Below are 138,647 nucleotides of genomic sequence, written 5' to 3' on the forward strand. Positions count from 1 at the left end.
ATTATGCAGTATGCAATTCAAACTAGGCAAAGTCAATACGCATGATATAAATCATTTCAAAGACCCGATTCTGAATTTTATTTCACCATTCCACACCATCAGGTCCCTCTGGGAAAATATACGCTGGACGTTTAGCATATGTGCACCCACATGAATGAAAATGAGCTAACAGCACAGTATGACTTCATCTTTAGCTCGCAGGTTGCCTGGGATGACTTCACACACACTTTACTTTGCAGTCGCACAGTTGAAGTCAATAAGCAGATGAGAATCCGTCCCTATAGCAACACAGCAGCACAGCTGAGGGCAAAGCATGAGTCATCGTTATTGTTTTGCTTCACTCTCTTTGAGACACACCACAGATTGAATTTTAAAAATACATTAGGTCTGAGAGACCAACAAATCATTTCAAGGTATAATAAGTCAGTGGTTCGGTAAACTCTGAAGCACCCGTGCCTTTCATTCATAAAACATAATACCACACACAAATACACATTACAGCAATTTTATTAAGTAATACAATTCTCTAAAATTAAATATACTTACTTAAACTTTACAGCGTAAACACAACAGCAGATTGCAAACAGCTGAACATTCTCGAAAAAGTCTATTGCAGCTCATTGGGCACACATTTATTCATTCCCAAACAATACCTTTTGCATTTCATAGAATAAAAATACAGCAATTTTCTTTTAAATCTGAAAGTAAATCATATGATCAAACATCTAAAAAACAAAAACAAATCATAAAATAATTGTAATATACACAAATCAAAGAACAGTGGTAGAATTTAATTTTCTCGACTGGATCGGATTAAATATTCATATTTCGTGTGGTCATGTTGGTCTATATGCTCCTTTGGGTATTTATTCGAGTTGCATTATTCTGTGCCATGTAATTACATTGGTGTGGGGTGACAAAAAAAGAAGCACAGACAATTACTATTGTCTGTAAAGTCTCTGTCTCTCTGCCACTGAATCTGGGATCATAATTACTATCCGACTCCAACGGAAGAGCTAATTACTGGATCCAGAGCTGTATTTGCTGACAGATCAAACTATCAGCTGATGAATCTCGGCCAAAGTTGCTCTGTATTGTTCGGGCAGAAGTGCAGATAGTATGATATTAGCAGCTTACAAGTTATAACTAGGACCATATCAATCTTAAAGTCGATCTCTCTGCAGAACTGATCAAAAGTGTTTCCAAGACATCTACTCATTGTTGAATCCAAAGTTGGACGAAGACTCTGCTACAGATGGAGACGATGGCCCGGCACTGGATACTGTACTGGAAGGGTCACCGGTGTCTGCACACACAAACACACACAGAGTTAGAGGTCCATTGCATGAAAGGGATTTTCAACAAACATCTTAACCGTCACTCTTACCTATAAGTGTTTATACTAAGCAGTTCACAATAGTTTCTAGCTAAACACGGCAATGGAGACGCAGTTGCTATATATGTTTGAAATCTCCCACAATAAACTGAACATATCAGACCACTGACTTTTAAACAAGTTTAACATTTACGAAACTAAGCAGCTGTACTACAATATTTGAGTTATGGAGATTTTTAACGGGGACTGACGGACGACTGTTTCTGTTTCTATGAGTGTACACACACCGCCGGCGTCCAGCTACGACACCAGAGGATACCTTTATATTTGTCAAACTTCCTGTTCCTGTATGGTGATTAGATTCACTGATTTTGCCACCTTGAACTTAAGCACGAAAGTACAGAGTGATGCATCCTGTGTTCGGTGCCTAGTCCTTTGTGCTAACCGGCTTTACAGTACTGGAAGCAAGAAATCTAAACCAAACTGGTCCAAAGACAAAAAAATATTTTTTATTTGTAGTTTTTGTCTTTTGAAGAAAATATCCTTTACATTTATTTGTGTCGTATCATATTTATTAATTTTAATACATTTTTCTTTATAAAATTACATCTAATTTTAATCAAACAACATATTTTAGTGAATGAATGTGCAAAATTCGAACAAAACATTAAATCATATATTGGAAAGTTTGGGGTTGTGCTCTTATGCTCATCAAGGCTGTGTTTATTTGATAAAAAATACAGTAAACACAGTACAAAATAAATAAAAAGCAGAGTTTATCCTTTTTGCAATTCCACTTGGTACTCATTATAGATTATAGGTTTTCATTATAGAATGTTAACATGCTTTAATGTTAAAAAACCCAAAAAAACATTATTTGTCATATACTGTATTTTATTGCAGCTCCTCTATTCCCAGTCTGTCCGAAACACCCTGATTTCTACAAAGCCCCTCCTTCTGAATAGCTCAGAGTGCTCTGATTGGCCAGCTGACCCACTGCATTGTGATTGGCCAAACACCTCAAGCATGTGTCGGAAATGTAACGATCCTCATCTTAATTCAAACACAGTGTATCCGCGACATGACAAAACTACAGTTCACTGAAGCCTTGTCTTCTTTATTTGCGGCATTATGCAAATATTTCACATTGTGACTTGGACGTTTGAGGTTATAATATCTGGACTTGGATCGAAGCGTTTGTGAGCTTTGTAAATTTGCAATCTTCTACATGCACAAAAAGATACATTACACGCCAAAGCAAAAAAGAAAACATTAAAAGGCATCATATGACCCCTTTAAAGCACACTCAAAATGAATCTTTAAAAAAACCATTCAAACAAACCAGAACCTGCTGGCAGATTCTAAGTATTCGTCTCATCAATCATCATTCACATGACCGCATTTATATAACTGATATCCTGCTGTAGTGCCCTACATAAAAATCCTCATGGAACTAATGTTATGTAACCAAAAACAGAACAATTACACTATTAATCTAAGAGATACATTTGTCTTCCAGCATGTTCCTGGACCTGCTTTCACAAACAATGATATTATAGTAAATGGGTTACAAAGAGGCAGACATAGGAGTGACTAACGCAACCTAGATTTTTACTGAAAGCTGCTGCTAAAGCCCAGACTGAACATAAATCACTAAACTCTCCGGGGAAACTCTGCGGCATTAAAAGCCAGCAGTAATCATCTAAATGGTGGAGTTATAAAATAGAATAAACTCGATGACTACTTTTTTGCAGCAAATACGGGGTTTCACATTTCGTCTACATTGAAAGTCCCCTCAAAGTTCCTTCACCTACTAAAAAACATAGTGTGGAGGACGGTTATGAGATGGCGGGGGTTGATATACATCATGGTGAAGTGAGGCATACTCACACCAGGTGGGTTTTGCAGCCGGTTGGTTCAGCTGGACTGGGGTGGACACTGGGATCTCCTGACTATCAACATCTATGGATGGCTGGGAGTGTGACTCAAACATGGCAGACAGAGCTAAAGAGAAAAGAAAAGGATATGTGATTTGTACACTACCGGTCAAGAAACATTTCTTATTATTATGTAACATATAATATCCCTTTTGATCAATTTAATGCATCTTTGTCAGGGGTGCCATAACAGGGGGAAGGTTAGGACGCTTCCAAGGGCCAAACTCTTGAATGGTACTCTATCCGTCTATCGTAGTTTCCACAAAAATATTAAGCAGCACAACTATTTTCAACATTGATAATATTAAGAAATGTTGGTCCACTTTACAATAAGGTCTCATTTGTTAACATTAGTACATTAACTAAAAATGAGCAATACATTTATTAATCTTTGTTAATGTTAGTTAATCAAAATACAACTGTTCATTGTTTGTTTAAGAAGTATTGTTGCTGTAGAAGTTTTGTTTATTCTTAGTTCTTGTTAAATTAAGTTGTTAACTAATGAAACCTTACTTTAAAGTGTTACCGAAATGTTTCTTCAGCGGCAAATCAGCATATTAGAATGATTTCTGAAGGATCATGATTCCAAAGACTGGAGTAATGATGCTGAAAATTCAGCTTTGCATCATTTCAAAATGTAATTACAGTTTTCAATGTAATTTTGATCAAATGAATGAAGCCTGATGATGCAACCCTACGGTGGACATAAGAGACTTCTTTCAAAAATATTTAGATAATTATTTTAGACATTTAGACATTTTAGATTTAGGGGGCCATTTAAGAAGTTTCAATGTGTTTGGTGTCCATTCAGTGTAAATTAATTATAGTTTATGTAAAAGTGATCAACATTCTCGTTTAAATTAGATTTCATGAACACCAAGTGTAATAATAAACATGAATGTATCCGTCCACTTACATTTGAGCCTCTTGAATTGTGCCTGACTCCCATTCTTGCACAGCGCCGTGAGGAACTCGTCCACCTGCTTGAGGGACAGTGAGTTGTGCAGTGTCTCCAGTGGATAGATGGAGGGCACCAGGGAGCAACCTTCAAACCCTGCAGCAGATTCCAAATTCAGTGGCAGCCATCATTACAGATATCCCACAAACACTCTTTGAGCTCTTGTACACGAGACAATCAAGCCAACCTCATGTGACCTACAAGCACTTCATGGCCACACAAACTCAACCCAACAACATTTAGTCATTGGGTATCCAGAACTGTTTTTAGGGGACAGCCCAAAATCTCAAAGATGGAACAACAGCACCATGATGCAACTGAAATTGCATTCTACCATGTTGTTGGCTTTGGACACATTAGAATCTTCACAATTAATTTGAGGGAAATTAAAACAAGTTCTAGAACTTTTGTCTACTAAGAAAGTGTTTGGCATCTCGTATGCGGAAAGAATTAGAATGGACTGCTGCAGACTAATAAACCAATTAGGAGCTTTACATGTTTAACTAACCAAAAAAAAAATGTTTTAAATGACACTAATACAGTAGACTAAAACTAGTTTAATTACTTCTTTGTATGCTAATGTGTTTAGGTTAGCAATAATGTAACCAGATGATGATAAAGAAGACGCTTAATATTTAAGTGGCACTTTTTCCCAGTTTAATTATGACAAAAAAGAACATACTCAACCTAGAGGCAGTTTAATTCAGCACTTCATATGATAAAGGAGATTTGCATATTGTTATCTCTTAAGTTGGGTGCACTGTAATTCTTGTCTGTCCTTTACAATGGTTGGTTCAGACTGAACGGTGTCCTCCAGTGAACTGTTAACTTGAGAACTTCAGCAAGCGGATCATTCAGTCAGTGAGTTGAATTCGTTCACGAATCAGTCCCGATTTATGAGCGAATCATTTTGTGTTTCCAAGGAAGGAATCAATTGTGTCAGGCTGATTTGTTTTGCATAGCTAATCTAGTCATGCTGTTTGTACACCGCATATGGCAACATCTACAAGCAATAAAAACAGTTTGACTCTGCTATTTTTACTCCAGACGAACCAGAACACTATGAAACTTCAATTAAAATACAAAACCTTAGAATGATTAACACGCATAAGCAAATAAGTGATGCATATTCCTGTTCCTTACACATGTTGCATATTATATATATTAACTGCTTTCTATTTGAATACAGTTTAAAATGTAATTGATTCCTGTTATGCAAAGCTGAATTTTCAGCAGCCATTATTCCAGGCTTTAGTATCCTACAGATCTTTTGTAACATTATTTGTCCTTGCTGAATAAAAGTATTAATTTCTTTAAAAAATTCCATATACAGAGAGAGAGAGAAAGAGAGAGAAAGAGAGAGAAAGAGAGAGAGAGAGAGCATTAAAACCTTATAATTGTATAAATAATAAATATGTTAATTAACTATTTTATGAGCAGGATTAATAAAATAAGCAAAATTTCATATTGAACATCAGTGTTGAATCATAATTCATGTTTTACCACTTTATAAATGCAAAACAGCACTAAAGGCATTTACATTACTTTTACCAATTTCAGGTCTCTTGTGCCTAATTCTTTTTTCTGTTTTGGGAAATGGTAAAATTGCCTTTTCAATTAAGTTAAGTACTTAAAAAAATGTGTAAAAAGGTGCAAGATGGCTTCATAAGAGCATTATACTTACTCTATGCAGACGTCAACATAAGCAAGCGGTCTTCACATTCATCGAGCCATATGTACATGCATGCGGTAAGAAAAGAGGAACAGAGGTTATGAGGTGTTATACAGCAGAAAGAAAGGCCACTGAGTGAAGAAAAGCAAGAAGTCAGATAAAAGAGCAGAGCAGATACAACTTATGCTATGGCATAAGCTGAAGTCTCAAACTTTGCTGCACGTTTACATCAAAAACGGACTAATAAGACCAGAAGCGGGGGAATGACTGAGCAAATGACTAAAGGGCTGACCAGAGAGGCATTCTGGGGGTTTGTGGCCAGCACAGAGCAGGTGGGAGGAGCAGTGGTGTAGGTGGTCAGCAGAGAGACCAGCTAACAGCTTTACCAACTGATGCTCATCTAAGAGCATCTGAGGGAGAGAAAGATGAAAGACTGAAAGGATGCAAGCGGTGAGAGAGAGGAGAGAGGAGAGAGGAATTCTGGGAAGGTAAAGAATCGTGTTAGTTTTGAATAGTACTTTTAATTTGTCATTTGTATTTATAAAAGCAAAACAAATTATTAGTAAATAAATATATACTTTTATTTATTTATACTATAATTTAAAAAAGTCCAGGCATGGGAATTCTGGGAAGGTAGAGGAGAAGAGAGAAGGTAAAGAATAGTGTTCATTTTTGAAAGTATTATTCATTTCTCATTAATGAAGGAATAAATTAATAAATAAACAAACAAAAAAAATAGTTTTCTCTTATTTTTTCCCATCTCCGTGTCCCTTTAGGGGCACCGTAGGAAGGTAAAGAGTACCATTTTTTTTTTTTAATGTTATAAGTAAATAAAGTGATACTGTAATTTTAATAAAATGGCAAAGACAGGAATTTTGAGAAGGTAGAGGAGAAGAGAGAAGGTAAAGAATAATGTCAGTATTATTAATTTGTAATACTTGAAGGAATAAAGAAAAAAAAACACTTAAAAAACAGGAATTCTGTGAAGATGGAAATTTGAAGGTAGATAGATAGACAGATAGACAGATAGATAGATAGATAGATAGATAGATAGAATCTTTAAAAATGTTAATTTTATAATTAATTATTGAAGATGGGGAGTCAGATTCATAAGCAGAATAATTGATGGTAACAGGAGGAAGTGGAGGGAGAGGGATGAGGTAAGCAAAGATGTGGCAGAGATGGAGGAGGGATGGTGTGGGCCGTAGGGAAGCGAAGGCTTCGGGGATTGAGGAGGGAACTAAACACAGCAGGTTGAGAGGGAACAAAAGGATGACAGTTGGAGGAGGAATAGAGAGAAAGGAGAGGCACTGGAATGAGAATCCACTGCCTTAACCCCTGCTGAGATGTTTTTATAGGAGTGACTCAGCAACGTATAATTGATGACCTGAAATAAATGTTTTTTTGTTTTGTCAGGACCTATTTTCAGAGGCAGTCCGAGTGCAATTAAAGTCCATGTAAGAAGCACAGCCTCCGAACACAGCCTGAAGATTGGGCGAAGCTCTCAACAAATGTTCAACTTATGCCATTTCTATTTGAATGAAACATTTGAATATGTTTCACACAGTATGCAAAAACTCCTGAAGTTTGTTTTACTTCCAAAGTCAGCTGCAACAAACAGCAATATAATCTTGACCTGAAGCAATTTTCCATGCACTTCTGTTCTATGAAAGCTAATTTTACACAACATGCATATAATACAAACTATTGCCGCCTCTGTATTATCTAACGGATATACTTCATCTGTTTTTAGACTGAAAAACAGTCCAAATAAATTACGTAATATTTCCAATTAAAGATAATCACTATTATTTACATACATAATAATGAAATTACAATAATTTGTAATAAAAACTGGCATTAACAGTGCAAAATGCTAATGATCACAAATTACAATTATTAATAATTATATAAATAATAATATATAAAATAAATAACATCAATAGTGCAAAATGCTATTGATGTCAAATTACAAAAAATACTAATAATTATATAAATAGTAATTTAATAAATTACTAAACTGAGTTGAATTAAGTGACATCAACAGTGCCAAATGGTACCTAAATTACAATTTACATTACAAAATGTATAATAAATTAAAAATGACAAAATTAATAATAAATTAAATAACAATAAATAAATAAATGTGCAAAATTCTATTGATATCAAATATAATAATTATAGGTTTCCCTTTATTTTAAGTTGTCTTTGTAACACTATAATTATACATTCAAGTATTGAGTAATACTGAGTAACTACTTGTACTTATAGAGTTAGGATTTGGTTTGGATTAGGGTCAGTTGCATGTAATTATGCTTAATTTGTAGTTATTACTATAGTAAATACATGTAACATATGTAACAATGGCACTGTAAAATAAAGTGTTGCCTAATTATATAAATAGTAATTCAATAAAATTACACAATTGATAATAAATAAATCATCAAAACATCAAAAATGCAACATGCTTAGGTAGTCGAAAGCTCACAATTTCGCATTCAAGTCACAGAAATTCTGGATCCTGGGTGACTGTGCTTTATTTCTCAGGTTAGCAGGCCGCATCTGATTGTGTTTATTTAGTGATTTTACTGACTTGACCCCCTGCTTAAATGGGCCAGCCCTACATTTTTCTCACATTAAATCGGACAGTAGGCCAACAGGTTCAACTGCATCATCCATTACAGCCTGCAACTCTACTATAAATCACAATTCAAAACCTAGTCCTAATGCACTGCTAACACTATATCAGTGGAAAAACTGGATTTTTCATTTGTGCTGACAGCATGTCAATAGACAATCTTCCTCAGTCTTGTCAAATATGTTAAAAGACTGGAAAAATTACTGACACATGTTGATAGGGAACACACGGCTGGCCTCTCTGGGCTTTTAGATTTGTGGCCAGAACGTGTTTCCCTCAAGCAGTGTTAAACTGTCACATGAAATGAGCAGTGTTTGATGACAACTCTTCGCTAGGCTGTACTGTGTTGAGAAAAATACTTCAAATTTAACCTCACCAAAACCCAACTGAACTAGATTCCCTACAGAGACACAAACATTCAAAAATGACAGAGAAAAAGTCTAAAAAAAGTCTAGCGCTAAACATTTGCTACATTTTAAAAGGGCTCAGTCCGTCAGCAACAGACTTGTTTGATGAGCAAACTTGGAATGAGTATAACAAGCATCTTAAACATATTTTATCTCAAAAGGCAAAACTAAGCAAACATCAAATGCTTGTAAACACTAACTGAAGCTTTGACACATAAATGCCAGCTTCTTCTTGACAAGATAGACAGGATAAGAAACAATCAATAATAAAGAACATGCAAATATAATGACCCACATACAACATTCTGGTTTGTTAAAAAAACAATCTCCATAAATGTCATTGCAATCAAGATAATGAATAAAGTAAAAAAAAAAAAAAAAAAAAAAGATGTTAACCCTCACCCCCATTAGCAACTATGATCATCATGCAAAGATATTTGATCACTGTATCCAAATTACAATAAATATATTTGAATACTGCAAAAAAAAAGTCTTGTTTTACAGTTAAAATATATAAATATCCTTAAAATGAGTTTTCAGAGAAAACTGTATATTGTTTTTAAGCATAAATTAACATAAGAAAAAACAACAATGTATATTCTCTGAAAATGTATTAAATATACTCAATATCTCAAATAAAAAATGTTTTTTTTTTTTACTTCTTTTTAAGAATGTTTTGATATTTTAAAGAGGCCATATTACGCCCTTTTCAAAGTATTATTTATGTTTTTGGGGTCTACTAGAATAGGTGTCATTCTTGAATGTTCAAAAACACCTTATTTTTCACATATTTTACATTGTTGCAGCACCTCTATTCCCAGTCTGCCAGAAACGCTCTGTTTGGTTTCAGTCTCTATGAAGCCCCTCCTTCCGAAAAACGCAGTGTGCTCTGATTGGTCGGCTGGATCAGTGTTGTGATTGGTCAACTGCTTAGAGCTCGTTTTGGAAATGTCACGCCTCTTACCATTACCGCGAGTTTAAACAAATTACTAAATGAAACTCAACCAGGCCCCCGCCCCCCCTTTTTGCGTATGCCTTGGGCTGTAATTTATTTAAATGAGGAATATTGTGACTCGAGCCTACAATCGAGGCATTTCAGGGAGTTCAGAAACAGTGCACACTGATATAGAGAAAAACTCCCTTTAGAGTGACTTTTGACTTTTTTCATACTCAAACAGCAACATTACACACTAAAGAAAGTTGAAAAAGTAAAAAAGCATAATAGGTCTTTTTTAATAAAATTTTTTTTTTTTTGCAATTAAGATTTTTGCACTTAAAGTAATGCATACGTTATGTGATCATTAAAGCAGTAATGGTGGTGAAAGGATTAACCATTTCTAAATGAAGTGGATCAACATGAAATGTGGTCACACAAACAACAATATATCGAGAGATATATTCGGTACACAACCCATGCATCTAGCCAATCAGAAGGAGGAATGATTTAAGCTGGGTGTGTCTTGTGAATTCAAAGGAAAAGGGTGAAGAAAAGCCTCCCTAATTTATGAAAAGAATTAAACAAAAATCACAAACGGTGCTACATTACGAACGCTATGTTGAAAGCAACGGCAGAGGACATGCAGGAGAGTGTCAACAACAAAAAACATGGACTCCAAACATACCATTAGTCGGATGCCTGGCATACGACACAGAAAATCTCTTTACTGGCGGCATAGAGAGCAGCTCTGAGGAGATAAAAGAGGCATTCGGCATTACTCGTGTCGCTGTGCTCCTCATGAGCTTTTGGTCTTAATCAAAACTACCAGATTTTTTTATCCTCCCACCATCAAGCTCTCTATTAAATTTTCTATAACAAGCAGGTAAAAGTATCAGTGGGGCCAGATGTTGCCTTTCAATGTAGGGATTGAGAAACTCAAAAACAACAGATGGTCACAACAAACTATCCAGCATTCTCTGTGCTACAATGTCCTTTTGGATGCAGCATGACATGGCAGTATTTTGAGCGTTATTTCAAATGTCTTAGATGAGGTAAATCTCAGAGACACAGCAACACCCTGTGGACAAAACTGTTAATGCTGCTACCAAGGAGTCAGGGGTGAAAATTCATATAAATAAATAAATCATTTAAAAAATAAACATACATTTTATATATATATATATATATATATATATATATATATATATATATATATATATATATATATATACACACACACACATACATATATATATAATTAATGTCAATAAATAAATCAAAATATTATATTAATCATTCATTTCAAATAATGTATTTGATACTGACGAAATTAGGGAAATGCATTCCTTTCCGATGTATGCAGGACATTAGAGTGCAATTTCCAATAACTGTTTACAAAATAATCATAATATCCAGAATTATTCAATTAATCATTAATGATTGTGGTAAACGCGTTTGGTGTTTGTTTTACCATGGATATTATCTATCGCAATCCATTAAAACACATTCCCAGAAGTGTCAGAGGATACTAAAATGTGTCCTTTTGCATTAAACAGATGACAAATGTGTGCAATTTAGCAAATTACTGAACAAATGTTTGTTTACGTGCACATGCAGCATGCAAATAAACAGTTTGGAGTTAGCAAAGGTGACACGATAAATAACCATATTATTCAGTTACTGTGGAAACCTATTTCTCTAAGCGAGACCTTGATAAACAGCAAGACGCAAATGGTTTAGGAACAGCTCCTGCTGTGTGTAATGACTTGATTTGGGATGTTTTTAAAGGCTAGAATAAAATTTCAAATATGTTTTGAATGAATTATGCTGAAACACAGTCACTAGGAAGGACACAGTGTACAAGAAATGGTCTTAAAAGGAATGTTGAAAGCTAATCAACAATTTTTGCTGCATTAAGTGAGAGTCTATTAAGTAAACGGGAATTATTCAGTAGAATTGTAAGCTGGGACGTTTGTGATAGGAATCTTCAGGTCTTCTGGTCACATTATAACCCTGTATGTGTGTGTGTTTGGGACATACCGGCTTGAGAAGACACATTCCTGAGCGAGGAGGGCTTTTTGCGGGGAGCTCGTGTTAGGTCTCTCAGGTTGGGGAAGGAGGCACTGAAGAGGCCCGCACACTGGGAGCCTGCGAGTGGGAGGGAGACCGTGGGGTGGAACGTGGGGTGGAAGGGGGTAGGAAGGTGGTTAGTAGTGGTTAGTTTTCACAAGTGAACATGCAGCTTCTCATTTAAAGAAGTTAAAGGGATAGTTCACCCAAAAAGATGAAATGATCTGTTCTATAGTTACTAGGGGTGTAACGGTACACAGAAGTCCAGTTCGGTACAACAGGAAAAAGCAACCATTTTTGGTTGAACCATCCTTTAAGCTTATTTCCAGGTGCACAGATGACCTTTGCAAACAAAACCCAGTTAAACTGCTGGTCTTCTGCTGGGAACAGTGCAGGAGGGTGAAACTGACAAATTCGAGTAGGTATGTGGCTCTAAAAGTTCAAAAGGACATCTCTACCTTCGGGCAGCACTGATAAAACAGCATTTGTTTAAAAGCCTACATGTAAGACATGCCAGATGCAACATGCACTTAGATATAAAATAGTGACTTGCAAATCATGCCGTAAGTCTTTAGTAAGGTGCAACCAAACCTGGGAAACAGTGTGCACTGTTGCCTTGTAACAGTTCTTTGAAGATAGATATAGTATAGACAAGAATAGCAGAGAGAGTCCTGCCATTAGCCATATTTAGACCACTACTGGCAGCGTGGACGCATTTCCGACGCAGTGAGAATGGCAGGGTCCTTGAACGGTGTCATTGGTGATACACAGAAACAAGCACCTTTAACGGTCGACTACACCATGTCACTTCTGAGAAGTTGAAAGGTTTCTCCAATTAAACTGATGACAGGAGAAATATTCAACATGAAAACAACACAAATGAAACGTAATTCTCACCTAGCCCGCTGGGTTTGATTTCAGGGGACTGACGAGAAGACGACGGCAAGATACGATACGCCAGTCCACGAGAAGAAGTGTTGCTCTCTGAAAGAGCCTGCAAAGAGAGGAAAACAAAGGCATATGGACACACATTTAAAAAAGCACATCTTCTTTCTATGTAAATTCAGCTTGTTCATTTTTTTCATTCTAATATGCTGATCTGGTGCTCAATAAACATTTTTTATATATATAATCAATGTTGAAAACAGTTGTGCTGCTTAACTTTTTTGTGGAAACAGTTAAAATATTAAAACAAAAATTGACATTATAAATGTTTTTACTGTCACTTTAGATCAGTTTAAGGTATCCTTGCTGAATAAAAGTATTAATATCTTTTTTTTTTAACTCTTACTGACCTCAAACTTTTGAACAACAGTTTGAAAAAATATACAATTTTATGATAATTTTTTATTAAATAATTGTTTCCAAAGTTAAATAATTGCATTTTATACTGTTAAGACAAATTATTAAAATATTATCTAAAACATTTAACTTTTAAAACCCTAAAATACTTATTTTTTTCACAGACCCCTTAAATGCGAGGTCTCTGGAACCAAATTTTAATAAAAGTATTTTTTATCATGTCAGCAGTTGTTCATCAAATAAAGAAAAGTAAAGCTTAGTAGCAGAGCTCACAGGACAGTACGGTACCTCCATAGATCCAGCCTTGCGGTTGCGTATAAGTGGTGACTTCCTCTGAATATTGATTGGCTCAGTCAGTACGGCTCTGTCGGGCTCATCTTGGGAAAGGTCTTCAAGACTGCCTTGGTTTGTCTGCTTCTCGTGGTTCTATTACATATGAAATGGGAAAGATGGAAGCGGTCCAGCACATTAGTATTGTCAATATTTCTTAAGACAGTTGTATATAAAATCCAAGGTTTAGCAGAGTAATATGGTCCAAAATAAATATACGTAATCCTTAAGCCGAGTGAAACACACGGACCTCTGAGGAGGCGGGCCGGAAGCCGAAACCCATTGGTGCATTATCCTCATCCTTGCACCCCTTAACCCCTGGGCTAAAGTGCAACTCCACATGAAAACGTTCCTCTGAGGAAGGGTCCTACAGATACAAATGTCAGCAAATAAAGCAAGAATAGAAATTGGGCACAAACGGCTGATGTGGCCACATCTCATACCTTGTTATTGTCCTCATACAGCATAATAACAATCTGTGTCATATAGTTGAGTTCAGTCACGGCGCTGAGGTAGTCCATAGCCTGCTTCCACTGTTCATCTTTTTGTTCCTAAACAGACACAGATGAGATAAACAGTAGTAACCTGCATTAAACATGATGCTGGGAGTAATGTGTTTGTCTGATGATCGCTCACTCACGTCTAACAGGCCTCCGTAGCGGAAGATGCTAAGCAGGGAGTGTACGTGGCTCTCGCTGGTGAAATAGAGTCGGGTCCGAACGTGCCGACCCGGAGACATCACTCCCCGCGAGTACCTGAACCACCAAAAGGGATGAAATACACAATCTGATCACTCACAGGTTCTATAGGTCACGGCTGAGTCTTCAGAGCTTCTACAACAATGTGAGGTCATACAATAAACAACAACTGAAAACATCAGAAGTACATTTTAAATGTACTAAGTACGTCAATATTAGGACCAGCAATGTCAAAAGTCGGCACTAAATGTACAACAATTGTATCGTATCGTATCTACCACTGTATATAATTGCATTAATATTAATCAACAATACTGACACAGTAAATAAATAAATATATATTTTTCTAAATTTTGGATAACTAGGTCTGGTTTGAAATACAATCAAATAAAAATAAAATAACTGACTAAAAAGCTGTAAACATCAATATCAATATATTATCAATAAAATAATATATTTATGTATACATTTTTCCAAATGTTGGAAAATTTGTTTTATTTTGCTGAAGTCTGAAATATTTTTACATCTTTAAAAAAAAAGTTACATATTATTGTCAATAAAAAAACAAAATGTTATTTTTGTTGACAAAAAAACTGCACTATTTTACCATTTTAGTGAACGTAAAATGGACAACATGTAATAAATATGGCATGACGAACATCAAAACATGAACTATGAATGAAACAAATAAACAACCAAAAACTGTGCAAGTGAACACTGTTTGTATCAGACAACACAGTCGCAAACCCCTCCTCTTACACAGCATTGTGGATAATATTAGCCCTGAAAGCATGCATGGATGCCTACTTTCAAAATTCACAGGAATAATACACCAAAGTGAAATGTACTAATAGTAATTTGGCACACTAAACAGGATGTATATGTGATTTAGCCTTCACACTGTCCGAAAGTTTGGCGTTGTGCCCCAGTACAGAGACTCACAGTGGATGCAGCTTGTTGACGGCCTCATCCTCATGAGTCCTCTGAAGATCCAGCTGAATCTTCTTGACCAGAGGCAGACAGTAGGCACTAGCGATGTCTAGCTTCTCCGCTTTAGTGATTCCATACTCCTGAAAGACAGTGTGCGTGCAGGTAACAACAAGATGAAAGTTAAATAAAACGAACATTGTTGTATATCGATTCCTCTACCTGGGGGATGATGATGTCCGCGAGTGCTCTGGACAGACGGAAAAGCTCCAGCGTATCCTCCAAACTCAGAGAACTGTTGTGCTGGGTGTCATATTTCACACAGTCGTAAATGTCCGGGATCTTACTGATGTCATACCGGCAATTTTTCATGCGGAAGTCACGCTCCAGTTTGGACCAGCGCTGCAGCATGAGCTCCAGAGTCTCGCTGTGGTACAGCTGCAGGTCTGTGAATATCACAAAGATATTTAAGGGATAGTTCACCCAAAAAGGAAAATTCTGTCATTCCAAACCTGTATGAATGTCTTTCTTCTGCTGGAACGAATATTTTGAAGAATGTCGGTAACCAACTCTTTGTTTACCCATATTCTTTAAAATATCTTCTTTTGTGTTCAGCAGAAGAAATAAATTCATACAGGTTTGGAATGACTTGAGGGTGAGTAAATGATGACAGAATTTTCATTTTACATTGATAATTATAATTAAATATTAAATTGTTTAACATTTGATTATTTAATATTTTGAATATTTACAGTTGATCAATAACAATACTGTAACACTTAGGATGCACTTTTAACATTCGAGACGGCTTAGAAGAAGACAAAGTTCTCCAACCTGCAGATTTGGGGTCTTCCAGCCTTTTACAGATCTGGCAAGTAAGGCTTTTAATGAGGGTGTGAACCTGGTCACAAGTCTTGACTGGATTGACAATTACCCTCATGGAATTTACCAAAGATGGGCTGCCTGTTGGAGCCAACTTAAAGAGACAGGGCACATTTAGAACTAGTTTGGTTATATGGAGATAATGAGCTATTTTTAAATAAGCAGTTGGGACTTTCTTCACCTTGTTGTAGTCCTCCTCACTGAAGTCTTTGTTCTTCTGCATGATCTCATGTAATCGAGCTTTGACTCTCTGCTGACAGTCAGTGAGAGAGTCGCTGTCACTGTCCAGCAGTCCGTTCATGTTGGCACTCTTCACCATCTGAACGAGGATTGGAGTCAACTCTCCTTCCAGTGCTAACAGACCCTGAACACAGCCAGATATAAAAATGTATTGTAAAATTAATGTGAAATAACCAGTAGGGGCCAGAAAGTCTGAGATGACACAAAAACTCTGAGATTTAAATCTGGAAATAATAAGTTTAAATATTCTATAAAAAAAAAAAGTAAGATGCACCTAATGATAATTTATATACAATATAAAATTATAATAAAGTTTTAAAAAAAAGTATTAAAGTGCATTTTTTTTATTAAAGTAAATAAAAGATTAAAAGAAAACAAAAATAAATAAATAAAAAGCAACATAAAAAGCAGTTTACATTAATCCCATCTAAAAGCATTATGTAATACCAACATATCCCTGCAGACAAAACCCAAGCAAACCTTTGCGAATGCCGCCGCAGTCATCTGCACACGACCTTCATCAGAGGCGTAGATTTTGAGGTCATGGCGGTAAGTGCTGTGCAAACGGAGAAGGCCACAACCGGGGAAGCCGGCATAGTCGCCTGCAAAAGCACAGAGAAGCAATCCTTGAAATAACAATGATCACAAGAACAAAACCCCAGACGTATGTGCATATCCTAGAAAAGAAAAGGGTCTGAAGAGACACACAAATTCATAATACAGAACCACTGTTTAAAAACCTACAGTACGTACAGTATAAAGTGATGTACAATCAACTGGCTGAAGAGTTTCTCCACAAAACTCAAAATCTCATTTCATGCATTTCAATGCATCCACACTATTGAAAGCAACTGGCAATACGGGTTTAAGTGCTTCCCACTCAAGTAGCAAACAGAACTCTGATTTAAGATTCCAGAATGTCCATTTGCGAGAACAGAAGAGCCTCCTGAAACAAACTATCTGACAGTTAGATTCATTTTTGAGGCCATTCACACACGATGCTTTCTTGCCGTCCATCCATGTTTTTGTTTTTTTGTCATATAAAGATATTTAGTCACTACGCTAAGAGCATTACATTTTTAACACATTTTAAGGAGCACAATGTGCTCTGTCCTGTGTGTATGCAGCCTTAAATTGAAGCCCATTTCCGCCACATAGGATATAAAAATCATGCTTTGGTAAATCATAATTAGATACTAAATCCTAATGAGATAAAAAGTCAAAATTATGACGAAATTATGTCTTTATATCTCATAAATTCAAGTTTTTTACATAATTATGACCTAAACTCTGAATTTTTACTTTGTCAATTTTGACTTGTCATGATTCTGCATTATCTCATCATTTTTACTTATTGATCATTTTGAATGTTGACTGTCACAATTATGGCATATAATAATTCATATTTTCGTCATAATTTCAAACGTTTGTCATAATGATGCCTTTTTATCTCATTATTTTGACTTTTATCTCATAAATATGACATAATTATGATTTGCCAAGACATGTTTTTTCTTACGTGGCAGAAACAGGCTTACATAAAAAAGAGAGAATTTAAACTATTTGAAAAATCTTTTTCTACCCAAGTGCTGACAAAAAGCAAACAACTGTTTTTTGCATGAGATTTAAGAGATAAACCTGAAATTGATGCTACAGTACCACAATACTACCACTTAAGTCATAAATTGTTCAAATAATGGCACAGTAGTCTAAGCAAAGGTTGTACGGATATCACCAAACAAATTATGTGGAAAAAGTTGTGTAGACTTCAGATTTCTAATCATGCTGAAAAAAAAAAAAAAAAAAAAACCTGGCTAAGCTCTCAAGAACTATGATGTTTTATCTGAGTATGTCCGAGTACAACCAATGTCCATATCATGGAATCTTCCACACAATCAGTGGCAAAAGAAAAGCATGGAATGTTACTGTGATCGGATTAGTTAAATGAGATAGATGTCAATGAATTAAAATGATAAATGGGGCAAACAATGCATTAACCCAATATCAAGACCACACACAAATCCAAAAGCTCTTCTTACCACAGTCAATAGGGGACTCACAGCCAAGAGACCTGCAGCTGTCTAGTTATCAATTGAAGGTAAAGAACAGCATATTAACCAGTAGTGCAAGAAACTGCTGACTCAGGCTACGTTCACACTGCAAGCCTAATGCTAAATTCCAATGTATTGCTCAGATCCGATTTATTTGGTGTAGCTGTTCACATTGTTGTTTCAAATGTGTCCAATATTAGATTCCAGTGTGAAGAGATCATCGTCCTGGACTGACCTGCATGCGCAAAAGAAGAATAAAAAAGATGACATGCAGCATGATGTCATACAGAAGAGGACATTAAAGTCCATACACGGAGGACATTAAGTAAGTTTATTTATAGTGCAGGCGATATATGCGCATATATATATGCGCAGGCGATATAAAAAACTAAGAGAAAAAAAGAGAGCAGAGTTTTTAAACACATGATACGAGCCCTCATATTTTGCTTGTATATCGAGCGGTCACTGTAAATGCTTATAAGTTCTGACAGATCACTGTCCTTCACTGACTACCTTTCGAAACAATATTGATAACTTTGAGTATGTAAAATCTTTGAAGTGACTCCCATGAGCGCAGAATTGTGACATTAAAAAAAAAGTTGAATGAATTCCGATATGCCTATTTAAACTGAGGTCGCATTGAAAAACATCTGACCTGTCTCGGATTTAGGACCACGTATGGAAGTGGCCCAAAACCGGAATTGAAAAGATCAGATTCCATGTGGTTTGTGCTGTTCACACTGTCATGACAAAAACAGATCTGAGTCACATATGAGCAAAAGAAATTGGGCCACATTTACCTGCAGTCTGAACGCAGCCTCAGTGAAATTAGAAAAAATGGTTTGACCTTGTTAGTCTGTGAACTCTCACATTTAATGAGTTCCATCCAATTAGGTGCAGTGTGCAAATATGGACTCGAATTTGAGGTCCGAGGAAAGTAACTGAACTTCACAGGCAAGAATCCACAGCTAAGAGGTATTTTGTGTTGCTGTACTAAAAGTTAAAGGTGTTACTTGAGGTAAAGAAAGTATTCAGTCCTCCTCGAGTACTTCCCTTACATGCTTTTGTTCGCCAAGCCCACTGAACAAACAGGTTAAAACAGGTTTCCTGTATATAAGCTTTGCCAAACTGCATCATTGCCCCACTACCTTAAAACAGGCACAAAGTCTGACACAATATCTTGCCATGGTATCTAATTTATCATGATCTCCTGCAAAGGGAGCACAGAGCTCCCAAAACAACTGCTCCTGCAAACAACTTGGACTGGATTCAAGAAAATCTTAAAATCTTAATTCTTGGTTAGTAACATCACAGATTTCAAGATCAAGCGTCACATTAGTTCTGGCAGGTCACTTCAGTCAAGCTTGCATCAGCTGACTCTCAGCTGATCCATGTCTACCTATAGACCTTATGCGCCAGAGAAACGAGGGCGCCGCCATCTTTAGAATATTGTCTTTGAACTTCCGGTTTTGCGGTCGATCTGTATATCTCTATGGCATTGCTGTCCAGGAGTAATTAGCTTTTGAAGTGGATTTACTTTATGTAAAGTTAACGAAAGTTATCATGAGGATTGTATTGTTTAAAGCAGATGTCTTAACAAATGTCAGTCGACCGGGAAGATTTTAAAACGAGCCGTTCATTCATAAATACGCAAGATCGCTGTGAAAATACAGACCGGAAGACAAAAGACAACGAGCGCCGCACCGAAAAGGGGCGGGGCTACATAAGGTCTATAGGAATACAACACCCATCACAGCATCCATATATTAGGCACCATTCAGTATTATCAGGAGCTTTATCGCATTGCTCAGGAGCCAACTGGTTTTCTGATATTACTCAGACTGTCATTTATCTTGTTGTATGTTGCTACTTAAATGTATTGTCATTAAAGGAATAGTTCACTTTAAAATGAAAATTCTGTCATCATATACTCACCCTCATGTTGTTTCAAACCTGTATGAATTTCTTTCTTCTGCTGAACACAAAGGAAGATATTTAGAAGAATGTCAGTAACCAGACAGTTTCTGGGTCCCATTGACTTCCATAGTAGGAAAAAAATATACTGGTTACTGACATTCTTCTAAATATCTTCCTTTGTGTTCAGCAGAAGAAAGAAATTCATACAGGTTTGAAACAACATGAGGGTGAGTATATGATGACAGAATTTTCATTTTAAAGTGAACTATTCCTTTAAGAATGTTAATGATCTCTGTAATACATTCATGTTGGTTCTGTTCTGTTTACCCTAAGGGGGTTATCGCTGCGCTCCCTGCTCTTGTCCATGCTAGGCTGCATGGATGGGCGGAAAGTTCTTGCCCAGAACAGAACCATACCGCCAAACCAAACTGTTTGTTAATAATATTTAACAGTAGTGGTTCTGACAGAAAAGTATATAGACACTTAAGTCGCACTAAAATATGTCTGAATGTCATTGTATTAAATATATCAAACCAAGTGGTTTTCTTACTGTTAAGTGTGACTTCATTTTCAAAAAAGTATTTGGATCTATTTTATTTGCATCCTGTTTATTAGTAAAGCTTTCTGGCTGATGCAGGCGTAGTGTTATACCTTGTCCTCCAGGGTACATGCAGCGGAAGGCTCGTCCCAGCTCCTCAGCCTGAACTCTACCTGCTGGGGTCAGCTCACCACCCCACTTCAACACCAGCAGTAGAGATGGACCCTCCTTCAGAGAGTCTGCCACAGGTTCAGAGGTCAAACGTTATACAACAGCAAGGTAACATATATTAAAACACATGTATTAAACACACTCACCTTCCTCCTCACTGGATGCTTTGGGCTGTCCATTTGGCAGGTAAGTCAGCTGCACCTTCCTGTTGATGCCAGAGAAATGGCCATACCTGAAAGACAATACATGGGGCAGGGGGACATGAACATACCAGCCCCTCTTTATAAGCATTCTCCCACTGAACAACACAGACAGCACACATCAGACATAGCACTGGGCTCAAACTGCTAGCAGGTGCTCTGTGCCCCCATGTTTCTGGAAACATGTATCTGAGTGACCTTCCCAAGCTGGCAGGGGTTAATCTGTGTCATACCAGGGCTGTCTCTACAGGAATGACAGGCTTTGGGAGGAATAAAACGTGGCTTCTGCAACAGTGCCACGTTTTTTAAGTTACACAATACAGCAGAGAGTGGAGAATTCTGGATGGTTGGTCTCTAGTCTACAATTTAATTATATATATTTCTTAAAATAGATTTTTATATAAATCATTCATATGCATCCATATACTACTGTTCAAAAGTTTGGGGTCCATAAGAAAGAAATTATATTAAAAGAAATTAATACTTTTATCCAGAAAGAATACATTGAAATGATCAAATGTGCCCATACAGTTGTCTGGATATGGGCGATATTCTCAATGTTTCGATTTTTTTGCAACCTCAGATTCAAGATTTTCAAATAGTTGTCTCTCGGCCATCCTATCCTAACAAACCATACATCAATGGAAAGCTTATTTATTCAACTCTCAGATGATGTATACATCTCAATTTCAGAAAATTGACCCTTGTGACTGGTTTTGTGATCCAGGGTTACATATGATACAACTTGGTCTAAACCTGGACTAAAGGTGTTCTTTTTAATCTCATTTGGCCAGAAACCAACTCTGGAGTGAATTTGCCACCATTTGCTCCACTGCATTACATTTAATCATACCAAAGCAAAGCACTTCCCCAAGCACCTGTTTCCTAGTTAATCTACGACCCTGAACAACCGATAATGTGTTGATTAGGTCCCTCATTTGAGTTCAGTGAGAGGAGGACGGAGGAAGTGAGGGATCGTCAGGGATTAGAAACACTTTCAAAATGGCATGCAGATGCCACACAGAATTGCAAAAGGGATTCATCTCCAAGGTACTGTCAATTTTTGGAGCCCTCATTAAAGTGTCAGTAATTTGGACAAGATCTCAGGTTAATGAGGGTTAGGATCCACTTTGCCTGATTCTAAAGAGACAGGGGATATGAGGGTGCGCACTGATTATCATTCAGACTGGATTCCCTATGGAGAGACCGGCCAGGACACAAAGAGGGACACAGAGAGAGGAGAAGAGAGAGAAAAGGAATGAAGTTAAGAAACTCATCCATATGAGGACAACTAAGGAAGCAAATGAGTCAAGGTCACACTACAGTCAGTTACATACAGTCAGCTGTTCATGAAATATCAAATTATTTTCCTGACATAAGAATCCACGAAGCTCAAGACTAAAAGACATAATAGCAATGCAAGTTTAACAACGAAATTAAGTCTGACCAGGTTTGCACGTTTTTTCTACTCAAAAGATCTCTGCAAAGCAAATTCATTTAAACTTCTTCACTTGTTAGCAGCCCCTACTTTATATAAAACATTTTTTAATTCAAAAGTAAACAATTCTTCCTTTCATTCTTTACTATTTTAGCTAAACAAATATTGTATTCTTGATTAGCTTCACTATAGAAATTAGTCATCAGTACAGTACATTTACATCAGTTTCCATGCAGAATCTGCACAAATGTTTGCATATTTTATACACGGTTTTATCGTGTATAAAATATGCAAACATTTGTGCAGATTCTGCATGGAAACTGATGTAAATGTACTGTACTGATGACTAATTTCTATAGTGAAGCTAATCAAGAATACAATATTTGTTTGGGAATTATTACATTTTTGGCCAGACCTTGTGCAAGAGAAGTGGGAATCTTCAGAGGAGTACATAGAAGACAGAAGGAATCCAACATGTTTTAGAAATGGATCGAGAGGAGATGATGTTGTGTGTGCAGTAGCTTTCCACCACCAAAGTTGGAAACGGAGAGTTGGGTAAATCAGTATTATACTTTTGAACAGTTTACTCACATCTCCAGAACCGTCTTCAGCTGTTCTAGTTTGGATTTCTTCTCCTCGATTTCACAATCATTATGTAGGACTAGTTCTGCCAACAGCTGACGAGCAATATCCAGCACTTCCTGTAAAACATCACAGCTGAAAAATGTTAAAACCAAATTTTAAAATCATTACGTGCCTGTATGGGAAGTCAGAGTAATTGATAAAGTACAGCGGAAATATTTTGGCAAACAGTTGTTACTACCCAGACGGCTGAGTTCTGGATGTATTACAGTTTCTTAATGGATTGTTATGATAGGATCAAATAGGCCTAGACCTAAATCAATTGACCACATGGTAAATTTTCACACAAAACCCAACAGCAGATGGACATGTGCATGACAGCCCAATGAGTCTCATGGCTGCAGCATTCCAGACATAACAACACTACATCTCTCTTAAAAAAAGCCAGCTCAATCCTGTTTGACTCAGTGGTGCAAACTTCAGGCCTTAAAGAAAATAAATCATAAGGCTGCAGGCAAGCCTGTTCTGAAACAAACATTGTGTAAAATTGCTTGCACTTGTCATAGAAATAAATTAAATGTGTAGATCTAAACAGACCCACCTGGAGCTGTTTTGGTTTCTTCAGCTTGAGTTTTCCGGACTTATAGCCACCGTATTTTTCGAACAATTCAAAAAACCTAAGAGAAATGGGATCGGTCATAACCAGAAAATAAAATTCTTCAATCATAGCTATATCTTTGGCCCATTCACAACAACATTGAGCCAATCAGAATCCATCATGCTTTAAAGAGCTTGAGTATTTAAAGTGGCAGACCACAAAAGAGAATGTAATAAATATTATAATAAACAGAACGTTACTGTGCATTGGTGTGGATGCTAATATAGTTATCGTTATAATTATAGTTCTTGGTGTGAGGCCTTTAAGCACTCAGAACAAGAGTGAAAACTGTATTTAGTTGTGGTGTGAAAGCAGCCTATTAGAATCTGTCACTTACAAGGCGTTCCTGACCTCCATCTTCATCTTCTGTTTGGGCGTACGGTCACCATGACGAATTACAGCAATAACACAACGAAGCTCCATCCTTCAGACAAGAAGACATATCCCATTTTAAAAGCAATGGCACTCATAGTAAGCGTATAATTCTACCTAATTGGTTTTAATAATCCAGACTCCACAAACGGGAAAGAGAAATATATCCTTAGGACAAGAGTGGCAACCCACATGGTTCCTGAGGTAGTCGGGACAATAGGGATGTCCTCTGCTTCCATGGGGATGGACCAGGGAATGTGAAACTGAGGAGCCAGCTCTCGCATCACCATGTTCCTGAGGGAAAGGCATCAAATATGAGCTAAAAATAACCAGAAATGATCTTATAAGATAGGAATGAGTACTCTCAGCTGAACAACGACACTATTCCTTTCTTTAGAGCTGCTTATAGCTGAATTAACCTCATTGCACTATTATTAAACTAGACTGAATTTAGTTAACAATTTAGAATAAATAAACAAAATTGAGCTGAATAATGACACTACTGTCTTCTTTAGAGCTGCTTAAAGGGATAGTTCACCAAAAAATGAAAATTCTGTCATCATTTACTCACCCCTCAAGTCGTTCCAAACCTACATGCATTTCTTTGTTCTGCTGAACATAACAGATGTTTTGAAGAATGTGGGTAACCAAACAGATCTCGGGCCCCATTGACTATCACAGTAGGAAAATAAAATACTATGGAAGTCAATGGGGCCCGAGATCTGCTTGGTTACCCACATTCTTCCAAATATCTTCATTTGTGTTCAGCAGAATAAAGACATTCATACGGAACAACTTGAGGGTGAGTAAATTATGACAGAATTTTCATATTTGGGTGAACTATCCCTTAAACAGCTGAAACGTGTTTGTTTCATAACTGAAGAACTTTTCAACATTAATACTGTTATTTTCTTGTTACCGTGAAGCTGCTTTGAAACAATCAGTATTGTATAAAGCGCTATATACATAAAGTATAAAGCTGGCCTTAACTTCCAGCCTGCCAAGTATTTAGCTGGTTTAGATATGAGCTGAGCTCCCCTCCCCCCCCCCAAATCCAGTCAACAGACCAGCCTTACCATGCTGGGAGACCAGCAAACAAGTTTAGACTGGTTTAAGATGTTTTTTCAGCAGAGATGCATTTTAAATTCAAAGCTTAGTTCAGAAAAAGAAATGTTTGTTTGATGATTATGTGATGACTTTCAAAGAAAAGGTGAAATTGTTTGATATTATGCGGTTACATAGTTGTCGAGTTACCACAGACAAGAAGGCAGCAACAGGGCTTCACCTACCCCAGAACTTTGGCACAATCATCATAGTACTTCATGGAGTTCTTTACAAAGCTGAAGCCATTAACGTCACAAACAAAAGAGTGGCCATTTGCTCGGAGGAGGTCAAAACCACACACTGTTTGCTGGGTTGGAAAGACGTTATGAAACAAAAAACTCATTCATTATCATTCTTAACCTTTAGCTACTGACAAAACACTGTGTTTTTCTTTTGCGAGGCTTACCTTAAATGCAAGACACACTTTTCTGGCCACGAGCTTCTCCATTGCGGTTAGCATCACAGGATAGCGGATCTCCTTCCCCTCACTGTCTCTCTCTACTTTCCCATCCAGAGCAGGAGACTTACGGGCCTCGGCGTGAGCGTAATCAGGCCCTACTGTGTAAACCTACAACATCCATCAGGAATAAACAAACTATCCAGCCACCACATAATGTTTAGACATGAGAAACTTAGGTACCTTAACATCTGTGCCATCTGTTGGCATGAACTCCTCGTAGATGTAAGATCCAGTCTTACGAACGGTACTTTCAGGAGAATAAACACTGCTCCGACTGCCAATCTACAGAAGACGGTATGAGCTCCAGACCAAACAAATCTAAAGTTATTAAAAGTTAGCAGTTGTGTACCTTTCTAAAGAGACGCTGGCTGCCCCCACCGGCCGAGGTTGGGTAATAGATGTAGACATTGTGGTCCTCGGCGGAGACGGGCTTCTCCACAAAAGGTTTATGAAACACTTCCCCGTTCACTTCCACATGGTCCTCGCTCTCCACCAGGTTACACTCTGATGTTGCAAAGTCAAAATGACAGCATATGGGTTTGGAACAACATGACAGTGAATATATTATGGTGATGTATGTATATAAAATGATGACAAAGGTAAATAACCTTTACCCTCTGGCCTGTCGGGGTCCCTGTTCAACACTGCATAGCGTGGAAGGTCAATGCCTTCTTCCTGTAGAATCCTGTAAACTTCCCTCCTAAAGCCATGAGCAGATAGTTATGTCTCAGTCAACTCTCCAAATGGGGTTTGCTTGTCAAGATTATTTCAGAGGAAGATTTACCACACCTGTCTTGAATGAAATACTGCATGTTGAGGTCATTGATAAGGAGGGGGTTTCTTAGTTTGGCATAACCCACTGCTTTGTCAAGGGGAAATCCTTCAAGATGAGAAAAAAAAATTGGTATTTTAATGTTGCATGGTATAACAAGACTATCTATGGCAAGAGCTCTTTTCAGTCACAGCATTCTTTTCCTCCTGGTTATTTTCTTTTTTCCTTTGTATTCCAAAGCACAACATATACTGCGCATTTGTGGTCTGCTCTCCCGATTTAATTTATGATATATCCCATTAATAATTCGGACCTCTTGTTTTTATCCCCACGTCTCTTTCCAGGTTTGTTTCCTGTTGCCAACTATTTTCAATGGAAAGTAGCTAAAGCCTGTTCAAAAAGTCGCTAAATGTCGCTAGATAAAGTCATACGCAAATAAGCATATCCATGACGTCATCACACGTCGCATTTGCATTCTGTCTAGTGTCTGTACAGCCAAATTCCAAACAAAATTTTTCATCTATTTATTTATCAGTTTCTGTTGTCAGACAATAGGACGAATATGAATTTGTGACTGAAACATGGCCCATTACTTCCAAGCTGCTGCTCTGCAGTAAAATCCTAATTTATAATCGAGACGCTGTCTGACAAAATAACAGTTGCTGTAATTTCGGCTATATTTCCACATAAGATTATCACTCAGGTTAGAAGCAACAGAATTTTATTCTTTCTAGAATATCAGTATTCTCACACCAACATAATAACGGTTTTCTATTTGAATATATTTTACTCCTGTGATGGCAAAGCTGAATTTTCAACATCACATGATCCTTCAGATATCATTCTAATATGTTGATTTGTTGCTTAAGAAATGTTTATTATTATAAATGTTAAAAACTTTGTGGAAAACGTTAGGCATTTTTTTCAGGATTGTTTCAGAACAAAGTTTGAACAACAGCATTTATTTGAAACAGAACTCTTTTTTATTCATTAAAAATGTGTTTACTTTGTGTCAATGTAATGCATCCTTGAAGAATAAAAGTATTAATTTCTTTAAAAAAAAAAAAATAAATCTTACTGACCCCAAACTTTTCAAACTAAATTATACAGTTAACAGTTGCGCCATAATTTCACTTCCCTCATTTGACACACAAACCAATTTTAAAAGCCAGGGCTTCAATTGGTAAAAGTGACTTTATGATGTACTAATGTAATAAACACCAATCATTGTGACATGTTTTGAAGGCAGCATTAATAATACAAGACAATATGGCACATCAAGACTTCAAGAGAGTAAAAGTGCAAGTGAAACTGAGTGTGATGTCAGATACCTTTGGAATGGAAGGAAATGAGGCAGTCACACAACGGCCACTTCTCCACCGGTTCATTAAGTATAACCTCCTCTGAAAAAATGACCACGGTGATGTACTCAAATTTACAGAGCCTCTCCATAATCTCAGTCATTGGTTTGGAATTTGATTTCTTCATCATGGAGCAGATCCCCACCACGATCTGACGCTCTGCCTAATAAAAGAAGACATCACATGATCATCACAATTCAACAATGCTTATATTCATGAAAAGATCCCATGCCATGAATAGGAATATCATTGATCCCTGGGCAATTCCGGTACCTGATCCTCCTCCTCATCCTCCCCGTAAGGCCCTGAGATGTTCCTCATGTCTTTGTCATCCAGTTCTCTGCTTTCACCACCCTCACTTCCAATCAGGAACTGGGGGAGTCCGATGTTGGACATCCCCTGTCCGCTTGACTTTGACATTTCTGTCGAGTCTCTGTCAAACAGTCACATTCCCAGCACACCATCTTGTGCTGAAGCTCAGTGGTGGAAACATTAGATGAGGTGTGTACTTCAGTTGGATGAGGCTCCAGAAGTGTCTTCAATGATGATGTGTTTAATCCTTACAGATTTGGTGTCATCCTTCCAAAACCAGGAATATTTTGAATTTATGCGAATTTAATAATTTATCTCACAAAATCTCTTCCTGCTCCTACCTGCAATAAAGTAAGATCCAACACACAATATAAGTTCATATATTTATGCACAACTGTTCAAAAATTTTGAGTCAGTAAGATTGTTTTTGAAATAAATAATTTTAATACTTAAAGTTAAAAGTTACAAAAGACCGATTTCAAATAAATGCTGTTCTATTGAACTTTCTATTCTACTTTCTATTCTATTCATTTACAATATACAACAAATGTTAAATTATACAACATTAAATTCATACAACGGGTATATGCAGAAATTAATATAATGCTAATGTTAACATAAGTAACTTTTACCCCATTTTTTTGAATATGTATTAATTTTGCAGATGTTTAATCTAAAATGACATTGAAAGAGTGAGTAAAACAATGACCTGGTTTCACAGACAAGGCTTAGATTAAGCCAGGATAAGGCCTTGAGACATTTAAGTAGATTTTATAAACATCCCAAAGGAAAAAAAACAAACATTACTGGTGTGCATCTTGAGACAAAACAAGTTGCTTTCAGTTAAGACTGTTTAAACATGCATTTTAGACTGGAACTAGCTTAAGCCTTGTCTGTGAAACCGGCCATAGATGTTTAAATTTTTAGGACAAAATGCGAGTGAAAACTCGCCACCAGAATTCTAGGAAGTCAACAATTGCTATGTGTTTGCTAGAGTGTTGTGGGTGATTTTTAAGGTTTTGCTAGTATATCATTCTTGTCCCTAGTGCATATGGAATAATAAAAGTAATGTTTGGCTTAGCAAGTGCCACTAATAATGCTAATACAAATTCTTAAGTAGTTAAACTAAACAAGTCTTACAGTTACACTTAGCCTACAATTTCCAAAGTGATGCCACGCTTCCCAGTATGCTGACTGCAAGGAAAAGAATGCACTGTTGGATACATATGCTGTTTCATATCATATTTCCATACCATGCTGATACACGCCATGCTACCTATCCTTCTAAACAAACAGTGCGCTGTAGTTCAATCCAAACTATCCCTGGGCTAGTTTTACACAATGTCTCCCATCAAGCCATCCAGATATGAATTTATAGTGTTCCTCTGACATATTTTGCGCTTTTTAAGAATACTACAAACTTCAAATACCAAACACTTTGCATGTGACTTAGGGCCCAATAATAGCCACAGGCCCCTGGCAGAGGTGAATCTGGGGGAGGGGTGAGACTTGGATCAAATGTTGAGGCCTGCGACTTCCAAAGATAACTCATCGCGCTGTGGACGTGTTGACAGGGAACATTAAGTTGAGAGGAAGCCGTCTACAGCGCCCCAGGGTCAAGCAAAACACACACAGAGATAAATAAACTCATAAATAGATGTTACTATCACTTACAGCTAAAGCAACAAAGGAACAAGAGTCCACTATCCTTACAAGATAATATGAAGATATAGGCCTAAGCCTTTTGAAAAAAATGTGAACACCTTAACGGACACAACGTTGATCAGAAACCAAAACGAGATAATAATAAATGCTTGCAAAAACACCCTTGGATAATGCAACACTTCTGTTGTGCAATCTAGATTTCGTGTTATGCAAACATGTCAAAGTAAGTAAGTGTTTAAGTTCATGTTGAATACCACATACTATATAAATGTCTACTATGTTTATTCATTTTTCATCCCTAAGTGTACAGGTTTCATTATGTTTACATCTCTACGGTCTTTTAAGGCATTTCTGGAATTGCAAAAAATGCTTCTAAACACACCCCTATCTGCTATTGGTCAGACAATCAGATAGCTCCGCCCCAAACACGTGTCATTGGTTGAGTTGATGTTGCTGTGTCGGGCTGGTCTGAAATTTTGGTGACAGGGGCCAAACTAGAGATGAAACAGTATGTAAATTTCATATTATGATTGTGACCAAAATGATCACAGAAGAAAAAGACAAACAGGTTTGGAACAAAATTTTGGGGTGAACTGTCTCTTTAAGGCATCTGTTGTTTCCAAATCAGAGTAACTCAGTCAAAGCCACTGGAAGGCAAGCCTGCAACCTTCAGCCAAAAAAGCATAACAGCTAAAGTTAACGCTCCGGATTTTCCTTGGTGAGGAAATAGCTTATCATTTAGGCTAATGAATCGACAGCCTGTTCGCTAATCTTCAACATGTTTTACACTAAACAATCCTTTCATTGGGAACTAATCCGTCGATTTTACCTTGATAAAAATGTTATTTTATGAGAGAAGGCAAGTAGGGAATGAAGCGACAGGTAGAACTCATTTACAGCATTACCACCAGCAAATGTGTAGTAGTATTTAATAATAGGCATTATGTAATATTGAGTGATATTGCATTATATTGTCTAAAGAAAATAAACAATATCAGTATTTTCTTTCTTTGTATTTTGGGGTTTTACCAATTATAAAATTATGACTGCCATGCACTATGATGCTGATATAATGCATTTTAATAAAAAAAAAGAGAAAATTAATAATTTATTAATAAATATTGTATTCCATTTCAATTGAATGGAAAAATAAATAAAATAATGACATGTTCTCTCTATGGTTTCCAGATTTCAAGAAATAAATTAGACTTGAATTATAATGATGTATGACTGCTGTGTAAGCCTAATAATGATAACGTTTTTTAATTAATAAAGTTAAACAATATATAAAGACTTTAATAAATAAATGTACTCTTTCTATAGCTTACTAGCGAAACAACACCAAATATAGAACATTTATTTACAAGACGAACACAAAACTCTGAACGCTAGCCACTTACGTCAATGCCATTATATGATAAGCTGAGGTGCCTCACGTCATCCAAATTAGCCGTTATGCTTTTTCCAATGGTAAGAGCCACAGACCCTCATCTCCCAATAAAAAGACAATTTCTGACTCAGTGCCAATTTCCGTTTTACGTCATAGGAAACAAATCAGAGGCCAGAACATTTTAAGATGCCAATGTGATCCTATGATGATGAATCTAGCAGTCCAGTAGACACTTGCAGAGAGAGCCAATGACCTTTGAGATCATATCCTGTAAATTGCTTTTATTTATTATGGTTATAATGGTTATTTCTGTCATAAATTATTTATCATTAAGATATAGAAGATAAAAGCAGCACTGCAAAACCCTTGCAATTGTATACCAATGACTGAACGTGACTATATGATTTATTCATCTAAATATAACCAAGTCATTTTCTTGGAGGAACAAAAAAAATTATTTAAAGTTATGAATATTTTGGTTTGCATTTTGGTTGACAAATATAACAAATGTTAAAGACTTTAGCAGACCCCAAACAGCATTTTTTTTTTTTTACATTTTGAAAAATCCAATTTATCTATTTACTTAAAGTTATGAATGTTTGCATTTGTTCTTGATGCAAATGAAGTGCAACAATGTGCATGTATTAAAGTGAATGCTTTACTGGAATTATTAATAATTGCGCAACTTATTAATAATGTAGTAAAAATTGAGAAACAAGCTAATTTGCTTGGTGTTGCAGAAATGAAGAGTGCTAAATTGCCCAACTGGTCCAAAATGGTATATAATTAACTAGCAAGTTAACCATTACCAGTCTATATGGTACTAAGAATCCTTGCTATCCTATAACGCTACTAGAAAAAAAGAAAGAACAAAAATTAAACATGCTGGGGGTAGGATCAAACTAAGAACATGTGGCAAATCACAACAGCCCATTCATTCCATCCAAAAATGAACATTTTTTTCATCGTTTACTCACCCTCCTGTCATTCCAAACCCATATAACTTTCTTCTCTGAATCACGATACGAAAAAAGAGCAACTTTGACAATATCCTATATCCCACAGAAGACAGGAAGCAATTCTCATTTTTGGATGAACTATCCATTTAAGTGTTTCTTTGGCCATTAACTGCTTACCATTTTCAGAACACTTTTCAGTCTCCCAAGCATGCAACTGGCACATACACAGTACTAATCTCACAAATTAAACAACCACAATAAATAAGCATGCCATGCAAAAGCACAGCATGATCAACATAGTGTGGAGACTGAGATCTGCAGCTGTCACACTGATGGCTGCATTCTAACACTGCCAGTTAAAAGTAGTCACAAGAGGCCAGGGAACACGGAGCCCGAATGCCATGCTGTGATGGACCAATGAGGAAAAGAAGTCGCAGCACACTACACCTCATAACTGACAGCTCTTTCTGTGCAATAAAACATAATGACGAGTAAAAAGACAAGATTTAAGACAAAAGTGAGTTATGCACACAAAATTAGTGACAAAACAGAATTATGAACACAACATCCTCCTCTCATCGCATCGAATGAAAAGTCAAACAAGTGTTGCAGCGCTCCATCACTCAACCGACTTCATGTAAACTCAAGCAGCAGAATATGTCTACAAACATAAACTTTAGTAACAATAAACATAAACGACTGCAGCATGTAATGGTCTATACTGAAGGATACTCACTTGCTTGTAAAAGGAACTCGGTCGCGGACAGTGTTTGACTTCCTCGTCTGCTGTCAATGTGAAACTAGCTTCGCAGCGTGAATTTACCTTCAGAAAACATTTGACAGAAAAGCGCCGTCTTTCGTGCTCCGGGACACGGACACTTCACACGGATGACTGCCTCCTACAGGACGGGCGAAACAACAGCCTTTGTTTAACCTCTATCCTTTAACCTTGTAAGGCCTGACATAAGAAATAATACCAAAAAAGTATGACCTACTAATCAGACATGTAGTAGTTTGTGGTTTTTCAGCAAAGTTTTGATCATGTTGATAATTTAGAGGCCTTTTTATGTTTTAAATCACACTGACTCAAGTCTCACCCTTAAACTTACCATTTCTACAAATGCTTACTACAATAAAACAGGGCTATTAGTCACCATGGTACAATATGTTACTTACAACCATATATATATATATATGGTATATGGTTGTAATTCCTTATTATTAAAATCATCTGCTGAAGTCTATTGCAGATATAGATACGGTTGCAGACCCTCAGTCAACTTGCTCTCGAATGTTCACTGACCGCTCCAATATGGCGGACGAGTTACATATAGCGGCCCATTGAAACGGACCCTTATGAGGATCTATGTAGGCTATATATATATATATATATATATATATATATATATATATATATATATATATATATATATATATATATATATGCTTACAAGTATCATGATCCTACCATGTTATCATATGCAAAAACATTAAATTAGCTATAGCAAACATATAGCTGTTCAGTTTGTAGTCATAAAACCCATTAGAAATAGCTGAGGGAACCAATGGTGAATTGACCTTAAACAAAAAGGGTTCCACTATATTTTAAGGTGATGTAGTTACATTGTACTTACTCAAATAAGTACTGAATAATATTAATTAACTACATGTAGAGTTACGGTCAGGGTTAGGTTTAGGGTTAGTTACAAGTAATTATGCATACTTTACTGTTATTACTATAGTAAGTACATGTACATGTACACCTTAAAATAAAGTGTTACCACAAAAAGTATTAGGTTTCATTCTATTCCCAGGTCGTATTTTGAATGGCAATTTTTAAATATCTGTTACAAAAACCAAAGCAGTTTGAATTTAGCTTAAAGACATATGTCTTAATGTCTTATTTTAATTTAATTTAACATGTTCAGCTACTGTATGCTGGGACATGAGAGTCTTTTTATGTTCTGAAGTATTACAGAGTATCAATGTTCATTCAAATTAATAGGAAAAACCTCTACAAAAATCACACAGACACACACACACACACACAGAGACACACAGACACACAGACAGACACACACACACACACACACACACACACACACACCCACACACACACAGCCCTACTGCTTGAGATCATGATTCCCAGACTAAGAGAGAGCTCTGGCTCCACTGGTGAACTTAAGTCTCCTCAGAGTCCAGACAATGTTCTGATGCCGTATACGTGTCTCTGATGGAAAAATATGAAATGAAATGGTCATTGAAACACGGACGAGTAGGCCTATTTATAGTGCTTTTCACATTAGATATTGTTCCAAAAAATATATAGGATAATTGAGTCTAAAATAGAGGGGGGGGAAAGAGGGTCCAATTAGTGTTTGTTTGTTTTAAAGAATGAAACTAAATGATTATAAAAAATCGAATAATTATAAAAACATTTAAAAAAGTAATACTATAAAAAACAAATTATTAAAAATAATTAATTAATTAATTGTGTAAACATCAGATTACATTACATGCTGTTAGTATACATTTCCAAAAGCCAAAGTTATCTACATATTATTCATAACAATACAATTAAAGGGGTCATATAATGTCATTTTTGTACAAGCTAATATGATTCTTTAGGGTCTAAATTAAAAGTTTGTAATATACTTTAATTAAAAATTCTCATTAGTATTGTAAGAAAACATTCATTTTACCTGGTCAAAAACAGCTCTGTTAGTGCATGTGTCTTTAAATGATAATGAGCTTTGCTCACCCCGCCCCTCTGTTCTGCACGTACACCGTTTTTAACACAATAACACAATAACCATAACGCGTTGTTCATTATAAACGTGGGATTATGAATTATATTGATAACGTCATAGAAAACATGCCGTAATGTACCCGAGTGTAAAAATAGCCGCATTCATCGTGAAGCGTGCAGCAAGCGATTTGCAAAGATTAATATAAAGATTAATATAAAGGTCAAGGTCAAGGTAAAACGTTACACTCACTTCAGTTCTTCTGGAGGTGCAGCAAGAACACGAATAGTTGGTACCGATACTTTTTTCAGGAGCAGCTTCTTAGCAAAACCAGCTTTTTACTGACCCTCGTTTGTAAAGCAGTCTGGTGTGTGAAATGATTCGCGCAAACATGAAAGCATTGACGTTGATCGTGGGGAATATTCCCTTCGAAAACAAACTCAGCCTCTGCGTCTTCAGCTGTACGGAATTAGGAACATGACTGCTGTGTTCCTTATTATTACACCCAAGAACGGAACACCACAATCTCTTAGACGCCATTCTACTCAGCACTCCAGCTATCAACAATGAACGCGCCGGTCGGCGCGTGCTATGATTGACAGCTCGCTCACGAGGGCGCGAGGGCGGGTCTGTGTTGAAACGCTGCTGTCAATCAACCATCGTGGGAGGGGCGTCGATTTTGTGACGTCACAAAATCGAACAGCTTGATTTGAGACAGGAGAAAACATATAAGAAGATTAAAAAAAAAACACTGGATAGATTTTTATCATTTTATGATGGTTGTGTACAGGCACTGCCAACACACATTTCAGTACAATCAACTTGTAAAAGTGCATGTACCATTATATGACCCCTTTAAATTATTATAAAATTGTAAAAACAACAACAACAACAACAAAAATAATAAATTCATTATTTAACTGAACTAAACAGCTAGCTTAGGTAATACATTTACTTTAAAAAAATACAATATTTAAACTTCATACTTTATTATGTAAAATGAAAATGTAATGTAGAAGTAGGCCTATATGACTCTGTACATCAATAATTATTATATTAATGGCTTTGCAATGTAAGAATCAAAGTTTGCAAATTACTGTAGTATGCTACTGTAAATATAAATGCCCATTAGCCATTTTTACTGTCTATATATTATTTCTAATAATTAAATCAAATAAGAAATTAAATAAATATGAAACAAATAATTATAATAATAATAATAATAAAATCAATCAATTAAATTATTTGTGTAAATCCCAAGCAATTAGCTTAGGAAATAATTTTAATCTTAAATATTCTGACTTCGTGCATAAATGTCACTTTAATTAATATATATTAATACATTCGTTTAAAAAATAACCTCTCTGTAACCCGTCAGTTGGCCACTGAAAGCTCATATACATCAGTAGGGGTCCGTTGCTGTGACATCTCCATAATACCTCCATTCATTTAAACGAAACCCAGTAAAAAGACTGCTTTTCCCCCCTTAACGGACGCCGAAAAGCTGTGTCAATACCCTGTTGAGCAGGCGAAATGGGAAGCGAGTCAATGCGAGCTTGTTCAAATCCAGGCCCTGCATCAAATTGGGGTGAGTGATGAGAGTTTGGGTTCAAGATCTGTGCTGGGGTCAAAGAGGACAATCAGGTGTGTGTGACTCACTACAGCATGTACGATCACAATTGATCACATGTCAATCAGTTCACCATAGTAAATAAGGGGTGTTTCCAATCAACACACACATAATAATGAATCATTTAAAAATTAATCTTTTTTTTTTTAGCTTGAGATGTCAGAACACTGATGACTATTAATCAACCATTATAAGGTTTCTAAACGTTTCAAAAATGTTCAGGATATTTTCAGGGCAGCCAAATTAAGACATGAAGCAGACATCAAGTATATTTTTGCACTATGAATCTTCTGTTTCCGTTAGCCAGGAGCTAAATGCGAATATAAGCCTGCATTGGCACTTGACCAAAGAACAAGAATTAGTCATAAAGAGATCACACAAATAGGTTTGGTGGTTGGTCGAGGTCTTGCGTTATCGTGACATGATTTAAAACTGTATATCTCTTAATTTTATGACCAGTTTAGAGGCTATTAGTGCACTTCACCTCTTACACGGTGTCCTTTATGCCAGCGTTTCTCAAAAACAGTACTGGACCCTCATAATATTTCAAACGATCCTCAGGGAACATCTAGAACAGAATATTCTCATTAATGTAAGCAATTTCTTTTAGGTAATTACTTACATGACATATTCATAAAATGTATGGCCCCTCTGCAATTACATCAGGGACAACTAGAGGCCCAAAGATCCCTGATTTTATGATTTAGTAAATTACATTATTAAAATGAACTACATGTATCATGCTACACAATTAAAACAGATGTAGAAGTTCTAAGCCATTTTTCAGTCATTTGTGAACAAAATGTTTCTCATGAGCCTCATCCCAAAAAAAAACTGAAGCATCAGCAGTCCTTGACAGGCCTGAAATTTGTCACCTCAAAGAAAACGCTACTGTTTTCCATCCCTTCCACATGTTGGTCTGCAAAATTCACTCCGATGAATATGTGTTTCTCGTTTTCGTTTTAGAGAGCAAACATGCCGATTTGCGATCAGGGCTCCTACTGTCAACAATAGAATACTGTGTCATGATGGTCTGAATGACATCTTTTAAAGCTTTTCACAAAAATATTAAGAAGTACAACTGTTTTCAACATTGATAATAATACGCAAAAGTTTTTTGAGCAGCAAATCGATTTCTGAAGGATCATGTGACACTGAAGACAAGTTTAATGATGCTGGAAATTCAGCTTTACCATCACATAAATAAATTACATTGTAAAATAAAAAAAATTAAATAATTTAACTGCAAGAATAATTCATTCTATAGAATAAACTGTGATACAATTTATAAAATAATAAAAAATAATAGTTATCCAACTCCAAATGACAGTACACATTCAAGAGCATTTAAACCTGCAGTACAACACATATATTGATATTGCAATTTAGATGATGTCACCACTTTACCTGTTCATAACTGTTAACTAGTCTCCAGGGGTGTGTGAAATCCTGTCCCTAATGAACTCCTCCACCCTCCACCCCATCAAACTTCACTAAACTACAACAGTTATAAACTAAGCACGTTATAAGGGTCAACTTTTCACCCTTAAGCCCAGACAATACCTGCAATTCACTGACTTATGGAATATATTTAGAAATAACCCTGAGCGGTCACTCGTGAGACCTCTAAGGTTGTTAGATTCGTAAAGTAGCTACACAGAGCAACAATGTGCTAGTATGAGAATCAACAAGCACAGTTTGTGTGACCAGACACAATATGTTTTCGTTTGACCCCTCCAGGGTTTTCCAGGTAATTAAGTTTTTATTTTACACACATGGTTTATAGTTCACACATGTGAATAAATTGCAGGTTTTGTATATGTTGCATGTAATGAGGTGTACCAGGGCATTGCAGGTCCCTTCTTAGGACATTATAGATGTGGCTGTAGAAAGTACCTGTGGGAAATGTTTCCTATGGCAATTTGTAGAAGTCTGAAGAAAATATTCAAAGTGTATCCAAGCAATTATTACGTAACTTCTACTCTGTTAAATGTCTGAAATGTTGGCCGTTGTAGAGTTTTCTCTAACATAGCCAGTCTTATCACACTGCCTGTGACAGGGTTCATGGGTTTAAAACAATATAATTTCCCATTTCTGACCATATATAACCTAAGTATGGGTGCTGGATTCAGTCACATTGTTTTATTGAATTCATGCGCCATAGCGAGCAAGTTCAGTTGCACTAACCAAGATAATCAACTTGGTTGGGTATGTGAAGAATATAAAATGCCTATTGGCCAAAGGAAGTTTCTTCCCATATAAGGATACGAGAGTATATCTCACTTCAAAAACTTGAAGAAAAAGTTGGTGAGTCAGCACTTTAAAGTTTGAACTGTGAAATTCCAGCACCATCAGACGCAGACTGATATTTGGTTGAGAGATTCTTGCAAGCTTTTCCAGTGTCCCTAAATATACCACTCCAAAGGCCCGCAATAGAGCTATAAAACCTGTACTACACAGGAAACTGAAGCTTAGACATATATTTCCACAGTAGAGTCATCATATTCACGCCCACCTGATGATGAAGAGAGACTCATAAACTGTTGACAAATAAGACAAATATTAGTGGTTATCTTAAATACTGGTATGAAACTTTATGATGGTTATGGGGAAACTGGGGTTCAATGGAACAATGTTCATTCATTGTTGATTATGTCTGATGAAACGAACATTTTCTTGAGTTATTTTTAATAAGTCAGCGGTTGGGTAATTTTTAATGTCAATACAAATGATGAACTCCCTCGCATACCTATTCAGCGCTGGGTCAATGTGACCCAATGTTGGGTAGTCTGTGCCAAACCGGTTAAAACTGGATAAATCTGTCAATGGTCATTTTGTGTTCAGAAAACATCCTGAGTGGAAACTTCCAGAATAAAGTTAAAGGTTGTATTACAGTGTTTTCCTATCAAATTACTACAGTACAAATAGGAACACATCTTTAGTCACACATGGGAGCGCTGTTGATCTAGTGCACTGGCGTCGCAGCTGTGTTCGCGCTATTTGTTTCATAGGTTGAAACCTAAATGTCTGACAGATGAGTTAGCAAAAGGTAAAGCTGTTTTTGATGCAGATTTGCAAACATGAATACAAGTATAAGATTGAACTGGAACAGCCTACTGATACCAGTTTTCTTCACACAGATTCCCATTGGCTGCTTCTGTCACTTCCTAAAGTATTTTCCTATTATTGTACTATTGACTTGTCATTGAATAAAAAATATTTTATAGGATTTTTCCCTGTCCTATATTATATATAACACTGTTTTTAGAGTGCATTTTTATTATTTAAAATGAAAAACGTTCAATATCAGGTTGATTGACCCGGCACTATGTTATAACCCAGATAATGGGTTAATGTATAAAACTCAACAAGCTGGGTCAAAATAACCCAGCATATGTTCTGTCCAATATTTCACCAGCATTTGGGTTGCCAAATAACCCAGAAATGGTTGTTTTAAACCCAGCCTTTTTCTAAAGTGTAAGTGCAAATGAAAATTAAATTAAATGAAAATGAAAAACCCAGACACACTCAATGTCAATAAATATTTACTAAATTTTGTTATAACTGTTATATCCTATCTTTGAGAGATTTTGAACTTTTAATTTTTTAATCAATGATTGTGGGTAAACACATTTTTGTTATGGCCCAGAACTGAATCCTATGCCAATCAAATCCTCTAGCCTATCAACCACAGTCTCCCCTAAAGTTGTGATTTGAAAATTCAACATGCCACTCAGGGGCACTCAATAGTCCCCACTCCCACTTTTCTGCCTCCTTCTACCATTTTCTGTCTCTCTCTCCAACTCACTTTGCTAAACTTGTGCCCAATCTGAATTAGAGCCCTTTCTGCTCCTGACTCACACAGGGAAGGCAAGCAGTCCAAAAACACCGGAATTTAGAAATTTCCCAACAGATTAATGCAAGAGACAGACACAGCAAAGAACAACTAAGACAAGCAAGACGGGACAATACTAGATTGGTAAGTGTTTAAAAAATTATTTATAATTGTTAATATTGATATAGCTTAAAGTTTGAGTTTATACAGTAAATGCATTATTTGATATAAGTATGCACAGCAATATTTTTATTTATTATGTATTTATTTGTCTATTAAGGTTAGTATTAAGTTACAGTTTTATTGATTACTTCTCAAATTCCATTATTTTATAATGCATGTGATTAGAATGATAAAATTCAATATTCAAATTCAAATTAAATGATATGGCTATATCTATTATATTTTCTTAATATATATTAATATCTAACCAGCATCCACTTTTTCATTAATTTCGTCAAAGTAATTACATTGAGGTTTGGGTTTTTGGGTGCAATACCCTTTGTATCTTTTTTTATACAATTTCAAGGCAACATGGTTGTTGCGGTTTTATAATTTGCATTTTAAAGATTAGTTATTATTTCTAACTTTTCACATTGCATGTACAATTCTCCTGCTAAGGCTGGGCAAGGTGTGTCGTAGGTGAAGCTACCTTTCTAAATTGATTGCAAGTGTGCATAATAGTTGTGATCTATGACCAAACGCATGTCGATAGCTTTTACTGTATGATATGTTCATGTATGAACATGACATACTTTCACTGTACCGTATTACAGTACTAGGCTTGCTTACCTGCCACTGTGTGTGTTGAATGTGGACAGTGTTCTGGTTCTGTGGCTCTCTTGGGGGTTTGGTGATTTAGGGCCTCCTGTGGAATACAGTGGAGTGTTTATATTGGCTTTAACACAGGCCTGGGTCCATGAGCGCAGACCACAGCAGGAACAGAACTCTGCTTATTGGTCTGTGCCTGATGGGAAGAGAACATACCACACTGGCTGAATGGAGATACTGTGGAAGTCCTCTCTCCACCTCTGCTTGACAAGACCAGAATATAACTGTAGACGTGAAGTGGCATTTGAAAGGAACATGTGACTGGTCATTTTAAAGAAGCCAGGACACAGTTGACTTTTTTAAGACTAGAGTTGGAGCTAGCCAGTAAGCAGATATACTTATAAAGAAGTCATTTGTAATTAAAAGTATTCATATTAATAAAATGCGGTTGTTTTTATACATCCTGACTTGAAACAGTCCATTTTGGTTGTAAAAAAGAAGTGTCATCATTCGTTCACTGTGGCATGTTATTTATTCCTCTGGAATAGAATGTAAACTTGTCCTCATGACAGAGGAGATCCTCCATGACTCACCTCAGACAGCTGAGTTAACATATTTCCGTCTATCAAGCATATGTTGAATGTAGCGCTTCTCACCTCACACAACCTATTTGTGTGTGTGTGTGTGTTCGCATATGTGGTTCGAAAAACATATTTTCAATGCAGAATCTATTGGAAATAGAATAAATAAATTAACATATAAAAAACGACCAAGCTATACCGACTACAGATTTTTGTCTCTCAGTGCAATATAAACCAGTGAAAGCATGTTCGAGGTCTCATTTACTTGTATAGGAAGTGGTCTTTTGTTCTTAGTTCTAGTTCAGTAAAACAGAAGCAAGGCATTAGAGGTGGGAGATAAAAAGCTGCTTCAGGGCCGTGCCAGGATGGAGGTCTCCTACAGTCACTCAGTGCATTTAAAACAGCTTGATTCAGAAAACCTGAGCAACAGCCAAGAGGGAAAATTTAGGCAAAGTGGTAAATGATACACTGTGCTCATTATCAAATTTAACTGTAGCATTTATATATCATACAAGAAAATATTGTTTGTTTTTTTTCCCAGGCAGATTTGACAGTAGCCATTGATTAAAATTCAACTTACCAAGCTCAGAACACTTCCTGTTGCACAAACAGTGAACTATTCTTCTTTAGAGAGAGACAGAGTGAGAAAGAGTGTATGTGTGAACATTTAAATGGAAGAGTGAATTAATGACGTCATGTTTCCAATCTTTTCCAAATTTCCACCCAGAGTACAGTAGCTCAGTCAGGCCGTGTAAAGACTGGGAAACAGAGAAACTCCCTTTGAAATGAGCAAAACTTGTACCTTTAGGAGTACAACATCTTGTCACTGGGACAGTATCTTTAAAGAAACATCTGTCTACCTTATCTACCCCTAAAGGGTTCATAGTAGTACCTTAAGCCAAGGTACATAATACTAATGTGCACCTTCTAGGGTTATAAGAAACAAAGTTGTGTCTTTAAGGGTACTGCCCCATTGACAAGCTGTTGTACCCCTAAAAGCACTATACAAGTTTTGATAATTTTTTTTCAAGACAGTGTATCTTGTTCTGTCTGTTGAGGCTTTAGTTCAATGCATCACTGTTGAATATTAGCCAAATGTGCATGGTGCCGTATGAATTCATGAAAAAAAAACCTACTCTTTTTCTGTATTTTTTAAGGTGAATCATGTCTCTGACTTGGCTTCTGCTGTATGCATGCATCCATGCCATTTATGGCATGATATTATTCGGAGACATGGCTGGTAGGTGAATGTTTTGTGCATTTTGGATGGCTACGTATTATTTCTTTTAAGTGAATGAGAATTTCAAAAAGTTATATTGTACAGATCAGGACAGCACCCTCAGTGTGAGCATCCCTGTGGAACAGCCACTGCACCCCCTACTTGGCGGGAGCATGGTCATACCCTGCTACTTTCAGGACAACACTGTCCAGGATCCTGGTGCCCCAACCATCGCCCCACTGTCCCACCGTATTAAGTGGAGCTACATCTACAAGGGCAGAATATCCCTTATTCTGGTTGCCACTGGTGGCTTGGTGCAGGTTCAGACCGACTACTTGGACCGGGTTCATATGGTAAACTACCCCATAGTGCCAACTGATGCTACCATTGAGATCTCAGAACTCCGCTCCAGTGACTCTGGCACCTACCGGTGTGAAGTCATGCAGGGGATTGAAGATAACTATGATTCAGTGGGAATGCAAGTTCAAGGTAATGCACTTTCAAACTTCTCAGGCAAAATAAAGGACATTTATCAAATATATAAATAACAGAAAGTGAGAATTAAATAAATGGGTCAAATTTTTACAGGTATTGTGTTTCACTACCGAGCAATTTCTACCCGATATACATTGACATTTGATATGGCAAAAGCAGCCTGCATCCAGAACAGTGCTGTTATTGCAACTCCCGCACAGTTGCAAGCTGCCTATGATGATGGGTACCATCAATGTGATGCCGGCTGGCTTTCAGATCAAACTGTGAGGTAATGTAAAAAGGTCAATATCTAATAACTATATAAATAAAAACTATAAGCAGTCAATACACAATCAATACAAAGGAACTATAGAAAAATCTCATTCATTCTCCATAGGTATCCTATTCATGAGCCAAGGGAGCCTTGCTATGGAGACAAAGAAAATTTTCCAGGGGTACGAACATACGGAGTCCGAGACATCAATGAGACCTATGATGTGTACTGTTTTGCAGAAAAAATGTCAGGTACCTCAGGCAGTGTTTCCAAAATGTAATGTATCTAGTTGGTGCGTTTTCGCTATGTTTTACTTTATGGATTCTCCTCGTCATCCAGGCAAGGTTTTCTACTCCATGTCTGTGGAGAAGTTCACCTTTGCAGAGGCTGAAGATCAGTGTGCCAAGTTGGGAGCCCAATTAGCCACCACTGGGCAACTGTACCTGGCATGGAAGACTGGCATGGATGTGTGCAATGCTGGCTGGCTGGCAGACAGGAGTGTGCGGTACCCCATTAACATAGCTCGACCCCAGTGTGGTGGGGGGCTTTTGGGAGTGCGAACGGTTTACCTGTTTCCAAATCAGACTGGTTATCCATACCCAGACTCACGCTATGATGCAATCTGTTATGAAGGTAAGAACAGAGAATGTATTTCATATTTTAGCTTATTGCATTTTTTGTTTTTTGTTTGTTATCATTTAAAAGCATTTACACATTCCAGATCAATCATATCATAAAATCAATAAAGGAATTGAAACAATATTATATAGAAACTCAAAAATGAAACAAATATTATTAACTCACCATTGTTTTATTCCAAAGCTTGTACATATTTTTCCATGCAGTTGCAAAGAATAGGCAAAGATAGAGCATCCAAGCAGATCCAAGTCCTGATATGACTCAAAAGTGTGTAAATTCTCACAAACATTGTCAATTATTTTTCAGAAGACGCAAATACAGTTTTAACAAAGACCTCACCATTTCCTGAAATATACACTATCACCGATTCCATGGTCAGTGTGGCTACAGTCACCTCAAGCCCATCAGACTATACTGAAGACGTGACCACAGAAGGGGAGGTCCGTGGGCAACTGGTTACAGATGAGCCTCTTAACACCACAAGCATAGAAAGTCTCCTACCACTACCTTACAACATAACTGAGGTTGAGGAGGATGCCATCGAAGTGGCCAAAGCTCTGCCTCATCTGGGATATGAGATTGCCAAGGACAAAGTCACAGCTGGTAAGTAAACTAAACTGGATCCAATGTGTGAGATAGCCACATAACGTTAGCACTGTAAATGCCAATGCATCACACACACCATTGAAGGACCTTATACCAACATAACATGAGATTATTGAGCCAAAACAAATATTTGCATGCACAAAATTACAGGTGCCTCGACTGATTTCCAATGCATTTCCTAATACCATGAGTAAACAGCAGAGTTTTGCAACTCCTTACTTAAATAGTTCCCAACTTTCCTCACCCTAGAAACGAAGGGAGTGGTATTCCATTATCGCGCTGACTCGAGGCGTTATGCTTACACCTTTGAGGAAGCACAAGTGGCGTGTCAGAAGCTGGGAGCAGTCATAGCCACCCCTGAGCTCCTTCAGGCTGCTTATGAAGCTGGCCTTCATCAATACAGTGCAGGTTGGCTACAGGACCAAACTGTCAGGTGAACATATTTTTCACAAAGTACTGCCCTATGTGCCAACTCCATTTGTTTCTGCTGAATTAGCTAAAATCTTGGCTCACATACTGGCATGTTGACAGACACCGTATATAGTATGCTACATTGTGTTTAGGTATCCAATCGTGTATCCTCTAAAGAAGTTATCTGGAGATCAGGAGGACGCCCCTGGTGTACGCTCATACAATGTTAGGCCTGCACATGAGCGATACGATGTGTACTGTTACATGGACCAAATAAAGGGTGAGTACAAGTTTATTCATGACAATACAACTGACATATATTGTATATTTAATTGTCTATACTCTTGCTGTTTGGGCTTTATCCCTTAGGGGAGATCTTCCATGTGAGTTCACTAGCAGGCTTCACCTACTACGAAGCTGCTGCACATTGCAGAAAACTGGGTTCTACTCTAGCCTCAACTGCAGAACTATATGCAGCATGGAATCAGGGTTTCCACAAGTGCAGTCCTGGCTGGCTGGCTGATCGCAGTGTCCGCTATCCTGTCCGCAACCCAGGCTTCAGTTGTGTTGAAAAAAAGACCGGAGTCCACACTATTTATGCTGAACCAAACCAAACAGGCTTCCCAAACCCATACTCCAGATATGATGCATACTGCTTCAAAGGTATAACAGCTTTTAAGCCTGCATGTACGCGTTTCCATTGAAAGACAAGACTGGGTGTTGATCTTGGAGATTCTTATTTATTTTTCAGCAAATCTGTCTATGCTCCTTGATGAGGATATGTTGAATGCTACAAGGATGGGGAAGGATCTTAACATGACAGACATACCAGAGCTGCTGAGACCTGGTATCAAATATATTTGATTTCTCCACTTCCTACTGCTAATTTATGCTGCATTATTGTCATATTTAGGCATGCTTACTTTCAGTAATATGTGTTACAGTTCGCCCAATTGTCCCTCCCTTGATTGTGGAACTGTCTGGATCTGGATCAGGCTCAGCATCAGGCGATCATGATTCCAGTTCCGGATACATGTCAGGGAGTGGCATACCCAGTGGGAGCATATCAGGTTCTGGCCAAAGTGGTGAGGGATCAGGTCACCTTGTGAGGTTTCAAGAAGGTGCAGATACACTGATATGGCAGACTTCTGCCTCAGGCAGTGCTTCAGAGGCTAAAGAAGGTAGTGGCAGTGGTAGTGGTGCTATCATTACTTCAGAAATAGAATCAGGGGACCAAGAATCTGGAGAGGAGTCTGGTCTCTTCCAAGAACAAAGTGGAGCTAGTGGCCTTCCATCGGGACTCAGCAGTGGAATTAGCGGTTCAGGTACAAGTGGATTCTTCAGTGGTGGGGAATCGAGTGGGTCAGGTGTGTCATTTATAGACACCGAAATTATTGATCTGACCTCAAGACCGTCTGGAGAACAGGAATTGTCTGGTATTAACGCATTTGACTTGACTGATGTTCCCTCTGGATCTGGCTCTGTCATCGACTTTGGATCTGGCTTTGAATCTGGTTCAGCCTCTGGATTCGGATCTGGCTCTGCTTCTGGATTTGGGTCTGGTTCTGCCTCTGGATGTGGATCTGGCTCTGTCTCCGAAACCTCAAGTTATACCAGTCATCCCTCAGGTGAGGTGTCTGGCCACATTCAGAAACAAGATGAAGAGATTGTCATTCTAATTGACAATGAGGTCATTGAGTTGACATTTAGTTCTACCATTGGACCAGAACAGGGTCGTGGATCAGTGGAGATCAGTGGAGAGGGCAGTAGTCAATATGTTGAGGAGATCTCCATATCTCTTTCTAATAGAACTTTATATGAAGATTACTGGAATCCCAATGAAGCAGATGATCTCCTACCAGAAAGAAATGAGCAACTTAATGTCACCACACAGGTGTTTGATGTGTCTGATCAGTCACCTCTGAACACCACAACACCCACCACTGTATTCACCAGTTCACCTTCAGCTTCACAACAAACGTCAAAAGCTATGGAAGAGCCATCTGTTACTGATGGTAATTACTGAACAAAAATATCCTTTTGTTGTTATTTAACTAGTGTACAACAACCTTCATATTAACATTTGGAAATTAAGGTGAATATATCTATCTTTGGCAGCTTCTGCTAACCACTGTGATCCAAACCCCTGTGGTCAAGGTTTATGCTCTCTACAAGATGGCATTGCAGTATGTCTGTGTCATCCAGGATTTAGTGGGGAAAACTGCTCCACACGTAAGTTAAAAGACCACAAACATACCATCACGTTATGTACTGCATCTGTTGTGACCGAAGGAAGGTTTTAATCATCCATCTCTATTTCCTTTGTTTTGCTCTCTTTTTACTTCTTACACATACACTTACTACTTCCAACACATTTTACATGAAATTATAAATCCTAGGGGGTTCATGTTTATGATGATGACTTATTAGGGTATTTGAAAGGAACACATTTTGCCTAGTGAAGTACACAGATATAACCCTGTGCAGTGTATAGAGAGCAGTAAAAACTGCACAGGGACCCTGTGAGTTGAAGCGCAGCCTGTCAGTCTGGCGTAACTAGCCACCCCTTAAAGAACATTTAAAAAACTATATGAAATTCATTGCTTCTTTTATGTTATCAGCGATACAGGGATGTGCCGAGGGGTGGATGGAGTTTATGGGCAGCTGTTACATCCATTTTGATGAGAGTGAGACCTGGACCAGTGCTGAGCAGCACTGTCAAGAGCTAAACTCTCACCTGGTTAGCATATCCTCCCAACAAGAACAAGAGTTTGTAAGAAGTGAGTTGAATTTGATTTCTTATAAAAGATAAGTACCTGCTTTTTGAAAGCACTTATACATTTCTAAACCCACTAGGTCAAGCTCACGACTATCAATGGATTGGACTAAATGACAGGGATGAACAAAATCAGTTTCGCTGGACAGATGGAAGTCCTTTGGTGAGACTAACTTTCTCTAAGTTTTTTTTTTCAGAATTGAGTGACATCTATGATCTGAAGCATCTGCAGTATGTCACTGTTTCAACTAGTGCTACTTTCTCTGCAGGAATATGAAAACTGGAGACCCAACCAGCCAGATAATTACTTCAGCACAGGAGAAGACTGTGTTGTAATGATATGGCATGAGGATGGCCAGTGGAATGATGTACCTTGCAACTATCATCTTCCTTTTACCTGCAAGAGTGGGCCTGGTAAGAAGAGGTGATAGACATTAACTTCAGCACCAAGTCAGTCCCACCTAATCAGCTATGTGAGCTCATTAAATAGCTAAATCACAATAGCTATTTAATGACATTACAGTCATTGTGTTATGTTTATTACCAATGGATATTGTGAATGCAAGGGAACTACTATTCCTTGTTTTAATAGGAAGGGAAAAGGTTTTTTGCTATTTTGTTTTACTCTTTTTACTGTAGTCACATGTTCATCACCTCCTGAAGTGAAGAATGCCAGGATGTTAGGCAACAGGAAAGATCGCTACCCTGCTAACTCCATCATTCGATACCAGTGTGACAGCGGATTCACACAGCGTCACCTTTCCGTAGTGCACTGCTTACCTGATGGTCAGTGGGAGGAGCCTCAAGTGGAATGCATAGGAGGTTAGTATATGCCACACACGCTTGAAGAAAAAGTTAAGGTTAGTATGTTATGTTTTATGGAGTAAAGTTCCAACTCAAAAGTCAACAACATTTTTGTGTCCATGTTCTTACCTACTTCAACAGGCAAAACAAACGACAGGCTACGGAAACGATTCCTCAGGAAACTTACCGAGGCAGACAATAGTCGGACGTGGAAGAAGGTCCTCTAAACAGGACAAAAAACACACACTTTAATAAATCCAGAGGACTGTTATCATCTGTACAGAAGCCTTATTTACTCAAAAGAAAATCTCAATGACAAGGGAATAACCTTATGTAGTGACAAACTTTATTTAGCCTGTCTGGCTGATTGGTTTACAAGTTCTACTTGTAGCTCTGTTTTGGGGAGAGAAAAAAAAAAGATATCTGTGTTCATTTAAATTTATTTGGCATTTTAGGATTGTATTTCTCCTGCTTTTTACCCTAACCCATAAATGCTAGGTCACAAGAGATGATCTAATCTATAAAGAATAGATTGAATTGCACAGAGTGCTATTTATAAAACCTTAAATAACAGGAATTTACTTTACCATTAGCGCATTTTCCTCCAGGCCACAAAGTGACACTACTGCTTACTTTTTCCAGTAATTTTTCCAATTTTCCCATTATTTGTGATTTGCGGCTGTTCAGAATTAAATACTAGCTTACTACTTTCTGAATATGGCACAGTATACTATATACTGCCTACAATTTTTCTTTTCTTTTTTTAAGTGAGTGAAATAGTAGGCATTGAATCGTCACATGACCTATTACTTTGCATATGAGAAGCATCAATTTGCATACAAGTAGTATAGTAATATCCAATTCCAAACATAGCCTCTAGAACTGTCACTTGCTGCATCCCAATTTGCATACACCCATTATGTACTTAAAGAATGTACTTCGCCAGTGATTGGAAAATGCACATTTTCGAAACACAATTGGGAGTATTGGGATCTTTTTTATTGTTTAGTATTGTTGCATATTGTTTGCATTTGAATGTAAGCATTAGGATGAAGCTACACAATTACCTTAGCTTAACTTTTAGGTTCATACATTTACATGTGGCAGGATTGGCCTTGCATTCCTTGTTTTTGTTATTTAAAAAGAGGACAGAAGGGTTGTGAACAATATTAGCCCAAAAATAAAGCACAGATGCACTTCAGAAATCTGCCAGAAATAGTGTACCATCCAGGCACCTTTGGCATGCTATTTTCAACATAATTATGATTTGAGATGCAAAACAACCTTATCTCCCATACTATTTAGGGTAGACAGTGTGGTGATTGGGACAAAGTCCAAAAGCATCTGTGTATTAGGATGCACAAAGGTAACATTGTCTGTGTACCCCTGGATAATACTTAAGTTCAGAACAAGACAAAAGGCTTTAATGACCACAGCTGGAAACAATTACATTTAAGTGCATTAGTATTTCAAATTCTTCCAATTAAGATGTGTCTTTTTTATTTGTTTTGTTGTTTGTTGTAGTATAAATGTTTAAATATCTAGTTGTATCTCGGTGAAACTGTGAAAGAGAAATTCCCCGGCTTCTTCTAGGTGTGATTCTAGGTCAGCTTGCAAATGTTTACTCAGACTAGAAAGATATAATATCCTGTCTACATTAGCTGTAATGATAAAAATTATATTTGTGACCTTTCTGTCACAGGAAGTGAATGGCTGCTTGTGGCACTTATTCCATGTTGTGCAATGCATTAGCTTTTACTTAATTTATTAATTCACAAGTTCAAATGATTTGTCTTGGCCTTCATAACAGACTTGAGCTCTAATATAAATGAAATTTAGTAGATATCAAACAACCTAATTTATGTCTCTAGAGACAAGCATCCATATTCAAATGAGCATAAAGCATCAGAAAACAAGACAAGAATTTTGAAATGGCCTAAAAACGTTAAAAAGTTAATGATCAAACAAAGCATATTAATCCAACACACAAAGTGTGCCCCACAACATTTGATTGACAGAGTCAATCGTTTCCAATACAGCGAGTGAAGACACTGGAATTGCTCTCTGTTCCCAGCAATATCCATCTCTCATTTTGCACTCTGTCACTGTCATCTCAATGCTGAGCTCATATCTGTCCTTGTACCCCTGAAATAAACAGACTAAACGAGTGTGAATAAAGGTGTTTTTCTTTTAATACCAGAGACTGGTTAAAACCAACTAATGGAACACAAAAACCGAGTAGCAAAAATAATGGCTGTTTTCAAACAGCTTTCCAAACATTCCATTCGTCTGTCATTGGTCAGCCAAACAGATAATCCCGCCCCAAATTCCTGCCATTGGTTGAGCCAATGCTGCTGTTGCTGATCAAGATGCTCAAACAGAGCCACACTGTGTTCAGACTTTTTTGGGAAATAAACCTACCAATAACTTATAGTAATTTCTGCATATTAAACTGGGATGGAAAATATTTTAACATAAAAAAAACTTACTAACATTTAAGTTGTTGAAACTGAAATGAAATTATCATAGGCATTTTTTCCTAATGTCTTAATGTTTACTCTATACAGGGTTCCCACACACCATGAACAATGCATTTCCATAACTTTTCCATGACATTTCCAATCATTCATGATTACTATTCTTTAGATACTGAAAAAAAACATGGCCAATATAAATACAATTTTTTCAATACAAAATAATTGTATTTATTTATTACATTTTCAGGACAATTTTTTTGTTATTGACATTTTGTTATATTTTCAGATTAGCAGTGGGAACCCTGAATTATGTACACAGTGGCACCAAATTTGGACAATTAGGCCCTACATTTAAAAATGTCTAAATTGCATTGTGTTCGAAAATATAAAATCAAGTTGCACCTGTAACAAATGATAACAAATTCACCTCAAAGCCATTTTTATTATTACATTGAAACAAATGGTGTTAAGGAAAGAAAGTGTCCAGATAATTTTTGTCTTCATTTTGAACATTGTCTATCTTTTGATTTATCATTTGACAAACGTCTGTTGTGATATATATTGTGATAGGCCTAATTATGGTACACTCTGTCACTGGGTGTACCAAATGGCACAAAAGCAGTCACTGGGGTGGTACCCTGTACACCTTTGTACCTAAAGAGTGCATATTAGTACCTCAAATGGTAGGCTACATATTAGAACTTTTTTAAAGGGTACCTATCACCCCAGAGACAGCTTTTTTTTCTGACGGGTTTTTTTTTTTTTATATATATAAATGTACTGATGAGACACGGGTCAAAACAGTTCATGTGGACATACCCAACATTACTCAACACACAAGACCTCAATTAAACGGCAAACAACACCGTGCCTAATATGACATTTTCTCAAGGGAAAAGAAAATTCTAAAAGCTGATGAATACACCTCTCTTACCTAACACTGTGCATCTTTATGTGCAGTTAGCAGAGTGAAAAAGCGAGACTGAGGAACACTGCTGGCTTTTCATGTGCCTCCCCCGCCCTTCATCCATGTTTGGGAAGCAGGTGTAAATAAGGCACAACTTTGACGCAAAAGCATCCTGAAATCCTGTGGAAAAAAGGGTGGGATAATCATACCCTCTCCAATATTTGTTAAACAGTGACACCGTTATGAATGAGGTCGGCGGTTTGCTCTAACTGAGAGAGTTGTTGTTTGTTTTAGTTCTCTGCGCTGCGCGATCCCGCTGACTCATTTAAGCGCGCCCCCTGTTGGTCAAGTTAAGAAACTACCCAAATGCCATACAGAGGACGGGACAAGGATGATTTATTCCAAAACACAAACAGGCCTTGTCTGCCTGTCTACGTGATTTATAGGGTGGTCTGGACATTTGAAATGGCTGTAAGTAAACACATACAGAATAGTTGTTGGTAAAAACTATTTATTGGCAAGACATTTGGCTTTTCGGATGACGACGTCTCGTATGATAGTAAGAAGTCATGCATACAAATGTGATACCAGCAGATGGCACAGACTAACTGAGATTGTATTATTTTCTTTGCATTAAAATGCTACATAATTCAAGAAATCAAATCATAAAAGCATTTTAAAAAAAGACCCACCACAAACTTCAGGCTTTAACCCTAAATAAAACATTGTATAACTACATGCTGAATGAAATGTATAACCACACAAAGCGAGTTAGTTTTAACCTTCTTTTTTTCATTTTTTTTTTTTCAAGTGTAAATATCCAAATCAGCACTGGGAATGTAGTTTTGCCACACAGTATAATATTGTTGGGGAATTCCAGGACATTTCAAATCAAATCAAGACACAATGCAAACACGTTATTATGATTTGAATATCAGTAGTGTATAAAAAGAAGTAGCCTACTAAACTGTTCATTGTGGTTTTCACAGAAGTGTTTATACATTTGAAATGAATTGTACAGTTTACCAGCGGACTTTGTAGCAATACACGCCATGTTTTAAATGCTTCGGAGGGAAGCCAAAGCTACGCACACCTGGTTCTGATGTACCACAGTTCACCCTGGGTTGGACAATTGGGTAACGTACACTACCGTCAGCCAACCAGCCCGCATCACACTGGTCAAATCCCACAAACCTCCAGGCTGCATATAACTGGCCAACTTTAGCAATGTGACCTCCATCGTTCTGACAGGCCTCCACCGCTTCAGTGAAATTTAGTTGGATAGGATGTTGCAAGAAGTAGACCTCTCCTGAAGTTGAAGAAAGACATAAGGTAACTTGTCACATCATATTTGGTGACTTATACAAATATGACCTCACCACAGAATTGAATGCCAATAATTTACCCCAGATAGACTGCAGAAGCAAAATATAACTGGCATATCAAGGCACACAGCTTTAAAATATATGCATGACTGATTAAAATGGGGCAGAAGGCCATTTTATTAATAATCCTTGCAGGTTGACCCAATAATGTCAACCTGAACTTATAGTTATAAAATAGGATTTTTTTCAGAATGAGCTATGCAGCCACAATTACAATATACCGAGGGGAATTTACTATTAATCATCTTTGTCTGATTTAAAATATAAAACACCTGTTGAAAAGACAGCTACAGGACATTTTAAACATTTATCGTTAAATATTCCATGGAAACACGTGAATTTGCTAAGCCAAGACTGGATGAAGTTATGCAATGTTATATAAAGTTATATAAAAACTGTCAGTGTAAATATACTACAAACATTACCTCTAATGGACGAGGTGAAGCAGAAGGCATCAAACCGGTCCAGACTTTTGTCTCGAACGCCATAGCTCCGCACACCAGGCGCCAGGTCGGTGCCGCCACAAGCCTCTCGTGGCACTGAGACAGGATATTGTGCCGTCCCATCAACAAGCCACCCAGCGTTACACCAGTCCAGACCTTCCTGCCAAGCAGCGAAGAGCTGCTCAAAGGTAGCCAGGTGTGCATCTTGCTTCTCGCATGCCTCCTTAGCCTCATGAAAGTTCATCAGATAGCGCCCCCTAGGGGAGAAGTAGGGGAACACCACACCTGTGGAGCACAAGAGCACAATGCACCACTGAAGAAACTGTACTGAACTGTAATATCAGAAATATAGGCTAACATAATTAAAAAATAATAATATCGCACAAAATAATAAAATAAAATGATATTGTTTAGGTAACGCGGACTGAGCTCATGACGCACCTCTAAACTTAAGCTGTACAGTCACGCTCTCGTCCTCGAGACCATCAATAATTTCACACCGGTAACGGCCGGTATCGTCGGACTGTATCGGGTTGATGACGAGGGACGCATCGCCTGGGACGCTCCGGCGGAGCCGCACGCGTCCTTTGAAGTCTCCGTAACTCCGGTGACGTGTGCCGATGGCCACCATGACGTCACGTTCCTGCCCTCCGCCGTTTACGGGCAGCCAGAACCACTTGACCCGTGTTCTGCGGGGCGCACTGAGCGCGGGCTCGTAGCGGTAATGACAGGGCAGCGTGACATTACTGCCCTGAACAGCTGACACAAAAGACTCAGGAGATTCAACGTGAAGACGGATCTTGTGGAAGTATACTAAAAAAATATATTAAAAAACATTAAATGATTAGGCCAATATCTATCTATCTATCTATCTATCTATCTATCTATCTATGGCATAAACCATCCTAAATGTAGGCCTATATTAAAAATAAATTTAATATAAGTTCCACTGAATTTAGGCAAATGTTTGTTCTGCAATTTTAAACAATTTGAAATAATAGGCCTAATACAAAATCTTTATAGCAATTTTAGCTTTTGGAACATGGTAGCTGGTTTGTTATTTTGCACACTTGAAAACACGTGAAAATATCAAGAGCAACTCATAAATAAATCAACTTACTCTCCGTATTTGCATTGCCATTTTCATTTCCATTTCCATTAACAATGTCCTGATAATAATAGCCATTGGAGTATCGCTGTGCAAAGCTTCCGAGGATCAGGTGCAGAAGAAAAACCAGCAGATGGCGTAAAATCCACATATTCACGGTGTTCCCCTGCATCCCACAGATTTCCAACAGGGTCCTTGCATTTTAAAACAAGCCAATATGTGTATAAAGATCAGAAATGAGTTCATCAAACAAACATAACGCAACATATATTTATCTTTTAGTAGCCTACTTTTAAAGTCTGATTTATTTAAAAAAGAATTTGATTTGCTCGCCATAACTGATCGTCATACAATAACTGCATAATTGCTGCTTAATAGACTGCAGAAACAAAAGTCAAAAAGATACAACTAGCTATTAAGAGACATAAAAAGTAGTTAGCCTACCTTTAGTTAAACTTAGTTCACAAATTTCACAATAGTCAAACTTAAAGATATAGGCTATTACACATTTAACATACTTGAAGTCATAATCGAAGCAGGCGTTTATTGTAGCCTATTATGTAAATTCAGCATTCAAATGATCTGCTAACAAGCACATTTATTAAATAATAAAATAATTTTCGCAACTTACCAATGAAAAATACTTTCTCAGGCTCCTTTTGCTACAACTACTCTGTTCATCGTCCGAGGTGAGGGATAATAGCGCTCGCTCTCTCGCTCTCTCTCTCTGTAATATTGTGGAACCGTGAGGTGACGTCACTCAGGCATCTCTTTTGAAGTTCTCCAGCTCGCGAACAATAATAATTGGGGGGTCTACAAAGCAGGCGAGGGCTGCCGTCCATCATCACTGTATAATTTTACAGCATAAGGTGTGTTGATAATTTCCCCAAACTGAAACTGGATCTTGTGCTTACGGTGCCAGCGAGAATATATTCCACCCATGTCTCTTGTTACGTGGATTTGTCACAAAAAACAACAATTCTTATTGGCCCCAGAGGCCAATGCCTGGCCTAATAACACAGTTGGTAATAATAGAGTCACATTGTCGCATTCCTATTTGTTTTTTTACATTCCTAATGCACATAGTGTTATAAAGTATGTCCTTTTAGGTGAAAAAATAACCTTAAAACATGAACAGTAAAAATATATTCACAGACATTAACAATAATGAAACGGGAATACAACAAAAATCGCTAATGCTTATGAAATTACACACCAGAAGCATGACTGCTGACCTTTGACCGAGGTCTCAAAAAAGATTACCATGGGAAAGTCAGTGGTTGAAATTCCACTTCTCCTCAGCAAAGCCTCCAAAGTGTGCTAATTTTCCAAAGTCAATAGCAGAGGAAAGTATCCAGCCTTGCAGATGTGAAATTTTCCTCTTACTCGTGACCACCAGGGATTCAAAAGTTTGTTGTTCTCTGTCAGCACACCTCTGTCCAGCAGCCAGTAGTGTTCATCTTTTATCTCTTCCCCTAAATTCTGACATGTTTTCCTTGTTATTTAGTGCTACAGTTGATGTGAGATCTAAATAGCAAAATTTAAAGAGGAAAGGACTGTTAGGCGGCCTTTGGAGGGACCAGGATATTGGACTGACAGCATCACTCATTATTGTGACCCCTAAATGTACCACATCGCAGCGCCCTTTTTCTATCCCTTTCTCTTTTTCAGTCACACTTACCGTAATTCAGTGAATTGTCACGGACAAAATCCATATCCACCTTATTTTTAAACCACCTTCCAGTGTATTCTTGATATTTCCAACTGGTATTTCTTATCAAATTGTTTTAATCTATTGTCATAATTCCAATTGTAGCGCAAATTTTGTTATTCTGATGAACGACGAAAACTTTGACAGCCAATCAAAATCTACCTCTTTTAAAGAGCGCGTGAGCATTTAAAGCGGCAGAGGATAGAACGCTTCGAAAAAAACAGAACGATATCGTGCGTTGGTGTGGAAGCTATTATAGTTATCGTAGTTATCGTTCTTGGTGTGAATGGGCCTTTAGTCGCAAAACTCCCGATCACCTTTTGGAAAGACTGGGGGGTTGTTTACATGACACAGTTTTTAACTAAAAACTGAAAACCTTTTATGTCTTTTGGCCGTTCATTTACAGGACGAAGGAGTTTTGGGGGCCTGCAAACAGGTTTCAAAGTGCAAGTAAAAAAAAAAAAAAACGATAGCCTACCTTCACTGTCTCTGTGTAAACTACGAAAAAACGTGAATTTGTGAAAATACGCGCGCGTATTATGTGTTCAGTCTATAGGCGCATTTATCACATCGCCAATTACTTGCCTGGCATGCACTGCACAACTACACATTTTTAGTAGTTTTCGAAGATCCGTGTGAACAGATCGTTTTGACGACATTATCTGTACGTAAAAAATGCACAGGAATTAAATAAAAAAATTTAGTAGACGTTGTCGTGTAAATGGTCCACCCGAATCTTCGTCGTAGCCTACAATGGTAAATGTGCCCGCACCTTTCTGGTTTGCCTTTAACGTTGTCCATTTATGTTTACGATTGTGCTGCAAGCTGCATTCACTCACGAAAAAAAATATATATTTATATATTTACGGTAGGAAATTTACTAAATATCTTCATGGAACATCTAATGATCTAATAATCCTAATGATTTTTGGCATAAAAGAAAAATCAATAATTTTGACCCATACAATGTATTGTTGGCTATTGCCACAAATATACCCATGCTACTTGTGACTGGTTTTGTGATCCAGGGTCATATACATTGTTCATGGAATGTTTTTTTTTTTTTGGAAACATTGTAGTAATACATCATTTTTTCCCATTGATACTACTTGTTTCAGAACGTCCAGAGAACATTCAAAAAGTAACACCCATAATGTTTACCAAACGATATTGCACAACCGAAAAAACTGTTTGAATGTTCAGAGAACATTCAGAAATAATCCCAGATGGCACAGGTACGTCTCTAAAATGTCTGCTAAAGAGTGCTTAATCTCGAAAACATCTGTTGTGTACAAACATCTGATAAACATCTTAGAAAAAGCAGTTTTACATACATTCTAAATCATAAACATCTTAAAGACGTTTTCTAAATGTCTATTTAACATCTCTCAGGAAACATCTTAGAGACATATTGCAGATGTAAATGCAGACATCAAATAGACGTCTCTGATAGCTCAGGAGCTTGGTTTGAAAGTGACTTCTGTGTGAGTTTCATACATCACTACACTAGTAACGGACGATGGACCTTTTTCCCCACACCTTTACACCTTAAGGACAGTGAAAGAGAGGGAGCAGATTTACATTGCCTCTCTCACAGATGCTCAGAACATTAGCAACGCATTTGAAGATCCCCCGTCAATTAGTCCCACAACCAAGATGAAAGCCCTCGCCTAAGGCAAGGAACGCCAAGAGCCTTTGAATAGCTGTGGGCTTCACAGAAGCATGAATTTGGCAGCTATCTTCGGGAAGGACATTGTACTCTAATTGTTTGCCCAAAATGAATAGGTTCAAAATGGCTGGATGTAAATGTTTTAGATTCTCCTGACGCACTTGTCAGTCTTAGTTACTACAGCCTGCCAGAGAAAAAACTTTCTTCATTTTATTAGAAAAACAAGATGTTTAGGATTTTAAACACTACATCAGACAAATTAAGTTTTGAAATGTTAATAATTACATTGTGAAAATCATTCTAATAAATTCTAAAAGTAATTGTGCTGCTTAATGCATTTTTTTAATTATTATTTCATGAATAGAAAGCTCAAAAAGAACATCTATTTGGAATATTAATCTTTTTTAATATTATATTGTCAGTGTCCTTGCTGAATATAAGCATTCATTTCTTTCTTTTTTTTAACAATATGTTTTTACATGAGGGACACAAATGATAGGCATTGTGAATCAGTAGCATATACTGTATCTATTTAGATTAAATTTTTTCTTTAAAAGGGAATTTCTTAGGGGTTTTGATCCTAATGAATAATTGCGTTGAGAGGCCTTGAACAATACATGTACATGCTTCCAAACGTCTTTCTTGTTCTTGCCGAATGACTATCTGCATGTGAATGAAAGGAATTCAGCCACACAGTTTTGTGGGTTTTTGATTTATTTTGGCAGTTTCCATCAAACAAGCTTCCAGTGAAACTCTAGTAATACTTGTGTTTATGCTGATGATTTTGACATTGAGGGTGAATTTTAAAAATGTTGACCCATCATAAACCTGTCAAGCAATGAGGCGGACGAGGCGAGATTTCCTTTGTAGAGATGTTATTAGAAAGCAAAGAAAGTTTGCTCCTGACAAAATATTTGCCACAATACCTCATCCAAAATAGCTTTGTTTTTCCAGAAAAGAATCCTTCCTGGCTTTGCCCATCGGGTGCTGCTGTTTTCCTGCCATTCTTTAGACTATCACTTGATTCTCTCCTGCCTTCCTGCTTTAAGCCTCTATAGAGCAGCTATTAGTATGTCCCCAGTCAATCATCAAAACACATAATAATGCAATAAAATCCTCAAATCATTTTCTTAAACGATCAAATAAAATATTAAATTTATTGTTAAAATAATTGTATTAATTATTTTATATAATTAAAAAATATATATTATATAACAGCATGCTACGGAGAATTCATAACAAGACACAACATGTTTCAAAAGCCATAAGTATATATTTATATTCTTTATTTCTTTCTACAGCTGAAAACATGAAGAAAATATTTCAAGATATACTAAGGAAGTGCATCTAGTCTAAACAATCTGTAAGTGCTACAGTATGAGGCATTAAAACATTTTTTTTTTTAAGTATCATTGAAAGAGCACACTGAATCAATGTGTCAACTTTCTGAGAAAAATCAAATGCTAACATCAGTACAGAGTCCAAAAGAAAGAAAAAGCATGCAGCCTAGATGCAGAAATCATGCTGGATTATTAGAATATACTTCAGTGTTTGTTACCTTGAATACCACTTCAATTGTTTTCAGAAAATATCTCAGAGAAATACTGCCCATATTTAAAGCTCCATTAATATTAATTCATATTAATACTTATATCATATTGCACAAGCCCAAAATTGTAAATTTATTCGAGTGAAAGGGTTGGGGGGGAGGGGGGTGGGTCACAATGCATCATTTTGAAAACATTATGTAGATTGGACGGTCATATCAGAGATTCAGTGCCACCGTAGAAATTATTCTAAATTAGATTCGCACCCGTCCCCGCATCTTATTATGCGACCAAGCTAGTGACGGTTTACGTCAAAGCTTATACTGTAAAAAACAAAACAGATTACACATTTGCAAAAATGAGACCACTTTGGTTTTTAAGAGTACTTTTTTGTACAAAAAAAAGGTTTATTTCAGATTTATGTTGGAATAAAATAAAAAATTAAAATTCAGTAGCACACTGCAATTGATTCAACTGCACCTGAGATCCGTGGCAGCTCTGGCCAAGGCATCAAATTTACAACAAAACTGATCAAATAATAATAGATGATTGACTGTCACATTTCATATTTAGGTGTGATGAGGTTTAAACAAATGCATTAGTCTTAAAAAAATGTAGGAAATATTGTTTTAAAAGAAGAAACATGATCAAATGGCAACTATCATTATACAAATTAGCGCAGAGCACAACAATATTTTGTGATTCATCATTTGCTAAATTTAAACTACTTCATAGGATAAACAGCTTGACTGCATTCACAACCAAACTAACACACCGATTCATGTGAAAATAAATAAATTATGACTCATTTGGTATGTACAGTATTACTTCTTTCCAATTGGTTGTCATTCTTTACTTCGGTTAGTAAGCAATTTCCTAAATGTCTAATTAACTAATCTAGGGCAAATAAACATTAATATAAATTAGCATTGACTTCATCTTCAAAGGGCCACTGCAGTCAGACTCGCGTTAGTAGAAAACATTTAACGCTAAACGCTTCACACTGTGGGTTTGAGCTTGGTTTTCTGCCGGCCGCCGTGACGTCAGTCCCCTCGCAGTGCAGAGTCGTGTGGTGGTGGTGCCCTCTGTTGCTAAGAGTGAGGCAGTGCAGGTGTGGTTGAAGGAAAAAGGAATGGAGGGAAGTATAAAAGAGGAGAAGGAGAGAGAGAGAGAGAGAGAGAGAGAGAGAGAGAGAGAGAGGGAGAGGCAGAAGGAGGAGTTCTACTCATCGCAGCCCAGCAGCTCCATTCGCAGGGTGATGCGTTCATGCCACGCCCACGGCAGGACGCGGACGAATCGCGCGTAGAAGGGGGGCTCGAACACGTTCTTTTTGTGCACGTTGTTGTCACTGTTGCCAGGGAAAATCTGCAGGTGAAGCAGAAGAAAAGAAAGATGGGGTGAGACAAGGACATGACAGATGTATAGGGAAAAAAGAGCAAAATCTACTCAAGATGACGGTTGAAAAGATGTGGGGGGAAGTTTGGAATCTGTTCAATGAAAATTCTACTATCATGTCGTTCCAAACCTCTAGGACTCTTTCTTCTGTGGAACGCAAAAGAATAAATAACGCAAAATGATATTTTGAAGAATGTTTCAACTTTTTTTAGTCCATCTATTGAAGTCATTGGGGTTCAAACAACATATTGGTCACCATTCATTTTCATTATATGAGGAAAAAAATGTCAAAACATCTTGTGTTCCATAGTAATAAGTCAGTCATACAGGTTTCGATTTTTATTTTTTTCATTTTTAAATGTGATTTTTTTTTAGCAAAATGCATCTGTGTTTTTGAACTTCACATATCCTACAAGTAGACCAATGTTGAACACATAAACATCACAGCCAGTGTTATTTTAGTATTATTTATATACTATTATGAAATATGAAAAATGAATTAGCTTTTATTTTTATATTTTCAGTTTTCTTTTTAAATTTTAAGTTTAGTAAATTTGTTATGTGCTTTTGTCATTTTAATCATTAAAAAAAAACATTTCTATTTAGCTTTAATTTATTTCAGTTTTACTTTTAATAATTTTAGTACGTCAAATTTCACTTATTTTATTTCATTTAGTTGCCAAGGCAACATTTATCATTTTTGTTTAATTTTTAACTTTAAGTTTTACATACATTATAATATCTTCAGCTTTATTTCATTTAACGGAAACAATTTTGAATAGTTTTAGTCACCTATCACAGCCACTAAATACATGAAAACAAAAATTATTTTAAATCAAAATGAAACAACATTTGCAACCCATTTGTGTTCTGAGTGAAACTTTTAATGTGTGGAAAGGGACTTTATCCAAAAGTAGCTAGGTAACATAGGCTGTGTCCAAAATCGCTTATTCTCTTGAGTAGGTACTTATCTTGAATACGTACTTATTGTGAGTGCTAAAAAGTTCTATTGTATGATTGTGCGTAGTATGAATGTATGAATGTTGTCACTATCATGTGACCTATCAGCGTCAGTTACGTCGCTTCACTGCCATTCATAAATCCTCAAAACTTAAATTGAGTTGACTTAATGACTTAAATTGAGGCATTAAATCTTTTTTTAGAAACTAACCTGATCTGTTTTTGTCTTGTCGTCTTTGAGTATGGTCCAGTACTTGCCGTCATCACTGTGAGCTATTTTATAGGCGGACACAAACTGCACATTGCCAAAGTCTTTGGCCCCTTGCGTGATGATCCCTGTGATGCGCTTTGGTCTGAGCAGATCCACCTTAAAACAGACAGATAAGAAAAACTCAGCATGTGGTCTTACGTCAAAAAACAGCTTTTAGTTATAATCATCCACGCTATGAGAGATTCATTATTGGCCTCCTGGTAATTGTGTAATTGTAAGAGAGGATTGGTGTGTAAATGATGGCCTCCCAGGACAATGCTTTCAATTTCAAGATCAAAAATTGGTGCGATCCAATTGCGTTCAGCCTAAGAAAGGTTATGTGTGAATGTGCAAAGATCCCAAAGCAACGATTAAGAATTAATTAATTTCCTATGCAAACATTTAAATGGTGCCAGACATTAATAGAAGGGAAGACACTCAAGCTCAACATGGACAGTATCTAGGTAATACTCCCACTTAATAAAACATCGGAGTAGACATGTGCCGGTATTCGGTAATGCGATAAATCGCGGTAATGAATATGCACGATATTGTTATCGCGGGCACTTCAAAATACCGTGAAAAATAATAGATCAGAATTTATATAGAAAGCGCATTAGCTTATTTTCCATCAACCGCTTAAACAAACACTGCGTATATGCTGCGCGAAACACGTGCGCACTCTGATGTAAACAATCCCCACATGAAGCACTGTGTGCATGCGGCGCAGTGCGCACTCTAGTTTAATGTAAACAATCCTCACATGGAGAAGAAGCACGGCGGAAGGAGGAACGCTGCCGTCGATTTATCCCCCTTCTAAAAGCAGGGCTGCCAACTCTACGCATTCAGCGTGAGACTCACGCAATCAACACTTTTCACACGCTCTCGCGCCACACATCCATTTTCTCATGCAGAGTAAAATCTCGGAGCAAAGAGGACACTGACACCGACAGACTAGACAGAGCAGGTTACTTTTGATATGAAAAACATTCTCAGCTCTCAGGTTCTGTCCATTTTATTACGAAATTCAGACAAATACCGTTTTGGTGCTTGTAAATGTGACGTGACCGATTGCTGTAGCGCCTCAGTTCAAGTAGACCGATCATCTGTTACTTTTTATTTAAAGATACAGTACAACTTACCGAAAGGTATTTATGCCTCATACATAATATCGATCAATCAGTGTTTTTCAACCACGGAAAGAGGTCAATAAAACTGCAGGTGAACAATTATGTCACAGAACGTTACATTTACCTCAGGAAAGCCATTTAATGACTAAACACGTTAGTTGACTAGAAAAAATAGCTATAGAGAGGAGTATTTTGCTAAATATGTGCACTATATTACATTTGTATTATATTTTTACTTGTGTCATAATTTATTATAATGAAAACCAAATTGTATTTAATTTAATTTGTTAATTTTTAACCTTTAATAATTATAGCAATTAAAATATCGTGATAATACCGTATACCGTGATAAAAGCTCAATCAATTAATCGCAGCATGAAAATTTGATACCGGCACATGCCTACATCGGAGTGATATATACACCGTATATGACCGTATGTATACCGTTTAGTGCCAGTAAGAATTTTTTTTAAAAAGGTATTAATATATTTATTTATCAAGGACCCATTAAATTAATCAAAAGTGACAGTAAAGACATTGTTAATATTATATTGATAATTGATAATACATCAGATCGGCACAGTCTTTAACTGTTTTTAAATCGTCTCTTAAAACCTACTTTTTTTCCTTAGCTTTTAATTCATTGTGAGCTTCTATCATGAATGTGTGTCTCTTTATCTTATGTTTCGTTCAGTACTTTGGTCAGCCATGTTTGCGGTTTATAAATGTGGTATATAAATAAAAACAAACTTGAAACTTGATGAGCAGAAGACACTTTTTAGAATCGCCCCTTTTTTTTCCTTGTTAATTACAAAATTCAGCTAAAGGCATAAATATTACTCTAGATCAGTGGTTCTCAAACTTTTTCGTTAATTCCCCACTTTGGACAAGGGGGAATTTCCAAGCCCCACCTGCCTCAACATGCTAAAGAAATAAAATGTTCAAATTTATTGAATTAACAAGTAGTATCAGTATAGTAACAAGTTATATCTAAATACAAACTAACTATCTACATCAAATAACAGCAAAAATAAACAGTTCAAAAATAAATAAAATAAAAGTGCAGCTGTGTCATAATTTGCATGAAATTCAAAAATAGAGAAAATAAAAGTGCAGCTGTGTCATAATTTGCATGAAATTCAAAAATAGAGAAAATAAAAGTGCAGCTGTGTCAAAATTTGTATCAAGTTCAAAAATAGAAAAGCAATAAAAGTGCCACTTTGCAATCTGTTAAAAAAAGAAAAGAAGATAAATCCATTTGGCAAGACAGGTCTATTTATCCCTGCATTAGTGGCTGCAATGAGCCTGTTTTGCATTGCACAATTTATTTATTGCCCACACTAGCCTGCTACCCATCGGCGCGAAACATAGATATAGCTACACATATATCTATGGGCGCGAAAGTTTGTTCCGCTAATATTAATATGCCTTTATAGTCACACAAACACACACACACACGCGCGCGCAGGCACGATTACGGGAGATTGGATCTCATTTGCGGGCGTCAAGGAGCCGCTATCAATATGTGGGAGACTCCCGGAACTTCCGGGACAGTTGGGATGTCTGGATAAAGATATAAAGGCATAAAAAGGAAAATTTCCTCCCGTTTGGCGCGCCCCACCTGTCACGTCTCTATTCCCCACCAGCCCCACACTTTGAGAACCACTGCTCTAGATATTACACATGGCTGTAAATATTTGACGTTATTCTGTCCCTTTACAGCCTTACAAGCCTGTCATCTCACCTGCAGCCACTCTGAGCGGTCATTGGTGGCTGCTGTCCAGGCGTTGGTCTTGCCCTGCTTGTCCAGACGAGCGTAATGTGGGTGCCAGGTGAACGACTCGATCCCCCAGGTGCGGAAAGAGCTGGAAGCCGTCAGCTGCCTGTCTTCGATCATCCGTGACTTGATACCTAGCGGCTCGGAGCAACCTGTCGTGTTCAAATACACTGTGAAGTGAGACAACAGAAAGAGGGAGGGGGCGGGGACAAGAAGTGGCAGAGAGATGGATGGGAAGCGTGTCAGCACAAGCAGCACAAACCACATCAGCTCAGAGTGGATCGAGAGCAAGTTTCATGCAGGTGAGTGGCAAAATACTGTGTGTGATGGGATGTGTGTGTGTGTGTGTGTGTGTGTGTGTGTGTGTGTGAAGCGCATGCAGGCAAGAGCCGGCGGTGTGTGAAGCATGCATGCAGCTGTGATATACAGCCTGAGAGACACAGATGGAACAGTGAAGTGGGCAATACTGTGAATAAAACAGACATTCGCACCATTTCAACGATTAAAAATTAGACTTTCATGTAGGGATGCATTTTTTCATGCATTTAGACAAAATAATATAGTATATTATTGTAAAAGTACATTTAATATTATACATAATTTATAATAATAATTTTAATATCGACCATTAAAAAAATTATAATTAATTTAATAATTTATTATATAATATATAATTTATTAATGTATTAAAATGTATGCATATTTTAAATTATTTTATTCTTATTGCAAAATGTATTTATTATATTTTTTAATAATAAATTAAACAATTTATAATAAATTAATTTACCAATTTATAATGTTAATGTTAATTTAATGTAAAGTTGTTACTAATGTAAATTTAATTAATTTATTGGCCAAAACATGAATATAATATAATATAATATAATATAATATAATATAATATAATATAATATAATATAATATAATATAAAATAAGTGGTCAATATATAAATGGTCAATATATAAATTTAAATATAATAATATAATATTAATTAAAATAAATACATTATGAAAAGGCTTAATCTTTCTTAAACATTGGCAGAAAACAAGAACGAAATGTACTAAGCACATACCACACAAATTAACCAGTGTGATTCATCATCACTATAAGCAGCTCAAAATTGTGTCACATGTGCTAAATAAGTCAAAATCTGAGAGTTTTATGCTCAGAACATTTACTGGCTAGAGTCCCAGTTTGGAGAGATGTGACTTTGTTCCTTAAGCCAAATAGACTGCGGTCCTCGACTTCACCACAAATGAAGAGGAGCAGGAAATAGTGCAAATTGTGATGCTGCTTACTCACTTTTTCTTCCATAAAACCACAGCAGAATTACCATATTCTAGTGGAGTTGTTTTGTCTTTTGGTTCCCATAAATCTATTCGTAAGAATGTATAAACATGCAAAAATATTGCTGGGACTTTACCATTGAGTTCACAGCCCACCAGCTCCAGTCTCAGAGTACAGGCTTTACGACACACAACAGGAACGATTCGTATGTACTGAGCTATGATTGGAGGCTCAAACAAATTGGTCTTTGTCCCATCGTTGTCAATATTACCAATGAAGATCTGGAGAACAGAAATGTATACATTCATTAGTTACTCAGAGATAATAATATAGTTACAGGTTATGAAAAACTTGATGAACACTAATCATATAAGTGAATATATTTGGCCACTGTTATGTTCCAGGAATAACATTTTGGAATAACAATTTGTTATGTTCAAATGCCTATTATGTATTAATCCTATTGTTTACCCTTGTCCAGGACCCAGACTTTTTATTATTATTTTTTATGTTTAAAGGGGACCTATTACGCCCTTTTTTAAAGTCTTGATTTTGTTTTTGGGGTCTACTAGCTTGAATGTTCAAAAAACCATTAGTTTTCACATATTTACAACTACAACTGACCAAAAGTGCCCATAGTTGAATAAACACTTTAAAGCTCAAAGCCCAAACCGAACAAAAAGTAAAATTAAATAAAATGACTGAATCATCACCATGTCTTTGTTTTGGCCCTCGGGTCTGTACATGGTGTAGGTTCGCCCATCCAAACTGGACGCCACCTTGTAGGCTTTGATGAACTCGGATGTGCCCATGCGACTGGCACCCTGGGTAATGATGCCAGTGAAACGCATTTTCCTCTGTAGGTTGATCTAAAATAAGTGATTAAATGGGTAAATTTTGGGTAAATATAGATCATATTTTGGGTCCAAACTGAACATACTAGATTACCTCTATCCAGGGGTTCTTGTCATGTGTCGCAGAGGTCCAAGCATTAACAAGTCCCTTGTTATTCAGTCGGGCCAGCTCAGGTCCCCAGCGCTGCAGTCCCAGAATGCCGTAGTACACCGAGGAGGCGGAGATCTGAGACTCTGCGATGCCTCCTCCTTCCATTCCCAGCAGAGAGATGCATCCTGGGAACCAGAGCCAGATATTAGCAGACATTCAAGCACTCAGGAGACAAACAGGCTTACTGGGCGACAGACAGATGGATAAACAGTGTGATGACCACATTCACAGGGGAGACACAGACATTGTGTGCTGAATTTAGTTACCAATTGAAAAGCCAAATATGTGGAGGAAATAAAGTGAAAAACAGTTTGCGTCCAAGAGCCGGACATGTGTGTGCTGGCAGTGTCCTACTTACGCAATTGGCAGTGCTTTCCCACATAGGGTGAGGGACATTTACAGGTGAAATCACCATCAAGATCTCGACAGACGCCTCCGTTCTGACAGGGCTGGCCGGCACAGTCGTTCACATCTGCAGGAATCATAAGGTTTCTGTAAAGCTAATCAAAACTGGTCTGGAAAAGCCTAAAGTTATCAAAAAACAAAGCTTTGTGACCTCTAGGTGGCGCTCACTAGCCACATGCAACTTCTACATGGTCTGAGGTAAATAAAATATATTATCTAAAGAAACATTGTTTCAAAAGATAATTTTATCTAATATACATATTTATTCTGCAAAAATGTCTGCCTATTAAGTTCAGAACATAGAAAAGTAATTAAAGTCACTCTCATTTTTTAACAGTTATTTGGGGGGTTCTGATGCCCTGCTTTTGATAAGACACATTTCTTTTTGTGACCTAAATAAAAGTTTTGAGTCACCAAATAAAACACTAATTAAAGCTGTTAAAATACAAAAAAACATCTAAAAAATATCTCATCTGAAAAAAAGGACAATGTAGTGGACCTAAAAATGATCTAGAAATGTAAGCCACACATAAAAATGTATATCACTGAATTACATCAAATCAAACCAAGTGCCATTTAGTTTAAAGAAAGTTTTTTCCAAGCAAAAAAAACATGGAACAAAAATGCATTTGTTCAGGTTTTAAATGATATACAACAACATACAAAACAAAAAACAAATATATGTATTATAGTTTTTATATATAATTTAGATTGTTTTTGTGGAATTCATTTTTCCAAATAGAATATTTCTCATTTTATTGTAGAGTTTGTTTAGCTATACAGTACCAGCGTAGTACTCAGTACGAGAACATGTACATCACATTCATAATTCCAACTGGACTTTTGGTTTTGACAGCTATGTGAAGAACTAATCATGGATTTTTCTTAATGTATACAGTCTTGAAAAATTGCTGTTCCAAGAACCGTTTGCTCATCCGGTTAGTATTTGTGTCATTCAGTGAACAGCAGGTGTCCAGGAGGTAGGTATTAAATCGAGGTCAAGAACTCTTGTCATAAGGTTTTCAAGTTAATATGTTCTGTGACCTGAATTGAGAGCACATAAAGAAAACCCACATGACACAACATAATCATAGCACAACTGGATCTTTGCAGTCGTTTATTAAGAGGATATACCATCTGACAGCAGACCTATTGAAGTTCCTAATCCAACAGGGCTACGTCAAATCGCCAACATGCTTCGGAATGATTAAAAGGTCAACATGATGACTAGTGCAATGGTGTATAATGGTCTTCAGTACATGTTGTGGAGGGGAAAAAAAACAGTCAAGGATTTCAGATGTAAAATGGCACCAATCAAAAAAAAGAATAGAACATTCCAGCAAAACTGAAGGAATTCAGGGGGATTATCTGGCGTGTGCAGATGGAGCGTGACTGAGTGAGACCGGTCACAGCGGTCAGTGCCAATGCAGTGCTCAGACATACTGAAACACTTCCAAACCTCCAGAGGTCAGCGAGCGACACTTCCCTTATAGGTGTAAAGAGCGGTCACAGTCGACTCGTGTTGCACTGACTTAGAATGTTGATCAAATTTGCATTTGTTTCAAGCACTAATTATGTGATGTGATTAAAAAAAGCAAAAAAAAAAAATTGACTGCTTAAAAAAAACAAAAAAAAAAAAAACTTTTTTTCTTTTTTTTTTTTAACCATAGAACGTCAGCTTTCTAAAAGTATTTCATGTCAACTACCCAAATGCTAGACATCACACCCTGCAAAAACTCATTTCTGTGAGAAAATGACAAAATCTGCAAGTGGTCACAAAAGTCGCATTTGAAACGTGTGATAATACCAGATGTAACGGTATTGCATCTGACCAATGGCTGACCACTTGTGATCGGTTCACCATAAAACGCATCTTAATAACAGGTGGAAAGAGGCTTTCTCTCTGGCTCGCTCGATTTCCGGGATTTTGTATATAATTCTATCAATGTGAGGGAGGCGTTTAGCTGTCTAGCCTCTAACAAGCTAATTAGCAATGCTTTTGGAAGTCATCTTTCCTAAAGCATTTCATGTCACCTACGGAACACTAACTGCATCATTATAAACTCGCTATGAAGCCAATTTGCTACTTAATTTTTAAAACTTGAGTGGCTTTTAATACTTAGCCTGCTGATAACTACAGGGTTGGCAACTAAGATGGGATTTAGCACTGGACCAAATACTAGCATTAAGATTTGAGACCCTTTTAGTGCAAGTTCCTTCTTCAGGCCTGGAAACTAATAAAACCGCAAAATGCTAACCGTTATTCCTATTCTAATGCTATTGAAGCACTGAACAGAGAAGCCATTTAACACAGTAGTGTATTGTATTACTCTGAGAACATCAATATCTAGCTACATAATGTGAAATGCAATCTTATGTCAGTTGCCACATCATCCAAATCAATAAAAGTCAGCAGGTCTCTACTTCCATGTGTGACAGTGAAATTGGGGCATCCAAGAGAAAAGACTGAAGCACGCTGGGAAGGAACAGAGGAAAGCTTTTATGACTTGCTGATTCAGTCATCTTGTCTTGAAATGGCCTCCCTACAGTAATACAGTAGCTACACATTGAGTCTATAAACAAAAAGAGTGTATATACATTTTCCACTTTTTTTCGTGTGTTTTTTGAACAACGGTTCATAAAGATTGAAGAACATTATGCTTATATATTTATTCACTTTTTGCATAATCTATACCTACTTGCCATCATACAGTCTCTTCCTGTGGGCAGTTCTTGACCAGAATAAGCTGTGGACATTTTGCTAAATAACCTCTAACTAAGAAGTTTAAGACCCATAAGTACAGTCAGTTAAGTGAAACAACAAAAACATTAATGAGATAATGTTAGTGCTTTTTTTTTTGTGGTCAATTTTCATTTATATTTGATTTATTTAGGTGTATTTTTCATCAGCCATGGTCTGTGGACCAGTGTTGTAATTGTTAACTAAAATTAAACAAACTATTAAAAATAGTTTTCATTAATTGAAATAAAGCTGAAATAAAATAAATATGAATATTTAAATAAAATAAAATAAAAAAACGAAAATTAGAAAATAAAAAAACTGAAATAAGTTTTTTTAAAAATGCTTTACGCTCAAGCTCTAAACAGCCATTAAAATCCCTTGACTGCACTGGCAAAAAAGACTAGTGAGAAAAAATAGAAAATAGAGACACTAGTTGAGAAAAATACAGCAATTAGAGGTGGGAAATTTGAGTGAGAAATCAAGCTCTTATTCAGTGGAAAATAGGGAAATTACACCGTAATGGCAAAAAGGCTAGCTAGCTTCAGATGCAAGAATCGAGCTCTCGTTAACTCTTCGACTTACTTGCAGACACACAAAAGTGGCACTGACTCTACATTTAAACCCTACAGCAGGTTTCTATTTCAATCACCACAGCTAATGTGACCAGTGCTCCATTGCATAAAAGCTTTTGACACAGATTTCATGGCCTCCTGCAGGGCTTTCAGACCAATTTCATGCTGTCAGTGAAACATTTCTGCCAGCTGAGAGCCGAGGATGTGTGCGGACTTCATTTACTTTGCCTCCTCCACTTGCATTTTACCCCAGCAACAGGGCCAGTGTGCGACAGTGTGGGTGTGCAAGACTAGAGTCATATTTTAATTTGTGCTGCCACTATGTTTGCCACTAAACTAAACTATGCAGTGTACTGTATGAGTTTGCGTACTCCACAATCTTCGCCATCATCCAAGCATGACTTGGACGTCTCCCTGAGGGATTAAGAAGCTTTTAAACAGTCAATTCAATGTCATCGTCTTTCTAATCTAGCCACATTCCAGCAGCACAAAGATGAGCCCGCATACTATACTAAACCCAGTCAAAACATCAAAACCCTGCTATCAAGCGCGGGAAAGCTGGCACCGAAGCCATAATATACACCATAATCAGAAAGAATGTGAGAGTCTCTGTGGTGAACTAAATAATCCATGCTGCCCTAAATGTATAGCGTGGAAAAGCAACATTCAATTATGTGAGGATTTCTGGCTTATCTTTTTCTCTTCTCACTGATTAATTCCTTAGCCACAAAACAATGTTTACTCTTCAAATCTGTGAAAATGGGAGAATAACAGTTGACCAAAACTGACCCAATATAGTTTCTTAACACAGGGATTTTTTAAGGCCTGCACAAATAAAATGAATGCCATATATCCATACAGAACAAACCCATTCAAAAATAAATCATGCATCTCAGATTCTTTTACTCAAATACTCAAGACGTTTTATTCAACATATGTATTGAAATTGGTTTATTTAACGTATCATTCGAATTAGAGGTTGAACGATACTAGATTTTGCTGATTATATGCTTAAAGAATGGTAATAAACTTGTTTTATTGTTCTGATACAAGAAAAATCTCTATATTAAATGTGTTAAATAACGTTCTTAGTCTTTCCTATTTATGACGCACCAGCCCAGAGAGAAGCTACAAGAGTTTACATTGAATTAAATGGCAGATTCAATTGATTGTGTAACCAAAATATCAATATTCATCAAAAAAGATTTTTTGTGTATTGAGAAACTTTTAATTATAAATAAGCAGAGATACACTGAGACTCTTATTTTTAAATACCTATGCTTTACTACTTCCAGCTGCTCATTCAAAAAGATGAGGGTTAAAATGTGTAGGCTACTCTTGCAACATGCAATATATTACAAAGTAAAACCAAAAAGTAAACGCTGTCATAATTCATCAACATGAGATAATAAGCAATTGCTTATTGAATAAATAAATGTGCAGTATTCCTTGATTGCGAACTGCTTGAACATGTTTCTGATTTTACTCTGAACTATTCTTCAGTTCAAATTATTCCAGAGTCAAATGTTTGTCTTCGTAATCTTTAAATGTAATTTATGCATGACATCACCAAGCCCACTTATTTTTAAACCCACTCCATTTATTTATTTATTTTTAGTTCCTTTATTTTTCACTGGATATCCTGTTTCACTTAGAAATAAGGCCAACTATGGAAGTAAAATTGGTTGTAAATGCATGTCCTGTTGATTCGATAACAATTGTGTTGCAATTTAGGATCATGCTTATGTTTTTTGTCTAAAATGTGAGATGCAGTCATGACTTGGCTGTTTGTTGTGTTGTTTTGTGCTGAGGGCTGTAGGACTGTTCGCCCATCAGCCAACGGCAGACGACAGCAGAGACTGAAGCGGTTCTCTGCTGTCTTAACACTTGCATCTGTTAACATAGCGGAAATTCGACCATCTGCCCTCATTACATCCAGAGAGCTTTTGGGATTGACATAGACCACGGTACTTGGTGAAATAATTAGTCACACATTTGTGAAGAGAACAGCTGCATGTGATGCAATCGCCTTGCGGTGAAAAAAAATGATAACTTCTAATAAAAACTTCCTGCAATACAGTATTAAAATTGTCTTCACATCAGAATATAAAATGTGTCAACTAGTATTCAACATTCAGACTGCTCACAGATACAGCTTAAGCGTAGGTTTCAGATCTGAGACTATTTTGCTTCATATTCAAAGTTGAACACATTAAAAATGTACTATAATCCTATTATTCACAAATCTTTTACAATATTGGCTTTTCTAAAGCAAAATAATATCTGAGCATCTTATTCACTGTTAAGGTATGGTCATATTTACCCTTTGCTCAGCAAAATTGTATGGGTGAAATCCAGTCTAGAAGTCATTTCAATAGGAATCCATTTCAAACAACAACACACAAATTCACCAAGTTGACCAATAGAAAGTTGTTTGAATTGAAAGTGACTTGTGTGCAAGCAGTGCTTTATGCATTTCTACACTATTGGCAATTCTATTCAGTAAATCTGACTGAATCCAGATGATTTAAGCAGTTTATATATAGGTACAATTTGCCATTTGGGTTCTTTGTCAATTACCATTTGGATGCAAATGTGATATCTGTCCTCATGTAAATTTTATTTCACAACAATCAAGTTTGTCATAATTCTCAATGGTGACACCTGATAACCACCAACACATTTGTAATGAAAAAGATCAAACAGTTTGAATAGAAGCGACTCACTGTTCTGGCAGTGGATTCCATCGAAGCCTATTGGACACTTGCAGACGTATTCGCTGAAGACGTCTCCTCGGCGGGAGTTGGCGATGATCTCACAGACACCATCGTTTTTACAGGGGTTAGGGTTGCAGGGCCCTGAGAGCAAAGGTCGTGTGAGAAAAGATCTGCCTCAGCTGAAATGGATACAAGTAACCTTTGCACATACAGTATAGCTTCTTAACTAAACTGTTTTTCCCCACATAAATATAAATAATAGATTAGATTGTTACCAATCTCTGTCTCGTTGCAGGTGTGTCCAGTGAAGCCATCATTACAAATGCAGATAAAGGGATCTTTTCCCGCACCCGTCACACAGGTTCCTCCGTTCAAACACACATTTACTTCACAGTAGTCAGCTGAGAAAAGACAAAGACAGCGGATTTGATTTTACATTCATTATTGACAAAATCTTCCAAAAAACTCAAGATGAGTAAAATGCACATGGAAGTTTAGAAGAAGAAGAAAATAAAATGCGTTATTGAATAAAGAAACTCCTAAATCCTAAACTTCTAAATGCAAATAAATAAATACGTAATAAATACATAAATACAATGCAAAATATATATATATTCATCCAACTCCAACTTTTTTGAAGCTGTTACTATAAAGGTTAGTTTTAGCTTGACATATATAGGCCCTGAATTTGCCAAGTTACAACTTTCCACAGTCTGTGTTGGCTTCCCATAACTCTGTAAATGACACCTCACTGAGAGACTTCCTGCGCATCGTTGTGTCCTCCCCTGGCGCCCATCCAAAATACCACAACGGAGACACTCAGCAGAGTTTATTCGAGGTGAACAGCACTCAAAAGGATAATTAGCACATGTTTAAAGCAGCTCCACCGCAGGATTTAACCGTGTGAACTTTTTTCGCGCCAAGACATCATTTGGCCAACAATCTCCTCTAATTGTGACAAAAGGTAACGGCCTTCATGCTCAGGGTTGGAGCTTCTGGGATAAGGATAAAGCCCTGGCCTGCATAAACAGAAACCTTCTTATCCAAACGATTGCTATGTTTATCTTTGGAATGGAATGCATCCTCCTTTTCACGCTATACCAGAAGGTTGAAAGCACAATTCCCTTTGCTCTTCTCAAAGAAACCAATTTTTAGTGCTGGAAAAAAAATTGGAATTGCCTAACATCTTTGATATAATTTTCCTGGAACAAACTGTTTAGAACTCAAATAAACCCATCCATCACTGATTAGCACAGAGAACTCCATTGGGAACAGAAACGGTCTATGGATAGCCTAAAGGTTTCACAGAGTCAACAAGTTGTTCTTGCCGAACGGTTACGACGAAACTGATGGGAAATTGAGAAGTGAAAGTAATTCATTGTAGATTAATAACTGTAAACACAACTCATATAGTCACAGTTCTGCTTGTGTTTCCAGAGAAATGGAAACTCTGAACAGAAACTGTTCCTGACCATCTGCATGGAATGTTTTTGCCCGCTTTTCGAGGTGGTGACAAGACACGGGCACATTGTGGGCAAACTCTTACTTCTAACAAGATAAGTAACCAAAATGAAAATTGTGCCAGGATTTTTTCACCCTCATTTGTTCCAAACCCATGTGATTTTCTTTCTTCTGTGGAACACAAGACCTTTAGCAAAATGTCCAAGCTGCTCTTTTCCATACAATAAAAGTTAATGTTGAACAACATGAGTTTAAGTGTAACTATTCCTTTAAACTATACCTGAGATTATATGTAAACAGGGTGGATAATAGTAAATGTCAGGACACATCATGATGCATCATCTCATCTCACACCAGCTACACCTGGTTTAACTGTCAGAGAACTCAGTGTCGGCCTAATACGTTCTGGAAGCCCAATAGACAGAACTGAACACATCAGCTGACTGCAAAGCTGTTTGATGAAGTGAAACATCTGATCAGCGTCTCATCAGCTGAGCTGGCCTTTTGATCAGCAAAAGCTCTGAAATGGAAGTGAGAGCGGATTATTCCCACAGGCTTTTGGATAGATAGGCACTATAGTATATCACATGGTCTTTTTCCGAGTTAAACGTGTATAGGCAGGCAATTGTGGGAGTGTTCGCTGCTCTCTCACAAATGAGCCATGAAAACAGAGACAAAAAAAAAGAAGCAATGGAGTTTGGCCAGGCAACTGTGCCCCTGAAAAAACAAGCAGGGCAGCGCCGAGCCAGCTCAGAAAATGAGTAATAACCAACATGCCTATGTTGCTATTGACCTAGTCCCAATATGGTAAAAAATAATTATAATAAAAACAACATAATTTTGACTGCCCTGATACTGAAAGTGTGCAGGCTTAAAAGGATATTCCACCCCAAAATGAAAATTTTAGAATGACTTTGGGGCACCAAAGGTCGGAACCAATGGCTGGCCGGTTACAAAACTATATTTTTGCAATTCAGTTTGGTGAGACAGAAATAACACATTTCAGCTTTAAATTTTGGAACAACTTGAAGTAAACTGTCCAATAACACATTTGATGTGCAACTATTATGGTTATGGTTTGCCAGAAAAACACTAACTAAAAGAACCAAAATGAACAGTTCAAAACTGTAAAGAGCAGAACCATTCAAATCCCAAAAACCACTTTCTCTCTCATTTCAAGTATCTGGGACGTAACTTCAGTCATTTCAAAAAGAAGCATGACCTGATCTGCAATCTTACAAGCACAACCATTATACAGTTACTGATAACGTTTAAAAGTAGGGAAGGGCTTTAGAAATGAGTCATTGGCATGAGGAGTCATTCAGCTACAATCTGCTGAGCGGATCACGCACACTTGGCCAACAAAAGAACCCTTGACTGCTGTATTAGGAACAGGTGCAAAACAAAAACAACAGACTGGAGGACAGCCAAAACACTGCACATGTGCATGTGAGTGCATGCAAATACAATAACACAACTATGCTGAATCACCAGTTTGATTCTAGAGGATTCATAAAACAACGGGAAATGCAAGCTTAGAATGTAGTGCACTCAAATGCATGAGTCTCACACCAGCTAATTTGGTGCTAAAAATCTTTCTACTGGTATTACTTGATACTGCTTGATACTTGTACTTTAGTGACTTCCTGTAAAATCGTAAATGGTATATATGGGGAAAAAATTGTTTTCTGAACACAGAAGATGATATTTTGAAGAATGTTGGTAGCCAAACAGTTGACGGACCCCATTGACTTCCATAGTATTTTTTGTATTTAGTATTTTTCAATGGGGTCCATGGTTTGATTACCCATATTCTTCAAAATATTTTCTTTTATGTTCAGCAGAAGAAAGAAATTCATACAGATTTGGAACAACATGAGGGAGAGTAAATGATGACAGAATTTTCATTTTTGGGTGAACTATCCCTTTAACAGTACAACAGTAGTGTTTTTAAAGTTTAACTTCAAGTGAGCATTACATGATGGTAAAGGTAATAATTTCTAAAATAAAAAAAAATAAGGGGAAATGAGCATGCAGAATTAAATCTCCAATATTGACAGATACAGATAAATTATAAAACAAATAAATAAATAACTATATTTAAAAACAAAATGCAAAACATTTTCAAATAGCTGATATGGTACCAATATATTGTGCATCCCAACTTTTGATAGTTCCACCTTTCAAACATTAGAAAAAAGCAGATTAGTTTTATTTTTACCAAGATCCATGATCATTTAAGACTGACCCCTATTTACACATTATAAAGAACTGTTTTAGCGGCATATTTCAGTAAAAGTTAATCAAATGTGAAGGGGGCATCTAAAAGACACAGCAGCTGCAACAAAACACCTATAGTTTATGCACTCATAATAACTTCACCAGCATTATAAGTGGACAACATATAATGAAAAGTTAAAGAATAAATAAATAAATAAATAAATAAACAATGCCCCTGTAAGAATTTAAATATCCATACAACATCCATGTAAAGTAACAGATCCTTTTTAGTTGTTAAAAATAGGTGTCTATAGGTGCTGATTTGTGTTCATGTCTTCACACCTTCATGTATATTTAGAAGCCTAAGTGTCACAACCTTCATGTATATTTAGATGCCTAAAGTGTTACTTTACCTTTTAAGACCGCCTTAGAACTTACTTTAAGGCTTATGGGTTCACACTTTACGCTGAAGGTGTCCTGGAAAACTCCACATTAATGGTGCACGTTACAATTCAATGTGTTTTCAGCTATGTGCTCATTCACACATCATTTAAGATGCCTTAACACAGGCCTGGGGAACTTGGTGTTCCAAACATTGTGTTCCTACGTCACTGAATCCCATAAACTCCCAGAACAGATCAATGCACTGAGGCATTCAGCTTGCACCTCTTAATGACCAAGCAAATGACCCATAAAGATATTGTGTGCACACAAGAAACATCCTGTTCTTGGACCAATAAACTGCTTTTTCTGTTGTTTTAAAGTAAACTGTCAGTGAGCTTGCATCTCCAGGTGAGATTTCTATAATCTAAAGGCATTTCTCCAGAACACCACAGCAATCTGTTCTTAAAAATATCCCACCAAGTCTAAAAATACACTCTGACGTACACAGAAAACAGCCATTCTCAAGGCAACGCAAAGGCTTATATTAATCCTACTTAGAAATGCGATAATGCAAATGCATAATATTTTGACATTTTACACTCAAGACAAAGATACAAAATAGATCTTTATCATGCAAGCAGCAAAGCTTATTTGTTCCAATTCTGGTGACAAAAGTTTCTTGAGAAGTGTTGGAATAAGTGATTTTAAAAATTCAATGCAGCAGATTGGAAAATGGAGCATGAGACCAAGATGGAGCGAAATCATATGAGAAATGCCATGTTGCGCTGCCTATGAATGAAACATTGATTAGGGCTTATTGAAAATTAATCACAGGAGAATCAGCCCTCATTGGACTGCTATTAGAACTAGAGTCGTCAGGACAAATGAGCCCATTCCCGGAGGGGAAGACCCTGCTGCCAGATGGCACGAGCCACACGGCAGCTTTTGAACGACTTGCAAACACATTCGTGCAAAAGAGAGCGAGTGAAAAGCAGGAGGCTGTGTGGTTGCTATAATTAGAGTACTCTCCGTCAGCTGACCTGAGAGCCCTGAGTTGTGTGTTTTTGTGGTTTTTTTTGCATTGATAAAATCCTTATTTGCTGATATTAAGCAGTTTTTACTAATGAGGGTAAGATTTTGATGGATGAGTGTTGATCTTAGATCAGCTTGAGAGTGCAACTTCCATCCAAAGCGGTTTACCTTCTCAATCCGATAAGCGAGACAAACAATTCTCAACATTTAAAGGGATAGGTTCACTCAAAAATGAAAATTTTTCATGACATTCCAAACCTGTATGATTTCTTTCTTCCGTCAAAAACAGAAGAAACATCCTTCCGTTAGGCATGATGTTGTTGACCCTGTTCTTTTGCATACATTTGCCAGTGAATAGTGACCAGCAGCCGTCAAGCACCAAAACACACCTAAAAGTGTCATAAAAGTAGTCCATATGACTATATTCCGAGCCTTTTAAGTCCATATGTAGCTTGGTGTGAGGAACAGACAGATATCGAAGTCATTCGTCACTGAAAATCTCATTAATGCTATTTGAATATGTGCCTTGTGATCTGTTACTCCGTTAGTATTAATGATGGTTGGCATTTTTGACATCAAACCAGGTGTGCCACATTTTAATATGCAAATTTGAATGTGAATAAATTTTGAGAGCTGTCCAGAGAAAATTAGTGTATAACTGTTAAATTTTTATCTTCTCCTCAAACAAAGTTATAATATGGATTAAGAAGAGTTGGAATACAGTGCACAAGCCATATGGACTGCTTTTATGGAGATTTTTGTCCTAGTCACCATTCACTTGAATAGAAAACAGCAGTGTTAACTTCCTACTAAACATCTGCTTCTGAGTTCCATGGAATAAGGAAATCACACAGGCTTTGGAAAGACATGAAGATGAGCGAAACTGGAAACTCTGCGGGAAAGAGGATGATTTTTTCCGAAGTTTCCGCAAACCTGTCCTGCTGCACTGGTCATTTGTGGCAGGAAGTGCCCTGGCCTCATTGGGCTCCACAACATACTGTATTAAAGTGGCCACATTCATGGGAAGTGATTCAGTGATTTGGTCATGTCAGCCACACCTACAGACTGGAGCCATATCACGGCCTGAGGCTCAACGGCAGATGGGGAAGTGTGTTCTTAAAACGGAGAAGAACATCAGTGGGGAATAAAAATTACTAATAGGGCAAATAATTCGTTTAGACATAAAATATTTATGGAGGAAATTAATTTAGACATGCTGTCAAAAATCTCAGCACACATGAGTTGTCAAGGCATGAAATAAGTGCCCAATGCTCTTCCACATCTCACCATGCAGCTATAAAAGCCTGTAGGTCACTGGTAAAGGATTGAAATCAGGACATGGTGTTTTGTATACACTAGTATAACAATAAAAGGACAAAGCAGAGAGCCAAAGGCGTTAGACGCAAGTATGAACAAGAATAATGTACATTTTGGTCCAAGAGAGACATCAACTAGATGTCCACAGGGACTTTTCATTACGTGAAGCCGCCAAGACTTATTTACAAAACCATAGTGTAAGAATGGACACTAAGCATCATTCATTCATTCATTACTCCAGTATATCATAGGCTATATACTAAAATAAAAATATACAGAAAAGAAGCTGTTTTGGTGCCTTGACAATTACAAAATTGACCTCAAATAAATAATGACCGTAGACTGTAACTTGCTATGTAATTTGCCATGCTGTCTCTATAGCGCTCAGACGAAAACAAAAACACTTACCGCTCGCAGTGAAGACTGAAACAGCAAGAAAGCACGCCGCAAAAAGTGGGAAACTAACAAATAAGCTTGGGAAAGTTCTCATGGTGCCGAAGTGTAGTTCTTCGGTCAACTTCTCGTCGGTCTCAAGAGTCGTTCGGTGTGAATCCGTTCGCCGTTATGACTACGGGCAAGATTAGAAGCGAGCGAGGGACAATATGTGCGCTCCCACGTGTATCTCTGCTCTCAGCCAATTACATTCTGTTTTTAACAAATGGCCCCGCGCATGACCCCGCCCCTCAGATAGTCATTAGTTCGAATAACGGTGCTCTGCCATTGATTGACTTGATACTGTAAACAAAGCAGCACGGTTGGTTTGCTGAACGAGAAAACATTTGGTGGTTTCAGGCATTTAGCTGTTTACAGGGATAGTTCAGCAAAAAAGAAACATATTTACTCACCCTCATGTCGTTACAAACCTGTAAAACTTTCTTTCTCCTTTAAATACAAAAGGACCAGCTGACCATATCAGGTTATCAGAAAGTCCATTTAGCGATCGTTTTATGAAGGTTTCCTTTGAAAAAAAAAAATCTCTAGCAACGCTCTGGGAAGATTAGAATCAGAAAAGCTGAAACCAAATAATAACTGGGGAACGGTATGTGCTTGCTGCAAAGATGTTAATGGAAAATTACGTTATAGTCACCGTTTATCCTACTTTCCGTTCAGTGAAAGTGTATGAGGCTGTGTTTCTGTTCAACTATAAATAATAGGGGGATGAATAAATTATGACAGAATCTTCATTTTCATCTTCATTTTCATAATTTTTCTTCATTAAGGCTTCTGAAGATGTTAGAAGTGTTTATTTAAAGCTCATCTAGGCCTAACTTCATGCTGTTAAATTATGCAAATGAAGATAAATGGTTTTGTAACAGTAATGAAAAGCGAGTTAAACCGGATTGTTGTGACATAAACAACTGCTGCATTCATGTAAAAGCAGTAATTTGGGCTTTGAAAGGGTTAAGGTAGTGGGTGTGTTGCTCTGGAAAAGATGCATTTATGCATGCAGGTCGATGCAAAGTGTGGGTGTTGGTCAATTGGTGATGAAACTTGCTTTTTTTAGTATCCTGCCTGTAATGTATATAGCAACATGAAAAGATGCTGGGCAATGTAAACTGGAAGATAGAGTAACCTAAAAAAAATAAAGAGAGATGCTATTAGTTAACCCCAAACAAGGACTTCACAAAGTCAAAACGTTTAAGGAGACCAATTGTTCATGCACCACTAGATTCTATTTTATGCATAATGAAAAATAGCTTGTTAATGTCTCTCTTGGCTCTGTTGCTGGGGCCCTAAGAGCTCGTGTCTAAATGCTTCTCCACAGACACTTTAGCCGGCCCCAATTGATTTGATTGAACATAAAGTGAGGTTAATTTTCCTCCAGTGGAGCCACTAATCTCTAATAACATAATGGATGTCGGCTGTGGGCAAATCATGGAGCTGGATTTTAAACACCAGACATTTAAGATCCTGGTTGTCTTACAAAATATCCACATTATTTAGCGTCACTTAGAGTGACTAACTGAGTTTCATTTATGGCACTTACGGGAAGTAATAATCATTTATAAAGAGGGATTAAATCAGTTGTGTACTACAGAGTGCAATTATTTGTTGTGTAATTGCTATACTGAGTTTTCGAGATGTTCTTGGGCTGATGATCCACTGCTGTTGTCACTTTTGCATCTGGTCTCTCCAGTTCTCTGAATTTCTGTGAGAACACATCACTCTGACGAAAGCACTTGTAATACATGGAGATTGTAAACAACTTGCTCCACACGTCATGTTGTGTGTTTTCAGTTGTACCCTGCCACCTTGTGGCAATTATCAATAAGCACACTGTTTATGATATTGCAAATGAAAACTGTATTAAATTAAAAAACTAATATTATATAGGCTATGTATTTATGTTATTGTTGTCAAATCGATTAATCGCTATTGTGTTTAATATATGTGTGTATATATTACTATATTATATAGGCCTACTACACACACACACACACACATATAGGCTATATATATATAAATATATATAATATATATATATATATATATATATATATATATATATATATATATATATATATATATATATATCTCAAGACTGAGGAGATGTTTAAAACAGAATAAGCTGAGAACTTAAATGAGAAAGAAAGAACACTGCTTGTTGAAATGTATATAATAATATATATATATATAGCCTATATGTACACACACACACACACACACAACACATAACAGCCTATTATGTAAACACAAAGTTTTATGTTTATATTTATTTAATTATCCATTTTATTTTCAATTTTGTGCCATAAAACATCAAAATTGAATAACATTATTTTTTAATTTATTTATTTAGCCTATTTAATTTATCCATAATACATAATCCACATTTATTCCTCCTTTTTGTTTTAAGTAGGCATATTTTCGTTTTGTGAGATAGGCTATGCTAAAACATAAATGTGCAGTAAAGACGTTTAAAAGAATAACATTATTTGTTTGTCATTTAATTAGGTGGGAAAACTTTTAAGTTTTTTTTTTTCTTCTTTTTTTACGTTCCTTAACTTCACAAATTTCCAATGAAAAGTTTACGTTTGCTTTTAAATTCTTAAACAGGCCTCTAATTAGCCTGTACTTGTCTAAACTTTTTTGTCTAAATATTTCGACTCCTACTTGAGAAACAATTTGACACAGTTTCCATACTTCAACTTAAGTATAATTTTTTCTTTATATTTTTGTTGAATAACTATATTATATATATTATGTTATATTGAATGACAGCGAAGTTGACGCTATGGTTATTGCTAGTGCACAGTGATAGTGCAGTAATGAATATTAATAGCACGGTTGGCGCGCCGAATCTGACGTCATTCTGACGCTGCTCCAATCAGAGGGCACGAATGAAAACGCGCTCCAGTTGCTGGGTGTAAAGTGAATGACGATGCAGCTGCGTGTTGTTTGTAGTCGTCTGATGTCTTTGAGTACAGTGAAGATACCAAGAGCAGCGCACAGATGAGTCTCTCCGGACAACTTTGAAAACAAGGTGTGCATTGTTTTCTTTTTACATGTTGATTCGATTTTATAGTTAGGCTTATATTCTATTAATATAACAGCATAACGTACAAGCAATCATAAAAGGCTCAACGCTCCTGTATTGTCTTATAACCAGTACACGTTCGATATGACTAAAAAATGCACATGAAAAAAAATGACACAGCAACTTTATAATGAGTAAAGAAGAATTAGAAAAATATTCTGTTTATTTTTTAATATCTTTAAAAAAGTTTGGTACAAGAACAAAATTAATGGTAATTTTCTGGCTGCGTAATGTTACATGTAACTTAAGCTAATTAACACACTTCTTATCTACGCGTTGATGTCAGAAGTATGCTTAATTCTGTGGATATATACAGTATATGTATGTTGCACACATTTTTTGTACACAACAGGCAGTTCAGGAGCTCTAGTCTGTCACTAAAAGCAGACAGATGAACCCCCTGTAACTCTTGCATGATGCAGGATACTTTGACTGGATGACACATATGGGTCAGTAAAAGTGCCTCTGTTTTTCTGTAGGACTGAACCTGAACACTGAGATTCAGGAGATGCTCTGTAACCCAGCACATATTTTTCAAGAGTCAAGGTGTGTGGTATGAATTTATTAGCATTTTACGTGCAATATTCTGTCCAAATTTTCCTGGAAAACTATACTGGTGAGATAGTTGTTTGCTTTATCCTGACTTAATCAGTGGCTCGTTAGGGGCGATAGAGAAATATATTTTTATTTTCTTTTTATCTGACTAGATATGCGTTTAAACAAATTTTTCAGTATGTAGCCTACATTTTTACACATAATTTCACATAATGAGATGGTTTCTTGGACTTATTCCATTTGATCTGAACAAAAGCATATAAGTGATATTTAGACTTTGTTATATTTAAATGTGCTTATGTATATATTGTGTATGCATTTATAAGTTAAAATAAATTTCCTTTTATTACATTTTCCCTACATACAGCTATTAGTAAACTAATCCACAATGAGTGCCCAAGTGGAGGCAGACGTCCGCACCATATCTCCTGAGATGCCTGCCATGTTTGATGGCGTGAAGCTAGCCGCTGTAGCTACGGTGCTGTATGTCATTGTGCGGAGCCTGAATCTGAAGTGTCCCACGGTGGCCCCTGACATCACCTGTCAAGATACCCCTCTCAATCGCTACCTGCTGAAGTCTTGCCCCATTCTAACCAAAGAGTGAGTGCTGTGACCTTGAAGACTTTCTTGCCATCTTTCATCTGACTTCTCACACATGGCAAATTACAATAAATATGTAATCCTTCTCTTTGCTGTAGAATGACTGTAGAAGAATCTAGAAGTAAATATTTAGTTATTTATAAATAAATTTAAATAAAATATTTTGTTTTTAGCACTTGGATACTTTTGAGCAGGGGTGTCCAATCCTACTCCTTGGGCCAATGTCATCCAACATCCTGAGTTTAGCTCAAACACACTTGCCTGGAAGTTTCTAGTGAGTCTAAAGATCTTGGGTGCGCCTCAATCGCAAAATCCTACCAGTGCACTGAAACGTTCGCTCCTTAAAAAGTCCCACAATGCACCGTGAAAACCAGGGAGCATTGATGCTCACTATGTTCCCTTAACAGACGTTCTAAAACGCAAAACATAAATCGTGTGAGCCAACTCACTACACATAACAATACGCGATAGATTTTTTAAAAAATACAAACCATTATTTAATTATATTTCAGCATAAACATACATCGCTTAGACAGCTAACATCTATCATTTATTTACGGCTGAAATGTTGCTGTAAATGTACTGTAAATAACATTAAAAAAATTTATAATAAAGATATCAGTTCTGCTGTTGTTCATTACCAGTAGTGATGTTGTACATTGAGGACGTTGTCATGTCACCAGAAATAGAGTCATCAGTGTCCTAATGTATAGCGAGCCAGTGTCCTTTACTGTCCTTACCAGTGCCCGTATTAAGTCGCACCCCTTGATTAGGTGTCCGGTGTGTTTAATAAGGGTTGAAGCTAAACTCTGCAGAGTGCTGGCTCTTCAGGAGCAGGTTTGGACACCCCTGCTTTTTGAACTACAGTTTATAACCATCATCCTGTGCATCCAGGTACATCCCTCCCTTGTTATGGGGAAAGAGTGGACATCTCCAGACTGCTCTTTATGGGAAGATGGGAAGGGTGAAGTCCCCTAAACCCTGTGGGCTGCGTAAGTACCTGCCCATGCAAGATGGAGCCACTGCCACCTTTGACCTGTTTGAGCCACAGGGCGTCCACAGCACTGAGGGTGAGCTTGGGTTTTGCATCGAATGGATAGTTGACCCCTCAAAAAACACACAAAGCTATTGCATATTTTTAAAAGATTGGAATATTGCACACAAATGATATGGATTACTTTTTAGACCTTGACAGCTTGTCGTTCCCATCCACTAAGGGTGTTTACCGTGTTGATAATTAAGACGATTCCTCTGGAGAGGGAAAGGTGTTGCTCCTACTGTTACTGGAGTTTATCTGTCTCTGTCTCATCACAGATGACATCACTATGGTGATCTGCCCTGGGATCGGTAACCATAGTGAGAAGCATTATATACGGACCTTTGTGGATTATTCCCAGAAACAAGGCTACAGGTGCTCCGTTCTCAACCATCTTGGGGCACTACCAAACCTCGAGCTGACTTCCCCAAGGATGTTCACCTACGGTAAGCCACGTGTGTTTGTTTTGAAACCCCACACTTTTGAAGAGCAGTGTACAATGTTATATATATATGTATATGACATTTTATATGATTTGAATCATTTATTTATATACTTATACTCTATGTACTCTAAATACACATGTATAGCAACCACTGAAAGCTAATTTCTGTGTTGTTTGTATATGGTTTATTATGTAACACTATGTTAAAGGTTGTACCTGGGAGTTTTCAGCCATGGTGGGTTACATTAAACGCACATTCCCACAAACTCAGCTCATTGTGGTGGGATTCAGTCTGGGAGGGAACATCGCCTGCAAGTACCTGGGTGAGAATCCAGCCAATCAGGAGAGAGTGCTGTGCTGCGTCAGTGTCTGCCAGGGATATAGTGCTCTGAGGTGAGACATTATTATTCAGTTGTACACTTGATTTTGTGTTTAGGTAAGTAGTGTTTTACATTTACTCATTTAGCAGACGCTTTTATCCAAAGCGACTTACAAATGAGAACAATAGAAGCAGTTAAACTAACAATAGGACAACAATATGCAAGTGCTATGACCCTTCCCAGTTTAATCTAACACAGTACGTGTACTTTTTTTTTTTTTAAAGATAATAGATATAGAATAGAAGATAAAGTGTTAGTATTAATGGATCAAGTGTTGCCAAAAAAGATGCGTCTTCAGCCGTTTCTTGAAAATGGCCACGGACTCCGTTTTCTAGTCTATATACTGTATTTGTGTTTAGGGCTCAGGAGACATTTCTACAGTGGGATCAGTGCAGAAGGCTGTACAACTTCATCATGGCAGACAACATGAAAAAATTAATTCTATCTCACAGGTGAGTATTTTAATCTATTGTGCGGCTCTATTGGAAATTTGATTCTGATTATTCAAACACTGCATTCTGGGGTCAATGCACAGTTAATTAATAATGATCACAAAATAAACCACTTCAGGATGATACAATAGTCTCAAAGCATGTGTAACTAAGTCAAGTAAATCTGTCCTGTAGGGGAAGTTTATTTGGCATGAGCTCTAGCAAAATGGAGTTTGCCGACCTCAGCCGTCTGTATACAGCCACCTCACTCATGCAGATTGATGACAACATTATGAGGTACTTCAAAAGCTTTCATGAGACAATTCTGACCTGCATTAAAGCATTAATACCAAGGATAGCTCAGTGTTTCATTTAGGATAGCAGCAAAAAACTGTGATGGACTGCAGTTATGTGCCTATAATGATTTGTATCTCTATTAGGAAGTTTCATGGACACAACTCCCTAAAGGAGTACTATGAGAAGGAAAGCTGTGTGCATTATATTCACAATGTAAGTAATATCGTTGAAAGCAGGTCATATTATTTGGCAGTTTTTCTGAAAACCATACTCTTCGTCTCTTATGCCAGATCAGCGTTCCTCTCCTCTTGGTGAACTCTTCAGATGATCCATTAGTCCACCAGTCACTGCTGACAATCCCTCGCACACTAGCAGGTATTTATCTATTCTATTATCTATTTTATTATTTAACATGTTTATCCACTGAAGGACAGATTGTGGATTATCGTAACATGCTTTCCATTTCACTTCAACATTTCAGTACTTTACAATAAGTTATTTTTACCTTTACAATTATTTTACATTAATATGCTACATTAATTAAAGTGACCCTCTATAATATTATTTTCAAGGTTCCTAATTTTGTTTTGAAGGTCTGCTATAATAGGTTTACATGCATCCAAGGTCAAAAAACACTTGAATTTTCTCATAATATACATTGCAGCATCACCTCTGTTCTCACAGTGTCTGAAACGGTTCAATAAAAGATTCGGTCTCACTAAACCCCTCCTTTCTGAGAGCCTACTCTGCTCTGATTGGTCAGATGGCTCAGTCTGTTGTGATTGGTCTACTCTGCTCTGATTGGTCAGATGGCTCAGTCTGTTGTGATTGGTCTATGGAAACGAAACTCCTATTACCATATGTGAATTTCAGCTCTGGATTCTTCCTCAGCACTTGTATACACAGCGATACGAACAGTAACGATGGTGTCGCTTTTACCGTATAAATTCGAGCCATGTCGTGTGTGTATTGGCACTTGCTCTGTAGCAACAGCAGCAGTGTAGCAGATCTATTCCGCCAAGCCCAAACATATCAACATTGTCATATCCATTACATTGTCCAACACTCTGAGGGTTGTCATGACAGAATTATATTGCTCATAGTTAAAGTTAACAAATGCATTAACTAATGTTAACAAATCAGACCTTATTCTAAAGTGTTACCAACATATCAGCATCGTAAAGCAAAAGGCCATGTGTTTTCGACACGTATGACCTAATAGTGCTTTTAGGCGCTCATTAAGACTCTCAGCACTGTCGAGTCTAAGATCCTGCATTGGACACCTGTGCTGAATTTTTCAGGGCCATCTGATCCTTCCCTCTGTGATTATTTATCAGATTACTGCCCTTAGCTTCTTCCTTAAGCCTCGGGGGTGAAAGATCCAACAGCGAGCCCTTATTAACAAGTCTGCCTTGCACAAAGGAAATATGCGTCACTTAATCTTCAGCTCCTTGCACTGAGCTTCAACAGAACTTTAAAGTTGATGCATTTTTAAAGAGGCCACAAAAGAGGTCTTTGCAGCTTTGCAAGCTTTGGATTGATTATTTAGCCTTTTGAGTATATGTCTAACTGATATTTTAATGCTGTTAAATTTTTTCAATTTATAATGATAATAATATGGTCCATAATAGGATCGAGAACCAGTTCTTATTCTGGTTTAATGCGATGCACACAAAAAACAATATATAACTTGGTTCTTTTTAGTAAATTGAAAAAATATTGCGCAACCAGTGTAGTCTGATACCCGAACAAATGCCTCTCGTGAGTCGGTTCTTTTTAGCGAATCAAAAGCCTGTTGCATAACCAATGTAGTCTGATTCCTGTTCCCGAACAAATGCTTCTCGTGAGTCGATTCTTGTTAGTGAATCAAAAGCTTGTTGCACAACCAGTGTAGTCCGATTCCAGAACAAATGCCTCTCGTGAGTCGGTTCTTTTTAGCGAATCAAAAGCCTGTTGCATAACCAATGTAGTCCGATTCCAGAACAAATGCTTTTCTCGTGAGTTGTTTCTTTTTCAAAGGATCATGACATTGATCTTTATTGATTTTTACTTTTTTTTATAAATGTTGATGTTCTCTCACAATGTTAGTGAAGTTTTTTTGCACAAAAAACGATATACAAGACAATATCTAATTCTAACTCATTTATGATTTTTAAGTACAATCAACTTGGATGTTTAGGTCATTTCAACTTAAATTACATTAAACCGACTAAAAACATGTTGTGAACTTATTGATCATATAATTTTCTAAAGTGCAATATTCTTAAATATTTGTGTTCAGCACACCGTAAACCCGAATAAGCTGGAAAAACTTGAAAAAATTGAGTTACGTAACTTACTTCAAATTTTTTAAGTAAATTTTAAGCATGACATCATATAACATTTAATTTTAGTATTTACTCTCCTTTTGAGTGTCCTTTTTGTACCCTATTTGTGGAAAATGTCTGATCTTTTGAATGAATCAAAGCATATTGCGCAACCAGTGTATTCTAATTTCCGAACAAATGCCTCTCATGTTCTTTTTAGTGAATTAAAGCAACCAGCGTACGGTTCCCGAAACTTTTGAATTACCGGTACTATAAAAACACACTACGACCACCAGTGTAGTTCGACTCTTAAATGAAAGACTCTTATGAGTCGAATCATTTTAGCAAATCAAAAATATGCAGTGCAGTAAGTCCCATTCCTAAACTGATGACACTTATTTTTTGATGAATCATTTTTTGATGAGTGGTCAGTAGTAGGCTAGTATTTTACATTGATGAATGTATTGTTACCACAGTTTTGTTTCTATTGCATTTATGCTTCTTCTAAAAAGACTGTAAATCCTTACTGTTTCCTCACAGAAAAAAAGGAAAATGTGATCTTTGCGCTGACACTGCACGGAGGTCATCTCGGCTTCTTTGAAGGTGCTGTTCTTTTTCCTCAACCCCTTTCCTGGATGGACAAAGTCATTGTCAGTTACGCCAATGCTATCTGCCAGTGGGTGAAACACAGGCCACTGTGCCTCAAGGAGAAATAATGCAGTCTGCAACTCAAAGCATAAGACTTTCTGGAGTTTTGCTTGTTCGCACTGAGTTGAGGTTAGATGATGGTTTCTAAAGGTTTGACTCACCAGAGTTTGCTCTGACCTTCAAGAAGGAATTCGAGATAAACACATACAGTAATTTACACTGACTGTACGTTGAGTCAGATGTCAGTGGTGTATCGCTACAAAGCTGGACAAACTGTGCAGAGGGATTCCTAACACGCTTTTAAAAAGGAACCTTGTGGAAAAACATATTTGGAGGAGATGAGGAGATGGTAAAGAGGTTAAGACTAGTAACTAACACAAGTTCACCAGCTGTCATTTACATAGTTTTTACTATACTATGTTGTCAGCGTATCTGTTTTCAATTCACCTTTGTGAGATGTTAAAATTTTGATTAGTTTGAAAATGATGTTAATATTTAGATAAGTTTATTTGAATTTGTAAGTTTGCACATACATTAAAATGGACCTAATTTTCTTTTGAATGGTCTTTCAGGTTGCCTTGTGTTTTATTGACACTCTATTCCATTTTTAAATGTATCACTTTATTGCTGCTTCAGTGGCACAATTATTTTCAGCAAATGTATTTAAGTGTTTGCTGTAGATGGGAGCGCAAACGATTGTAGCATTATTCATGTCTCCTTCTATTGGCCTCTTTTATAAGCACACATTTTTATTACTATGTGAATGAGTTCGGTCTGCATTTATAAAAATGTCATATGTCCAACCAGCGATGGTAAAAATATGTTTTTCTTTTCAATCTCTGTTGTTCTTACTATCATTCTCTTTGTTGTGTTATATTAGACTAATAATACATGTCCAATTATTTGCTTTAAATGTTACATTAAACCAAGGTAAGAACAATGACATGTGGTGTTTTTATTGCACTCTAAAAATCGTTTAGCCTTTTCACGTCACATCTTGAATTGTCATTGAATGATAACCACGTAAAATCTCTTCTCGACGGTATCTAACAACTGGAAACAGACAATCCTTACTCATTTATGATTTTTAAGTACAATCAACTTGGATGTTTAGGTCATTTCAACTTAAATTACATTAAACTGACTTAAAAAAATGTGTTGAATCTTGTATAACAAAAGAATTTTTTTTTAAATTTAAACAACTTCTAAGTAGTTTGAATAATATGAGTTATACATTTTTTAATTGCTTAACTTGTTTTGTTGAGTTAAAGCAATGTAAAAACATGTTGTCAACTTATTGATCATATAATTTTCTACAGTGCAATATTCTTCAAAATATTTGTGTTCTGCACTATAAACCCGAATAAGCTAGCAAAACTCAAAAAAACTGAGTTACGTCACTTGCGTCAATTTTTTTAAGTTAATTTTAAGCATGACATCATATAACATTTAATTTTAGTATTTACTCTCCTTTTGAGTGTCCTTTTTGTACCCTATTTGTGGAAAATTACATTTTTGTCCAGCTTATTGTCCAGAAAAAAGATCGATGTTGCACTCAAGCACAATGTTTGACATTCCAAATGGATTTTATTTATTGTCTTTTAAAGGAAATACATGATAGGCTAATGGAATAAAGTTGTCATTTCAAGTGTGCACTTTATTGCTGTTATAACATAACTGTTATAATATAGAAAGTTATACATTTGGAACATCATATATTCTTGTAAATATGCTTTTAACATTCTCAGATAACAAGAGAAACAACAGAAAAGTCTGGACTTTTCATCTGCCATGTTTTCCAAAAGAATATCAATGTTTTGGGGTAAATTTAAAAATGGCCCTGCCCCAGATTAGCAAGGAATTTAAAACACTCTTATAGAAGGCAGCATACCAGAGAACTAACAGATCTTATCTGTTTTCATTCCTCTTTGATGACATCTGGAGACTTATCCTGTGAGGATGGCTGTTTGGAATGGGAAAATGTCTATGCTGCTGAGTTCACTCTCAGACAATACAACTAAAACAACACACTGTCACATTCTGGTACAGTGATGGATAAAAAGTGCTCAGTCAAAAAGATGTGCTGCTGTGACCTTGCCATCATATTTCAGGCCTTTCCCATCAAAGTCTGAAGGCAGGATTTCAGCATCAAACTCCTTGTAGTAGTTCTCCAGCTCATCACCGTGGACAAACACCTTCAAAGACACAGGAAGTAAAAATCACGGGAGTCCATCATAAATCATTATTTCTACATTCATTCTTTGCAATAAACACCATTTACCCTTTCCAGCAGTTTGCCCTTCATCAGGGGTTTGACCACATTGTAGGTGGTGGTGAAGTACCAGGGCTGGTGGATAAAGTGCACTGCTTTGAAACGTGCAGGGAAAGAATCCTGCCATACAGAAACAGAAATTAAATGTAAGCAATTAGCATAATGTAAAGATTGACATACATTTAGAGTGTGTTAACGGTGCACTCAATGTTGTGTTACTGTCATCTTAGACTTACGCTGACACCTCTCTAGGCGTAGTTGCTGCATTACATAAAAGCAAGTTTTCAGTTACTGATTTTAATTAGGTTATTAGCAGGTAGCATAATGTAATACTACCTGTCTTTTTGAATTTCACATGGTTAAGTTTGGTATATTTAATGCAAAACAAAGAGGTTGAATTTTTATGTAATAATATTTTGATTAAAGGCAAGTTTTATTTACACAAATGTAGATTTGTTAGAGTTGCTCTAAGTTTTGTGGTATGCTTTCATTTTGCTTTCAATGAATGCTACTTGGATTTATTGTAATAAAAGTCACCTGCAACATGTCCACCATTTTCTTCAGCTCTGTGGGTTTGATGCCGGAGGCTTGCTGCATGGTGAAACCCTTGAAGTTTTCAATGATGCAAAACCCATTGATCTGTGTCTCCTCGTTTTCCAGAAGCTTCTCCAGGATCACACAATAGGCTCTGAGGATCTGGAGCAAACACAATATCAATACATGAAGCAGGCTTAGTTTTGTGTTATAGCAATGAAAACATGCCATTTTCTACCATAAAAACAAATAATACAATATATTTTTATTTAAAAAAAAAAGAAATATAATACATAATAAATATAAATACAAAAAATGATCAAATATACAGTAAAATTGTGAAATATATTATTAAAATATAAAACAACCACTATTTTATATTTAATATTTTAAAATTTAATTTATTCCTGTGATGCAAAGCTGAATTTTCAGCATCATTACTCCAGTCTTCAGTGTCACATGATCCTTCAGAAATCATTGTAATATGCTGATTTGCCACTCAAGAAACATTTCTTATTATTATCAATTTTGAAAACTGCTTAGTATTTCTGTGGAAACCATTACATTTTTTCAGGATTCTCTGATGAATAGAAAGTTCAATAGAAAGTGCATTTTTATTAATACAGTAAAGAAAGGGAAATCAATCAAAATACAATCCTACAACCAGTTCAGCCTATTATCACTAAAAGAAAATCACCTCATCAAAGGTGATCTCCTCATAGTCCCAGTTCTCAATGTTGAAGAGCAGCACCACACGGCCGTATTTATCTCTGCTCGACAGGATCCCTGGGTATCCGGCCTCAATGGTGCTGCGGACAGCCTCAGGGGTCAAGTTTTCAAAGAGCTCAGGGTAATCCCGTCTGAAGCGCACATAACCTTTAAGACAATAAAACCAATAGTAATCTGTAATACCAATAGTAGTCTGTTTTAGGGCGAGTAGCATTCGGATGGCAGCAATCATAAACCTATCTGACAAAAATGCTTACCCTTCATGAGTTCATAGGCCCTGTTTATTTCATATTTCCTGGCACGGATGAACCTCACCAGCACGCCATCGTCTTTTTCCCCAAAAGTGTCCTGAACACCTTTAGCGAGTTCGTCTCCAGAATCCGCCTTCTCTTTAATAATACCTCTTAGTTCCTTTACGGCTGACACTCGCTTCTCATCCGTCTCATTTAGCTCATCTTTAGCCTACAATGACATCACAAGTTAAAAATGCAACATTTGTTATTACTCAGAATGTGCAAGTATGCTAACTTGTTAGCAGATGCTAGTTTATGTTGTGGTAATTAGATTTGTACATTTTCCACGTCACCATGATGCTGGATGTTTGCTAGGTTGTTACTAGGGTGTTTTGGGTGGTCACTATGTGGTTGAAATATAATAATAGCATCGTTTGACTTAGCAAACAATGCTAATAGTGAATTAGCTATAGTAAATTCATATTTAGACAGCTAAAATGTTGAGTTCAGTGTAATTGCGTTTATATACATTCAAACTTTCTAAAGACTTGCTCACACCTTCTGCATCGTGTGGTCGGGTATTTGTTCACAGGATCCGAACACCGGCCCGTGATCTTTGACCGTGAGGTGCTCCAGCTTAGCCCTGAGGGCCTGCTCCTCCTCGGACACCATCCGGAATGATCCACTCTATAGAAAGTTATGGAGAAAGACTCATGAAAACATCCTAATCCTGAGTTTGAAGCAAACACTTTAGTTTAGTATCCCTAATCAATGGAAGCTAGTGTGGGCCAATGCTAAGCTCACTCACATGAATTGCATAAAGCCTAGTAAACCTGAGATTGGGGATAAGCCGCTAATGTTCATAGTTCTATCCCTGTACTAAAAACGGCTTGTTCTTAAAACATTTGTTCACCAAATGAGTGACAGTTTGGAGGAAAGAGGGTGAGATCACGTTGTGTGACATAACAGGGACTTAAGACTTCAGATTAGTGGGAAATACAGAGTTAATGCTAATAAAACAGTTGTAAAAGTTCTCTATTATAATAACATAATTTGGTCAGAAAGCATCATTGAATGTGGTTTTACATCTTAATGTGAAAAATGAGACATAACAAAACTGTACTTACAACAACAGCCATTGCTTCAGATGCTCAGTGCAACGTTCTATGGAAAGAGAGATATTTATCACAAGAAAAATGCTTACACTCCAACAAAAAAGGTTTTATGACAAGGGGATCACAATTTTTCTAAACCATGAGAAATTATAAAAGTTGAGTGACTTGGTAAAATTTCTATCATCATAACAAATAAGTTATTCTGCAATACTTAGACTAACACTAATGTTAGAGAAAATGTTTAAATATTAATTTAATTTCATCATTCATCACTGTTTTGATGATTCCCCTTGCAAGGCAGATATGTATTTCATAAAATGTTATATAAACACTAATAATGTTTGAGGGGAAAAAAACAACACATAATAAAGACAACATGTTATTTCTGAAATTAAATAAATGGCTTTTATTGTCATTGTACTAAAGGAATAGAATTATACTTTTAATTATATTTTTCTATAAATTATAGAAATATAATACATAAGTATATTTACCCACTTTTAGAGAAATAAAATACCAAAATAATAAACAAATAAAACAAAACAAGTAACATAGTTTTTTTTTTTCTTAATAAAAGATTGTTTTCTTATTTCGTATTGTTAAAATTAGGGCTGTCAGTATATTGTGATTAATCTCATGATTTGTGTAGTCTTCAGAAAGAAAAATGAAACAATATAAATAATAATTTCAATTATTATTGATATTACTTTGTATGAAGTCTTTTTAAACTTATCATTAGAGTAATAAAATACCAAAATAATCAAACAAATGAAATATTAGCAATAAAATAGCAATAAAAACCAATAAAATAAAACTGATTTCTTATTAAAAGATGGTTTTCTTTAAAAAAATAAAAAATACAAAGTTGTCCTCATTGCAATCACCATCACTCTAAAAGTAAGAATTATCCATCCATCATCATTATTAATATTTTAAAATATTCTAAAACATGAACAACAAAACAAATCCCATGCTATCCTAGGCAGGAATAGGCACTTACCTGCTCAAGCCACCAGAACTGAGTGAGGTGAGGAACAGGTGGCTTTAATAATTTGTAGTGTGACCCCTGATGGATTAACAGCGTCATGGGATTATGCAGAGCAGATTTGATGTTAATCAGCGAAAAACATTGAGAAAAGGAGCAAAGAGAACATTGACCAATAGCCTGCAGCCAATAGCATCATGGCTCTAATATTTTAATCAAGAGAAGCCTTCCCCCACCCCAAACCTTGACTGAATAAAAATATAGCATTCACAAAGGGAGTGGACAGAAATATGCCAAAGGTATAAGAGGTTAATAATATTCAAGGTTAAATGAGGAGGATTTGGCAATCCATGGACCAATAAGATTTAACTGCATTCCAGAACCAGTGAAAAATATGTGCTGGCAACGTGAACGGTGTCTGGAAATAGACCTTGAGTTGAGACTTTAAACACAAAGCTGTGTTCACACATGCCATGCCAGGATATAGATGTAGGCATTTTCACTAGAATCAAATTAGAAAATAGTTATAGGATAAATAATGCATCGACTTAAGACTCCAACACATCAATCCTTTAAGGAAATCAATATAGTCAGCGATTACAATTATTTACAGTAAGTCCTGTATATTTAGGTCCAATTTTCTTCACAAAAGGTTTTACAAAACATCTTGCAGTTTTTAAAATAGGTAAAAATAAAATAGATGGCATTCAGATTTTGACATTTAGTTAAATCATATATATGCTTTTGTTTTATATTTAGAGAGTGTTCTCCAAGACTGCTTTGGAATGATATTTATATGCTACACAAATAAATGCTGAATTCAAGAGGGTTGAAGAGAGTTTGGGCCATAAATGTTTCAAAGGGCACAAATCAGTTCTAATTTTTAAGTTGTAAGTAGCCAGTGGTTTGAGCCCAGAATGCCTCCCACGTCACTACAACGTTTCCCAGTGATACATTGACCGGTGGGGTGGCTTTAATCCCTTAAAGCAGGATTTAGCCTTTGAATGTGAGGGTCTGTGTTACTAAAGCAGTGGGATTGCAGCACAATGGTCGTCTCTGTGCTACCAGAGCTGCTCATTGTCTCAGCTGCATGACTCTTTTGTAAAGGCAATGACAAACAAATAGTGGAAAGACAATAAATGTGATGGTTTGTTATTATGCAGGTACTGTGTAGGCTATATTGTTTCAGCCAAAGCAGAATATTTAGACCAATGAAGAACTTTTAAGACTTCGCTTCCATTACATCATAGTTTCAATCTAACCTTTGTCAGGTGCCAGTTAAAGCTTACATCACACTGTAGTCAGTGTACAGAATTAAAACCAAAATACTAGATTCAGGGTTTTTCAGGGACACAGGAGAGCTTGTATAATCGTTTACCTCGCCAAATCAGATGGCAAAAGTGACCACTGAAGAGTCATCGAATTGGCATGACAGCAGTGTGAAGCACAAACGGGATGGCAAAAACTGAATTAGGAGCATTATTACTTTGGGTTTGTCCGTAACCAGTTACAACTTAAACTACTTTAATCACGTAATCTTTGGGAGATCCGAAAAGCGACAGTGCTTTATCAAATAACTTTTGGTCACTAATGAATAAGTTTGAGTAATTTCGTATCCATAATCTTTATTTAGACATTTTTGTATTTAAAACTTTTGACATGGCAGTGTTTTCAGGATGAAGAGCATTGTCAATATAACAATAATGCTAACTGCAGCATAATGATTGATATCATTGATATCATAACAGATTGATAACATTGATCATACAAAAGAGAAACTCACAATGGAGTTAATCCCTAAAATACAGACTGTGTAGATTCAAAAAGCTAAAATCCCTTTATGAACATTATCAACTTTTACAGTCAAAGTTTAAGTTATTAAATAAGTTTTTCAAGTGCAATATTACAGTTCTACAAATTACACTTCCACCTTTCCTTACTGAATTTAACATGTCAAGTTTGAGGTTTAAAGAACATTAAACAACAAAGACGATTGCTGGAATTGAGGTTGGCATTGTTATATTAACTCTTGGTCTTGGCTGCAGTCCATCAAACTTTCCGTCCAGTACTGGTCTTCCACCAAACTTTCCGTCCAGGAGTGGTCTTCCACCAAACTTTCCGACCAGGAGTGGTCTTCCACCAAACTTTCCGACCAGGAGTGGTCTTCCACCAAACTTTCCGTCCAGTACTGGTCTTCCACCAAACTTTCCGTCCAGTACTGGTCTTCCACCATCAAACTTTCCGGCCAATACTGGTCTTCCATGTAGTGCAGGGAGTTGTCGGGGTTTGAATTACGGTCTGTGTTTGAAACCCAGGACAGGATACATTTTTCCCACTCGTCCCCTACCAGCTTGTACAGGTCCATGGCAGCACGAGAATCCTCTACAGAGCAGTGACCCATCCTGCCATTCTGAGAAAAATATCCAGTATGTCAACAAGTAGCAAGTAAAGAGAAAATGTATATATACACACCAAGCCTGATGTCCCCACTTTATCTCATTAAAATGACCCGATCTTACCTGTATGGTCCTATTAAGAAGTGTCAGCGCCAGTTTCTTCAAAGAGATTTTGCATTTTTCAGCAGCATTATACAACTTCCGCAGCAAGCCACAGGATGAGGTATCCCTAATCATTCGTGCCGGGACGGAGATGTCAAGCACCATGAAGTCATTAAATAAGGCATGGCCAACAATAATCTTCTCTTTGAGGATGTTGGCAATCTAGAGAGAGAAAAAAAAAAAAAAGAGCGCATGGAGTTATTTCAGTCATTTTCTATGAAATTCAGTAGTCGTTTATATACAGGGCTCAACAGTGTTATGGAGTTACATTAAAGCGGTGTAATTTCCAGCTACAACTAGGCTATATTGAAAAGCAATAATGTAACTAGTGTATAAAAAGGTTTACATATTTTTTAAACTTAAAATGCATTTAAAATTTATAGAAATATATAAAATATTTTAAAATAGCTACCGTAAATTGTAAAAAGGAAACAATATTAAATCCAATATAAATAACAGGAATATAAATAGAACATAAGCAATATAATAGATAAGTATAAATAATATATATATAAAAAAATACTAATAAAAAGTTACAAATTAAAAAAGTTTTTTATTTAAACTATTTCAAAAAAAAAAATCTATTATCACTCAAGTTACTAAATTACTAACATATACACGGTACGGTTCAATTTTTTTACCGAGAACAGTTACAACCCTAGAATTTATACTATTAATTATATTAATAATACCTTTAACTTAATTTAATAATATATAAATATCCATTCCATTCCCTTTGTTTTTACATTTTTGTGGTTGGACCAGTGAAAATATCGACAAAGCAATTCAAAATCTACTGGCCTCACTAAAAAATAAAGCAGACCTAATAATAAACCCACAAGAACAGAATACAGTGGTTTAAAGAGAGTGCCATCTCACCTCATTTTGAGCATCCTCAAAAGGCACTGCTTGTGCTAAATGATGTTTTCTAATGCCACTCCATCTTGTGCGGTAGTCTGTGACTGGATGCCGAGGTAAAATATATTTATCATATATAACACTACCATAATAATTTACAATACTACAGCGTGCCACTTCACTACGCCGGCCACCAGGTCCAGTGCCGACCATTTCACAGTCCATAGCTACTATCCTAGAGTGGTCTATTGGCACACATGGCGAACTCCTGCCACTAGTGGGAGGGCTGGTTTCAGATGAAAATCCACTGTCCACTTCCCAGCTGTCAGTGAGAGGTAGTGCAGACTCAGCTTCACCAGTCAGTGTATGAGGGGTTATTCTAGGCCTTTTGAATTGCACATGATTTGACTGTTCAGATACAGATTCCGAAACATCTCCATGTTCAACGCTCCCAGTCTTGTTTTCCAGATGCTCATCTGACTTTCTTTTCTTTCCTCTTTTCTGGTCACATGACAATTCAATGGTGGAATCTTTTATTTTATTCTTTTTCCATCGTCTACATCTTTTAGCTTGATGAGAAATAGTGGTTGTTTCTTTCTTTGAAGCTGACAAGATGTTTCGGTCCACACCGTGGCTGGTGAAGTATTTCCAGGGTAAAGCAGACATTATGTCAGCATGTAGTTTAACAGCTGTCAAAAAAGAAGTAACTTATGTCAATCAACATTTGTGTAGGATGTAGCCTACATTGTAACATCAAGAACAGTGCAATCTTAATAAATTATGCAGCTAGCAAGTTACTAAGTTGAGATGCATGATCAATATTAACTCCATATTTGACTATATAAAAACTATGAAAGGAGTAGATGGTCATTTAGCACTAGCTAGCTAATAATTTAGCAAAGAAACAACGTCATTTGTCGCGTTTACGTGTAATAACAATACATAACTGACATAACACTAGATTGTAAAACACCCCGACAAAAAAAAAACACTTATTAGCATGGTAAAACTTGATATTTGTACACAATAGCACTGTTAGCAGCACATACCTCTGCGTACACGTGGACCCGGTTAGAAGCAGGGCTATGAGAACATGCAGAGACAAGACCCAAATCCCGCGATTTGATTGGCCGGCCCGTTTGGACGGCATTGCACTCTGATTGGCCAAAACGAATGCCAGCACAGAGCTCCTCCCCCAGGATCTTCCAGTTCCAGCCTTGTTGTCGAAAATAAATTGATGTAAGTAAGGTGCATACCTGTCAAGTATCCCGTTTTGGCCGGGAAAGTCCCGTATTTTACCCTTCTTTCCCGCCGTCCTCCCGTATTAGTATTTTCCCGTAAATCTCCCGTATTTTAACCTGCGTTATTAAAAAATAATAATACCGGGCCGGGGCGGAGTAAAAAAAAACAAAAAACATTCCCAATCTGAGCTCTGTCACTAGCCTCGCTACTACAGGTACTGTAGGTGGCAGTTGTCGCGAGGTTAGAGTGTGAGGTCAGATGATGAGTGACAACGCGAAAAAAAAAAAAAAAAAACAGAGACGGATGATGGACGCGACAGAGACGGAAGGCACTCCTGCCAAAAAACCAAAACCCTCATGTAAATACCGCGAATGCAAAGTCTGCAACAAATCTGTACAATAACTCACTAAAAGAGTAAAGAAAAGTTATGTGAAATGAAAAGAAAAACTGTAAAAGAAAAGCAATATGATCAGGGCTGCCAACCAGGGGCGTTTCTAGGTTTTAAAAACATCAGGGGCTGAGTCCGAAACATCAGGGGCTGGGGTGGGTAATAAGATAACATGATTCGATACAGAGAATAATGTATATTTAGGCCTACAGTATGCAGGGGGCAGACTGGTTAAAAAATTCAGTCCTGGCACTGTTGCCACACCAGCCCATATTAGCACACAGACACACACATTCAAATGTGAGGTAGTTAGGGGGGTTAGGGAGAAAATTTGGATTTCTCAGACCTACATATGTGCATTTTAAGGTGTTTGAAGGCCAACATTTTTTGATAACAATAGCTTTAAAAGCATGTCAGTGGGCAGTATACATAAATTATTTGTCAAGCAGATAACAGATTCTTAAACATGAGAATGAGAATAAATGTTGAAATGAATGATCCACACTAGAAAATGGAAATGCAAAATGTTTCTGCTTATAGTTGACAATACACAATCACATATTCCAAACAGGAATGGCCTTAACTGAGAAATCTTTCAATGATTATTTTGCATAGATGTAAACTTTTTAGCATTAAAGTTTGGTTTCAGCAACTTGTTTCTTTCTTGAGTTAATCAATGTTTTTGGCACTATTAAATCAGTTAAATTAAATTTCAATTGTTCACTCATAAAGACAGTCACTTGTCACCACCTACTGGCTTAATGATGCAAGTTGCGCAAACACAGACAAGCGGAGTGATACAAACTGTGAAAAGGCTGATGCTGGTGAAATATTCGAACACATTCGAGGACCTTAAATGAAAAGAATGTGTGGGATGAAAATAAAATGTAAATTTAAAAACAAACAATGTTAAATGAACAGAAAATATGCAAATAAGCCTTTAAGTAAATGCTCTTCATATATACCCTTTTGTGTTTTCATTTAGGCTATAATGAATGTTCACAGCATGGTGATTTTAGCTTTCTTGTACACCTGTCTTAAAATGTAAGGGATAGCCTACTGGAGCTTGGTTGGGGTGGTGGGACTGCTCGCGGTGGGCGCCGGAAAATTTCCCTTATTTTCAAATCTAAAACTTAACAGGTATGGTAAGGTTGTTTTATCTTTGTAAATCGATATGTTAACTTGACGTTAGAGAAAAGAGACTTTTCTTTTCTTGAATAAGTCATTTAAGGATATATTTTAGTAGGCTGAATAAACTGCTGAGAGATAAATGACAATAATGCCAAAGAACAGTGCAGTCTGAAGACATTTGACGGCTAGCAAGATACTAAACTGAGACATAGGCTAAGCAACAGGCTATTATATTTGACTATACAGAATTCATCAAAAGGGAGTTTTTTTTTTTAATACTTCTCTATATTAATGTGATATCTCATTAAAGTTGTGAATATGTTTCAATATAGTTACTTGGCACTACACTGTAAAAAATGATTTTTTGGTGAAGTAAATACTACTGAAAAAAAACAATGTAATTTACATGAAAAAGTTAGTTCAGGCAAGAATTTAAAAAACTAAGTAAATTCCATATCAGTACTTAATTCAAGCGAGTAGAAATGAAAGCGTAAATATCAACTCAATAAAATTAAGTAAAAATTACTCAACTTTTCTGATACTGGGGTTCCCATCATGCACTGGACCTTGAATAATTAATGAGGTTCATTTTTCACTGTTTCCAGCTGTATTTACACTGTTTTATCATTGCTTTTGTTGTCAGGATTAGTAACTTGCCATTTTGTGACATTTCGAGTAAATTTTCTGCTCAAAATGACACATTCAAACACAAAAATTATCCATCAAATGTTACCGTCATTGTGTATTGTCTACCAAGTATTGAGGTCTTTGCATTCACATGAAACTTAACATCTGACATGATGTAGTATAAATTACTTAGATAGTCTAAGTAAAGCACATACTATAAATGACTGGTATAATTCAATATTATTGTTTGAGTCAAATGTAATGCAAAGGAAATTTCAACTAAATCGATATTAATCAACCTTTAACTAGCCAAGTTAAAATTACTTATTTTCTTTGTTACTTTCACTTAACTAGGTTAAGTAAAGTTTACTTAATTCCATATTCCAAGTAAATTTAACGTAAAGATTTCTAATTAAAGCTACTGATAAATATGTTTAGGTTTTTACTTGGCAAATCTTTGTAAATTTACTAGCATTTTCTGAGTGGAAAAAGTTGCCTAGCTTTTTTCAAGTAAATCCTACTCCAATTTTTTTTCAGTGTAGCCATACAACAAAGAAATAAGAACAATTGGTTGCTTTTACATTTAACAACACATAACGTAAATAATATTGCATTATATTACAATGAATAAACTGCTTTTGTGTGGAAACACCTCGTCGCATAATAAACTGACTGCATGTCCGCTTAACTTCAACATGTTTGCATTACATATTCATTTTATTGTGAGTCATATTTTGGATTTAATACTATAAAACAATAGCTGTTTTTAAAAATATGGTAAAGATTGTGTGACAGCAACAATTCGTTTTATGTAGGTATTACATATTCACTTCAGCTCAATTCGGAAAAGTATAATCTCTGAGCATAATACGTTAGAAATAAGTTTTAGAAGTGTGTTAAATGTATATAGTTTGAACCTACAGTAATTTGCCGCTTCAGTTTGGGTAAAGAGGTGCAATTATGTGATGAAATGTGTGCGTTTATTAACCCCCTGAAATCAATAACCACAAACCAGCTTTACAGCTACAGTTTTCGAATGATAAAATGTTGTTTAAATGTAACATTGTTTTGCTTTTCTGATTTGTTTTTCTTCTTTCAGTTGTTCAAGTGAGCATCATTGGATACCATTAGCTGAGGACTGAGTTTAATGTGCTTGTAAGTGTGTCTGACCTTTTTTCTCTGAATGAAGTTTGATCATGATGATCTCTGCTGTATTTTGCCTCTGAATCATGAAATCTGTGCTTGTTTATTTCTTTTATTTCCCAGACCCAGATTTTCTGGATAACATGCATCAATGGGAAGTCAAGGTATATTTCTGCCCTCTGAGATCCCTGATGATGATCACAATAGCAATAAATATTATTAAAAGGAAAGATCAGCCAAAAAGGAAAAATCTTTTATCATATAATCACCTTCAAACTTGAATGACTTTCTTTCATCCATGGGACACAAAAGGAAAATTATGAATAAAATAGCCTGCTGGTTGTTTTTTCCTATATAGTTACTATGAACTGAACAGGCACTGGAGTTTTACATAAAATTATAATAAATGATACGGCATGAGGACGGCTGCAAATCATGATACAAAACAAATGACCGTGCCCCCACTAGATGGCCTTGTCCTTCTACAAACCAAAGCTGTTCACTTCCACTGATTGGATGGACATGGGCCAACCTCCTGAAATCACTATTAATCCTCTTAGAGACAACAAAATGCTTACTCGCCCAATCCGCTGCGTCTTTCCAATGTGCCCACCCTTTTCTCCTCTCTCCATTTCCCCTCCCCACTCTTATGAACCCACTGTGTGGAGAGATTGTAATCCAAGTGGATTACACTGTAAATTGGGTGATGGAGGATTGCATGCTCTGGAAGTGAATCTCAACTGCAGCATTGTGCTTGCCTTTCGTTTGATTCATATTATAACTGGGATTATTTTGTGCCAAGAACCATGGAACTTTGGATAACACCTTTCAGATGTGATGCTTTGCAGATGACATGATGGAGAGAATCTTAAAATATTGATATTACGTTTGCCTTGATTTTAACAAGTAGGAAGAAGGACTTAATGATAGCATTAAGTGGATTATTTGGATTATCGGTATCATCCCAAATATGAGAAGCACTGATTACTCAAAGCAGCCCAATGGGAGTTTGAGAAGTTTCTGGAAGATCTGAGCATGATTAGAAGTCTTCCGTCGTGGATCACAAGGCCCTCCAAGAACTTTTGGATGTGCAAGTTCAGTTGATGAGGAGCTCAGAAGGGTCGTAAGAGACGTTTGAAAACATTTAGGCCAACATGAATGGAAGTGAGTGGAATGGAAGTTGGGTTTTAGTCGTCTTACTGGAGTCGTGGATTCTTTGAAACGTCTTCTCACGACTTCACCATACAGATGTGGCTCTTAAGCATAGATGTCAGCATCATGTGTCACATCAGAAGGTCTTCCTGGGTCACATTCCTCATGGTCTACACAGGCTGGCTGTGTATTTTTACACATGCTCAAATGAAGATTCCACCTGAAACGTAAGATTCACCTTAATTTCATCTGTTTTATTCTTATAGGCATCCCTGGTTTGATTTTCAGTGAAAACAATAGATGTTGAGCTTGTTTGATGTATTTTTGGGTAACAGTTACTATTGATGATATAATATTAGGCTACTGTTTTGTTTCTGTTGTGTTACTGTCCTTTTTATCAATGGTTTGGTAGATGCTTGTAAGACCAGACAGACTATTTCCGGGTCTAATTTGCTCTGTGCCATCTTCAGTTTCTTGCACATTGGAAGACAGGAAGAGAAATTCGTTTTTAGTAATTCCCTGATTCCCTGAGTTTGTTGAGGTGTAAAATTCAGTTCTCATGAGGCTTGGAAGTCGTTCAGTGCAATAGCAGATGGCAGACACTTTGCGACATACGTAAGCTAAGCAGCTGTGAAAATATTTTAAGGTGGAGACGCAAGATAATTTGGTTGTGTATGCACAATTCTTTCATTACTAATACAGAAATAAATAATTATATCATTATTATCTATATATTTTATATAATGATTATATATATAAAATAAATAATAATTAAATTATTATTGAAAAGTATGTAAACTATTTGTATAGTGCACCCAAAAATGAAAATGTTGTCCTTATTTACTCACACTCATATCATTTCAAATCTTTATGACAATTTTTTTCTGTGAAGCATAAAATAATGTGTTATGAAGACATTTTTTGTCCATTAAAAACACTCAAAATATTTTCATTTATGTTCCACCGAGGAAGAGTCATACAGGTTTGGAACAACATGAAAGTGAGCAAATTATGACTTAAATTTTTTCAGACATTGTCAACTAGTAGGTTAATGTCCTGACTTGAAGTGGTGATACACTCATGGATCACACCAGCTCGTTCTCAGATGGCAATGCAGGCCACAGGTCCTGTACACAAAGGAATATCACTGGATTTGAGCTTTTGAGTACTGATAACGTTATTTTCATGCATACAAATTATAACAGTATGTGTACTAGACCAGCTCAGGGTGTAACACCGAGCATATTTCATGACTAGACCAGTGCATCTGTGTTTTAAGGATTTATTGCTGAAAACTGTTTTTCTCTTGACCTTAATCCCAATGTTTATTTTTAGATTTTTTTGATTTATATAACTACAACAATTCAAGGACAAAATTGTTCCACTGCATTTAAAAAAAAACAGAGTCATCAATATTTAAAAATATATTTAATAATAATTAGTATATATTTTAAAGGTTCGGAATGCTCACTAAAGCTGTGTTTATTAAAGCAAAAATACAGTAAAAAGAGTACTAATATTTCAGTTTCAAAATTTATTTATTTTAAAGTGTAATTTATTCATGCGCTGCAAAGCTGAATTTTCAGCATCATTACTCCAGTCTTCAGTGTCACATGACCCTTCAGAAATCATTCTAATATGCTGATTTGCTGCTCAAGAAACATTTCTTATTAATTAAGCTTAGTGTTTTTGTGAAAACCGTGACTTTCCCCAGGATTCTTAAATGAAAAGAAAGTTGACTGAATAAGTACAATTTGTTTTAAAATAAATTATTTTATACAGCGTCATATTGTACTTTTATTCCTAAATTTTGCTTATGCAGAAAAAAAAAAAAAAATCTTCATGGTTGCTTCCTAATCTGTTGTGTTGTTCTTGACTCCCTGTTTATTTCCCTCGCTGTAATAGTATCAGTATCCGCAACATTGCCAAGCTATTAACACAATTCTCTAGCCCTCTTGATGATCCCAGACTCCTTCAGGTCAACAGAGATTCTTCAACATAAGCCTGATGACGTTTAGACAGACTGACCAAGATCTCAACTCTTATGACAAAATGCTGACAAGGCTCTTTATATGACTAACCACAGTGCTTCAGTTGGTATTTTGTGCCCTGTACATCAAGCATGACAGAGGTGTTTTATTATAGTATATTTATTATATATATGTATATTTGTGGAGTTTATATCATTTACAGTGACCTAGGATTGTTTGAGTTTGGATTGCAAAGTCTCCATTCACTGTCAATGGTCAGAGATCAATAGATTACTTGGAATCCTATAAAGTGATTATGGGCCACCTGCAAACTAAGACAATTATGTATATTTATAGACCGACAGATGGGGGGGGGGATTCAAGCAAATGTAGACATTTGTTTAATAATTTTAAGTTTACCAGGGGAATTCCAACTAAATTATTTGTTGTGTACCTACCCAGCTAACAGGGAACATTCACAGAACTTTAGCTACGTTCTGGTAAGCTTCTTTCAAAGTTATGAACAAAGTTTCAGAATATTTTTAGATCATTCAAAAATAATGTTCCCATCATGTTTGCAAAATTATAAGACGGAATGTTCCCTTAACATTTATATAACCAAAAAAAAATGTTTAAAAGAAGTTGAGCATTCGTGGAAAAATCAGAAATAAAGTTTTCATAACTTAATGGGAACGTGAGCAAAACATTCTTAGAATATATTTTTCTGGGTAAACACTCAATTCAATTTTTTGTATCTCTAGGGTTCAAAAATGGGCCGTCACCCTTTCAGAGCAAATCAATGCCATTGCATCAAAATATTCAGGAGCGGCTCTATTACAAAAGGTAAATATCAATGAAATTGTAAACTTTCCCAGTCCATTTAAAAAGCTTTTTTTTTGTCATATTAATAGTCAGTAAAATAAAGGAGCTAATTATAATGACTGTTTCTTGCTGCCTTCTTTTTTGCATGTTCAATCAGGAGAACCATTGCATATATTCCTTAAATAAAAACAAATTGTTCTTGAAAAGCAAAATGCTAAAACTATTCTCTCTGTTTGTCCAGAAACTCAAAGATGTTGAATCCATCATCAGAATAGAGGACTTGGATGGAGCTCGATTAGTGCTGGACTTTTCAGAAGAAATCGAGAGGATGCTTGGCAGCAAGATGAAGTCTGTGAAGGTCAGTGTAAGGTGCTCATTTTTTTAATTTTTTTTAGATTGATCCTAATTTTTAAGACTCTGATTCACAGTTTAGTGTTATTTTGTGAGGAACTTTGGTTTTAACTCATAAGAATGAATCGAAACGATACTGTTCTCTTTTTCCTCAGAGGCTCGCAGACACAGCTGAGGATGCCGACCTGTATCATGAGTTTAATGCATCTTTAAAGGTAAAAAAATCATCAAAATAAAATTGATTTGGTATGTAAACCTGATTGTAAAATTATGCCATAAATATCACTTATTAATTAAATAAATAGATCAGTAAAATATATTAAATATTTTATTATATAAATAGTACATTTATATAATACATACCAGTATATTAAATTAAGTAAATACAGTTATTGCATGGTCATTTTTTTTGCTATATTTTTCTATCAGTTTGACTACTTTAATTCATTATTGGTGAATACTATGGATGAAGAGGGAAATTTCATTGAACTTGGAGGCGAATTTCCATTGGAGGAGAATGAACATTTCAACAAGATGTCAGTCAACACTTTAATGAGTGACATCCAAGTTCCAACTAATGTGTACAACAAAGGTACGATAGCAATGATGAGAATCTCCACTGGCTTTGTATCTGATTTAAAGAAAAAAAAAGAAAAAAAAACTGTTATTTCGAACTTTTGCCTTAACAATTAAAATTCAGTATAAAAAAAGAGTCAGTATATTGTATCAAACGTCACTGGATGAAGATTACTTATGATTTGAGTGCTTAACTCTATATATGATGGTTGCATTTATATTCTGAACGGTGTGAACTGAAATTAAGATTTTTTTTTTACATTTTTACATTATTAACAATGAACTTTTCGATGCCTATTTTGTGCAAATGCAATATTTAAACATCTGAAACTAATTTGCGTTGTGTTTATTTGCAGATCCGAACATTCTTAATGGAGTGTACATGTCAGAGGCCTTGAACGACATATTCATCAGTAACTTCCAGAAGGATCCCACACTCACTTGGCAATATTTTGGCAGCTCATCAGGCTTCTTCAGACTCTATCCAGGTTTGATCAATTCTGTTTTCAGGAACATTGTTTCATATTGATCAGTCCTACAACTTCAACGACTAAAACAATTTGCATTATTAATGTATAACATATTTCGTTTTGCTTGTCTTTGTACCTTTTAGGAATCAAATGGACCCCTGATCCTAATGGCGTTGTTGCTTTCGACTGCAGAAACAGAAACTGGTGAGACAAAGTAAAGCATTTGACCTAAAACATTTGACCTCCTGCATGTCCAAGTGCTTGGCAATGTAGTGAGGTTGATTCATTCATATGAAATGAAATGTATGCCAGTTGACTTGGATTCAGCAAGGTATTTTCCTGACCCAGAGTGCAACGCAGGATTATCTGTGTGGATGCCACCCAAATGTCTGCTTGTGTCTCAGTTAGGCTCTGATACCATTGAAAGACTTTAATCTCATTCTTAAGTGGTTAGCAGCTCAACAGCCAGGTTAGTAGGACTGACACAGGCTCCATATGTGAGTGTTTATACAAAAGCAAGTGATTGCAATGAATCTGAATAAACACACCAGTACTAAGACACGGCCATTTTGAAACAAGACAGATTTGGATGTACGTCATCATTGTGTTTGTGACTGTCTAGCCCTATATAGGACTGAGAAAATGATAAAGTATCTTATATACAGTACATTTGGATATTTATGTGTTTGCACTGAAATAGCTTAAAATGGTGATTTGTTTTTTCAATGTGTTTTTAAGAGCCATTTTTGCCAAAGAGATGAATGATGCTGAAATTAGATGAGATGATGTTAAACTAAACTTACTTACTTACTTAAAACTTAAACTTAAACTTACTTTGCGACTGTTAAAAAAGTATGTTCTATAATACATACTACATCCGCCATGTTGTCGTTATCATGTGACCTACCAGTGTCAGTTGCGTCGTGGCCTCATGGGATAGTAAAGTGTCCATCGAACTGTTGGCGGACTGTTTTTCGCATACTAGGGAAGTATTCACTTTCAGACGCAGCAAAAGTGTTTAATAGGGATGCGCGATATATCGGCCACCATATCGGTATCGGCCGATATATGTTCAATTTTAATGTTATCGTTATCGGCCCGATAAGAAAATTTAGCTGATATTAAAGCCGATAAATAATGGATTATTACCTTCCGCTGAGACACTTCAGATGCACATTGTTCGCTATGATGGTTTTGAATTGCTTGAAATATGATTGGAATCACTTCAAAAAGGAAAATATAGTTAAGTGCAACATGCACAGCACAAGTCGGTCATAGGCTACATAAAATTATAATAAGAACATTATAATTGTGTGCTTGGGACGTGGGACGTGGCTTTTAATAATGAGACTTGTTTTTGTAATCAGGCTCTCGGTTATCGGTATTGGCCACATTTTCATATCTGTGCCTCCCTAGTGTTTAATGTAGGGCTGTGAAACGATTAATCGCGATTAATCGCATCCAAAATAAAAGTTTGTGTTCACATAATATATGTGTGTGTACTGTGCATAATTATTTTGTATATATAAATACACACACATGCATGTATATATTTAAGATTTTTTTTTATTTATACATAAAATATTTATATTTATATATAATACAAATGATATATACAGTATATTTAAGCAAATATTTCTTAAATATATACATGCATGTGTGTGTATTTATATATACAAAATAATTATGCACAGTACACACTCATATATTATGTGAACACAAACTTTTATTTTGGATGCGATTAATCACGATTAATCATTTCACAGCCCTAGTTTAATGTAAACTAAAACAGTAAAAATAATAAAATATAATAATAGATAGGCATATTAGCCATGTTTTCTTTCACAAAGTGAAAGATTAAAATTTAAAGATTCAAATCTAATATTTTATTAATTAAATTAATTAATCATATATTTTTATACAAAAATAGTACTAAACGGCAATATTTATCTACATATATATTTTACTTAAATATTTTCATATGTATTAAGTGCCATGCAAGGATATCTATGAACATTGTTGAGTTATGATGCACACTCTCTGATCAATGAATCAGAGTTTTGAATCAGTGAAATGGACAGTTTGTGTCACGTCTTGTTTTGGTTCATGTTTCAGATCAGTCTTGTTTCATGTCTCTGTCATGTAATCCCCTGTTCTAGTCATGTGATCCTGCTTTGTGTTCCCTTGTCTTATGTGTCATTTTCTGATTGATTTATTGTCTTGATTGTTCACAGGTGTCCCCTGTCCAGTCCTTAGTCTTGTGTGTATTTAAGCCCTCATGTATGCCTTGTAACTTTGTCAAGTATTGTTTCCCTGTAACCACTGTTGGTGTCCATGTCCATGTCCACGTCCACGTCCATGTCCACATCCATTTCCAGAGTTTCATGCCATGCCTTTGTTTTAATGTTTGATCTTGCTTTTGAAGAGTATTAATAAACTGCACTTGAGTTCTACAACTTGCCTCCAGTGGATCACCTGTTACAGAAACAAACAATGAACCAATCAGAACATGACACATAAGACAAGGGAACACAGGGCAGGATCACATGACAGAGACATGAAACAAGACTGACATGAAACATGAACCAAAACAAGACCTGACAGTTTGAACTGATTCACAAACTTAACACGTTTAAATCATAAAAACCTGTAATGTAATGCTCTCATAATCATAATACTGGTCACACTTTAGTTTAGGGTCCAATTCTCATTAGTAGCTAACTATTAACTACAACTTTTGCCTCAGTAAACTCTTAATTACTGTGTTGGCAAGTTAGTTAGGGATGTAGAGTATGGTCACGCAGAATAAGGCAATCTTCTAAGAAAATCCTCTCTCTGTCGCAGGTATATCCAGGCTGCCACCTCTCCTAAGGACATCATCATTGTGGTTGATGTCAGCGGCAGCATGAAAGGTCTGAAAATGACCATTGCCAAACACACCATCAACACTATCCTGGACACGCTCGGGGAAAATGACTTTGTCAATGTTATCGCAGTAAGAGCACACTTTGCTTTCCATATAGCATTATTTACTCATTTTCTCAGCATTGTAAAATTTTGCACGTCCTTTCTTTAGTACACTGATTATGTCCGCTACGTGGAGCCCTGTTTTAAGGGAACATTGGTGCAGGCAGACTTGGACAACCGCGAGGTAAGTCGATTATCCACTTCACTTGAGCCTGAGTAACTAAGCCAATGACTCCAATCGACACCGCAGGATACCGGCACCCTACCATTCCCTCATATGCACTCACGTATGCCTCGCACACGGAGTTACATTATTATTATATTTTCTATAATTTATTTAGATATGTGTTATTTATGATCTTTATCATTATATTAGCCTATATTATATTTGTTTTTTCCTGTTGTTATATCTCTGAATTATTACATTTTATTCAATATTATTTAGGTCTTGTGCAATTTTATGTTGAACTGTTTTCATTCCATGCGACTCTCATTTCAATCAAATCTAAACACTCCTTCCATCAGCCTTTGGTTGGAAAAACAGATTGTCCCAGCCCAAACTCATCCCACTGGTTGAACCAATGTCGCAAAGTCGGGCTGGTGTTAAAATTCGTACTCTTTTTGGGAAATCAACATGTGCATGTTTTACTTATTGGTTATAGTTACTTATAAATAAATAAATAAATAAATATATATATATATATATATATATATATATATATATATATATATATATATATATATATATATATATATATATATATATATATATATATATATATATACATACATTTAAATAATGAATTTTTTATTTATTTTTTTATTACTTGCTTCACAGAAGTGAAAGTTTGCACTCGAATGAATTTTTTCAATCACTGAAACAAACGGTGTTTCTTTTCAGGGACACTAGGCTGTAGCTTTGACAGAGAAACTAGGCCCATCCTCATTCTGCTGTTGCTTTTAGTCACGTGATGGGCTAGCGGGTGCATGATTTGATCTAATGTGCAGCTTTTTTGCTTGTTATGTATCAGAGGGCAAGTAGGGACATACTCTAATCTCTGGAATTACAGTTGGATACAGAATTATAGTGCGATCGGATAGTGAAATTTCTGCAGGTAGCACGTTTCATCCTTTGGATCACTCTCGTAATACTATTTTGTTAGTGAAATCAGAATTCAGACAGTTTTGTACATGCAGTAGAAATAAACCATATATTTATATTTATTGATAATGCCACGAACTGATTACATTTTTTTTTTTTTTTTAATTAATTACATGATAAGCTGATTAATTAATCACAAATATTCTCACATATCAGTGTTTGCGAAGAAAAGACCCCAAATGAAGATAATTCAAAGACCGTTTTCTGCACCCCTGAGCGCACTAAATGGCCATACAACTTAGTCTAGTATTGTGCATCTCTAAATACCCACAGATAGGATAATGTAAATTGTGTAGGACAGTTGGACAGGTCTGTGCATTCACAGACTGGGACTTAATACAGGTTGATGGGTCAGTAGAGCTCGTAATGACATTCCCTGTCTAAGTCACTCTGCATCTGCTCAAGGTTCTGACACAGATCCTCTAAGAAATGCTCTGAAAGACAACAGCACACTGAGATCCCTGTCCCACCGGCTCAGATGAACTTGATCCTATGTTTCGGCCCATTTTTGAACGATCTCTCTAAGTCTTAACCCTTTTATTGCCACTGGTCAGTTATTATCTGGGAAAAAGACATGCAAGTTGTCAAAATTATGTTTTAAAAAGAAGTCAGCAAGAAGATTTGATAAATAAATTCATAAACAATTTTTCTTTTCAATTTTTACTATTTGTAATAGTTTTAGTTTTAGCTTTCATTTTAGTTGACAATAACAACACTGGTCGAGGAGAAGCAGATTAGATACTGAGATTTAGATTTTTGGGGAAAGCGTAAAAGATTAAAATCCTCACTTTTTTCCTATCCCATCTCTCCTTTCAGCATTTCAAGCTGCTTATGGATGAACTCCATGTAAAGGGAGAGGCTAAAGTAAAAAAAGCCATGAAGGAGGCTTTCCGCATCCTCGCTGATGTCAGTATCATTCACAATACTTGTTCACATAAACATACAAAACTGCATATGATGCCAACCCTCTGCATGTCCCCATGTTCCTCTTCCTGTGTCCTAGGCCAGAGCAAATGGTCAGGGCAGCCTATGTAACCAAGCAATTATGCTGATCACAGACGGAGCCATGGAAGATTTCCAATCAGTGTTTGAAGAGTTCAACTGGCCTGACAGGAAGGTAACACACAATCTGCTCACTCTACAGGGAACGGAGGCTGTAACATATGACGTACAGCATCTATAAAGTCTGCAAACTGCTCTGTAAAATTGTTGAAGAACCTTCTGGAAAAAGGTCTTGGTGTGCATTGCTCACTTTACCTTCATAAACAGATTTTAAGACAACGAGACTTGGTTGAACAAAAAAATGTATGGATATATTTCCAAATGATCAAACTACAGTAACATAAAATGTAATGTTTTCAGGTACGGGTTTTTACTTACCTTATTGGCAGAGATATGACCTTCTCAGAAAACGCCAAATGGATTGCCTGCAACAATAAGGGTATGTAGTCAGCCAAAAAATAAAAATTCAATCATTTACTCTCCCTCATGTGATTCCGTAGAACACAAGATTGAAACGTTCGACATTCAAAAGCACCATAAAAGTATCATTTTCGATATGACTCATGCTGTACAGTATATCAGCTCTTCTGAAACCATATCATAGTTTTTGTAAGGAACAGAAATTGAAGTTGTTAATCTTCCCCTCCAGTGAGCTGTCAACCACTACAACTGAGTCAGTGAATTGAACTCGAGACAGACATCAATTTGATTTATCAGTGAATCAAATGTCCAGTTAATGAATGATTCATTAATGCATTCTTTGATGCACCATTCAGAACAGATGATTCTTGTGAACTGGATCAACTGATTCATTAAAAAAAAAAGAAAAAAAGACTCATTTAGATTTGTTCCTGATTTGTTCTGGTGAAGATTTTAAGTTAGTAATAACTCTAACTTAATATCACATAACTTATTAAACCTGAAATATAGTGCGTGAGCATTTGATCAAGCTTTTGTGTCTTTTTGGAAGCTTGAAAGCACCATTTCCACTCATTATAATTTCACTCATTATAAATCAACCTATTGGAACCATAAGAACAGATGGTTCATTGGTAAAAAAAAAAAACTCCTTTTGCGCTGCATGTTCATTAAGCTCTTTTTCCATCGAGAAAATATGCTAAAAACGTATACGTATATTTTATATTTACAGGATATTATACTCACGTCTCTACGCTGGCTGACGTACAGGAGAACGTCATGGAGTATCTTCATGTTTTGAGTCGACCAATGGTCATCAACCATGACCATGACATAATCTGGACCGAGGCATATATGGACACTGTTGTGAGTAAAACAATTACACCAATCAGAAAAACACCAGAGAATTTGATAATACAAAATCAGCTTGAATTCACATTTCATAAATTCCCAATTCTCATTTTCCAGCTGTTCATAATTCATTTCAATGTGATTTTTTGTGCTCTTTGACCCAAATGTGTGCTAATATGTACTGTGTCATGTTTCCTCATATATCACTGCACTAATGTGATTCTTTCCCATTCATCGCCATCATCTTCTCTATCACACAGCTTCCTAACACTAAGGAGGTAACTGTTATAGACAGTAAAACACGCTTCACTGTATTTTAGCATGTATAAATAGAAGACTTTAGATATTTAGCCTGTGCTCAGAGTATAATGTAGTTGTTAACCTGGTCAGCATAGTAGGACTTCTTGTTTTAGGACGCCCCCTACTGTTTAGCATCATTTATCACATTTTTCAGGGCATGATATGATGATTTAGCTTGCACTATTAAAATCAACATGAAATGTGGTTTGCAACCCATCTTACTTCTGTAATGACGTATTTCCAAGTGAAACAAAAATAAAAGTAAAGTGAGGCTTTATTTTACTCATTTGGGATTGTTCTGATCGTGAAAAATGTGCATGTGGATGGTAAATAGGGTTTATTTTGATTTCATGTTGATTTTAACTGTGTGCAGTCTGAATGTTTGGTCTTCAACGTGTAAGATGCAAAATTGCTTTTTCTCAAATCTCTCCCATAGCTGTTCAAAAGCAAGGCTCACAGTCTGCTGCTCATGACGTCAGTGGCTATGCCAGTGTTCAGTAAGAAGAAGGAAACGCTTTCTCATGGCATTCTGCTGGGAGTGGTGGGAACTGACGTCCCCCTGCTGGAAGTTATGAAACTTGCCCCGCGATATAAGGTACAAGAAAGCCACCACTTGGGTTGCTAGTGAAGTTTGAAGCTTTGAAGCTTAATAATGTACTTATTAGATATACAATAATAATAATTTGAAGCTTATATATATTTACCACAGGTGCTATTTGTGATTTCAGTAAAATATTAGTGGGTGACAAGCTGTTAATTAGAACTAAATATGAAACATGTCCACATCATATTTCAGTTCAAAATCAAAAAAGAGAATATATATATATATATATATATATATATACAGTACAGGTCAAAAGTTTGGAAACATTACGTTTTTTTATATTTTTGAAAGAAGTCTCTAATGCTTATCAAGGCTGCGTTTATTTGATCAAAAATAGAGAAAAAAACAGTAATATTGTGAAATATTATTACAACTTAAAATAATAGTTTTCTATTTGAATATACTTATTCAATAAAAGTATTGATTTATTTCAAAAAAAGAAAGAACAAAAATTAGTAACCCCAAATTACTGACCAGTAGTGTATATTGTTGTTACAAAAGATTTTTTATTTGTTTTACTTTTTATTCATCAAAGTATCCTAAAAAAGTATCACAGGTTATGAAAAAATATTAAGCAGCAGAACTGTTTCCAACTTTGATAATGAATCATCATATTAAAATGATTTCTAAAGGATCATGTGATAGACTGTAAGAGTAATGATCCTGAAAATTCAGCTTTGCATCACAGAAATAAATGATAATTTAAAGTATAATAAATTGAAAACCAATTATTTTAAATTGTAATAATATATCACAATATTAAATTTTTTTACAATTTAAATTGTAATAATATATCACAATATTAAATTTTTTTCTGTATTTTTGATCAAATAAATGCAGGCTTGATGAGCAGAAGAAACTTCTTTAAAAAACATTAAAAATAGTAATGCTTCCAAACTTTTGAACTGTACTGTATATATATATATATATAGGAAAATATAACAAATTTTAGGACCATAAAATATTTTATAGTTTTTTATTAAATATATATTTATATTATGACATTATTTTTATAACAAGCACATTTACCTCACAAATTTTAGGATCATAAAATATTTTATATTTATATATAATATTTATATTATGACATAATTTTCATAACAAGCACATTTACCTCACAAATTTTAGGATTATAAAATATTTAATATTTTTATATTACATTTATATTTATATTCTGACATTCATTTCATAAGCACATTTACCTCACAAAATCTCTTTATCATAAAGAAGTTTATGTGTAATTCTCATAATTCACATTGATTAAAAAAAATACTCACTGTAATATATATATATTTATTTATTTATATCAGCTCAGATGAAAGGCTGTACAACAAATGCTGACATGTTTTATAAACATTTTACAATTTAAATAATATATATAATAATTGGAATGTAATAGTATAATATAATTGGAAATCTAATGTCACATTATCACATATCAATTTAGCTTCTTTCTAGGTAAATTATTTTTAGAAAATTGTGACTGTACATAAATATTTCGACATGTTCAGACTCATCAGACCCATAAATTTGGATGCTTTTATTTTAGACATTTCAATGAACAGCCACAAATTCTGATATGAATAAATAAATATGAAAGTGTGGATGCTAATGGGTGGTATCTTTTAGCTTGGAGCACATGGTTACGCCTTCCTCATCACAAACAATGGATATATCCTGGCACATCCTGATTTAAGACCACTGGTGAGTCTGTCTGAATCCTCTTACTGTCTCAATCACTCAAACATCTGCTCTTCTAGATAGACCCAAATACTATGAATAAATGTATACTGATTTGTCATCCCACTTGTAACAGTACCATGATGGGAAGAAGTTGAAACCCAAGCCTAACTACAACAGTGTGGATCTGTCAGAGGCAGAATGGGAGGACACCGAGGACATTGTGAGTTTTCCAAATATATATGCGCTTACTTTCTGTAAGTATCCTCACTGTTTTAAGGCTCAGCGAAGTCTTTATGATGTCCTGCCCTGTCTGTGCAGTTGAGAACAGCCATGGTGAAGGGAGAAACTGGCACTATGGCTTTAGATGTGAGAGCAGCTGTGGATAAAGGGGTGAGCATGTTTGCAACTTTTATGTCATAATGTTAAATTGCTTTAACTCCTTCTTTTAGCTGAATCTTACGAGTCCTGTCAAGAACGTAACAAGAACAACAAGAAGAACCATCATTTAACTCAGATTCTCGTTATTGTGTTTTTCCTCCATAGATATTTTGGACAGGTTTTATAAGATTCACCATTTTAATAAGTGTAACATAAAGTGATAATGAATTATATTTAATGTAAATGTTATATTGAGCAATAACCTCTAATAAATCTGATAGTCTTTGTGATTGTATTTTTCCATTTATCCCCCAGAAAAGGCCTTTGTTCCTCAAAAATGATTATTTCTACACAACCATCAATGAAACTCCATTTAGGTTTGATATGCTTCTCAAATTCTTCGAATATTCCTGTCATACTTACTGTACATGAAATAGATTATTGTAAAACGCATATTTTAGTAACAACCTTCACATGATGCTTGTTTCTGATGTGGTTTCAGCTTTGGGATGGTGCTTACGAGAGGTCACGGGCAGTACATGATCTTTGGGAATGTTTCCGTAGAGGAGGGTGAGTTTACAGTATGATTAATAGCATGTGTGATATACTGAGGTGGGAATCATACACTACCGTTCAAAAGTTTGGGGTCAGTAAGATTTTTTTTTCTTTGTGAAATAAATTAAAGGGGTGGTTGAATATGATTTCACTTTTCTAACTTTAGTTAGTGTGTAATGTTGCTGTTTGAGCATAAACAACATCTGCAAAGTTACGACGCTCAAAGTTCAAAGCAAAGCAATAATTTTATTTTAAAGAAATCGCTTTTTAAGGACTACAACAAACGGCTGGTAGGGACTACAGGACATCATGAACCCTAAAATTTACATAAACCGGGCCCGCCCCCAGAACACGATTTATAGGTTATCAAGACATATTATGCTAATCAACGACTAGAAGATAACTACACATAAACTACATAAATTCACCAACTAACCATTCAGAAATGTTGTCTACATGTTGCCACTTCTTCTTGAGTCTCTCCATCTTTCTGACTTCGGTTTGAACATAAAAGGCTAAAAGTTTTTGAAATTTTCAGTGCATGTCTGTGTGAGATAAAAGGAAACAAGCAGTTGAAGCTCCGCCCCCTGTGCTGGGAGCAGCAGCTCATTTGCATTTAAAGGGTCAGACACAAAAACGATGAGTTTTTTTCTCACCCTCAAAAAGTGACAACTTTCATGCTATATAAAAATATCTGTGGGGTATTTTGAGCTAAAACTTCACATACACACTCGCCACCATCGGAATAAATTACATTTATATTAAGAAATATATAATAATTTACAAATATAATACAACTATATATATATATATATTCACTCACCTAATAGGATTATTAGGAAAACCATACTAATACTGTGTTTGACCCCCTTTCGCCTTCAGAACTGCCTTAATTCTACGTGGCATTGATTCAACAAGGTGCTGAAAGCATTCTTTAGAAATGTTGGCCCATATTGATAGGATAGCATCTTGCAGTTGATGGAGATTTGTGGGATGCACATCCAGGGCACGAAGCTACCATTCCACCACATCCCAAAGATGCTCTATTGGGTTGAGATCTGGTGACTGTGGGGGCCATTTTAGTACAGTGAACTCATTGTCATGTTCAAGAAACCAATTTGAAATGATTCGAGCTTTATGACATGGTGCATTATCCTGCTGGAAGTAGCCATCAGAGGATGGGTACATGGTGGTCATAAAGGGATGGACATGGTCAGAAACAATGCTCAGGTAGGCCGTGGCATTTAAACAATGCCCAATTGGCACTAAGGGGCCTTAAGTGTGCCAAGAAAACATCCCCCACACCATTACACCACCACCACCAGCCTGCACAGTGGTAACAAGGCATGATGGATCCATGTTCTCATTCTGTTTACGCCAAATTCTGACTCTACCATCTGAATGTCTCAACAGAAATCGAGACTCAGCAGACCAGGCAACATTTTTCCAGTCTTCAACTGTCCAATTTTGGTGAGCTCGTGCTCAAGGTTGTGCGTGTTGTGGCTTCACAAATGCTTTGCTGCATACCTCGGTTGTAACGAGTGGTTATTTCAGTCAAAGTTGCTCTTCTATCAGCTTGAATCAGTCGGCCCATTCTCCTCTGACCTCTAGCATCAACAAGGCATTTTCGCCCACAGGACTGCCGCATACTGGATGTTTTTCCCTTTTCACACCATTCTTTGTAAACCCTAGAAATGGTTGTGCATGAAAATCCCAGTAACTGAGCAGATTGTGAAATACTCAGACCGGCCCGTCTGGCACCAACAACCATGCCACGCTCAAAATTGCTTAAATCAGTTTCCCATTCTGACATTAAGTTTGGAGTTCAGGAGATTGTCTTGACCAGGACCACACCCCTAAATGCATTGAAGCAACTGCCATGTGATTGGTTGATTAGATAATTGCATTAATGAGAAATTGAACAGGTGTTCCTAATAATCCTTTAGGTGAGTGTATATATATATATATATATATATATATATATATATATAAAATTGTGATGATATTTCACAATATTGCTGTTTTACTGCATTAATAATCAAATAAATGCAGCCTTTGTGAGCATAAGGGACTTTTTTCAAAGACAATAAAAAATCTTACCAACACCAAACTATTGAACGGTAGTGTATGTTAGGAACAGTTTTAATTAATTTAAAAATGTATATCATTTTACAGATAATTTTCACATAATAAATATGGAAATCTTTGTTTATTCCACTTTTTGATTTAGATAATCATAGTTTTTCAATAATTAATATTTTGATGTTTGATGATTTTCTTGAAAGTCTGAAAGTCTGGGAAAATTGAAAGTCTGGGGATGGGTGTAATCCTATACCTAAAAGGCATTTCAAAAGTAGCAAATAATAAAAAATAACAGTGCCCAAAGTTGAAGAAATTATAAAAACACACATTGAAAAGAATTTAGCTGCTACCACTTTCTCTTTCTTTAGGTCTTCATGACCTTCAGCAGCCAGACCTCACTATAGCAGATGAATGGTAAGTACTTTTGAGTTGAAGCAAGAATATAAAAACATAACAGGCAGAAATATATCTTCTGAACACCGTCAGGACAACAGGTCCTGAAAAAACTGAAAACTTAGTTATGTGTCTTGCTAAGTTAAAGTTGGTTTACCCACTCAGGACGTATTGCGAGACAGATATTGACCCACACCACCGTAAGCTCACTCAGCTCCAGGCTGTGGTCCGATACCTGACTGGGAAAGAGCCTGACTTGGAGTGTGAGTTTTCCTCATCTGTGTTTTACCTTATTTTACAATATTTTCTATGCAGATGCTAAATACTCAATGCTTCAAACTTAGCTCTGCTAATCCCTGTCTTTTGCCTGTTGATTATAATTTGCCTGGTGTTTTCAGCTATTTTACATGTTTAACATGCAAGCAATTATCAAAAATACCATCCTGTATTGCTTAAGTACATATTTGAATTGTAATAGGTGACGAGATACTGCTACAGCAAGTTCTTTTTGATGCAGTGGTAACAGCACCACTGGAGGCCTACTGGACAGCGCTAACGCTAACCGGCTCTGGGTAAGAGGCTTTATTTAAGCTGTGTATGTTGTGCATTAGGCACCAACACAAAGCCAGACTTTTCTGTATGTCCTATAAAATCCCACTGTCATTTTGGAAAGATTGTTTATAGTCATTCTCCTTTTGCTTTTATCTCCCTATAGGGTAGATGAAGGCATGGAGTCAGCTTTCCTTGGAACCCGCTCTGGGCTCATGCGTGTGATCAGATATGCAGGAAGTGAGAAACGTGTGGGAAAGTGAGTGAGATATTGTAAAATCAACTTGATTGTTTTGGCTTTTAGTATGAATATGTTAGCCCTACTGTTATCTATAAGCTAGTGTGCGCCAAAACAATGACAAAATTTGCATTTAGAAGATATAAGCATTCAAAACTTACAGTCTCTTACTTCTGCCAATATGGATCAATGATTTTGTTGATATCACTGCACTTCAGCTTCTCATCAGATTTTCTGTCCAATCAAATGCTCTTTAGAATCTAAAGCTTCCTGCCCCCTACATTATAAATAGACACTGAAGCTGCTGCTGAAATCGGTCACTTGTTCACAAATTTACTATTTTCTACATGGTGAATGCTATTTTTAAAAAGGGGAGGAGCTTCTCGATATCCCCCGCCCAATCTTCCTGTGTCAGTGGAAGTTACGTCAACACACTGAATAATGCTGGGCGTTTCAAGGCATTTCAGTGAGCCTTTAACATTGGTAGCTGGACCAGATAAAACAATTTTTAGCATGATTTGAGATAAAGAAAAAACATTTACGATATTGTTGTCAGATTTTATTTTTCATTTGTAATATGTTATTGAAACAGTATTTTCAAAAAACATAGATTTTGGCCTTTCCCCAAATCTCCTGACACTTTGACCTAACAGGAAGTTCTTGACCCGTGTGGACAAAGAGAACCTCTTCACAGTGGATCACTTTCCAATTTGGTATCGCCTGGCAGCTGAGAACAAACCGGGTCAATTCTTCTTCTATGTCCCACATGATGATATAAACAAAGGTGCTTAAGTACTGATTATTAAATTTACTTGTAGAAAAGTCAAAGTTTACAGAAGGTTACAGTATCCTATAACAGTCTCCTATGTCATACAGGCAGGAACACTTTTGTGGCAATAACATCTGTGACAGTGACTGAAGGGAAAAGAACAGCTATTCATGGAGGTAAGATATCTGTCTGCCATAGTTTGAATTCTGAAATCTGATTTTACATTCAACATATAATGATTTAGCATCATTAATTATTAAAAATGGAGTGACCATATTTGAATTCTGTTTGGTCGATATTAAATATTTAATTGTTCATACTCATTTCACCTATTTTTTTCATTTTGATTACCTTAGTTGCAATCTAATGCTCATTAAAGTTAATCTTTAAAAATACAAATTTCAAAATAAATATCCATTTTCATATTGTACATCATAATGTAGTGATGTCATTTGTGTCGTCACTTGAATGTAATCACTTTAAAGCATTTAAAATGATTGATTTTAGTGTATAATTTTCCATTTATTTTGATGCAATCGTATAGAATTTTAATAACACAATGCTTATTTATTCATAAAGAGAAGCTTATTTATCATAATTATCGACCAGAATTTTAATATATGTACTTTAATATATTGAACATAGACAAACACATTTAAAATATAGTCTGTTTCTAAATTTGAGAAAAATATACTATTTAATATGCTATTTAACATATGATCGATAGCAGCCATAAGAAATCAAACGACTTGGTTTGTTAGGAAAATAGGAAAATATAAAAGATTACATGAAATCATATTCAACATTGCTTCGAAATGTTCCTTCATTTGATACCTTTAGTGAGTACCACTTAAGAATTAGGCCCTGTTTACACCTGGTATTGAGATGCGTTTTGGTCGATCGGATCACAAGTAGACGAGGGAGACACATTCCCGATTACACCCGGTGTTTTAATCTTTCTCTTTTGTCCACTTTCAACCACTTCTGTCCTGATTTCTTTGAGAGGAGGGACTTGTGGGTGGGTAATGTATGGGCCTTTTCAGGTCTTTCTTTCTAATTGACGAAATAATCTCACGCAATTTACATATGAACGCGAGAGAACATTGTGCTTGGTACATTTTTCGTCTTCAAACCAAATTTGGGTCTTCAGCTGGCAAAGTTTAAATCCCGTCTGGCTTGAGCGCTTCCCAAAATGTTTACGCATTAGGCCAGTAGGCGGAGAGCAGGAGGTCTTTTGTGGTTGTTCGAATGCATTTGACCACATGAGCGTCTACACTTCGAAAGCAATCCGGTCGAATGTGTTTTCGACTACCTCTGGAATTGGTCGAAAGTGGAAAAGCTCAAACCTGTGTTTAGCGTCGTCCACTTGTGTTCTGATCAACCAAAACGCATTTTAATACCAGGTGTAATCAATAGTTTTATATATTTTGTCTTTAATTAGTATGAGCTATAATTGCTCCTGAGCTACATTGGGTCTTTGCCCTCCAACTCTCCCTCCCAAACTAAACATTTATAAATCTATGTACATCAATGATAAAAAAAGCACCAATATAAACCCAATGAGTTCCTTATGTGCTTTAAACACACACTTCTGGAGGGAATGCCATCCACCCTACGCACTCAGTGGCTTCTGCTCCCTTTCCGATAGTCGGCATCAGATCCTCTTTTTCATCCGGCTCTGGTTCCTTGGCCACCATCAGTGGCTGTTGCTGCTGGCTGTTCCCATGCGTCAGCTGCTGATGTTCATTTGCGACCAGCGTTGCGTAGATGCAGCCGTAGGTGGCCGTTACCACCATCAGCACACACACCACTCCACACACCACCCCAGCTACCACCACTGTGGCCGTCGCTCGCCTCACACTCACAGGGCGGTAGCGCTGGCGGATGCAGTCTCCTGCTGGCTCGGCTGGGACCTGGTGACCCTCGGCAGCAGATGGGTTCCTGGTCTCGAGATAGAGGGGGTAACAGGGTCTGAACATCTCCATAGGGATACTGCGAAGATCCTTACCATGCAAATTAGAAGGAGAGGAGCAGTTGGCGGTATCTACACGGCCACCTATGGAATGACAAAAAAGATCAAATAAAATATTAAAATATAACATATTCATAAGTTTTAAATGCATTTTAAAGCTGTTAAATGTGTTTGTCTATGTTAAATATGTATGTGCAGCGTCTTTAAATGTATAGATTCATGGGTTTTATTAAGTATCTAAAAATTAGGACTAATTCCGGTAAGCTGATAAATATTTTCATGCTTTGGCTGATAACTAATAAGTGCCTAATAATTTAGACTATAAACTTTATTTAGATTATTTAGACTTTATTAGATTTTATTATTAATTAGTCTTTATTAGATTTACAAGTCTAAAAAATTTTAATAAAACAGTAAAAAAAAAAAAATTTGATTAATTTATTTAATCATTTAAAATGTATGTACACATATACACACACACACACACGCATATACTAATACATGGCCAATAATAAATTCTATATTATTTTGTAAATACATTAAAAATGAACAGTAAAAAAAATATACAAAATGCTTTTTCAATGCTACAAGTGAATTTAGACATCACAACATTATAATTGTATATACAAATAATATAAAAATGGATATTCATTTTGAGATTTGCTAAAGATTAAATTGAACTGTTATTAGTGTTTTTAAAGATGAAATTTAAGTGAGCATCAGATGATAGCAAAGGTAATCTTAATTAAATATTAATGTAGGATATGATTATGAACAATAAAAGATCAACATGGAACGAAAAATTTTATTCTATTTTCCATTTGCCTGTTACTGATCTTCTGGTGAAAACAACACCTCTCTGGTGATGTATGCCAGACTTCTCCAATCATTTAGTCCTCCTAAACTCCGCCCCTTTCTTACTATCAACTGCTACCGATGCATAGAACCACGTCCCCACCCTATATAAATCCGTTTTACTCTGATATATCACAATAAGGAACAAATTATCTGCTGCTACTTCTGTAACATTGTGACTTTAAATCTCTGAAATCTCTCTAAATCTGCCGATAACCGATATGGTACCAATATGTGCATCACTTATTTCCCGCAGTGATAAATGACCTCACTCACCTGTATACATGATCCATTCCAGCCAGTGCTTGAGTGGGATTAAGTTGCAGTTGCAATTCCAGGGGTTTCCGTCGAGCAGGAGGTGCTGTAGAGCAGTCGCTGGCTCAAGTGTGGTCTGCTGCAGGGTTCTCAGCTTGTTGCCCACAAGCGAGAGCCACACTAGGTTCTGAAGCCCATCCAGTAGGTGTGTGGGCATGGAGATGAGACTGTTTAAGGAAAGATCCAGGCGCCTAAGCTCAGTCAGGCCTTTGAACTGGTCTGGGTTCAGTTCCTTAAGCCTGTTGTCTCTTAGGACCAGCTCTGTTAGGCTGCCGAGATCAGAGAACAGATTGAAGGGGAGCCTCACAAGGACGTTTTCAGAGAGATCCAGGAACTCCAGGTTGTTCAGATGGGAGAAGCTAGAAGGAGAAACTGTAGAGAGCAGGTTTCTGGAGAGGTCTAGATGTAGCAGGCCACTGAAATTGGAAAAAGACCCAGGGTTGATGGTGGAGAGAAGGTTTCTGGAGAGGTCTAGATATGTCAGGATGCTGAGATTGGAAAAGCTCCCTGGTTCCACAATGGTGAAGTTGTTTTTTGAGAGGTTGAGGTAGCTTGTGTTGAAGGGAAGCTGGTCCAGGATGGAGTTCAAGGAAGCCAGTTGGTTAAGGTCACTGCAGTCTGTTTGGTTCACATTGCAGGAACAGCCTGATGGACAACTTGCGGATGTTCCACACAGGCTCAGAAGGATCATCAAACTCGAGGAAACTACAAGAAAAGGGAGAGGGTTAGGAAACTGTAAGAGTTGAAAAGATTGAGGATACTTATAATAAGTTGAGGGTCTTACTTAGAATGTTCATCCTGGTCAAATGCTGTTGTAACAGTTCCTCAGCAAACAGGAGCATCCACTAGTCTACACCAAATGAATGCCATGATGAATCCACCTGGAAATCTCCTGGAATTGCTGTAATTTTTACGATAATGGGAACAAATACCCTTAGAAGAAGATATTTTAGGAGGATAGGTCATATGGTGCATGCACAGCTGGTACAGATTAATTTATGATGGTACTAATAAGATGACTAAAATTAAAATGTAAAATGAATGCCCTGTGAAGGCTGAACATGAGGCAGACCTGAAATGGATTTGAGTCTTCAGAAGGAAAAGAAAAGAGTAAAAGAGAGTACTTTATATAAAAGCTGCCCAGAGGCCCATTGCTTTTTGTAAGAGCATAAAGCCTTGTGAAAAACTAGATGCATTTGAGGTTACTTGCTGTTATTCCTTTTTGCCCATCACATTTGCTGCATTAAACTATCACGGATTAAACTGTCCACACCATTAGATAATAAATCAGAGCTGAGAACGACATCCGCTTTATCAGTGAAAAGAGGATCAAATAGTGCATGTTGGAATGTCCACTTCTTGTAATTCATAAAATGTATGAAATATTTGTATATCTGATTAAACCGGGTTGTACTATAGATCTATAGAAGAAAAAAAGCTACGAACTAAGGTATGAACTATGGTATGAACTTAAGTTATACTAAAAACTGTTGAAATGAAAGCATTTATTCTGTGCAACAAAGTCTTAAATACTGAATGAGCACAAACAACGACCATTGCTTATTTAAACAAATCAGTGAGAAATGATTATGATTGCACTTATACTAAAAGCAAATCAGACCAGAAACATACCTTTCTGCAGTGCTCATCTATAGGTCCTCATAATTGCTCCTATCAAGGTAGAGTGAGCAAATCAACAGAAAATGAAAGAAACAATAGAAACGTACAGTTGTTCCTCACAGCTTGCAATTCCCAGTGTGTGTATGAGCGTGGGTCACATCGGTTAGTAGGACTAACATTAGAACAGTCTGTGCCAGAGAGAGAGAGAGAGAGAGAGAGAGAGAGAGAGAGAGAGAGAGAGAGAGAGAGAGAGAGAGAGAGAGAGAGAGATGGACTGAGGAGGGGGTAAAAGAGAAAAAACATCAGCTGATACAGCTTAGAAATGGGAGCCTCTTCATTTTTTTCATGACTCTTTTCCTGTAGCTTATGATATTGCATTAGGATTAATCATGTGATATAGAGCATAAACAAATGTTTTCCAGGAAAACATGAATACAGGGTTCTTACGTAAATATCTGGGAATTACCTGCACTGAAAAAATCATGGAAATTAATAAAATAGTACAATATTTAGGGAAATTACTTAATTGTTTTGTTATGATCAGCTCTAAAATATTTAATTGACTAGAAATTATGAATGCAATCTCTTTAAAATAGTTTTTTTTTAAATCCTGGAAATTCTGTAAAAAATATTGTAAATATTTATGGATTTTTTTTAAATCTGATATGAATGCAATCTCTGTAAAATACCTAATCTATTCCCATTGAATGTTTTCTGATTTTCCCCTTGTTATGTGCAGCTATTGGAATGCAAGCATCCCTGGACTTGCTGGAAAAAGTGTTCTTTTCAATTGCCAAACAAGTGAGTTTGACCTCAAACATATTCTTAAAATATTGTTAACACTTTACAATAAATCCATTTGTTTACATTAGTTAAGTACATTATTTAACTTGAACTAACAGTAAAAATTCGAACGCATTTTTTTTAAATCTTATTTAATGTTAATTTCAACATTTAGTAATACATTATTAAAATCAAAAGTTGTATCTGGTAATATTATTTAATGGACCTGAGCTAAGCTGTATTTGTATTAACTAACATTAACAAAGAATAATAGCAATGAATGGTTCATTGTTCATTTTAGTTAATGCATTAACTAATGCTAACTAATGGGACCTTATTGTACAGTGTTACCAAAATATTAATATTAAAGAAACATAATAATATAATATTGATTTTAAATAGAATGTTGATATTAAATATTTGTGTTATTTTCTTATTTCATTTACATATTTTAAACATTTTTACATTTGATACACAAATACAAAAATATACGTTAAAATATTCATATTATAAATGCATAGAGGTGTGAATTTGCTGTGTAGTGTAAAGGTAGACTGTGAATGACAACAATCTAGAAATATGAGATGTGGTTGTCCTGAAGGTCTTTGGTTAATGGTGTGTATCAGTCCCTGACCGCCTTACCCTGACAAATGAGCAAATAGTGTTTGTCACTGGAGGTTTCTAAGCGTACATGTACATGCTCACGTATGCAGGCCTCCGAGCAATTTATCACGATGCTTGCTACTTAGCAAACACTCTTTATCCAATGCGACTTGCCACATGACTTATTGTCCCTTCTGGGGTTTAAACCTAGGACATTTCAATCACCATCCCCGTTTCACACAAGGGCTCTTTTCTTGTCCTTTGTAATCGGTGCAACACACACACAAACCTACAAACAACTATCTGAATCACTTAACCTTTTGCTTCTCATTATTTTTTCTTCCCTTTTTTCCTGTCAGCCAAACAACACAGATGTAAGTATTGCATTGTTGTCTTCACTTGATTTATACATTAAAAGAAGCCAAAATGTACTTAGAAAGTACATTACACTAATATGGTACACTTTGGTGTCCTATTACTTTAGAACTTTACTAGGAGAAATAGTACTTTAGTAGTACTTTCTACTTTACTTGTAGAAATATTAGATAAACTGTTTTATAACATAAAATTGAGATATGAAAAACAGCTTGCACTGTAAAAAAATATTGTTGGTTTAACTTAAAGTAACCTGGTTGCCTTAAAATTTTGAGTTCATTGAAATAAAAAAGTTGAGTTAATACAATAAAGGAGATTGGTTTAATCAGCAAACTCAAAATATTATGTTATCTGAACCACATGAATTATCTAAGTTGATTTTATAAAAAAAGAATTTGTGAGAACAAATCATGAACAGATTTTTTTACAGTGTAGTTTTACACCTCAAATGTCTATATCCCCCTTGAAAATGGGATTTTGGTCTGTCAGAGGTCCAGTATCCAACAATTAAAATGGAAATAATTTTAACATAATAATTTTAATAATCTGTTCAACAAAAATTTGTTGTAAAATTATAATTTTTTTAGGTGAGCCCCGCATTTTGCATGCAGGCCTGTTACCACAAGATCACTTATTAAAGTAACAGTCGTTAAAACTGACTTCTCAATTTTTATTGTTGCACTCATAATTGTTAACTGTATTTATGAAGTTTAACCTTCAATCGTGTTACCCACGTTATCATATGAAAAATATTTTTCTTTAACTTATACGTTTGTCAATAACTACAAATCAGCATTTGTTCCCGTGTCAACTTCTCTTAGGCTAAATTTGCAACCGTCACCAATTCTTTTTTACTTGATAAATTGTATCTATTTAATTTCAATGTGATTTGATTTAATATTATTGCTATTAAAGAACACAAATTGAGACATGCATCAAGTTTTGCTAACATGGTTGCAAAATTATCTTTTTGTATGAAACCTATTTTTGACCCCCTGAAGACGATCAAAATTTGCTGAAAGTTTAGAACCTTCATTTGTTGACAAACAAAAAATGTTTTAGGCCCTAATTTACACCCTATTCATGTAAAGTACCATAATGTAACCTCTACACAGGTAACATAGTAATTTCACCACTGTAGTGTTTCCTAAATATAATGTATCCAATAAAATGCTCTTGTCCATTTACTAAAGCCCTTGCGGTTGTCTTCTTACTCTTTGCAGTGCAGTGATGTGGAGGGTATATGTCCTCTCAGCTGTGAGAGCATCGTGAGTGAAGCTGATTGACTTTTCTTTGTGTCATCTTTGGCCCTGACCCAAATGGCACACTTCATATGCACTTAGTCTTGTGGACTTACAATGGCCGCCGCATACACATCTCCACTAAGTCCACAAGTTCGTAGGGTGTCTCTTTTGTCATTTGTGGCCGATATGCACCATCGATTCGCACTTTTGTTGAGCCCACACTTAAGCGAGCTCCACAGCAGACTTCAAAGCTGCGTTACCTCACGAAACGTTAGCAGACCGCGAGTGTTTAGGGTGCCGTTTGGGACAGGGCCTTTTTGTAATCTGTGAATCATTGTTCTGAATCAGTTCATTTACACAAACCGAGTCACTGGAATGATTTCTGGTTCAGCAAGGGAGATTGTCAGTTCTAATCCAACTGTGTTTTTCACAGGATGTCAACTGTTACCTTATTGACAATAATGGCTTCATACTGGTCTCAAAGGAGAGAGGAGATGTGAGTATATAAAAACCAGTCTTTAAGTAAAATAAAATGTTTAAAAAAATCCCACTAATTATGACAAAATTGGACTAAAACAGGGGCTAGTTGTCACACTTTTTACTAATTTTTACTTAGCATAGATCTATTTTTGAAAGTTAATTTCTTACTTTCAAAAATAGCTTGAAATATTTATATAGACGGCTAATAGACAGATAGCTTGAAATATTTATTTAAAAGCTGTGGAACATTTCCATCATTATTCAACATGCAAAGTCACTGCTGGAGAAACCATTCATTTACTTTTGGGTTATGAGAAATGCATTGGCATGGTGAGCTGAGCCTTTCCCTGAGAATAGAAGCAGAAGATGGAAGATGGTTATCTGTTTTTTGTGATGGTTCTAGCTGCACGTTTCCTTGCCCAGGGGGTTAGATGTGAAGGGCAGGTGATGGGGATCTTCTCCCTTGAGGACTCAGTAATGTACCACAAGCTTGTCCTTAGAGCAAACAGATGGAGACCCAAATGAGACATTGATTGAGAGAATGAGAATTGATTTAGACTGCAGGGTAAAATTGGATTAGTTGAAAAAGGTTGCCATATATTTCATATATATTTTTTGGCCTTTTATTTATAGGACAATACAGTGCAGACAGAATATATTAGTGTTTAAATGGAGAGTGACATCATATATGCAACTGAATATAATGCCTGCATATATTATTGGAGTTTATAGTCATAGTAGTGTTTTGTGTGACAAAAAAATCCTTTCAAAGTCTGCATGAAACAGAAGGTGTTATAGTCTTTTCTTTCTATTGTAACGTTCAGTTGTAATCAAAACCACTGTTTCTTTACCTTTGAACTTGCGAACTATGCTTCCAACAGTGTCTCTAGGAACATTTCGTGCATCCGCTATCTATTTGTATCCTGTTCCTTGTTTGTGAAGGACGATGATACCTTCTCTTAACTTTTTGGACCATTCTTTTGACTTATTTCTAACATGCAATCAAATGTAACACTCAACAAACCTAGCTAGTTCAGATATTTCATGTGTTCTAGCTCAAGCACACCTGGTGCAACTAATGAAGCCCTTGATTATTTGCATCAGGTGTGCTTAAGACAACATCTGTTTAGCAGATTTGTGCTGTTGTGAGGGATTCTATTCAGGGGGTTGAATAATTTTAAGACTGCAGAAGTCATTAAAAGTTGCATTTTCAGTTAAATTTGGCATTTGTTGTGTTGAGCTATTTCAATCACTTTTGTTTGATTTGTTCATTGCAAACAGCTGAAAGTCTGTACATTTTGCCAATAAAACTGATTTGCAATGGGGGGAAAGGGCGGGAATTGATTTTGTCCATCAGAAATTGATTGGATCGTTGGATGTTTGTGGTTTGCTATCTCTGTGATCTCGTGATTGAGAGGTTGTCCCGCCCTCGCAACAGTAAACGTCACCAGAGAAGAGTGGAAGATGGGGAGGGGAAGATATTTAGATTAAAGAGGACCTATTATTCCCTTTTCATGCTTGAATGTTCAAAAAACACATTCTTCCCAGTCTGTCAGTAACGCTCTGTTTGTTTCCGATCTTTATGAAGTCCCTCCTTCCAAAAAGCGCGATGTGCTTTGATTGGTCGGCTGCACCAGTGTGTTGTGATTGGTCAATCAATCGGCGCGTTTTGGAAATAGCTAAGTTTTAGTTTCAACACACTACTAACGCAACTCAACCAGGCCCCGCCACCTTTTTTTTTAACGGTTTCATACAATTTAAAATGCAAATGCTGTGTATTTTGTTGCATGTCCATGTCTATATGATGACAATGGTCTCATACCATAACTGCAGCTGTTTGTAATAACATGTGCACTGCAGCTATGTGAGCAGTAGCCAGGAGATTAATGCTTATGGACTAATCCCAGATTGCCGTGGGTCAGGCAGGGCAGTTTCAGGCATCTGCTTGCACATCTGGATCACTGCACATCAGTCTGTATGTGAGCGTGTTGGTGTGTGTGTCTATTCATCTTGGGAATAGTTAGATTCATATTGTGTTATACTGTATATTAAACCCCAGAAGGGATCATAAGTAATCCCTCACTCTGTGTTGTAGTCTCTGTGTATGTTACTAATATATGTGATTTCTGTATTTCTTTTCACACAGGTTGGTAAATTCTTCGGGGAAATAGATGGATCTGTTATGGCCCAGTTACTAAAATCTGGCTTGTATAAAAGGTAACTGGACCCTTCAAATACCATTTTGAAAGAAATTAAGGTTTTTATTCAGCAAGGATGCATCAAAAGTGACAGCCATTTTAGATTAGGGTCCAAGTTTTCAACATTAATAATAATAAGAAATGCTTAATGAGCAGCAAAACAGCATATTTGTGTGATTTCTGAAGGATCATGTGACACTAAAATAGAAAACAACTATTTTAAATTATAATGATATTTCACAATATTACTGTTTTTACTGTATTTTTGATTAAAGAAATGCAGCCTCGGTGAGCATAAGAGAATTTCAAAAACATAAAAAAAAATCTTACCAACCCAATTTTATATATATATATATATTTTTTTTTTATTATTATTTATTTATTTATTTTTACAAAAAATATTTCATATATAAATTAAATAATTTCTTACATAGACTGAAGTGAACATTTCTGAGAGATAATGGGGGATATATAATTCATAATGTTACTTAAGTTTAGATCCCAAGCAAAATCTATTGCTGATTTAATATAATAAAACATAATAGAAAAAAGGAATTTTTGGTGACTAATTCCTTTAAAGTTTGATGGGACTTTAAAAATGTGAACATGAGGAAATGCTCTTCTATATTGTTCTATAGGGTGACTCTGTATGACTACCAGGCCATGTGTAAGACCGTCCATCATCACACTAGTGGAGCTCGACCACTGCTCAGCGTATGTACACCTTAGCATCTATTAGAGAGAAACATCTTTATAATGTAGTCTTTAATGTGCTGACACTCCACCTCTGTTCACCTCACAGCCTTTCTATGGTCTGCTGGCGTTAATAAAGTGGTTCTTCTCACATTTCATGATGTAAGTGCTGTTTGAGCTTGTGCCACTAGAAGGAACATGAGCTATTTTAATTCATTTGAAATGAATTCATTTAATTCTCATATCTAAACTTTCAGGTTTCTGTTGGAGTTCAACATCTGCGGACTTTGGCATAACGACTATGTAGTGGATGGTAAGTTAAAAAGTTATTTTACAGTCCTGTTTCGCATGAACACACTACTGTATGTACTTATTTTAGTAATGACACTGAGTAATAACTAGGTACTAACCATGAACATACCCCTAAACCTTAACTTAACCCATTTAGTTACCTTACATTACTCAGTACTTTTGTGAGTAAGTACACAGTAAGTACATTGGAAGTACACGTACTGTAAAATAAAGTGCAACCAAAGTTATGAAGGATGTAAGTAAAACTGCTGAAATTGGGATCCCAATATAATCAAGAGGACTTGCGTCGTGTCATGATGTGTTTGTGGTTCACGGACACTTCAAAAATCCTCAAACATATAAACATCATCTCCATCTCCATGTTTTCGTATCATTTAATGTCATCTTATGTAGTGTCTGTCATTCTCCATTTCCATTGTTCATCCCTTTGCTGTAATTGTTTCTCATTGACGCTGTGCAGCTAAAGCTGGGTTTCATGCTGGTAAGTGTGCTGAGTGTGTACATGTCCTTCATCTAGTTTGAGCCTTTCTATAGCCAAGATTGGCTTAGAATGCCAACTTTGATCCTGAGATTGGAATTTGTAGGTAATGAAACGCCTTAGTCATCTGTAGTGCTTTTAGTATAGATCTAGGTTTTCTATGGTTTTCTAGACAAAATGTAAGTAGTAAGCTAGTCTGAAAGTTTAGGAGATCCTGATTTATTTTGCGAGAATGGGGAAGGAAGCATTTCAAATAGTTTCATCCAACATCCAACCAGAGGTTTTCAAACTTTTTAATGCCAACATCCACCAAATATAATGTGTAACATATATAACGTGTATGTATATAACATTTGGTGAATATAATAATTTTAAATTACCTTTTTTTTTATCTGCAATTTTGTATAATTTTTCTTCTTGTTTTTATTTATATGATTTCATGAAATGAATTGCATATATATATATATATATATATATATATATATATATATATATATATATATATATATATATATATATATATATATATATATATATATTCCAATATTATTGTTAAAACCCCAGTTTAAAAACCTCTGGTCTACACACAGACTTCATGAAGTACTTATCTATCGGTTATAATGAAAATCTTGTCTTCTCCAGCACACAAACAGAAGAAGGTGGAACTAAATCAGCCTTGTAACACAGAATATCCCAGCTTCATGTATGACACGTCCATCAGAGAGACCAACAGCATCATCAAATGTGGCCGCTGTCAGAAGTAAGTCTATCAGTCTATCAGATTGTCCTCAGGTTGGTGGGTTTATACTAGTAACAATTTGTCAATTCATCTCTGTTTCAGGATGTTTGTCCTACAGCAGGTTCCTAACAGTAACCTGGTCGTGCTGGTGATCCAGGCTGACTGCGACTGCTCCCGACAGTACGCTCCCATCACACTCATGCCCAAAGAAGTCAAATATATCCTTCCATGATGATTGCCTTGTCTTTGAAATGTTGTTTTGGTTCAACCTTGTTTGAAACTGAAGTCTTCTTAACTTCTTTGAACATAATTCCACAGTTAAATGCAACAGGATGAAATCTCAGAAGGTTCGCAGACGACCCGAGTCTTGTCACGCATACCATCCTCATGTAAGCCACCCTGTTCATACAGTTGAACGAGTCAGAATATATAGGCCTATAATATATAGTGGCAGACTCGATGACTGGCACAGATTTGCAGAAAATTACCGTCGTTTGGCAAATAAATGGTTTTCCGACAGTTGTATATACGTATTCCCCAAGTACAAATGACCATTTTATTGCATTGTGTTCTTGCAGGAAAATGCCAAGGATTGTGGTGGAGCATGCAGTATAGCAGTATCTCTCACACTGTACTTCATATGTCTGGCTATCTCATTGGCCCTCCGCTGAATAATAAAACATCCTTCTGCCATGACCGCTGTCCCACAGTGGACCCAAAGCACACCAAACAGGACACTTTTGATCATCAACTGTGGATCTCTAAGATGAGGAATTCAACCAGGTTTACATAGGATTTATTACTATTTAAATGGATAGTTTACCCAAAAATGAAAGTCATACCGCTTTGGAACTACATGAAGAAGACTGATGATGACCGAATTGAGTGAACTATCCCTTTAACATGCTTCATACACAGCAGTTCTGCCCCTACTGGACTCACTATGACACTGCACAGATTATATTTTTCTCAGTGGGAGCAACAGCGAGAGATATAATCTTAGATTGTCTCGTGTGACTTGATGTTATACATCAGTTCTGCTATTCTCTTAATTTTTTTTTAATAATATGTTTAGGAATACAATGAATGTTTTAAAGAAAATATAGAGCAGTCGCAGCTGTTTATCTTCACGATGGTTGCTACTTTTTTTCATTGAACCATTTTCTGAAACTCAGTAATGAAAAGCAATCCATATGTTGTGTAGGATGGATACAGTTTAATATTTTTTTTTAAAAACGAAATTATATATGTGTGTATTTTAGTATCTGTATGTTTATTGATACAAAACCAATAGTTTTTTAATATGGCTTGATAATGGTTTAAATGTTTTACGTGAGTACAGAAAATAGCGAATGAGGATGGACTTGGTGTTTGTGTGATTAAAAAGTACGGCAAGTGTGAATAAGTTCTGAACTTAGAAATTTCTGAATTGTTTAACTTGTTTGTTTCTATACACACACACACACACGTTAATTTACACAAGGGAAGTGACCTTAATAAGCCCATACATACAGTACCAGTCAAAAGTTTGGAAACACTACTATTTTTAATGCTTTTGCAAGAAGTCTCTTATGCTCATCAAGCCTGCAGTTAAAAACAAAAAAAAAACAAAAAAAAACAGTAATATTATGAAATATTATTACAATTTAAAATAATGGTTCTCTTTTTTAATATACTTTAAAATGT

General features: G+C 36.3%; 9 protein-coding genes across 21 annotated transcripts; 3 read left to right on the top strand and 6 right to left on the bottom strand.

Annotated features, from left to right (window-relative positions):
- Nucleotides 1–490: 490 nt before the first annotated feature.
- Nucleotides 491–33,150, bottom strand: ppip5k1b (diphosphoinositol pentakisphosphate kinase 1b). Of its 8 annotated transcripts, none has more exons than XM_084095168.1 (30): nt 33,021–33,128; nt 28,232–28,611; nt 27,929–28,121; nt 26,615–26,705; nt 26,434–26,525; nt 26,175–26,329; nt 26,006–26,107; nt 25,772–25,933; nt 25,551–25,672; nt 24,454–24,555; nt 24,227–24,313; nt 23,833–23,908; nt 23,241–23,350; nt 21,158–21,243; nt 20,954–21,079; nt 16,815–16,936; nt 16,276–16,458; nt 16,047–16,188; nt 15,435–15,658; nt 15,225–15,355; nt 14,228–14,348; nt 14,031–14,138; nt 13,838–13,954; nt 13,546–13,683; nt 12,853–12,949; nt 11,926–12,033; nt 10,571–10,633; nt 4,190–4,327; nt 3,227–3,340; nt 491–1,306 (listed from the first exon to the last, which is right to left on the bottom strand). In XM_084095168.1, exons 2-30 carry the CDS (start codon nt 28,376–28,378, stop codon nt 1,212–1,214), a joined length of 3,552 nt encoding a protein of 1,183 aa, XP_083951294.1. In that variant the 5' UTR covers nt 28,379–28,611; nt 33,021–33,128; the 3' UTR covers nt 491–1,211. The 8 variants fall into 8 exon arrangements, with proteins under 8 accessions (XP_083951294.1, XP_083951289.1, XP_083951288.1 ...); XM_084095163.1 differs by having other exon boundaries at nt 492–1,306; nt 14,228–14,342; nt 15,228–15,355; nt 26,440–26,525; nt 33,021–33,150; XM_084095162.1 differs by having other exon boundaries at nt 492–1,306; nt 13,531–13,683; nt 14,228–14,342; ... (1 more) ...; nt 26,440–26,525; nt 33,021–33,150.
- Nucleotides 33,151–40,481: 7,331 nt separating this feature from the next.
- acanb (aggrecan b) lies at nt 40,482–51,229 on the top strand. The gene is made up of 18 exons (XM_084095160.1): nt 40,482–40,640; nt 43,006–43,088; nt 43,173–43,556; nt 43,656–43,830; nt 43,939–44,066; nt 44,155–44,448; nt 44,761–45,057; nt 45,310–45,493; nt 45,624–45,751; nt 45,841–46,134; nt 46,223–46,318; nt 46,416–47,486; nt 47,590–47,703; nt 48,093–48,251; nt 48,328–48,410; nt 48,517–48,661; nt 48,887–49,069; nt 49,193–51,229. Exons 2-18 carry the CDS (start codon nt 43,013–43,015, stop codon nt 49,276–49,278), a joined length of 3,897 nt encoding a protein of 1,298 aa, XP_083951286.1. The 5' UTR covers nt 40,482–40,640; nt 43,006–43,012; the 3' UTR covers nt 49,279–51,229.
- A 1,704-nt stretch (nt 51,230–52,933) lies between these two features.
- On the bottom strand, nt 52,934–56,336 carry hapln3 (hyaluronan and proteoglycan link protein 3). Its single transcript, XM_084095273.1, has 5 exons — nt 56,003–56,336; nt 55,384–55,565; nt 54,705–55,076; nt 54,246–54,548; nt 52,934–53,744 (listed from the first exon to the last, which is right to left on the bottom strand). Exons 2-5 carry the CDS (start codon nt 55,541–55,543, stop codon nt 53,458–53,460), a joined length of 1,122 nt encoding a protein of 373 aa, XP_083951399.1. The 5' UTR covers nt 55,544–55,565; nt 56,003–56,336; the 3' UTR covers nt 52,934–53,457.
- Nucleotides 56,337–60,004: 3,668 nt separating this feature from the next.
- Nucleotides 60,005–81,596, bottom strand: mfge8b (milk fat globule EGF and factor V/VIII domain containing b). Of its 2 annotated transcripts, none has more exons than XM_084095530.1 (10): nt 81,363–81,596; nt 74,816–74,941; nt 74,550–74,681; nt 68,462–68,575; nt 68,047–68,228; nt 67,812–67,967; nt 67,235–67,379; nt 65,778–65,980; nt 62,865–63,020; nt 60,005–61,663 (listed from the first exon to the last, which is right to left on the bottom strand). In XM_084095530.1, the coding sequence occupies exons 1-10, from the start codon at nt 81,442–81,444 to the stop codon at nt 61,520–61,522; spliced, it is 1,440 nt and encodes a 479-aa protein (XP_083951656.1). In that variant the 5' UTR covers nt 81,445–81,596; the 3' UTR covers nt 60,005–61,519. The 2 variants fall into 2 exon arrangements, with proteins under 2 accessions (XP_083951656.1, XP_083951657.1); XM_084095531.1 differs by having other exon boundaries at nt 65,778–65,962; nt 81,363–81,590.
- Nucleotides 81,597–84,307: 2,711 nt separating this feature from the next.
- On the top strand, nt 84,308–92,130 carry abhd2b (abhydrolase domain containing 2, acylglycerol lipase b). The gene is made up of 11 exons (XM_084094161.1): nt 84,308–84,435; nt 84,969–85,035; nt 85,412–85,644; nt 86,539–86,714; nt 86,959–87,126; nt 87,335–87,518; nt 87,865–87,957; nt 88,132–88,233; nt 88,377–88,446; nt 88,524–88,608; nt 91,080–92,130. The coding sequence occupies exons 3-11, from the start codon at nt 85,433–85,435 to the stop codon at nt 91,253–91,255; spliced, it is 1,266 nt and encodes a 421-aa protein (XP_083950287.1). The 5' UTR covers nt 84,308–84,435; nt 84,969–85,035; nt 85,412–85,432; the 3' UTR covers nt 91,256–92,130.
- Nucleotides 92,131–92,750: 620 nt separating this feature from the next.
- On the bottom strand, nt 92,751–97,305 carry rlbp1b (retinaldehyde binding protein 1b). The gene is made up of 8 exons (XM_084094162.1): nt 97,071–97,305; nt 96,083–96,119; nt 95,514–95,642; nt 94,980–95,184; nt 94,691–94,869; nt 93,997–94,155; nt 93,469–93,579; nt 92,751–93,382 (listed from the first exon to the last, which is right to left on the bottom strand). Exons 2-8 carry the CDS (start codon nt 96,092–96,094, stop codon nt 93,254–93,256), a joined length of 924 nt encoding a protein of 307 aa, XP_083950288.1. The 5' UTR covers nt 96,095–96,119; nt 97,071–97,305; the 3' UTR covers nt 92,751–93,253.
- A 1,346-nt stretch (nt 97,306–98,651) lies between these two features.
- Nucleotides 98,652–101,581, bottom strand: isg20 (interferon stimulated exonuclease gene). 2 transcript variants are annotated; one of them, XM_084095355.1, is made up of 5 exons: nt 101,521–101,581; nt 100,493–101,160; nt 99,575–99,775; nt 99,226–99,465; nt 98,652–99,169 (listed from the first exon to the last, which is right to left on the bottom strand). In XM_084095355.1, exons 2-5 carry the CDS (start codon nt 101,135–101,137, stop codon nt 99,032–99,034), a joined length of 1,224 nt encoding a protein of 407 aa, XP_083951481.1. In that variant the 5' UTR covers nt 101,138–101,160; nt 101,521–101,581; the 3' UTR covers nt 98,652–99,031. The 2 variants fall into 2 exon arrangements, with proteins under 2 accessions (XP_083951481.1, XP_083951480.1); XM_084095354.1 differs by having other exon boundaries at nt 98,658–99,465; nt 101,521–101,572.
- Nucleotides 101,582–106,033: 4,452 nt separating this feature from the next.
- On the top strand, nt 106,034–138,366 carry cacna2d4b (calcium channel, voltage-dependent, alpha 2/delta subunit 4b; the record flags this gene model as incomplete). Of its 4 annotated transcripts, XM_084095169.1 has the most annotated exons (40): nt 106,034–106,166; nt 106,251–106,381; nt 108,886–108,967; nt 109,188–109,304; nt 109,453–109,512; nt 109,727–109,889; nt 110,230–110,361; nt 110,487–110,547; nt 113,188–113,338; nt 113,420–113,494; nt 115,289–115,378; nt 115,476–115,589; nt 115,835–115,913; nt 116,625–116,758; nt 117,004–117,021; nt 117,480–117,638; nt 119,277–119,351; nt 119,464–119,550; nt 119,649–119,720; nt 120,024–120,085; nt 120,211–120,278; nt 122,714–122,759; nt 122,904–123,001; nt 123,217–123,310; nt 123,454–123,546; nt 124,179–124,309; nt 124,402–124,470; nt 129,796–129,857; nt 130,802–130,816; nt 132,041–132,085; nt 132,495–132,557; nt 134,688–134,758; nt 135,378–135,453; nt 135,542–135,594; nt 135,690–135,745; nt 136,205–136,225; nt 136,865–136,982; nt 137,064–137,179; nt 137,268–137,350; nt 137,540–138,366. In XM_084095169.1, exons 1-40 carry the CDS (start codon nt 106,161–106,163, stop codon nt 137,630–137,632), a joined length of 3,339 nt encoding a protein of 1,112 aa, XP_083951295.1. In that variant the 5' UTR covers nt 106,034–106,160. The 4 variants fall into 4 exon arrangements, with proteins under 4 accessions (XP_083951295.1, XP_083951297.1, XP_083951296.1 ...); XM_084095171.1 differs by lacking the exon at nt 136,205–136,225; XM_084095170.1 differs by lacking the exon at nt 117,004–117,021.
- lrtm2b (leucine-rich repeats and transmembrane domains 2b) lies at nt 124,070–129,217 on the bottom strand. Its single transcript, XM_084095174.1, has 4 exons — nt 129,069–129,217; nt 128,221–128,337; nt 127,398–128,141; nt 124,070–126,350 (listed from the first exon to the last, which is right to left on the bottom strand). The coding sequence occupies exons 2-4, from the start codon at nt 128,276–128,278 to the stop codon at nt 125,872–125,874; spliced, it is 1,281 nt and encodes a 426-aa protein (XP_083951300.1). The 5' UTR covers nt 128,279–128,337; nt 129,069–129,217; the 3' UTR covers nt 124,070–125,871.
- Nucleotides 138,367–138,647: the final 281 nt, after the last annotated feature.

This window comes from Abramis brama (assembly GCF_963993115.1).
Source record: "Abramis brama genome assembly, chromosome: 20".
NCBI classification, from domain to species: Eukaryota; Metazoa; Chordata; class Actinopteri; order Cypriniformes; family Leuciscidae; genus Abramis; species Abramis brama.

Excerpts from the sequence above, each read along its gene's own strand:
- abhd2b (XM_084094161.1), top strand. The coding sequence starts at position 85,433 with ATGAGTGCCCAAGTGGAGGCAGACGTCCGCACCATATCTCCTGAGATG. Across the intron at positions 85,645-86,538 it reads TGCCCCATTCTAACCAAAGA|GTACATCCCTCCCTTGTTAT; the intron begins GTGAGTGCTGTG and ends CTGTGCATCCAG. Across the intron at positions 86,715-86,958 it reads GGGCGTCCACAGCACTGAGG|ATGACATCACTATGGTGATC; the intron begins GTGAGCTTGGGT and ends GTCTCATCACAG.
- ppip5k1b (XM_084095161.1), bottom strand. The coding sequence starts at position 28,378 with ATGTCAAAGTCAAGCGGACAGGGGATGTCCAACATCGGACTCCCCCAG. Across the intron at positions 16,459-16,814 it reads CTGCGGCGGCATTCGCAAAG|GGTCTGTTAGCACTGGAAGG; the intron begins GTTTGCTTGGGT and ends GGCTGTGTTCAG. Across the intron at positions 14,349-15,224 it reads AACAAGCTGCATCCACTGTG|GTTCAGGTACTCGCGGGGAG; the intron begins AGTCTCTGTACT and ends TCCCTTTTGGTG.
- acanb (XM_084095160.1), top strand. The coding sequence starts at position 43,013 with ATGTCTCTGACTTGGCTTCTGCTGTATGCATGCATCCATGCCATTTAT. Across the intron at positions 44,449-44,760 it reads TGATGCAATCTGTTATGAAG|AAGACGCAAATACAGTTTTA; the intron begins GTAAGAACAGAG and ends ATTATTTTTCAG. Across the intron at positions 48,662-48,886 it reads TACCTGCAAGAGTGGGCCTG|TCACATGTTCATCACCTCCT; the intron begins GTAAGAAGAGGT and ends TTTTTACTGTAG.
- hapln3 (XM_084095273.1), bottom strand. The coding sequence starts at position 55,543 with ATGCAGGGGAACACCGTGAATATGTGGATTTTACGCCATCTGCTGGTT. Across the intron at positions 54,549-54,704 it reads TGTACAGCTTAAGTTTAGAG|GTGTGGTGTTCCCCTACTTC; the intron begins GTGCGTCATGAG and ends TGTGCTCCACAG. Across the intron at positions 53,745-54,245 it reads CTTCACCTCGTCCATTAGAG|GAGAGGTCTACTTCTTGCAA; the intron begins GTAATGTTTGTA and ends CTTCAACTTCAG.
- mfge8b (XM_084095530.1), bottom strand. The coding sequence starts at position 81,444 with ATGAGAACTTTCCCAAGCTTATTTGTTAGTTTCCCACTTTTTGCGGCG. Across the intron at positions 67,968-68,046 it reads ACAAGAACCCCTGGATAGAG|ATCAACCTACAGAGGAAAAT; the intron begins GTAATCTAGTAT and ends CACTTATTTTAG. Across the intron at positions 67,380-67,811 it reads AGGGCCAAAACAAAGACATG|ATCTTCATTGGTAATATTGA; the intron begins GTGATGATTCAG and ends TCTGTTCTCCAG.
- lrtm2b (XM_084095174.1), bottom strand. The coding sequence starts at position 128,278 with ATGCTCCTGTTTGCTGAGGAACTGTTACAACAGCATTTGACCAGGATG. Across the intron at positions 128,142-128,220 it reads GACCAGGATGAACATTCTAA|TTTCCTCGAGTTTGATGATC; the intron begins GTAAGACCCTCA and ends CTTTTCTTGTAG. Across the intron at positions 126,351-127,397 it reads GGAATGGATCATGTATACAG|GTGGCCGTGTAGATACCGCC; the intron begins GTGAGTGAGGTC and ends GTCATTCCATAG.
- rlbp1b (XM_084094162.1), bottom strand. Across the intron at positions 95,185-95,513 it reads CCGACCACACGATGCAGAAG|GCTAAAGATGAGCTAAATGA; the intron begins GTGTGAGCAAGT and ends ATGTCATTGTAG. Across the intron at positions 94,156-94,690 it reads AGGAGATCACCTTTGATGAG|ATCCTCAGAGCCTATTGTGT; the intron begins GTGATTTTCTTT and ends TGTTTGCTCCAG.
- isg20 (XM_084095354.1), bottom strand. The coding sequence starts at position 101,137 with ATGTCTGCTTTACCCTGGAAATACTTCACCAGCCACGGTGTGGACCGA. Across the intron at positions 99,776-100,492 it reads TTGAGGATGCTCAAAATGAG|ATTGCCAACATCCTCAAAGA; the intron begins GTGAGATGGCAC and ends TTCTCTCTCTAG. Across the intron at positions 99,466-99,574 it reads TTCTTAATAGGACCATACAG|AATGGCAGGATGGGTCACTG; the intron begins GTAAGATCGGGT and ends TATTTTTCTCAG.